This window comes from Natator depressus, chromosome 9 (genome assembly GCF_965152275.1).
Source record: "Natator depressus isolate rNatDep1 chromosome 9, rNatDep2.hap1, whole genome shotgun sequence".
Lineage (NCBI taxonomy): Eukaryota > Metazoa > Chordata > Testudines > Cheloniidae > Natator > Natator depressus.
In genome coordinates this window covers 99,460,875-99,604,333 of record NC_134242.1, presented here as the reverse complement: position 1 = coordinate 99,604,333, position 143,459 = coordinate 99,460,875, and the positions used below count along the sequence as shown (strand labels likewise).

General features: G+C 47.2%; 1 protein-coding gene across 4 annotated transcripts; it reads left to right on the top strand.

Annotated features, from left to right (window-relative positions):
• The first annotated feature begins 39,289 nt into the window (after window positions 1–39,289).
• PLS3 (plastin 3) lies at window positions 39,290–121,321 on the top strand. 4 transcript variants are annotated; one of them, XM_074962779.1, is made up of 18 exons: window positions 39,290–39,350; window positions 79,475–79,571; window positions 88,901–88,987; window positions 101,538–101,701; window positions 106,108–106,237; window positions 106,824–106,956; window positions 108,281–108,362; window positions 109,068–109,233; window positions 111,282–111,424; window positions 113,293–113,319; window positions 113,422–113,517; window positions 114,111–114,306; window positions 115,065–115,143; window positions 115,640–115,754; window positions 115,886–116,019; window positions 118,459–118,582; window positions 118,969–119,093; window positions 120,051–121,321. In XM_074962779.1, exons 3-18 carry the CDS (start codon window positions 88,921–88,923, stop codon window positions 120,181–120,183), a joined length of 1,914 nt encoding a protein of 637 aa, XP_074818880.1. In that variant the 5' UTR covers window positions 39,290–39,350; window positions 79,475–79,571; window positions 88,901–88,920; the 3' UTR covers window positions 120,184–121,321. The 4 variants fall into 4 exon arrangements, with proteins under 4 accessions (XP_074818880.1, XP_074818883.1, XP_074818881.1 ...); XM_074962780.1 differs by lacking the exon at window positions 39,290–39,350 and adding an exon at window positions 39,792–39,876; XM_074962781.1 differs by lacking the exon at window positions 39,290–39,350 and adding an exon at window positions 65,137–65,235.
• The last annotated feature ends 22,138 nt before the right edge of the window (window positions 121,322–143,459 follow it).

The following is a 143,459-nucleotide window of genomic DNA, read 5'->3' as shown; positions in this document are numbered from 1 at the left end:
ATGGAGCACTTGAAGATTTGGACTCTGAATCACCTCTGTAGGGCCATACAGTGTCTTTAGTCCACACACGAATAGTCCTTAGTTTGCTATGTCTGTACACAAAACACTTGACGTCTCCGGAAGGTTAAATGTTCAGCTCTTTATACAGGATAAAACTGCAGTCCTCAAGAAGGAAAGAGGAAACATACAATTTAAGGATGTAACTGAATTAGACCAAGAGTATAATTTGTGTTTGGATTATTTATGACCTGTGCTCTTAGAGTTGATGATATTCATTAAAATGAATATAGCCTGAAAGGTGTTTAAACTCAAAGCCAGGGCAGCTAAACAACAACATTATGCAATGGGTGCCCGTGGCTGCTGAGAGCTATGTGAAATGCCGGGGAGCGGAATGGCCTAGCCAAACGGAAGAGAAGGGGGTCGCTCTCCTTTCTGAATTGCACTGTTTCAGGATGAGCACAGGACAAACAAAACAATCACTTGTCTCCCCACCTTTGGATTCTTTTTAAGGCATCCTTGCCTAAAGGCAGAAGGGGGGGCAAGGGGGCTGGGGGCAGAATCTTAATATTTCTAATACGTCCTCAGCTGGCTCCAGACTTTACCCAGCCGCGTGTTCCCAGCTAGCAGTAGTTGCGCCAGAAATGGTCAAACACAATATGCCCACCAGTGTGGCAGCAGGCAGGCCAAAAAGCTCAAACTCCTCTCTTTGCTGGGTACAGACATTAGAGGTTACGTGCCTTGCTGAGACTGAAAGCTGCCTTGTCTAGACCCTGCAATATACTAGTTATCCTGTACCAGGAAAGTGTCCCAGAGGCATTTAACTCTAGACCATTTTTTTCTTCTGGCTGGTATAGTGATCGCCTCTTTGCAAACTATTTGTTGCCATCAATGCAGGTCAATAGATGATATTTCAGTAAATCATTGGGGCAGGTTCTGTCCTGGCCCCTAGAAGCTGCTGTGGTGGCATATGGGGCAGGAACTGTACTGCAAGGGTGCAGGAAAGAATTGCCCGGGTGCAGGCACAGCACAGGGGCAGTGTCCATCGGGCCATGGAGATTGTGGGCAGCTCTGCTGCCCACAGGCCATGCAGGGAGGCTGCTGTCACGTGGGGTACGTCTGCACTTGGAGCTGCGGGTGACACTCGCGCAGACACTCTCGCACAAGCTCTCATTGAGTTAGCAAGCTAAGAGCAGGAAAACAGCCAGGGTAACATGAGTGGCAGTGAGCAGCTTGGGCAGTCGTGCCGAATACACGCCTGCCTCCATGCTGTGGGGATGTGCTCACCATGGGTAGCCTAGTCCCCCATGGCTGCCCTTCTCTTTGTAGCCTGCTGGGTCGATGAGAGCTAGCAAGAGTACGTCTACACAAGCTGGGAATCACCGCCCTAGCTCCAAGTGTAGCTGCAGTTCTAGGTCCCCAGGGCTTGTCTACATTACACCGGGGTCTATTCATCCTCTGGAGCAGCCCGGGATCGGCAGGGTGCAAAGGTGGCTTAAGGTACTCCTCCCCAAGTCACGAGTTCGACGAGGCGCAGCACAGAATCTCACCCGACGAGTCTAGACAGCAGTGAATTGCCAACCCATTCTTGCTCCCTTCGATGCCAATCATAACCTCAGCGGATGCAGGTTCTGGCACCTGGAGTTATTGATCATAATTATTGCAGCTGTGATAACACCCACCTCATACCCTCACCAAGAGGCACCTGTCTGAGACCACGCATGGGCAACCACCCACTTATACATATGAACTGGGACAAAATCATTTCATTTCCTAAAGGCCAACGCTCCATTGGACCTCTCGCTTTTACCCATATGTGTATCTTCATTTGCTTCTTTGGCTGTTATGAGAATACTTTCCAGTTCTGTCAAACTACTTAGTCAGACATCAAAACAGCAGACGAGCAGGATCCCAAGCCAAGGAATGGGTCCAATCCTGCAAACACTTATTAACGAGTCTCATGCTCTGGGTGGATCATGAATTTTACTTTCAGCTCATTCAGTATTGGTAGCAATTGTAAACATCAGTACTTGGTGCACATAATTTCCAATAAGAAAAGGAGGACTTGTGGCACCTTAGAGACTAACAAATTTATTTGAGCATAAGCTTTCGTGAGCTACAGCTCACTTCATCGGATGCATACTGTGGAAAATACAGAAGATGTTTGTTTTCATACACACAAATCACGAAAAAATGGGTGTTTATCACTACAAAAGGTTTTCTCTCCCCCCACCCCACTCTCCTGCTGGTAATAGCTTATGTAAAGTGATCACTCTCCTTACAATGTAAGGATTATTACCATTACTATTACCAGCAGGAGAGTGGGGTGGGGGGAGAGAAAACCTTTTGTAGTGATAAACACCCATTTTTTCATGATTTGTGTGTATGAAAACAAACATCTTCTGTATTTTCCACAGTATGCATCCGATGAAGTGAGCTGTAGCTCACGAAAGCTTATGCTCAAATAAATTTGTTAGTCTCTAAGGTGCCACAAGTACTCCTTTTCTTTTTCCGAATACAGACTAACACGGCTGTTACTCTGAAACCTGTCATAATTTCCAATGCGATCATATTGCTACAATATTGCTGGGATTGTCTGTACATTTAGGGTTTGATTCAGAAATCAGTGGGAGTTGTGGGTGCTCAGGATCAGGCCCTTAAAGCGCTGTTTTAAGTAAAGGAACAGTCATGTTCTGAATGTTTCCTTTCTCAGGCAAGGATATTGCAGAGTAAATAAAAGGCAGAGAGAATAGATCCAGGCTCCTATATTTATACAAACCCTGAGCAACCGGTAGGTTACTGTTCCCGTCGCTTCATTGCCCAGAATGGCAGACCTGGGCCAAGACATTTATAAAAAGAAATGTAAAGTTAGGCTCTTGCGTCCAGCGTTCGGCGCCTGCCTGATTGTCAGGGTTGCTGACACCCAGCAGCCGCGCTGAGGCCAGAGAACATTTCTGAGGTCCGTGGGAGCAGCCGGGTGCTCAGCATTTCAGAAAGGCAGCCAAGTGGCTCAATATGGATTGAGGAGTCTCACTTCTTGCTCCTCTTTTTAAAAATCTTAGCCATGGTTGCAAAGTGACCTCCCTCCTCTTCTCCTATCAGAGAGAGTTGCCAGATTCAGAGCGGTGGTTTTCAGTTGTCCAGCTCAGGACACATCATCCACACAGCCTGGAATGCACTCGCTCTCTCGCCTTCAAAAAGAGGAACGTGCGCCAAGCCATCAATTATGATTTTAAAAAATACTAAATAAAGATTTTTATATTTGCACCCTCTTTTTAGTGTGGATGGCACAGGTTTCAAATGTCTGTATAATTCCTAGTGTTTAACACTGTTCTAATTTGGTAATGTAAATCTGTATGCTATATAAAAATAATACTGTACGTATGCCATTGCAATCATAGCTGTATCATCGACTATACACACAGTGAGAACACAATTCAGTATTTTTCTGGGACATGTGCATATTTAACATAGCACCAGCACCGAGGGAAGGGGTATTGATCCAATAAGGGGCAAAATATAAATCTTTGCTCAATGAGCTTCATAGGTGGTGGGTATAATAGGCCAGGGGAGGCTAAGAACACGAGTCAGAATTCATTGCACTGGCAAATTGCTGGGGGGCTCCTACCGCCAGCCCATCCTGGGCGACCGGGGCTCCTGCTCTCAGTCCGAGTGAACTAGAAACATGCTGGGGAGCGGGGGGCCTCTGGCTCGCTTGACCCCTGTCCCCATCAACTGGGTCCAGGAGGGGAGCAGAAAGGGTGGGGTGGGCCAGTGCCCTAGCCAGGCTCTCTCACAGGCAGCTACCGCACTGCACAGAGCTGCCAGCACGAGAAGCAGCTGGTTCCCCCCCTTCTGCTCCCTGCCCAGCCCAGCTACCAGGGACAGGGGCCGAGTGTGCCAAGGGGCAGGCGCAAGCAGAAGGAGGAGGACATAGCCCTTCTCCCCCCTAACAGGCCAATCTGGGGGTGCACTTGACCCCACATACCCCCCTACATGTTTCCTCTGACCCGAAGTTACAAGCCAGACAGTGACAGAACCCCTTAGTGGCCTGGGTGATCGTCAAAGCCTCACACTTGTCTAGGCCACTAAGTATGAAGAGCCACATCAGCACTGGTTGCAGGAGTAACAGCTCCTGGGTGAAAAGGTGCAAGAACAGGAGAGACGTGCTGAACTCTGCCCTCAGCAGGGCTGGGTGGGCATTTCCCAGCAGCATCAGAAAATACCAGTGCATCAGAAGTAAAAGCATCGCCCGGCGACGTGTTCATTTCAACAAAATTACACTGAAGGGGAAAAGAAAAGAGTCTGGATAAGGTCAATGCTTTCTGTGGCAGCGGTTTTGGAATGGAACCTGTCCACTTTTCAGTTCAAAACAATGGTTTGTTTCCAAACTTTTCACTATAAAAAATTAAAAATTGGAATAAAATGTGTTGGTTTTATTGCCCTGGAATATTTTTAAAATGTCATTTCATGGGATATTTCAATTTTGGTTTTGTTCTTTTTGCACAGTGCCATTTTTTTTTTAATTCATGCAATTTCCCATGAAATAGAAAAGCCTGGTTCCCACCCACATCTAGCCCTTGGTTACGCGTGTACAATTTCAGAGAAGGCAGTGGGTGTTGTGGACGGAAACCAAAGGCACAATTTAGGCAGCTATTTCTAGGCCAAATCCAGACCTGTCTGAATGATTGAGTGGACATGGGAGCTCATTTATGCTGCTAAAACCACAATTAATATTGACTTGTATTCTACAGCCAGATAACCCAGGCAGAAAGGGCCACTCCAGGAGGGGATGATCCAAGGGACATATGTTACAATGAGTCGATCTGGCTCCCTCAGTCCAGGGCCCACTCTGGAATGCTTCCTCCACAAAGAACATTTGGGGTGGGTGGGGTGTGAATCCTGTCCTCTGTCTTACCACCTCTCTTTAGACAGACATTCAGGAAGTGGCCTGAGTGAATTTGGCTCTCAGTTTTCTGTACGTATTCTTGAATGGATTCCTCCTCCTCCTCTCAATCCAGCCTCCAGCTACCAGCAAAGGGCACTTTCTGCAGAGGGTCAGCTGGGCAGTGACTCATTCAGTGCCTTTTTTCTAGCAATATTGTTTTCATCTCATGTCCTTCCTCGGAATGGCTCATCGCTACTGCATTAAAGTGAATATGAAAATCTATTTTAACAGCTGCATGCACCTAGCAAGAAGCACATTACCCAGATTTGAGAGTGGTAGCAACTGTCCATTTCACAAACAAACACTCATCTAAGCCAATAAACACTTGACTGTCGACAGGCTTATCAGGTTTGGCTTTTTGCCACCAGGCAGGTCACGTGCTTTGGTTTGCACCAGATACAGAAAAAATATCCTAACATAAGCCAGTGTAATTCCGTGAAAGGTTGTCAAAGGATCTAGATTAGAAAAGAGATTCTAACCTCTATAGGCATCAGCACAGCTTAGTGTAACTGGAGAGTAGGGTTGCCACCTTTCTAATGGCTGGTAACTAGACCCCTGAGGCCCCACCCCATGCCCCACCTCTTCCCCGAGGCTCCGCCCCTGCAGGCCATGTGCCGCCGCGAACCTCACGAGCAGCCTGGCCCTGGAAGCGAAGGTGGCGGCTGCTGCTGCATTTCCTCCTTCCTTCCACTTAGGGTTGCCACAGATCAAAAAATAGCGGACGTTAATCAGAGCTTGTCAAATGGCACCCTAACGCACCAGCTGAAACCTGGGCTGTCCGGGTGAAAACTAGGCATGTGGCAACCCTACTGGATACTCAGCATCACTTTGCAGTGTGGAGTGTAAGCATTTTCATCCGCCTGAACCCATGTAAATTTCATCCCATTGGTTGGTCCCTCGCCCTACCCCACATTTCCCTGTGCGCTTTAGGTTCACCTGCACCTCAGAACTCAAGCAGAGCTCGTCTAAACTCACCGCCGTGTATCAACAGTGCTCACAGTACAGGTTTTGCATGGCCTGCATCCAACCCTGCAAATCAAACCAGGCCTGCTTGAAATGGAGTCCCAGTTTCACCCAGATGGTTCTTGGCCCTTCCGATGAACAGGGCCTGAGTTTTTAATGGTTTCAAATGTCTGAACTTTTAGCATAGGTGTAATTATTATCCACACAAACTTCAACCGGTGCATCTCACCCAGGCAGCCACAGTCTTAGATGAATCCTTGTTTATGCTTGTGACACCCTGCACTCCATATTCACCATAGTGATATGATCATGATATGGTTATAATATCATTATGCTGCCTCTTGAACAAAATATGTCATGTGAGGTGTCAATGGAAAAGTTATGATTTGCTGAATATGATTATCCTATTTGTGTGCATGTATCATTTATGTATCTGGAGTTATAAATATCGACTATGCATCTGTATTTCAAATGTGCTTGCTCGTGGGTAACACACACAAAGCTTTACATCCAGTCTAGCCACCACATTGTAAACGTCCTATTCAAGTGGAAAGGCCCATCAACAAAGACAATGGGTCATGGGAAAAAGCTTATCCTCACCTGTGGATCCTTCAATCAGCATATGGCTAATGACCGCAATGTCTCATCGAAGCATGTAAGGCCATGTGACTAGATCATGTGACATCACCATGGGGCCTCACTCCCTCTACAACATAACACCTGGAAATACCGTTGGAGCAAAAACTGACCTGGGGAACTGCTGGTCCCGGGCTGGAAAAGAGGATTCCTACCTGTGTATGCAAAAACTAACCCGCTCGTACTATCTAACTGCGTGAGACTCTGCTTGATTCAAATCCAATCTAGTGTCTAAGACTTAGACTGCGATTTTATTTATTTCTTAGGTAACCATCTTTGATCTGTTTGCAACTCTTATAATCACTTAAAATCTATCTTTCTGAGGTCAATAAATCTGTTTTATATTTTTTACCTAAAACAGTGTTGTTTGCTTGAGGTGCGTGGGGAATCTGCTCAGGAACAGGGGCGGTGCATTGTCCTCTCCACATCGAGGGAGGGGAGGACTGGGTAATAAATTTATACTGGTCGGGCTTTTGACCAGGGCAAGAAGGTACAGCTGTGGGATCCTAAGGGTGAGCTGGCTGGAATCTCTCTATTGTTAGTTCATGAGTGACTGAGGAGAAACCCTCATGTAACTGCAGCTGGGTGTGTCCCTGCCTGTGAAAGTGCTCGTGTGAGTGCAGGACCGGGAGTGGTCTGCAGCTTGCCACCACAGCACAGCGTGAGAGGGAGCCCAGGCTGGTGAGACAGAGGGTTCAGCGGTACCCCAGTTCTAGGTTGCACCCGAGGGGAGACACCCATCACAATGCTATTTGAGGTAACAACATCAGTAATATCATAGAATGCTACAGGGGATCTTCTCTCTCTGCCAGCAGTGGAGTGCAAGCCCTGCCAATATGAATGGGAATTATAGCATCGTTATTCGTAGCAAATATTTATATTCTGGTAGGGCTGGAAGACCTACACATTCCCTTGTGAACTGAGTAGAGAATCTATCCCACTGCATGTCACTTTGAACACCAACATATTTCAAACAATAGCATGAAAAGGGAAGTTGGACAACATATCTCCTCAAATGCTAAGGCCAGAAGAGACCATTAACATCATCTAGTCTGACTCCTACATAACACAGGCCAAAGAATTTCACCCAGCAATTTCTACATCTACCCCCAATAACTTCTGTCTGAGCTAGAGCAGACAGCCAGTCTTTATTTAAAGACTTCAGGTGATGGAGAAACCACCACATCCTTAGGCAAGTTGTTCCAATAGTTAACTACACTCACTGTTAAAAATTTGCACCTTATTTCTGGTCTAAATTTGCCTAGCTTCAACTTCCAATCATTGGTCCCTCTTACACCTTTTTTGACTAGATTAAAGAGGCCCCTCCTATCCAAAATCTCTTCCCCTTGTAGGGTCCTTATAGACAGTGATCAAGTCACTTCTTAGCCAAGACGCAAGAGCCTAACTTGCTCCAAGAATGGGTCACAGTGGATGTGCAAATGGCATTTTCAGTTCTGAAGTGTTCTACACACTCAGCAGGGTATAATGCACTTATCACTTCTTAGCCAAGACGCAAGAGCCTAAATTTACGTTTCTTTTTACAAATGTCTTGGCCCACGTCTGCCATTCTGGGCAATGAAATGGCGGGAACAGTAACCTACAGTTTGCTCAGGGTTTGTATAAATATAGGAGCCTGGATCTATTCTTTCTGCCTTTTATTTACTGTGCAATATCCTTGCCTGAGAAAGGAAAGTCTCAAAAAGAAATGCAAATATTCCATTCACTCGCTAGACTCTTAGTCCACTCACACTGAGGAAGCACGAGTAGTGAACGAACCTGCCCAAAGCTGCATATGATTACTACAATTTTGTAACTGTATAGAGTGAGAGGCAGTGGAAAGGACGACCGAGCATACGCCCTTTAAACTGTTCTCCTTCAACTTTACCATACTGGACTGTGGAAATTTGAAATGCTGATTGAACTCTGTTGGCCTCCACTCAATCGCCTTGTGCATTAATACCCAGTACAGACTGTTATATATTAGTGCCAACTCATCGTGGGTGACCCGCAAAGGAGCTTTTTGGTTGACTATAACATTTGGTACTTCTGAAAAGGGTTACATTCGTTGTGTGCTGGGCAAGATTTAGTGAAATGACTCTGTTGAGGATATTTCACAAAGTCACTTTGAAACACTTGGCTGCATATTTTAAGGCTTTCAGTCCATTAAAGATTAATCGAAAATGAGCTTCGGATCACCTCAGTGTTTTCAGAACAACCCACTATCTGCAATCGCTTTTTCCCCTTCCTTTTCCATATTCCTTTCATTTCCAGGTTATTCTTTAATAACATTCCTTAGCAAACGGACACTACAGGGTTCTTGCCCCAAACGCGGCCGTAGCTCCATGGCAAACTGTCGGGCTTTGGACGGTTACTGGATAGTACTCTAGCGCTTTTTAAGGCAAGGGCCAGGATGACAAGGTTTCATTCCTCACCCCTCTCTGAACTGCACAATTTGAACACTGCATTTTACAATATGAATATTCAACAAGCCAAATTCAGCCCAGGCCGGCTCTGTTCTAGTGTTTAGGAAAGAGAGCTTTTCTTCCTCGGCTTTTCTTCCTCAATTTCAATTGAGTTCAGGTGGTTAGCGAACCCCATGCAGATGTGTACTGTGCCATGAATGAGTCTGAATGCAGAGTAGATACCCTTTGGCTTGTCACTGAGTAGACTCTTACAAAAGTGACCCTACCCGTTCATTGGTGTCAGGATCAGAGATGTCTGCGGAAGTGTGATGTCCAAGCAGAGGCCTGGCCTTTGTGACTAGAACCATGATAAGGAGGGTTTGCAGTCGGCTGCTGAGAATCAGGAAGGGACCAGGCACAGCTATGCTCTTGGATGCATGAAGGCAAAGGTGTGCAAAGCTCTTGTTAGCAGGACAAGCCAAAGGCACTCCTCACAGCCTGAGCACAGCCTAATTAGAAGTCCAGAGAGCCCTCCCAGCAGTCCGACACCACAGCGAGGCAAATCTTTCTTCACGTGGCATATGGAAGCAGCTGCTGGTCACTCTGACTTGGTCATGCAGCTAATGCAGCAGGAGGAGAGGAAAGTGGAGGAGGGAATTCATCTCCCCCGCTATTACGGCTTCAGCATGTTTCCAGGGAAGTGGGGAAAGGCACTTGCAGCTATCAGAGCTGTAGAGTTCTGACAATAGCAATCCGAGGTCTGGGGTGTTTTCGCTATTCTGAGTCTGGCTATTTTTACAAGCCCCCACTTTGCATTGCCAAGAGCCCTTCCCAGAGCACATTCATTTTTCCTAGCAACACAGCTTTATCTCTTCCAAACTATCCGTCGCTGGCGTGTGCTGGAAGGCCTCTCATTTGTTCCCACGTATGCAGGTGGCCCCCTAGCAAGACTGGGACGTAGCATGCCTTGTCATAACACAGCCTGCTCCTTGATGAGAAACCCTCTTTAAAGCAGACTGTGCCACCAACCAAGATTCATGGCGTCAGCAGGAGAAACAGCCGAATGATGCTAGGATAGGTAGTGAGCCAATTTCTCTGGGGTAAACAGCTGCTGATTCGTTGAGTTGAGTGATGTTGCTCCAGTTTACACCCTCAAAGAACTTGGCCCTTTGTATTTTCCTGTACTACTATAAAGAATACACAGGCCTGGCAATATGGGCAGACGGTGTACAAGAAGAATCCAGTCTCGTCTGAAAAATAAAAATCTATTCTAGCCCTGGGGGTGTAGTTTGAGAGAGTGTGAGAGGTATGCACAGTGCAGCAAGGGGACTGTTGCAAGGTTGTTGTGTGTCTTGATTCTTACCATTAGAGAACTATGACAGAAGAAAACTGCCAACATCATTAAAACCCATTGCTTGTGTCTGAGTGCGTACACTGGCATCCACCAATTTATAAACGGAGACCCAGATTTTTAAAGATATCTAAACATTGAAAGTCAATGAGATTTAGGCTCCTACAGCCCAGATCTTCAAAGGTATTTAAGCACCTAACTCCTATTGAAATCAATGGGAGTCAGTTTTGAAAATGAGATTCCCATGTTTAAATCACTTAGAGGTTGTAATGCTTAAATATCTTAAAAAATCTAAGACCAAGTGCCTAAGGATTAAATGACTTGCCTAATGTCTACGGGAAATCCATGGCAGAGCCAAGAAATGATCTCAGAGCTCATGACTCCCCATGCTGTGCTTTAACCACAAGACCGTCACACCTCCCACCCTGTCCGTGGCTGTGGAGAGGACTGAATTGCTCAGATACTAACGTTATCAAAGACTGGGTCACAGTGGATGTGCAAATGGCATTTTCAGTTCTGAAGTGTTCTACACACTCAGCAGGGTATAACGCACTTAGCTGTGGGTTTTCTTCTTTTTACTTGCCATGCTCTGTTTGTCTCATTTGCAACAAGAAATGAAATGATAATACTATAAACAGACTTTTAAAAAATGGTGTCAGCATTTTTAATACAGATTTGTCTGCCCAGGATTTAAATCTCGGGGTTGCAAATATTTAACAGTACCCTGGGGAAGATCCTATATGGTTAAAGGGCAAAGTCTCCTTTCCTCTCTTTCATTTTTTATTTCAGTAGAGCTCTGTGTGTGTATTATGGTGTGGTATCAAAGACTTAACTGCCATTTTTTGAATATTAAATGGGCCATATTTTTCCTACAGGTAGTTGGATGTTACATATGCAGCTGGGTGTTTGAGATCCCTATTTTACACTACATTACATATTTATTTTTAACAACGGCCCTCTATAAACTGTTATCATAACCCACTTGCCTAACAGCATGTAGCCAAACTGTAGTCATGGAACAAGGCATTATTGTTTTCACATGTGTGGCTGGTTGTTCTTTTGCAGTCACATTGTCTTCATATGATCCTGTTGCATATTTTTTATGCCTTCAAAGTTTGCCCAGTCCAGATGGTATCTAAGAAAAAAATATCATAATTGTGTAATAGAATTGACAGTTTCTCTTCAAATAGCTTTGAATATAAACTAAAGAGGAATTCAGTGCACATGGTACTAAGGAAACCAATGCGTTCCGTTTGTACTCAATGCAAACCATATTTCAGTAATAAAAGCCTTTTAATCCAATTTTATTTCATTAACATGATGTTTCTAACAAGAATGGTAGAAGTGTCAGGATTCTGTGATTAAAGGGCATGCTGCTGCTTTCAGTTACGCTTTGGATCTCACGCTATTAGAAGGATATTTTGGATGCTGTTAAATATAAGGGAGGCAGGGTTTCCTAGTGGTTGGAGCACTGGTCTAAGACCCAGAAGACATGGGTTCTATTCCAGGCTGCTGGGTTACCTTGGGCAAGCCACTTCCTTGGTACAGTGTTTTGAGATGTACACAAGAGCTAAGTATTATTAAAACATTTTTTTAAAAACTCCTTGGAAACGTAGGATGAAAAACGTTATTCTAAAAGCTCTTTTCTTCCTAGGACTCCCATACTGATGCTGTGGAAGTTACCTTGCCTGTTTTAATATTGTTATCTGCTACAGTCTCTCCTATTAGTTGGGGATTGGTCCTGCTTTGAGCAGGGGGTTGGACTAGGTGACCTCCTGAGGTCCCTTCCAACCCTGGTATTCTATGATTTTATGATTAGCATCTGCTACGGTCTCTCCTATTAGCATAATGTCATAGTTCCCTGAGTTTCCCAGCTAGACCTTTGGTTCAGGACAAGCAAGACCAACTTTATCCTCTACTGATCCTTGGGCTGTTCTTTGCATCCTGGTGCCATGAGAACCCCAAGGCACTCTAGAACAGATCCCCCTCTGCTTCATCTTGGTCTCCATTACTCTCGAGTGGCAAAGACAACAATAGGCCCTTCTGTGCCGATGCTTATTGCCTAATTCCACAGTCACACAAGTGATCTGATCCCTGCCCAGTGCTCGGGTTATCTAGCACATGAACTCTCAACTTAGTGGTAATGTTCACTATGAAGTATCATGGGCTTAAGGGCTTCTGGCCAGGTGGAGCTTGGCAACCCTGAACTTAGTTCCCCCTTCCCTAAGGACCCTAAAACGTTCACAAGCTATATATTTAGAACTTCTGGGGTCCAGCTTATTAAATGCTGCACAAAATCTTTCAAAAGAAAACTCAGCCTTATATCTCATCCCAGTCTCAAACTGGGCCTGGCCCCTCCCCATTGAGGTCTGTCTTTGTGCCCTCCCAACTCCTCTTGCCTGGAGTCTTCCCTACTGGTGCCTTCTCCCTGCAGTGTCTGCAGGCATCTACCTGCCACCTACAGCTGTCTCCCCTTTATAAGGCCCCGGTGCCTTCCCTTAAAGCCTATTGGGCAGCAGGTGATCAGTCCAGCTGCTTTTAAGGGGCCACTCACCCTGCGACACTGTCCAATGACGCAGTGGGTGTTCACCCACGAAAGCTCACGCTCCAGTACGGCTGTTTGTCTGTAAGGGGCCACAGGACTCTTTTCCGCTTTTACAGATCCAGACTAACACAGCCACCCCCCTGATGCTTGTCCAGTGAATAACATGCTGTGTACATTGTAGGGTGTGTTAATGCTCTCCTTATTGTACAAGGATTTCAATGCGTGTCTACCTCTCCTTCTATTGAGATAAGAAGGTAAATGCCTACAGACCTGCTTACCAGGGACTGGATCACTGACCAGCATTTGTGTTTATTGTTCAGATGCCAATTTTAATTACCCAAATGATGCAGGGAATGGAAATAAAATGATACTTGTTAGAGTGCATTGAAAGAGTCCTACAAGGAGACAGCTTTTCTCAAACGCAACTTAAAAGCTTTTCATATGAGGAGTGCGTCGATGGGATTCCTCAGCCATTTCAGAGATGACCGCACGTGTGACACGGAAAAGGAAAAATCTGTTTCTTTCACGGCAGGAACCAACCATTTATAGTGTTCGGCATAGGAGCTGGAACCGGGGGGGCTAAGGATGCTGCCGCACCCCCTGGCTTGAAGTGGTTTCCATCACATACAGGGTTTACAGTGGCTCTCAGCACTCCTGCTATACAAAGTGTTCCAGCTCCCCTGCGAGGCTCGGGAAACCTGTGTTGGACCCGATGCATTTCCGAGCCGTACGATGAGAGCAGTCTGGGTGGTTAATCAGCCCGCAGTAACTGAAAGTAGAAAACCGGATTCTGAAGCAGAACTACAAGCAGAGGTAGATAAAGGGACTGCATGTGCACTGCCAAGGGGCTTTCAGTTAAAACTCCAACGCAGTCAGAAGACAGCTTTGGATCTGGGTGACGTCTCAGGCAGAAGGGCCAGATTTGTACCTGGGAAAGATCAACGGGCCAAATCATGGTCACAAAAGTCCCATTGGATCCAGGGTCGAGCTCTGTCCCTCTTGGACTTGTGCCAAGTGCAGCTTGCCCAGTCCAAAGAACCTGGTCCTTCAGCTCTATCTGTCGCTAGGGGAAGCTCTCCTCCATCGTCCCTGTGCAGCCTTGGTGCTGTTCCCAGGCTGACCAGGGTCACCAAGAGCTGACTCCACGAACGTATACTGTCTCCTCCTTTCCAGCTCAAGGCTTATACTACTTCTTATGCACTTGCCACGCTGCCTCCTGCGTCATCGGTCAGCAGTAAACCAAAGAAGTGACCTATTAGGGTGGAGCCAGAGAAGAGGGCACGAGGGGGGCCATTGCACTGCTGACGATTACGGGGTAAGTCCTACCAAACCATCGGTAGAATGCCCTGTTGGAGGAACAGCATATTCCCTCCAGGCCTCTAGGAATATTCTGGTTCCATTAGCCTTTGAGGTGGACCACAGAAACAGAGCCCTCTCCCCAAAAGCCTAGATGCTGCCCAACCTCGAAATACAGGAGATAATTGTTAGTCCAAGACAGTGATCTAGTTTCCAGCTGCCAAACTCCAGGTCAAGACTGTGACCAGTGGGGCAAGTTGAGCCAATAATCACCTGGCCATAAAATCCACAGCTGTCTCTCTGGATTTCTTATCCAGGTGGATAAGGTCACCCACCACTCTCAGCCTCTGTGGTGAGGAACTTCATCAGCTCCCACAGGGACTTTGCACTGCAATGGGGAATTGATATCCGAACGCCAGCCAGGACTTAACCCCACAACAAGCGAGCACACTGTTCTCTTCGGCTTTGGGATTGGAGGCTTCCTGCATTTCAGACTGGATGTAAACAGCACAGCCGCACCACCTCTCTGCTTATCCCCAGTCAACTGTTGCTGTACCAGATCCCCAGCTGGAACCAAGGGTGCCGAACCCAGTCCGGCCAGCTTTCGGCAATGAATGCAAGGTCAGGGGCCTCATCCCTAACTGTTGTCTCCTTACATTTGTCACAGTATTTCTGTGAACTTTCCCAACCTTTGTACAAAACCAAATCTGAGGAAAAGGAAAACAATTCTGCAAAGCTGCCCTTCACCATGGTGCCCCTTGGAACAGGTTGACAATTGCTGTTGTAGGACACCCTGAGCAAAGAACCTCTGAGCTCCTCTGTGCACCTGAGGTATAAACATAAAGGAGGGGCACAGTTTGTCCAAACTGCACAGCACTCAAATGCTTATGAGATCTTCGGAGCCTTGTTTTCACCACAGAAAATTGTAGAGTCAGACATTTCAAATAGACTTTGGCAGAAAAATAAAGAGAAACGCAGGATGAACAAATCCAAAAACTACAGCACAGATTTCCTTTGCTCCTCCTGGGCTACAGCACTCTTTTCCATAACATCAGTCTCTGTCTCTTCTTGTGCACACGCATAGACAAACGCACACGTCCCACTTCTGCAAAGGAAAAACTCCACTCTGAGAACACTAACTGGTTTACAGCCTGTCCGCGTTACAACTCAAGCTGACAAAGTAGGAAAAACAATCCGGAAGGCTCGGAGCAATTCAGCCTACTGGGGCAACCGTGGCTCAACATCACAAAGCTTAGCTTTCCTGCCACTCACATGGTACAAACAACTGCCCATTCCATGTGCAAGACCAGTTGGCTGTAGCCAGAACTTCTTTCAATCTATCTGCCCTGAAGGAAAAGAGGAAAAACAACAGTCTAACAATGATTTTGAATGGATAGACAGGAGCCCGGCGGTCACTTTCCTCTTTCTTCACATCCTTGGAGAACAAACTGTTCAGAGCACTGGGATATAATTCTGGAACGCTAAAGGGGAATGGCTGCTCAAAAATTGGAGCAGAAAGAGCATCTGGGGAACCATTACTCTATTGCTAAGTTTAGTAAACCATAACCAAAACTCCAGCACAAATGATTCAGGGCATTATTTCATGAACAGCTTGGCCTGCACTTTCCCCAAACTGGGTACAGATTGGTCTTCTAAATATACACATTTGGTAACCCGTGTAAGCTTGCTTCATGCCATCTTTTCATGAGGCATGAAAATGAGGCTATAATTTGCTTTATGGGTTTAAAGGTTTCACAAAGCAAATCATAGAAAAGCTGAGGAATGAATTCCATCCACAAGTGCCACTTCCATATCCAGACTATGCACCACAACACAGCTCTACTGAGACAATAAATCAGAACGCAAAATGATATTGAAATGGCTGACTCAAGGGGGAATTCCATCAGCGCAGTGAGTGGGGGTTTAGCTGGGTGACTCCCATTCTGCTTGATACAAATTTCAAGGCTAAATCTCTGTTTGACTCTGAACATTTCTAGCTGCACGGTTGACTCACTTTCAATTTGTGATCCACTATAACCCCCAGATCCTTTTTCATCACCTACCTATTTATTTCCCATTTTGTAGTCATGCATTGAATATTTCCTTCCTAAATGAAATATTTTGCACCTTTTTGAATTTCATCCTGTTGAATTGAAGCCAATTCTCCAATTTGTCAAGGTTGTTTTGAGTTTGAATCCTGTCCTCCAAAGTGCTTGAAACCCCTCCCAGCTTGGAATCATCTGCAATTTTTATAAGCATATTCTCCACTCCCTTATCCAATTCATCAATGAACATTTTGGATAGTGCTGGACCCAGGACTGATGGCTGTGGACCCCACTAGATACAGTCTCCCAGGTTAACAGCAAACCATTGACAACTACTTTTTGAGCATGGTCTTGCATCAGCCTTATGGTAATTTCATGTAGGCTGCATTTCCCTAGTTTGCTTACGAGAACGATTGCACACGAGTAAGGAAAGCACAGAGCCCCACCCCCCGCCATTGCACAATGACTATCATCTTCATAGGCAGCAACACGAGCAGGGTTGTCGCCCCACTCTGAGAGACATAGCGACACCTGCCCCTTTTCAAATGTTTGTTTGTCTGCAGTGCTGGCGATCCGATGTGAACTCTGTTCTGGTGTTCGTGTCTGTTGTTGGGCCTTCCATGTCAGGCATGATTCCAGTTCCCACAAAGTCAGGATGATGGCTGCCGACCCCACCCCCAGCGTCAGGATGAAATTATTGCATGTCTGCTTTTGTTTCACTTTGCTGAGTGCCGCAGCCCGCGTGCGCCCAGGAGACACGAACCAGGAATTTTCACGTGGCATAAACGCACGACTGAACAAAAACTCTTTAAAGCACTTATATCCCTGGGGACATTCACATGCCACTTCCATAGTCACATACCAGCCGAGGGGCTGATGTTTGTTATGAGATCCGTAGCAAGACAGAAGGATTACAGTCTCATTTCCCAGCCTGCACGAAGCTGGTGTGCACAGTATTATTGCAGCATTCAAAACAATAACGTAGTGTATAAGCCTCTGTCTGAAGCGAACATGATAGAGTACGTCAAATGCTGGTGCAATGTCTCCAGTTGGGTTAAGTAGGCCATATTCATGCTTCATGCCCACTGTAACTGTGCTCTAAGCCTGCTACTCCTATTACACGCTGTGGCTCTGGGCAGAGCATGCTGATGTTCACTTTGACTCTAACCAAAAACTATATTTTTATCACAGGTTTCAGAGTAACAGCCGTGTTAGTCTGTATTCGCAAAAAAAGAAAAGGAGGACTTGTGGCACCTTAGAGACTAACCAATTTATTTGAGCATAAGCTTTCGTGAGCTACAGCTCACTTCATCGGATGCATGTTTTCCACAGTATGCATCCGATGAAGTGAGCTGTAGCTCACGAAAGCTTATGCTCAAATAAATTTTTATCACAGATACCCTGCTATAGAGATTGTCACTGTTCAGGGCACTTGCACCTGTATTCCCTCTCCACGGTCCCTCAAAGGCACCCAGCTCCAGGCTCCTGGCCTATCTTGGGCAGAGACCCACATCTCTCTCCCTCCTGACCAGGAATATTTCCAGGTGGCACAGTTCCCTGCCTGCACTGTGAAATCTCCAGCAAGCCAGACTGCCTAAAGAGGCTGGCGTCTGCGCCTTGCTTTCTCTCAAGGCCATGACCAACTGTAATTTCCAGCAGTCACAAGTCACCACACAGCTTCTATGCAAGCACATTTATTCTTAAGGTGAAAGCATTACATATTACATACAACAAAAGAGCCTACATGGATAGATTCAGACTCACAGACTCTAAGGTCAGAAGGGACCATCATGATCATGTGGTCTGACCTCCTGTACATCGCCGGCCACAGAACATTACCCATCCACTCCTGTAATAGACCCCTAACCTCTGGCAGAGTTACTGACGTCCTCAAATCATGGTTTAAAGTTACAGAGAGTCCACCACTGACACTAGTTTAAACCTGTAAGTGACCCATGCCCCATGCTGCAGAGGAAGGCGAACCCCCCACCAGGGTCTGTGCCAATCCTTTCTGCCCCCAAATATGGTAATGAGTTAGACCTTGAGCATGTGGGAAAGACCCACGAGGTGGACACCTGGAAAGAATTCTCTGTAGTAATTCAGCGCCCCCCCCATCTAGTGTCCAGTCTCCGGCCATTGGGGATTTTTGCTACTGGCTGTCGCCGATGGGCCACACACCATTGTAGGCAATCCTGTCATACCATCCCCTTCATAAATGTATCATGCTAATAAGCTTACCAGAGCTCACCCTCCAACTTCAATCTCAGGTAGGAGTCAATCCTTCAGACACCATCAAGGAGTTTCTGTGGTTACACGTTCACAACAGCCTAGCTCAGAACTCACACCCTACCCATAGATCAGTCTTTCCTTTAGACAGCTTGAGCCTTTGATCTTGAGACTCTGGGAACAGGTAGTCAGCAGACAAGGGCCTTCTTCTCATGGCATAGCTTCAAAAGGCTGGTTTTGTGCATGACTGGGGGGAGGGGGGAAACTGGCATTCACCTGCCCCTAGAGATGACCCTGGCAAACCCCTTGACACGGTTTGTCCATTCTTGCCTGGCTCACTGTTCAATACAGTCCTCTGAAGTTCATAATGCTTTCAAGGGTTCAGAGCCCATCTCCTCCCTAAAGAGGTCACACATAATCCTGGCCCACAAGAATATGGAACCTGTGCATTTAATACAATGGACCCCAAAGATGCTGACACTTAATTCAATAAGACTTTTAAAGGATATTGCAGGAAATTGCCACATCTGTCACAGAGATATGCTAAACGAGGGACTTCTTTTTTTTCTTCTTCTCTCTTTTAGTTTTAGAATATATATATCACATGATAGCCTCATATAGTTTAGCTATATTACTCATAAAATGCCCATAACAAAAGTCTAGAAAATGGTTATTTAACTCTCACAAAACATAGCAGCTGGGAGAGAGCCATTCAACATAAAATAATACCCCTGATTTATACAATGCACAGAAATTCCAGACAACTTTATAGTCTAACAAAGTTAAATGCAACACTGACTTAGTATCTGTTCAATTCAATATGGAAGCTGGGAAATTTTGCTGCATTCTAAGGAATGTGAATAGACTGCCAAGGAAAAAACAGGCCAAGGAAATCATTTGTAACTGAATTTCTTTATAGTTGCAGGGATGAACTGCATGTAACAACATCAGTTCCCAGGATCAGTGAAAGTAAGGACCAAATAAAATATTGGACCAACTCTTAATGACTCTGTTAATGACAACCTTACACATTAGAAGTGCAGAAGAATTCAAGATGCATAGTGGAATGAACAGTGAAGTACCTAAGGTCATGACATGATTATGTGGGGTGAGTGTCGCAGTTTTAAAATGGCACCCTACTGAGCTTCCCAAGGAAAGAAGGATGTGGAAAAATTGGAAAATGTCCAGTGGAGGGCAACAAAAATGATTAGGGGACTGGAACACATGACTTATGAGGAGCGGCTGAGGGAACTGGGATTGTTTAGTCTGCGGAAGAGAAGAATGAGGGGGGATTTGATAGCTGCTTTCAACTGCCTGAAAGGGGGTTCCAAAGAGGCTGGATCTAGACTGTTCTCAGTGGTAGCAGATGACAGATTGAGAAGTAATGGTCTCAAGTTGCAGTGGGGGAGGTTTAGGTTGGATATTAGGAAAAACATTTTCACTAGGAGGGTGGTGAAGCACTGGAATGGGTTCCCTAGGGAGGTGGTGGAATCTCCTTCCTTTGAAGTTTTTAAGGTCAGGCTTGACAAAGCCCTGGCTGGGATGATTTAGTTGGGGTTGGTCCTGCTTTGAGCAGGGGTGGGACTAGATGACCTCCTGAGGTCCCTTCCAACCCTGATATTCTATGATTCTATTGAAAGGACCAGATAACAGAGATGGCTGAATAATTTAGTCTAACTTTCCTTCCCTTTTTGTCTGTGGTTTGTTCACTGGCAGCTTCCATTTTTCTCACATTTATTTGCTTGTTGAAATTTCTTTCTAAATCGTCTTCACTGAAAAAATCATGCTCACTAGATTATCTGCGGGCAGTTTGCTGCTTCGACTCTTTGACATTTGATGTTCGAGGTGGGGTGCTTCGTTTTGATTGGATGCACAGGTCCCGTGGTCCGTTTGTGTCGCTCCATCTGGAAGGGTGCGGCGTCTCGAATCAGACAGCCAGTGGGAACGCTCACGTTCACAAGCTCTGGATGAGCTTTCTGGGAACCTGTGGGGCTGTTTGCATGACAGTCTTGCCAACAAACTTGTTCACTGGAATATTTGGGGAAAGTGAATCATAACAAAAGGATCTTGGACACAGCTGGGATGACTTCAGGGCCTGATCCTCACCTCACTCACTTGCTTTACTCTTGTAATGCTCCACTGACTTACTCCTGGTTTGCACCAGTGTGAGAGGAGGATCCGGCCCTCAAAGCTCTTGACTGAAGCAGGTGTGTGCTCAGTATGCGCCCGGCTGCTCTGGGCAGCAAGATGGTCGTTACTCAAAAGGGAGGCACTGGGTACAGCTTAAACAAAAATAAAGTCTGTGTTGTGACTGCAACACCTACAGGCCCTCTGAGCCAGGGCAGCAAATCACACACTCTGTTGGCCGAACGTCCCGCACGTCGACGCTATTCGTCTCACTGGTGTTTGCCGTCTGTCGCTGTCGGGGGCGCCCCGCCCGCCTCAGCAGCAAGGAGCTGGGGGTGCTGCCCAGCTGCCCAGGATAGTCCGTGGCGCTGAGTCCACAGTGCTAGCGGGCAGTGGGAGCTGCCACCTTTCCTGCTCTAAATGTGGTGGCTGGCTGAGTAGGCAAGACGGTGCTTGGAGAGCCCACAGACAGGGGCACACCCCAGCGACGGCCGGCGAAGGTCTGTCCGAGACACCTCAGACTGAGGAGGTGGAGGTGTGGGGAGAGGTATTCGGTGCTGGGAGGAGGGCAGTGTTAATATCTGGCTGCAGATCACAGCCTCAGAAGGGCTCCAAATCTCTCCTGACTATTGGGGCCCGAAAGCAGAAAGCATCTCAACGCCAGCCTGCTCCTAGGTGCTAAATGAACACGCCACACCTGCTGGCTCGCTCCCTCAGCAGCTTGTAGGAATAGCACCATGACCAAGGGCCTGCAGCAGGACCCCTGGAGGGGCGGTGTTACAGCACAGCCATTCTAGACTCAATCCATCCCCATCTGTCTTCGTTTCCCTCACCCCTTCACACTGAACAGAAGTGCAGCCAATGACAATTTCAGGGGGATTCAGAATTAGCTTCTGCGACTTGCCGGTAATCGCCAGGAGTGAAGTGTGGGAGCTACTTAGCCAGAGGCCAAGTTCCCAATCCTATGGCAAAGAGATGCATGAAGAAAGGAGGTTACAATGCTAGCCTAGGGCTTGGGAGACCAGGGCTCAAGTCCCTGCTCTGCTACAGGCTTCCTGGGTGACCATGGGCAAGTCATTTAGCTTCTCTGGGCCTGGGTTCCTCCCCCATACAGTGGAGATAAGAGCCCTGCTCTGCCTCCCAGGGGCTGGGGAGATAAATACATTCAGGGTTGGGAGGTGCTCAGACACTCCAGGCCAGGTAAGTACCTCCGATGGAAATCGGGCCGACGCTAGGTCCTGCCCTTGCAAGGTAGGATGGCTGAGCCTGGCCAAGGGAATGTGATGCGAGGCACCATTTGCTGCTGCTCTGAGGTGGTGCAGTGTGTGCCCGTGGCCAGCACAGACATGCATCCTGCAGGCTAGTCCCCAAGGGCTTGGATTTGCCTTCGAGACACACAAGCACATTCCTGGTGGGAACCCAGGTCTTTTCCTCGTGCTTCCCAGAGAGACTCTGTCTTACTGCTTGCTGGCAGAAAAGGCATCCTCCTCCCAAGCGCCTCTCTCCCCTCACACACCCAGGTGGCACAGCCCCAGGGCTTGCCCCACACTTCTCCCCACAGAGGACCTTGCGGGAATTATGTCTGTCATTGGGAGTTGGGAGCTTAAGTGCCTTTGGGACTCTCCTCCTGTGCATATTGGTGCAGAGCAAATAGGTAGACAAATCACCTGCGATGGTTTCTCTTCCCGTCCCCCTTTTCTCTAGGACCCTAATTCAGATATTAGCTCACCCCTTATGGTTGCCAAAGATTAGAGGTAAGTGCTTCATAAGGGCTGCTAGTATCTGAGGTACAGCAAGTGACTCGAAGAGCTATGATTTACCTCATCAAAGAGTCTCTGGTGCTAACAGAGACTGCGGAGATTTTGTGTATTTATTTAGAAGGGTATTAGTCTGGCTTCCTTTGTTCTGCTGTGGATTTGGTCCAAGGTACAGGTCAAACTAATATGAGTTCTGTCATATCTGCAACAAAGACAGCGCTGTTGTCTCTTGCTTACTTCCTCCGGTTTTTAATTGCATTTCCATCCGAGAGTGGAAGCAATTAGCAGGGGAAATCCCTTTGCCAAAGCTACCCAAAGAGCATTCCAGCATGCATCCTAAGCACTGATGGCTCTGGATTTTCAGGTATCCAGCCTTGCAGCGGGCATGTAGGATTTCTTGGGAAGTGGGCTGAGCCCCCTCATCTCTCACAAACTTTTTTTCCCCATACAATTTCCTTGGTTTGTTTTTAAGATAAAACAACATTGCAAATCACTGAGTCAGAAAGTGCCATTAACAGAGGATATCCTCCTTATTTGTTGAGAGAGAATCATAAAGCAAGATTCCACCAGGAAAAGTTTCTCATCAGCCCATTGGCCCTTACTGGAGCTGAGGTTCTCACAGATCCCATTTTGCTCAGAGTGAGAAGACGCTCCCGTTACGGAGTGCTTCCCCTCCCAGTCTGTCTGTGTGGTAATGGGCCTGTGGACCACCACAGACAGCGCCTTCTACTACAGTGCCCGGCTCCACAGAGCAGGGGTGAGAAGCGCTGTGCTCCTGTTCAGAGTAGGCGGGACAACACTTTGCAAGACAGGAGCGCTCCAGGGCCGCCCTTCCTGCTCAGAGCCTCCTGCCAGGTGCTGGGCAGCAGGAAGGGAGCTCAGGGCACTCATGACCCCTCAGTGTCTTGCAGGCTGCTGTACAGAAGCTGAGTAAGTGGCCATGTGCTGGAGCGTCACAGTAGCCCCGTGCCCTCTGTGTGCCCAGTCTGAGGGGCAGGGCCAGCCAGTGGCTCTGTGTAGTGGTGGGGTCATCAGCCCCAACCTGCTCCGGCTCTGTGGCTCCTGGTAACCCCCTGGGGCTGTTCTCTGCCTCACAGAGAAGAGCATTGCCTCCTAGAAAGACAGCTCCTTGCTGCTTTATGGAGACACTATTCTCTGCTACAGCTGCGGGATTGTCTCCCAGGTCCTGAGACACTGAGAATCCTGTCTGAGCTCAGCTGGGTGACCGTGTTTCTCTTTGTCTTCTGGAAAGGGAAACATATGAATAACTGTTCCCGTCAACGTTCGGAAGCTATTCAGTCAGAAAATGCAGCAGGACGGTCCTCTGTCTAAACAGCTAGCCTCGTTCCTTTCATTCCCATCCCTCGTCGTTACAACCTACTTACAAGCAAATAAAAATAAACCCTCTCCAAAGCTGTTTGCAATCAAAGGTTCCCCTAAACTGCTCGTGTTTCCCCACTGGAAGGGTGACAGTTAATTTCAGAACTCAGGGCACAGTACCATATACTGCGGTCAGCTCCGCCAGGGCAGCATGCAGAGCACCACTTCCCAGTCTGCATGCCAGGGCGGGGCGAATGGGTAACACAGTAAAGCCCCATCTGCAGAATTCCCTACTGCAAGATTCAGCTGTTTCAGCAGAGGTGCTGGTTTCTACGGCCAGCTTTCCCGAGCGCTGCTGCAGCTCTGTCAGGCTTGGTCTGCACAAGGAGCTTCCATCAGGTTAACTGTCCTGAGCGAAGCAGTCGGAGCGTCCTCGCCTCCGGTGCAGACAGCACTTTGTCGGGAGAGCTTCTCCGGGAGGTGGAATCGCTCCAGTCGGTGCAGGCGACATCTTCACGGACGTGCTCCAGCCGCACAACTGCACCGGGGCAGCGGTGGGCGTAGACGAGCCCTCAGTTAGGGTCACAGGGCGGGGGGGGGGCACGAAGAGACATTGCACGTCTGGCTGCACCCTGCCTGCACGACACTCACGCCAGCAAGTTCGAGTGCTACCAGGAACCCCGGGGAGAGTTGTCTTTGCTCTCCCTTGATTGCAGTCCACGAGCTGGTGTGGAACGGAGGGGGGAGGGGTGCTGAGGCCACAACCCCTCCCCCCACCTGCTCCTCTCTGCCCCGCTTTGGGGGCATTTAGCGTTGCTGTGACTAGCGCTGTGTGGGCAACCGATTCCTTGGTTTGCTGGCATTTCCGAAAAGTTGAAAAAAGTCAGTTGGGTGTGAACAGGGAGGGAGTGTGGCCTAGGAGATGAGGGCACTGGGCTGGGACCCAGGAGACCGAGTTCTGTTCCTGGCTTGGCCACTGGTCTGCCACTTCCCCTACAGGAGACTCAGTTTCTGTGAAATGGGGATAATGGCCCTGACCGGGTAAAGCGCTTGGCGATCTGCTGAGGGAAGGGCTATAAAGAGCTGGGTATTATTAGTACATCTGACATTGCCTGAACAACAGGGTCAGTGCCGGCCATTACAGTGACAAAGCCAATGGGAACCTTCTGGTCTGTGCCTGGTGCTGAGTCCCAGGGCTGATTCCTGGTTCCTGATTCCTTCCTGACTCCAAATATGGCGATCAGTGGGACCCTGACCATGTGGGTGAGACCCACCAGCCAGACATGTGGGAAAGATTCTCTGTAGTAAGTCCCTTCCCATCTCGTGTCCCGTCACTGGCCATTGGAGATATTTGCTGCTAGCAGTCGCAGATCACAGTAACCTTAGCTGCAGCTCTCTTTCCAACACAAATCATTACAAGACGTCTACTTTCCCCCTCACATTACAAAGACCTTCAGCCTTCCCACCATCTCAAGATAGGAAACCTTGTCCTTGATGCCACAGAGCATTGGACTGACATCCAGCCGGGTGAAGTGATGTTCAGCTCTGCAAAGGAAAGGAGTGGGCGGTGCTTAGTTGGGGATTGGTCCTGCTTTGAGCAGGGGGTTGGACTCGATGACCACCTGAGGTCCCTTCCAACCCTGATCTTCTATGATTCTATGATTCTAAGGCTGAGGTTTGCAGTCACAGGGGAACGTTGGTGGGTTCAGGGACCCGCAGACCTTCTGCACTGCTCACTACAGCCAAGCTACAGGCTTGAATGAGGTAAGGGGCCCGACATATCGACGTTGATCCATTCGGTTGGCACTAGGTTCTCTGGCCACCAGCAGAGATGCACAGCAGTGGCTGACAAACGGGGTATTGACTCCCAAGGAGAGTTGGGAAAATCATTGATTTTTTCGGTTTGGTGGCAGTCCTGAAAAATTGAAAAAGAAATTTGTGTTGGGGTTGAACCGAATCTGACTTTTCCAGAGGCTCAAAGAAGCTTGTTGGGGGTCTGTGCTCAAACGGGGATTTGAACCTGCACCTCCAAAATCTGAGGTGAGTGCCCCAACCTCTCAGCTACAGATCAAGGGGTAAGGCTGGGAGGGCAGCAGGGGCTCCACCTCCTCCTCTGGCTGTTTGGAGAATGGCTGATACAATTCATGTCAAATTCAGGTTGACTGAAAACACATATTTCAGCAAATCACCTTGCTCTGCGCTCAGGGGCACTTCCCCAAAGAGGCGGCTCCCAGCTGCCCTGGGCTCGGTGCTGCCATAATAAGGTGGCTCTAGTCACAACCGTTTATCAGTGTCGTTTCCTCCCTCTCCTTAGCAAAGATCACACAGCAGAGTCCTTTGGAGAAAGTCGTTCACTGACGCAAAGATTGCCAAGCACATTTACTGGCAGTATCTCAGCCAATTATAAGGAAAGCAGGGGTGCCCGGATACGCAACCGCGGCACGTTCAGCGATGGAATATCTCTATTTGCTCACTTACTAATTAGAAAAATCCAACAATCTGCAATTCAGTGGGAGTCTTTGGATGTTCAAGGAATGGACAACAGGCACATGGAAGCAAGAATGGCCCAGCGCACATTCCTATGCCCATGGGGTGTTACTAAGATTTATGGCATCTACTTTTCTAGGCCCATGTGAGATTAGTGCATATGGATTAGTTACATGACCAGGCTAGATACCGTGGTGGCTGGAGGCATCACCTTTGCAGTGTTGGTCTGGACTGGGGAGTCCCTAAAAGGGAGCCAGATTGGCTCCCCCCAGTGCCGGCCTCTGAGCACCCGTGGGTGCAGAGGGATGGGATGACGGCCCCCACAGCCCCACTCCTTTCAATGGGAGATGCCCGAGGAGGCTGCCCAAGCCTGCCATCTCCCTGCACACGGGGTGCAAGCACCCATAACCTGTCTAGGTTTGGGCACATGCACAAGAGGATGAAAGGGTTTTCTGGATCTTCTCCCTCCACTCACTTTGAACAAGCATAAAAGAGCCACAGTTTGCCTCTGAATGACTCTGTTGCCATGCTTGCTGTGGGCACGGTAGGCAACAAGCATTTCAAGTGTTAGTCCTTGTTCCTGGTTTATTTCAATGGGAGAAGATGTACCTGACCCCCGAAAGAGAAACCAGACTTTCATATAAAGCCAACAGGGAAATGGCCATGCACCAGCGAAGGGCGCTGTACGATCATCGTGCATTAGCACGGCTCTCTCCTTTCATTTCACGATAAGCTGCGGGATGACAGAGAGAATAAAGGATCTGATGAATAATTGTCAAAGAGCATCTCCCAGAGAAGGATGGGGAAGTGGATTCTCAGTGAACCATTCCCTCCCCTTCCCACACCTCGCTATTGAAACGGGAAGGTGCGCACCTGCGAGGGTACAGTTAGTTCCTGCTGTGGATGGTAGTCAGGAATGGCTGTCAAAACTCCTCTGAGTTAATGTGCAACATTCCACAGTACTACCTCTTTGTACATTGCTCTGGAGTTTGTTTGCTGTGACCAGCCTAACGCTGCAGGACTCGTACGCTTATGAGAATCAATCTCTGTCCTTTACCAGACCTCACTGGGAAAGCAGAATAGTCGTTCTGAATTCTTTGTTCCACTATTATTTCCTGCAATTCATGTCATACCATTTCCCGGCACCTCTTTGTATGAGGGCAAACACTTATCATATGCCCGTAATCCTCTGTAAATATCTACCAGGGCTGTAAAATGTTTGGGCTGCCTCATTCATTCGGAGCAGCGCTCGGCAGTGTGGAAGGGCTACTAACGCTGGCATCTCTGACTTGTTTAATATTCTCATCTCAGAAAGAATGTCCCTGCTCCTCGAGCATTGCTCGTTTACATTCCTCTCCCCGCCAATGTATGCTTTGGGTCCGAGCAGGTCACACGAGATACTGCTCATCCACAAAGCCATAAACCGACTCAGCTTTCTGTGGGAGCTGGCACACTCTGTGCACTGGAGATAACAGCCCGCTCACAGGGGAGATAGCACAGGCCACACAATTAAACGGAGTGAATGTTTGCATAGACTTTGAGGGTGTGAACTCTACAGAACAGCATGCTCTGGGAGGAAATGCAGGGGCAGCTCCGTGATCCAGAATGGCCCCTCCATGAACATACCCACAGGAGGTGGTTCAGTAGGGGAGGAAAGCTCAGTAAAGTTCTCCTGGCACCACCACCCATGGCAGGAGGCGACAGGGGCCCGGCGAAGTTTGGAGATCTTGCCTCCTCCTGATCACACAGATCTTGGGACCTACCCCCACCCCCACTGAGAGGAGCCCGAAGTTTTCTTGCCAGGTTAACTGCTGCTCTGCTGGCCTCCAGCCTTTGGGAGCATGTGTCTTGCTCAAGTCAGGCTACCCCTGGCTGCTCTCCGGACATGACCCCAGAGCACTCCCCTCCCATCTCAGAGAGTCCCAACTGTGTGGAGCTGCTGCTGGGGAGGAGGAGTGGTGCAGCGACATCAACAATAACAATTGACAAGAACAGACTTAAAAGTGGCCATTCTTCAACAAAAAAACTTCAAAAACAGACTCCAACGAGAAACGGCAGAACTGGAATTAATTTGCAAACTGGACACCATCAAATTAGGCCTGAAAAAAGACTGGGAGTGGTTGGGTCACTACAAAAACTAGTTTCCCCCTGCTGATACTCATACCTTCTTGTCAACTATTTGAAATGGGCCACTCTCATTACCACTACAAAAGTGATTTTTCCTCCTTTGGTATCCTACTATTAATTGAATTGTCTCATTAGGCTGGCCCCCTACTTGGTAAGGCAACTCCCATCTTTTCATGTACTATGTATTTATACCTGCTATTGTATTTTCCACTCCAGGCATCTGATGAAGTGGGTTTTAGCCCACGAAAGCTTATGCCCAAATAAACCTGTTAGTCTCTAAGGTGCCACAAGGACTCCTCGTTGTTTTTGCTGATACAGACTAACACGGCTGCCCCTCTGAAACCATTCCCCATTTCTGTGCCCCGTGGTGTCAGGTCTCGCAGCTCTCCACCTGCATGAGGGGAGGGGAGCACCAATCCTTAGACGGTGCATTGGATCTATTGGCCCTGCTCACTTTACTTCAATCAAACTCCTCCCTGCCCCTCTCTTTGTTAGATTCATCCACCTCTTGCCATTAACCTATGCCCCCAGTCTAGCACCAGCACGCAGCCCCCTACAGCCCCCCGGAGCTCCGCTCAAGTCACAGGGGCTCTGTGCAGGCACAGTGGGTCACCTGCATGGAGCTCATGGGCCCTGGACTGTGAGCTCTTTGGGGATGGACTGTCTTTTTCCTTTGTCCTTGCCCATAGCCCCACATAACAGGGGTCCTGACTGGAGCCTCAAAGAGCTATTTTAATGCCATAGAAAAATGACCAAATAAATAAATAAATAAATAAACTGGTTAGTCTCTAAGGTGCCACAAGTACTCCTTTTCTTTTTTCTTTTTTCTTTTTAGAAAAATGACTGTCAACAATGGTACCTCCGACTTGCACTGTATCTGCTGCTTTCAATACTGTGCTTGTTCTATCATGTGAAAAAAATGACGGTCTTTATTCCACCCCCCCAGTGCCAGCATCTGCCGATGTGAAAGTGACAGGGCACTTCATCAATCCTCCAGGAAATGTGGACTTCGTAAGAGAAGCAAGGAAAGAACACAACTTCTCCTGTGTTTTATAGCTTACTTTTAATAATGGCAATTAAGTTGCAAATCAAGTTGTGTATGCGTGTAAATGAATATTGACCCTGAGCCATTCCTGTTGCAACAGGTGCGCTTCATTTGGTCTTTATCCCTCTCCTGCTCTTGCTCTGTTGACACTCAAGTCGACAGCTGGGGCCCCCGTTTGGTAGCTGCGTAGGCTTGGATTACTTTCTCTGCCATATATTGTGTCAGCAGTTGTATCTAACTAATTCCTCCCTGAAACTTCTGTTAGCTCTTATGTGGCATTCTGCTGGCTCGAGAATAGTAATCTCCACACCTACCTTGGGATCAAGCAGCAGAGAGTTTGGCTGGCCTGTTTTTCAAGGTTTTTTTTTTAAACTTATGTCAAAGGTCAAGTCCTCTGAAGAAAGGCCTTTTCTTTACCCAGGTGACCAAGAATGCTGAGTGTATCACACCTGGTAGGGGAGAGGAGGCTTCTTTCTGGCATCAGGTCATCAGCCTGAGGTAAGAACTAGAGCTGCCTGGACATTTCCTTGTGAAACCTGAAATTGTGAAACCCTGAGGTCTGCCCTCAGAAAACAAACCAGCTTTGAGTTACCCTCACATTTCCCCCAGCCTGTCACCCTTCAGTGCATCCTATTATTGTTACTATCATGCGCATCGCCGTGACACCCACAGCCCCAGTCATGGACCAGGACCCTTCTGTGCAGGGCACTGTATGAACACAGGACAAAAAGACAGTCTCTGCCCCACAGCGCTGACAATCTACGTGTCAGATGAGAAGCAGCAGGTGGATTCAAACAGGCAGGGGAGCATAAGGAAACAATGAGGCAATACCAGCTGGCATGACCCTGGGCCGTGGCATCCACACTCCAGCTTTCTCATGGTTGTCAAGTGTTTCGCAGGCATGCTGGGGAAGGAGAGATTTCAGAAGGGTTTTCTGGGAGGACAAGGAAGTGGTTCCTGGGCAGCGGAGAAGAAAGCACAAAGATGCTTGTTTGAAAATGGACCAAGTGGGGGATGAAGGCAGATATCCAGGCACACTCGGCGGTGGGAGCCAGTGGTAAATGAGGGACAATTAGTCAGGAGTCAGGCTGGGAATTCAGCCTGGCCTGAAGGCGACAGGTCTGTGAGGGAAATGGTCAAGTGAAAATAAATGAGACTGAGTGTCTCTGGCTCCTTCAGGTTACAGTGGGAGGGGTTATGCGGTGTTAACGATGTGGTCGGGCTTCTCCCCGTCATCAGGAGGGCCAGCTAGGAGGCTGCGCCTGGCTGAACGCACACAGCGGGACTGACCGAGCCACAGCGGGCCACAGGAGCCCTGGACACTTGCTGCATTGCAGCCAGCGAGACCGGACGTTTTGTTACCCCGGTAATTACAGGAAGGTGTCCAAAAGCAGAACGCCCTTTTCTCCACTCCCAAATGCTATAGGTAGGTATGTCTTCCCAGCGCCACGCAGGGACCAGCCTTGCCACACCTGCCCCGTGAGCAGTGGCATCGGAATCCCCGGGAAAGAGGGAGGCCCTGCCTTTGAGGAGTCAGAGCCCGGCATCAGAGGAGGGGCGGTGATTACAGTGCTATCTCTAAGTGGAAATCAGAAGGGATTTACAGGCATCTGAGGCCAAGGATGCGGAGACCCAGGGCCCACGTGCCAGCCTTGTGCCCCAAGTCTCCACCCACCTCCTTGGCAGAGCGGCTCCGGGTGCTACCGCCTTTGCTTCACCTGCTTCAGAATCCCCTGGGGGAAAAGAACCAGGCTGAAAACTTTGGGGAAATTTCTCAAAGCAACGCCTGAGTATTTCCTTGGCATCATGCACTGCTGTGGCTGTGAGTCACACAGCCGAACGGCTGCACGGATTAGACAAGAGAGAAGCACAGAGACTGAGCTCCTTGAAAGCAGAATGGCACGAGAACTTACACTGAACGAGAAAATCCTACACTGGGGAGGGCTGGGAATACCCTGGGACTTGGCCACCTTGCCCTTCCCACGTTGCTAAATGAGATGAGGGTCCTGACTCAATCCAGGCTAGGTGGGACGGGGATCACAGAGATCCCCAGAATGAGAACATCTGAGAACCGCTAGCTAGTTGGTCTTTTTTAATCTCTAATTTCTGTGGTTTTAAGACAGGACCCTCCTCAGCATCCCTGGTTCCAAGCAGAACTCTTAGGACATCCTCAACTCACTTTCCAACTCTCTCTATGCCAAACCCACAAAAAGAAAAGCTACAGGATTTTCTTCTTCTGTTCTTTAAGCCACGTTGCACCTATTAATACCTTTCTATTGGCCGCAGACCCTGATCAGACACGAATGGAAACGGTCGGATGGAATTCTGGGAGAAGTTCCTTTTTTATGCAGCCCTGAGACATTTTTACAAGCCGTTTACTGCGCTTTGTCAGTAAGTGGTTTGTTTGTTTGTTTGTGTGGATTGCACCGGTAGGACTCTCAGGCTTCTTGTCAAACAGGAATGTGAAATGACAGCGTAGCATCGGCACCAAAGGCTGCCCCATGCCGAAGTCACAAAACTATAGCTCAGGAAGTTTCTCCCGATTATTACAAATGTCTTGCAACACCAATCGTATCCACTTTCTATGAAACATACAAATGAGTCATGAACCCAGAAAGAATCATCTGCAAAGCTACACTCTCCTCCTCACGCAATTTCTTCAGTTGCCAAACACCCAACCCACACCTGGGGCCACACACTGTCCTCAGTCAGCACCTGAAAAATTTCCACTTGAGTAACAGGCCAGCCCGCAGGTTACTCAAATTTTGCTCTGTGGCCTCCCGCATGCCTTCCTGAAGCCACGCCCTCTTTCTGGGCGTGGTCAGGTTTTGCGCGGTTCCATTTTTGTGTTGTAAACTAGCAGCCGCACCCAGCAGGATGTTAGAACTTGTGCTTAGAATTTGGAGACAGGTTTTATGGTAAATGGTTACAGGTTTTGGTGGGATTGCTTGCACTGAACTCTTTCCTTATAGGAAACATGACGCCAAGCTTACCCATTGGGTACACATTGCCAGCTTAAGAGGCGTAAGATGGGACAGTTACAATGACTTTAGGCAGAATTGGAAATAATCATCGAAATGTTACCAAAAAGTAAACCAGGAGGCAAATGTACTGGCCCAGCTGCCCTCTTTGCATTCCTTTTTAAAAAGGGAGCTGGCAAAAGAAAACATCGAGAGAATCTTACTACTGGTTAGTCTTCGTTACAAGGGAGGTATTCAGAGAGTTACAAATCCCCAGCCTCATGCAAATGAGTAACACAGTCAACAGCTGAGAATGGCAACAACCTAGGAACTGTACCTGGTCTAGTGAGCGTCTTGCCTGAGGAACCTGTGGAGCATTTTATTTTCAATACACTTAAATCGATTGGAGATAAAACATCAAGGGCTAAGCAGAACCAGAGCAGTAAGTTCCACAACACGTGGCCAGGGCACAGGCTGGAGAAAACTCCCATCCCTTGGGTCCAAACCCTCTGTGCACTGTGCAACCTGAGCAATGCTGTCACACAGGTTCATTCACACCACTGTGCAGAGGGGACGGGGCTTGGAAAGGGGAGGACGCAAGGCGTTTGGGGATAGGTGCATCTTCTAGGTCTTGCAGCAGCCTTAGCCACTATTACAGCCTTTGGGCTGCAGGACGGGCCAGCTGCTGCTGCTGCACACCTATGGAGAGGGGACGTCGCAAAGCTCGCTGATTCACCATTGCTCGGGGGGGCTCGGACAACCAGAATTTCCCTTTGAGATCTCAGGGGAAAGCAATCTTTTTCTCCCAGGATTCCCCTAGGACCAGAGTGACACCTGATTAGTAAGAGTTTGCTGCAAAAAAGGTTTCAGCAGCACGCATCCTACATCATGTTTTTACTTTGTGCATCTCGCTGTGCTGTGCGACCTACAGGTATGATTTCACGCTCCAGAACAGCATGTGTGTCCCCTATGTCCCTCTCTCCCCATATCATCGTCTCCCTCTCCCCATCCTCCCCACCATGGCAGGAGCTCGGTGTGTACCCAATTTCCCTTTTTTACCCCCATTCCAGGGTCCTCATTCTCCTCCTGCCAGGGATATTGTGTCTCTCACATCCTCCCCTCCTCTCACACCAAGGTCCCTCATTCGCCCCCACCATGCCAGGAGCTGTGTGCGGCCACCTATTCCTCCCTTCCTTCCCCCAGCCCTCTTTCTCTGTCAGAAAATAAGTCATTCAGGATGCCCACTTGTTAAATAGTATTGGGAGGATGGGCAGAGTTGAAACAGGGGGTGTTGTTATGCTGGAAAGTGGCATCGACTGGTTCTTTGATCTATCCACAATTACAGAGGTGGTTGACGTTGCTGCGTCTGCTAGCCATTTGCCAGGGGTGCCGTGTCCCCCCATCTCTCCCTTCCAGGTGTCTGGTTTTCACCCAGATCAGTAGGGCTCTACCTACTGATGCTTAGAATGTTCACTTAATTTTGGAATTAATCGAAGGTGGCATTCAAAAGTGATTGCAGTACATTCAGACAAACAAACGTTCCAGGGTAGGGCCTCCCATCATTCAGCCAATTAGTGAGCTTCCAACACAGAGTAATTATTCCAGAATAGTGTGTCCACAAAGGGAGCTATTCCAGAATAGCTATTGCTGAATAGTTTGTTCCCTGTGTAGAGAAACCCTTATTTGGCATCACAAGTATTTTGGTTACTTAAATGCCAAAATTGTGGGTGCAGAATTTCATCCCAATTATTGCTGCCCATAGAAATGGACACACACACACACACGTGAGCGTGTGTAATATTGGTTATAAGCATATATTTATAAAGATAAGGAAAGTTTATTTACAAAAAAGGGTTATCTGAAAATCACCTTATTGGCATTGAATTACATGTTTTATCTTGCTCTATGATTTTCCTGCCTTATGAAGTCACCAGTAGTTCCATGTTTATTAGCACCGGCACTCATCCAGGCTGTCTCCCCAGCTCTAGGCTTGCACGAATGCCCTCTTCCACCCTGGGGGGATCACAGAGGCTGAGAGCTGGTTGGGAGTTTGGAGTGCTACTCCACCCCTGAAGCGGAGCAACGACTGTGCCAGCATTAATAAAGCGAAAGAAGAAGTAAAGGGATGAGGAGAGGGATAGAGAAAGAAAGAAAGATGAAGGCCAAAAGAAAGTAGAGACAAGAAGGAACTACAGAGAAAGGGAAAGAGAAACTCACAGATTACTCTATGGCAAATAATCACACTTTGTCATAGATTCCAGGACAATAACCAGAACAAATTCCAGAACAATTACCACCAAATCCACTTAAAAAAACAAAGTTTACTTTTAGGGCATAAAAATTCCAAAGCAATAAGAGAACTTGTCCTGATATCTCTCCTCCACACCCCACTTCCTGCTTTCCATCACATACAGGATTAATCCTGTTCATTACCCCTAGCCAGCCCTGTTAGACCTCATTTCAGCGGGGCTGAGCTAGGGGAAGGCAGACAGGGGCTGAGAGAGGAAATGGAGGTTATCACATTTTGTGACATTGGGCTGCTCTCACCACGTCTTTGTATGAGATAGGAAACACACTCGCCCATTAGAATATTACCAGGAGATAACTGCCTTGTGTTAGCGATTTTGTTATAACCCTAGCCCACACCCACCTTTGTAGCAGTGAAGACAAAACCTATGTTTTGATCATCTCCTGTCTTGACTGCTGTGACCTCCTCTCTGACCACTCTGATTCTCACATTGCCCCCCACCTCCAGGCCACCCAAAATAGGGCCACTAACTCCTTTGTCTACTCTGACTACAACCCACCTGTGAGATGTGCACCATCCTTCTCAGGAGTAGGAGAGGGAAACCCGGCAGGAGTTAAGAGATGATGGGCAGTAAGCAGCAGCTAGTTGCAAAATAACCCCTTTAGGGCTGCAGCTGCATGCCTTTATCAAATTTAAAGGGCCAGCCCACAGAAAGGCATGCTGTGGGGGAAAGAAACCCTGTAAAAGGCAACCAGGGTTGTAGCGAGAATCAGTCAGGGAATTACAAAGGAAGGTGGTCCTAGGGCCATGGTTTTGGTGCATTTCACATTTCTTCTTTCCATTATTTTCCTGATGGAGCAGAGCAGTCTTGCGGACTCTTTAGGAAGTGGGACATGTGCATTGTTCAGAGATTCTCTGAGCAAGATATTGAATCTGGTTTCATCTGCCATGTTGCAGAGCTAGTTATGTGAAAGCATTTCATAGACACTCCTGGCTTCCTCAGGGATATAACTTCTGACTTCATGCTGCATTGAGTTTAAATTACATGTACTCTCTTTTAAAGCCCTACACAGCTCTAATTCAGTCTAGCTTAGACTCTTTTTGTGTCACATTTCCTTTGGTTCCCCAGCAATGCCAGCCTCAGACAACCCTCCCCCCCCAACTTCCTCTTCTGGCTCTGTGCTCCACCATTTGTATGGAACACGGCCCAATCCCACTTGGCCAACCCCCTGGCTTTCCTCCTTCGCATCCTTCCTTAAGACTAATTTCGGGGCTGTGTTGCCCAGCGCTGTGCATGTGATCAGCACTTTAACAATAAGAGGCTAGAGGCATAATTTCAACTCACAACAATGACCAAGTTGCTGCATGTGAAATGTTAACTTGGAAACAACCACTTCTGGTTCCATGTTTGTACAGCTCCTAGCTCGGTGGAGCACTAGTGCATGACAAGGACTCCGAGGTCTCTACACAAGCATAATGAGTAGTGACTATATTTCACCCCAGTTTGCAGCTTGGTTTATTGATCCAGAATGTGCTGGCCACTGGTTCCTGCCCCTTCACCACATGCTGCTCTCTAGAGATGAGATCTCAGAGGCTTGTGCTTTGGAGATAGCCATTTGTCAGCTCCCCACGCTGGAAGAAGTGAGTGCGGATGCAAGCCACCGAAAGCAGAGATGGCTGGGCTTAGAGGGGATCATATGGTCAGGCAAAGTGAAGACGGAGGGAAAACTCCCAAAGCTGCTTTGTCTCAGTGTAAATACCGATGTGGGACCCTGTGGCTAGGAAGGAGGAAAGTTCAGCCTGTAGATGTGAGCTACAAATAAAGGCTTCAGTCACCCACTCTCCTACATGGTGAATGCCCCAGAGGTCAGTGACTCCTCCAGAAGCTCTTCCTTTTAAAGGTTTTTAAAGTGCCACAAGGACTCCTCTTCGTTTTAAAGTCTATCAGGGTTCTGCGGCGCACACAACTCGGCCTTGCTCCCTGTCCTTTTGGAACGACACTGTGACTTCTCTGCTGCATCCAGGCTCCAATGGGGGGAAACAAGAGCATATTTTTTGAGAAATAACAGTCTGACTGCAGACTATAGACTGCGTGAAACCTGGGCAGCCCCGATGTCAATAATCAGCTTATCTTACACAAGCAGAACAAACAGAAGGCACTGGTGATTTCACAATACCATTCATTTTTATTGACAAGTCCCATGACATGACCCACCACTTACTTAGCTTTCAGTAAAGCAAGTGAACGTGCAGCAATTGAGAGCCAGCCCGCTGTAATAACCATCCAACAATCCAATGGACTGACCTTGCAAGCCTTACTTTCCTGAGTAATCCATCCTTCCACCAGTGGTCTTATTAACTTGAGTGGGTAACAGTTCTTCCTATGACTCAGGCTTGCTAGATCAGGCTCTTTTAGATCTCTCTGTAAGAAGTTGTTTGTAAGTAGGCAAGTGTCCAGAACTATTCAGGGAAATGTTTCTAACAGGAGGTGAATCCTATTTGCTGCAGCACCAAAACATTACTCAGATTTTTCTGTGCTTTCTGCAGTTGGGGAAAAAAAAGAAAAAAAAAAAAGACCACCCCACCAGTGCAGGCTCATTAATCTACGCAGCATGCCACTTTAATTGTTCTCTTTATCGGATAACCTTAATGCAGGTTTTTTTATTACATTATTATTTAGTATTACAGCTCTTGGACAAACAATCTCGAGTGCTGGAAAAGTTGTGAATAATTACAGAAAATAAAGTGGTAGTAAAAAAAAAAAAAGATGTTGTAAAGCACAGTAACGGGACCAATATTGCACCCTTTGAAGCCAGCAGCGGTTTTGCCACTGACCTCAATGCGTGCAAGGATGTAAGAAGCCCACTTCCACTTGATTTCTGGACACATCCTCTTACCATTCTTCTAATGTGTTCAGCAGTCGTCTGCCCTTTCCGCAGATTGCACAGCCTTGGGTTACGTTTTCTCCGGAGCACCCCCTCCTCACATCTGGGATCCTCTTGACCTTAAAGAAGCTCTCTTATACACAACCATATCAGACAGACCTCACAAAGATATTACACAGATGCCACTCTCAGCTGGTTATCATGGTCTCTTATGACATGTGCATTGTCCATTTCCTCATTTCATTTACTTTTAGTAAAATCCTACTTCTCTCGTACTTGTATTTTAGCCCTGCCTCCGTGCAGGGGGCTGGACTAGATGACCTACTGAGGTCTTTTCCGGGCCTACATTTCCAGGATTCTATGATGTTACTAAAAAAGAAAAGGAGGACTTGTGGCACCTTAGAGACGAACAAATCACGAAAGCTGATGCTCAAATAAATGTGTTAGTCTCTAAGGTGCCACAAGTCCTCCTTTTCTTTTTGCGGATATAGACTAACATGGCTGCTATTCTGAAACCTGTCATGATGTTACTGTTGATTTGGATTGTTTTGGTTCCTGTTTTCTTGCACAACTTAAAAGGTGACAATAATGGTCTCCAGGCCCACCTTTGCATTTGATTGCCAAAGGGCCATTTGACCTTTGCCCTAACCTAATGTTCACGCTTTTACATGTTAATGGTCTCGGCTAGTGGTGTCCGCCTGAAAACAATCTGATCTGCCATTAAAGAGACAAGGCTCATTGATTCCTTATAATGCCGACTTAACTTTATTTCACCCTGTTACTGACATCTTAAAGGTAATATGTCACATGCACCAACCAAAATGACATGATAAAAGCATGGACAATTAAATAACTTGGACAAGAGTGAAGATGACATGATTTTTATAAGGAGGCAAAGCAGATATAGATAATGTATCACCAAACTGCCAGCTAAGAGATCTATGTTTAAGCAGGTTTCAGAGTAACAGCCGTGTTAGTCTGTATTCGCAAAAAGAAAAGACGGACTTGTGGCACCTCAGAGACTAACCAATTTATTTGAGCATGAGCTTTCGTGAGCTACAGCTCACTTCATCGGATGCATCCTGCAAGCAGGTATCATTAGAATCCATAACATTTACTTCTGTGAAATACACAGTTACTATGTTAGCACTAATCTGAACATGGGAAAGCATGTTAAAAGGCCAGCCCTGCTCCCACTGAAGTCAAAATGCCAACGGAAGCTGGAGCCCTTTAATATGGCCAGTTATATACATTCTAAACAAAGTGGGTTTAAGCAAATATGTATTCCTAACATTTAAACTGTTTAACATACAAATACAGTGGATGACCCTGTTCTTGCTGAGTTTTATCCAGGAGGTCCTCTCACACCTGTTAATTCCAGGTCGCTCTGCTGAAGAAGAAAATTACCTCTCCCTTTTCAGAAGTGGGTCAGTAATTGTAGGGTTTCTATGAATTTAAGTTCCTGGTGACGGTAAAAAATTAAACTACAAGAATGGGACAGGCAGGCTGATGATAGAAGTCAAACGCATCTTGCTCCTCTGGTGCTGAGAAGCCGGTGGAAATGAGGCCGTTCCGGAGCACACCCCACAAGCCCCTGGGCCCTGCACAGAGGACGGAGCTCGGCGGCGGTCCGGACGCCCCGGGCGGCGAGCGGGGCGGACTCCCGGGGGGCCCGGGGACGGAGTTTCTATCCAGGCGGCTGTGCCCTGGGTGCGCACACATCGGGCTTCGCCCGGACAAAGGGGGTGCCCGGCTCCCCAGCCCGGCCCGCTCCAGCTCCGCCCGCCGGGGCTCAGCGGGGCGCCGGGACCCCCGCCCCGGCCTGGGCAGGGAGGCTCCCGGCCGGCTCGGTCCCGCCCCGCCCCGAGCGACTGGCTTGACGCGCCGGCGGCCGGCCCAATCCCAGCGGCGCTGCCCCCGCCGGCCGGAGCCAGCCCGCGGCGCGGGAGCCGGCTGGAGACGCGGGGCGGCCGGGCGCACGGAGCGTGAGTGGCGGGCGGGCGGCCGGGCGGGGGTGCCCCGGGGCGGGAGCGGCGCGGCCGCGCTGGCCCCTGCGCCGGGCTGGGGGAAGCTGGCGGCGGCCCCGGAGCCTGGTGCGCCCCGGCGCCAGCCCGGCCGGAGCGGGGACCCCGGGGGGCGCCCCTGGGCCGGGCACGTGGGGAGCCGGGCTGGCGGGAGCCCGCCCGAGGACCGTGTCCCGCCGGCTGGCTCCCCGCGGGGGCGGGCGGCCCCGGCCGGGCTCCGGGCGCCGCAGAGCGAGACGCGCCCTGTCCGGGGCAGGGCGGCCCTGGGGGGGGGCTCCGCGGCCGCCCCTCGGCACGGGCAGGGCTGGGAGCGCAGTCGGGAAACACAAACCCGCCTGGCTGCGAAGTCCCGCCCCCGGCCCGGCCCGGGTTAAATAACTGCGGGCTCGGGCGCCTGGGCATCGGCCTCGGCGGGGCGCGGGTAGGAGGGACGCTTCCCTTCGAGTCTGCAGCCAGGACCCCGCTCTGCCGCGCTCCAGCTCGCTCGGTCTGTGCCTCTCCCCCCCTCTGTGTGTGTTTCTGGTTTGTGACTAACGCAGCTGGCCCTCTCTCCGCTTTCCGGGGGGATTGCGCTTCTCTCCGCCCGCTGTTTTTATTGCCCGCATTCCCAGAGGTTGTAAAGAGACGCATTCTTTATTGGGAGGGAGGGGTCCTCTTGCACCCTTCGCCTGGAGGTCCGCGTGGGTTGTGTTACTCCAGGGCAGGCTTTAAAACGTTCCTCTCGAGGGTGCCAGCTAGGCTCCTTCTCCGGGGATCTGCAGGAGTTGCCTTGAATAGCAGCCGTACTGGGATGCTGATGCGAAGCCCCGCTCTGAGGTGCTGGAGCAGTTTTTTCTTGACTGGATTTATGGGGCCCGATCATTCTGCAAATGTTCTGTGCTGAAAATTCCCAATGACTTCCGGGCAAGTTAAACCTGTGGAAAAAATGCAAGATCAGCCCCTTCCTCTGGGGGAAGGAGGCTGCTGCTGTGAATTGCATGTGATATTAGGAAACCATAAATTCATTGCAATTTCCCTTCTAACTTATTTCTGCAGAGTAGTATCCCAGTCACTGGGCAAGGGAAATGGCAGGCACAGATTTAATCCAACAGACCTGTGTTGGACTAAAGGGAACTACTCAGGGGACTGTTTTGGTTTATTTTTATACATCTCTAATTTGGGATCAGAAAGGAATTGTGACTTCATTGTGTCCACTGAATAATGAGTGTGCATGTTAAGTGTTTTGGTGGGGCAGAGCTGTGAGGAGTGGACTTTTTCCAGGGGGTGCTGGATTACATTTCCTCCTCTTAAGAATTTGCAAGCATTTAGCTCTAGCTGTGAATGTCTAACCTGACATAGTGTTGGATCTTGATGCTTTAACTGAAATTTAAATCTTGCTTGGGGCGGAGGTGTGTGTGTGTGTGTGGATTATCGAAAGACCGGAGTGGGGGAGCTGTATTGAGAGTTTTCCATATGTATGCAAAAAACAAAACAAAATAAGCAAAACCCCCAACCTCATGTAGGGAAGTATGCCTGGTTGCTTTATGGTACTTTCCTTACTTTATATGAGGACATCACTGTTTTGATTTATCTAAAGAGCTATTGTTATAGCTCTGAGAAAATGCCGTTGAATTATAACCTCTGAGACTATTATTACATGTTACAAAATCCCAGTGGAATGTATGTGCACAACCAAAGCTATGCTTCCTGTTTTTGGTCTCTTTTGTAAATGGACTATAAAATATAATAGATATTTCAGATGAAACATTTTCTATGAGAATTGAGATATATTGTTCAACCAATAACACTTGTGAACTTTCAGATGAGTCTAGTTAAAGGTAATCCAAAAAAAAAACCTTCAGACTGACAGAATTACATTCATTAATTTTAAAGACGACAGCTGGAATGTGGATGTGGCTAGGAAATAGCTGCAGAGATCAACGTGTGTGTATATATACTGCGGATCTTAATGTATAGAAGCTGTCAATATTTAAGAAGAGAGGCCTTGTTCAGAGGGGACCTGTTGGTAGCCCTGCAGTCTAGGGCAATATTTCTTGGATGCTAATGGACAGAAGCATGATCATTTATTTAAGTGTAATGTTCTGCAACTGTTTATTCATCCATGAGTGTTAATGTACAGTTGTGTATATGTGGTGGATCTCTGATTCCAGATCTACTGGAATGCTTCCAAACATGCTGTAAGGGGCAGAATGACGACTTCTTTTTTTTAAACAAATATGCTAGAAAGTAACTTACTAGGAGTGTTACAGCACTGCTCTTATCGCAGTTTGCTAATCTTACCGAGCATGATTTGTTTAAACAATTTGAGGATGTTGCCTAGTGGTAACTGAACTCTTTTGAAGGAGTTCTCCTTTTATGGACGATGAATCGCTTATTCTTTGTCTAGATTAAAAGATCACAGCAGTGATTATTTAATTCACTGCTCTATATTTAGCCTTGGATGACTGTACTCAGATCCTCTCTGTTCTTTTATCAAAATTTATATGACAAGGTTTTCCTTTTTATAAAGATTGAAATAACACTGGATGACTAGAACAAAGTTTCTAGAAATGTACACATTCTTCATTAGCTTTATGTTGCTTTACTGTAGTTGGATTCAGAATGGGGTGGGGCATTGGGGCTGATGACTGCATCAAATAGCTAACTGATGGGATGCTTGGACATCACACAAAAATCCAGAGGAACTCCCTTCCCCTGACACTTTCCGTGCTAATTTCTGTGTTCCCAATTTCACTTCAGAAGTGTGAACTTGTTCTGGAATTCAGAACGTTTGTGGAGGTGACTGCCACCCTGTTAAATGTTTTTTCTTGCTGAGCTTACCTGTAGAGGACTTTCTAGTGGCTGTCTTGCTCTGTTGAGCTGAGCTCTAGTAACAACTCCTTTGCTTTGCAGGAGTTGCGATACAACCGTTTCTAATTGTTAAAGACGGCTACATTTCTGGTTTCTTCCCTCAACGCTATCCTCCCTGTCTGTCAATCCCTAAAAGATTGATTGAATGGAGTTATTGTTCGTAGCAGCTGCCAGAGATCCAGCAAATGGTAACACTGTTGCATACAGCTGTATAGATTAAACCTAATTTTAGAATGATTACTTGTGCCACAAAAGCTGCACAGGTGCTTAAGTGTTTGTTTGCAGGATCAGCACCTTCGTTACTTTTCTCCCTGATATTTGTGTGGATATTAACATAACGGGAGAGAAACCTTTAACAAAACAAAGAAACAGTTCCCCCCCTTCCCCCCCCCTCCCCCCGAAAAGAGAGAAGGAAAAAAAAGAAAACATGACTGTGAAAGTACAAAACTGTCTTCATCAAATGTCTGACCATCTTAGTTACTGGGATCTTTATATGTCAGACTGACTGTAGTTGCAGTGTTCATTCAGTAAATCTGTTAAAATGCCAATTAACACCTCAATTATGCCAATTAACACCTCAATTAAAGTCCAACCCCCTGCTCAAAGCAGGACCAGTCCCCATTTTTTGCCCCAGATCACTAAATGGCCCCCTCAAGGATTGCACTCACAACCCTGGGTTTAGCAGGCCGATGCTCAAACCATGGAGGGGAGGGATAGCTCAGTGGTTTGAGCATCGGCCTGCTAAACCCAGGGTTGTGAGTTCAATCCTTGAGGGGGCCATTTAGGGATCTGGGGCAAAAGTTGGGGATTGGTCCTGCTTTGAGCATGGGGTTGGACTAGATGATCTCCTGAGGTCCCTTCCAACCGTGATATTCTATGAAAGTCATGGACAATGATTTTACCTTTACTGTCAAATGAGATTTGTACTTAATGCTTTTGTAAACGTAGGTGATTGAGCTAAGGCAATGTAAAGGGTATATTTTCAGTAAAGGCAAAAAAAAATACACATTGTCCCCAGTTTTCATCAGTACAGTCGTGTCGCTTAAACAAAAAAGAAAATATTCATTATGGTCAAAACTCTTCCTGAATTGGGGAAATCACTGTTGACGTCAACATAGCTTTTGTGGTCCTTAAACTCCAAGCACAATATTATCGATTTTTAAAATGCTCAAAAGAGAAACGTCTGTGTCTCTTGTCCCTTTCCCAAGACAGTTTTCATGTGAACTGCCAGTGGCAAAGGAAATGCTTGTATTACAATGTTTGGCCTGCTCGTGATGGATTGGGTTTCATAGAGCCCCGACAACACTCTGTAAAATAACAGGTGCAGTTTGTGCTGCACCCCAGAGCAGAATGCTACTTCTGGGACTGAAATATGTGTCAACCAGCTACGCAGGCTGCTAAACTGATAGGTATTGGTGAACATAAAGTACTGCCAAATCCAGAGATTGAAGTGTCTCGCGCGTTATGGCCAGAGAATGTCTTGAGCAAGCAGAGAAAATGAAGACGTTCTAATTTCACATGCTAATACATCATTACCTCTGCATCCTCCAAAGTAGGACTACATTATAAAGTCTAGTTTACTTTGGCTGGAACTTAATTTTATCAAAGACTATTACAGTGAAGTAATGGAAAAGTGACAAAACAAAGTGTTTAAATTAGGGGCTTGTATCTTCCTTTAAACCCAGACTTAGCTGTAATGTTCAGTAATAAAAATCAAAGACCTTAATTGGTGAGTTAGGCTCATAATCAATGCCGGTTGTGTAACTTACAACCAGGACTACATGATAGGTTAAACTTTTGCACTTAATTTTGTAACAAAGAAGCTCTCTTCCCTCTAACAAATGTTGGAAACAGCTGCTGTGTGAGGTATGTGTTAGTACTTATATGACTGACTACACAGTAGTTAGTATCTACCAAGCTGTGTTCTATGTAACTCGATGACGGCTGTATTCATAAAAGATTCATTTGAAAAATAGTTTAATTAGCCTATAAAAGCAAAACACAACCGTTCTCCAGAAACTTCCAGCTCTGCAAATGGCAGGTTTAGTCCACACCGGAGTTAAATGCTGTAGGTGAGATAAGCTTTTAAATCTGCCAAATAGTCTTAGCAGAAATGCAGAACAAAAGCTGTTACTGAATATCCTTTGTTTCAAGTAGGCTACTGGTGCAACCTGCTTGAAACAAGAGAGTGAGGGAAGCTGTCTTATGTTAGGGCAACTCATGAGTTTCTAACTTCCCTTTACGCTGTTTGTCTTTATTTCATAAGTGACAGGTCCTCTCTCCTACATTCCCATCCCAAATATGTAGACACGCATCTGTTGTCAGTATCCTGATGCATCTGCTCTCCTGGACATGTGAGGAGCTAGGCTATTGTATAAGCAATGATGACTGTATTTGCATTTGTTGTGACTGGCTCACAAATGAGCTTTGTGTACAGATGCTTCTGTCAATATATGGGGAATGGGTGGCTCCATGCACACCTGTCAGGTTTGGTTAGCTGAGGGCAAATAGCCTGGTATCAGGCCACTCTCAACTAACTGCCCCAAAACTTTAATGCAGAGGTGGGTTGCCTGGTGGTGAGGTTTTGTGCTTTTCCATGACATAGAGTTCAGCCACACACAGAACTCTGAAAAAGAAAAAATACAAAGATAAGGTACATGCCACCCCTGCAGTATCACCTTACTTCTGCCCCCTGGAGCGGGTAGTAACCTTCGGGAATGTTTCAGTAAGGGGGGGGTGCTGTAAATAGACAAGGACATTTGTGCTCCTCTGGTTTGAATGCCAGCATTTATCTGCATGGACTCTAGCTGCATTCACTGTTGCGTAGCTATACTGAATGGTGAAGGGATTTTGGTATGAAATGAGAGGTGCACATGTATCTTGGTGGCTCAAATATGCCTCACGTCAGTGCTGAGTTCCATAGGTTGTCTGAGGTGCACAGGGTTGTCTTGTCATGGGGATTGTCAGCAGTCTGGTCACATATGTAACTCTGGTCTCCAGGGCTTAGTGAGGGGTAAGTGAAGGCAAGTAATGTCACAGAATGATCCCTCAAAGCAAGGGTGAAGGGATGTTAACATGTAGCATGTCGGAGGTTGGTGGTGGTTTGTATGATTTGTGCAGCGCTTGAGAGTAGCCGGGGGTAGGTAACACCTGTTTGCTCTGCCTGACCTGAACCTGAGTTTTGCCTTTTCAGTGGTCGTGTGTGCCGTCCCCAGAGAGTTCTGTCACATCTGGAAGGACAGAGTGACAGTATAGCTTTGACACACTGAGGCATTGCTCAAAGAGGGCAGAGTTAAGGTTATGTTACAGGGGTCCTGCGTACCTTAGCACCTTGCTTCTGGGTTTTAAGACATTTGAGTGTAGCTGAACTTGTCTTGTGCCCTTCCAGAGTATCACCACTGAGCAACCGTAACTTTTTGTTAATTAAGTTTTTGGGCAGTTAACTTTAGTTTTGGTTAAATAATTTCTCAGCACTCACGTGGCCCACAGCCCGGCTCTCCTGCTCCTTGGCAATGATTGAGTGGCACGGTAGACACTGGATGACTGTTAGCTCCTTTACTGCCCTACATCATCTCCTTATTTCCCATCTCTCTGCCTCTCCAGCATACGCAGGTCCTCTCTCCGCCCCGTGGGTTGAGGACCTGGGAACAGGGTGCAGGGACAGCTGCCAGTGGGGGCATAGTTTGAAGCGGGGACAAATGGAGGAGGGGTCATGGGTGTGGGGAGAGGTTTGGGGGGCACTGCTCAGCCCCCTGACGTCCTGCATTGAACAGCTCTGACCCCTTTCTTTCCTCCCCACATTTCCCATTGGGGAAGAGGAGTGAGGCTAGTGCTGGAGGCAGCCTGGGGCAGGTGGGGAGTCCTGGGTCCCTTCCTCTCATCAGCGATTAATAGAGGAGCTGGAGAGACCCTGAGCCCCCACCCTTGGCCTGGTGGAGCAGACGGGTGCGGGGGAATTGTTGGGTGACGAGGAGGGCACAGAGGGCTCCATTTCCCTTCCCCTCCAAGTATGTCCCTGCAAAGGAAGGTGCCCACCCCCCCTCACCCCCAAATGATGCTGCTGAGCGCCCAGAGAGCAAAGGCCCCTTTGGGGGCGATTCCCTTAATTGTTGAGGGATCAGAGAAAATCTACTTTCTTGGAAAGAGAGTTCTTCCAAGTTCTCATCGTCAAATTGGGTTTTCAAAAGCCTTGTGTTTGGATGAACCGTGATGCAAATAAGACTCCTTATCTAACAGCGTGTGGGCCCCTCAGCAGCACGGCCCTAAGGGTCAAAGGTGGCGGAGAGACTGAGCCTGCCCCCCCCCCCCGCCCCAATCCGTCATCCCCTGTAGGGCTCCAGCAGCCTTCGTGTCCTCCCTGCCTTGCCGTCCTTTGCTCACGCGCAGCCCCGTTGTTCAGGGAAAAGGTCGAGGAGCCGGACTCCTGCTTACCTCCCCCTAATACAGGGATACTCGGGCTGAGGCTTGGGAGCTGCAGGCGGCTGTTTCATGTGTCTCCGGCTGCTTTTGCAGCACATGCTATTAAAACACTGGGTGAGTTCATTATTAACCCAGCTAAGTTATTAGCTAGTCCGGATGCGTTTACTATATTGTAGTTAATAATAATACTTGGTCAGTCCTTTTGCTGTGAGAAAAATATATATATGAGAGAGAGACCGACTCTAAATATTTCCCCGTCACACTGTTTCAATGTGACGAGAGAGTAGTAAATAAAACAGTGAATTCACACGACGGTGACTCTTGTGGGGACTGTTGATCTCTAATTTGGCTCCGGAAGCCCTGAGGTCTGAGTATCGCTGCCCTGTTACTAGAGTCTCTCATGTTCCCTGTACTTCATTAATGCTAATTTCCTTGGCAGTACTTCCAAAGTAAAATCTGCGTCTGCAGGTGGGGTTTAGAGCACACTAAAACGTTTTCTCTTAAGCCAGGGCAAAGCTGCCAAAGGAAGCCCCAGCAGAAGGCAGGCAGAGGACAGCTAATGCGCCTGGCATGCATTCTTTGAAACCTGCCATGCGTAGGGCTTGAGCTCACAGTCCGCGGGTGCTGCTAAGGGTCAGTGGCCACAGCATGTCCTCTTAAGCCACCCAGTTAATGTGACAGCAGCGGCCTGCAAACCTCCTGGCCTGAAGAAAGCGCTGGCCCTGCTGCACGTGTGGCTTGTCAGTTAGGCTCAGGCTGACTGGGAAGTCTGACCTTTCCCCACCGCGGCTTTGGAAACGTTCTGTAGGCTGTGGAGCCAGAGGGGCCATGGCCCGACCTCCTGTAGACAGTGGCCCCTGTGAAACCATTACCACTGCTGCTGGAACGACCTGGAGCGTCCCTTAGGTTGCAGGGTTGCAACACTACCAACATTTGACTTGGCCGCACCTTGGCCCAGCCGGGGGACGGCTGGGCCAAAGCTCAGCGAGTGGTGGTGTGACCTAGCATGCTGGGGGGCTGTTCTGCATGGTGCAGCACAGGGGAGTCCGCTGAGAACCTGGCAGCACCAGCTGTGTGGGTTAGAGGGGGGGGACTCCCAGGCGAGGGTGGCCTGGGATCCCTGCAGAAGGAGCCAGGGGGACAAGCAGGACTGGAATGACGTCCCTGCGGGGGCGTGTGGTGTCACTGCTGGCAATGTCCCTTAGCAGATATCAAGCGTTTGCTGAGAAGTGGCTATCTTGAGCCATTCTTTCCCCCTCTTCCCTGTTTTTCCACACACACTCCTGTTGTGTGAACTAGTATATTCACACCGAGAACGACCCGGCCACCAGGCCAGCATACCGTATTCCTAAACGATTACAAAGCAGCCCAAACCCCATCACTCTGGGATTTAAGAGCAGATGTAAAATACGCGGGCTCTGGGTGAGACAACCTGTGCGGGAAGGAATATGGTGTGGTACTGTATTGCACAGGCATTTGGTGCCACATTGTTATCGTGCTACCTAATTCCACACTAGCACGTTGGATCTAAACCCTGGACTATTTAAAGGGAATTTATTAGGGATTGTAGCAACAAGATGCCTATCCCAGGCTGGAACGTTGCTATGGGGCTTCTGGAGATTTCATGGCCATTGTTTGCTCAGGAGTAATTGGCTGGTGGATTTGTGTAGCCTTCCCCTGGGCCGAAGGTCCCCTCTGTACTACTGAGTATGGTGCCATGGGGCTTGCACCTTCATGCAGTACCTCGGTGATCTGCCTTTCCCTTCTGCTCACTTTTCATAGAGATTGGAGTTGTTTAGTATTAAAGCAAGCTCATATTCCCTAAATAGAACCGACAGCCTATACAGACAGGTCACCAGACTTCAGTCTTGCAGGGTAGAATCGAATGGCATATTCTTGGCCTGGCTAGAGACTGAGCTGCACCCCATCTCAACTTGGATAAAACCAATGTTCTTTCCAGTAAGCTAGCAGCTGTGCATGATGTGTTCGCATCTTGATAGATGGCTCTAAACCGTTCGGTGCTATGGGAAGCCCTTTACCTGTGAAAGGCCTCGGAGGAACTGTTCCTCACTGAATCGGCAGAAACTGGTATGTTGCTCTAGGTCACTGAGGCTGTTAACGCTAAGATCTGGTTTACCCTACAGAGTTCGCTTACATTGACTTAACTCTGTAAGCGTCTACAGCAAAATGTAGCTTCCACTGATGTAACTCGGTCACTACACCGACTTAATAACGCCACCTCCGAGAGTCACAGTGCTTAGGCTGATGTAGTTAGATCGACCGTGTCAGTGTAGACGCTGTGTTGCTTACATCTATGGTTGCTGTCTTTCAGAAACCGTCCTGCGATGCCCCACACTAGCAGTTAAATTGGTGTAAGTGTTCCTGGCGGGGACCAGCACCACAAGAAACATAGTGTGGATGTGTAAAACCGATTCAATTACTGGGATGGTTATACATCAGCGTAACTTAGGTCAACTTAAATTTTGTCGTGTAGACTTGTCCTAAGTGTGTGTGTGATTGCAAACCAGCAAAAGCAAGGTAATTCAGTTATGACTGAATATCAGTTGATGGTCCGGTATTGATTCTTGCTGCTTTTCAGAAGAGGCTTGGAGAAATGGGAACTGTGGCACGTGCTGTAACAGGTCCTATGAGCTCTTTAAAAATGCAGGTTGGCGACTGTAGATTTCTGTAGCCCACGTATAAATTCATAATACTTGGGGTCCTATCTCTGCTCCCTAGCAGAGTAAATCAGTGACTGCAGAGGTGGGTGCTCTTGCTTGCTGACTCTTCCCTGCCTCTAGGATTCAGATTTTGTTTTTTATTTTTGGAAAAAACTTACCCAGGCTTCAGCTATGCTTAGGAAAAACCAGACTGAATGAACTACCCTGTGAATCATTAGCACTCTCCACATTCTGTTTGCCTATTCCCACAGTGTCTTACAACTCCCACATAAAATCAATAGCAGTGTCCCTGCATGGTGTCTCTGGCCCGTCTCCCTTTTAGGGTTGAATTCTGCTTGCAGTGGGTAGACTGGCTGCATCGCCCGCAGCATGTTTGGAGCTAGGCTATGAGCGTCCACACTAGGAAAGGGATGAGGGTCACTGGAACCGGTGTGGCGTCCCAACCCCATGCTGCAATCGGAGAGGAACCCCAGGAAACCCTGACTTGCTGCAAATCCTCCTTCTCTGGGCAGTGGTAGTGACGGGCTGGGTTTGAGGCCCGTTGGGCACTTTCTGATCTGTGTGGATCTTGGCTCTTGGTTTTTCCTACTTGGAGCTGTTGTCTGCAGCAGAGAGAACCAGGTTACAGCGGTTCAGGGAGTGCAGGAACTTCAGCTGCTTGTTGCGCTTCCCCCTCCCTTCGATGCAGGGGAATGGTGAGAGGGACCACAAGCATCCTCCATGTCTGGAATGCAGAAATGTGCAGTTGCAATCAGGACAGCTACACTTCGAGGGCGGGTGGGGTGGAGGAGGCTTATGGAAGCCACCGAAGCAATGGCGAATTAGCCATTGGGCCAACGGAGCCCATGCCCTGGGGGGCCCCGGAAGAAATCTGCCACTGGACGGCAGACACTCGGAGTCCCTGGCCATCGGGTGGGCAGGGCAGGAGAAGCCCTCACACCCTGACCCTGCTCCTTGGCAGAAAGGGGCAAAATGGGGGCAGGGCTGCAGGCAGAAGGGAGAGAAGGCTCCCCCACTTGCTCTGGTCCAGGGCCCCAGGAAACCTTAATCTGCTTCTGAAAAGGCTGGAGGGTAGAAAGGCTTGGCCATAAGCACTGATGTATGCCCTGCAGATGAATAACCGGGGAGTGGCTAAGAAGAGATGGCTGTGCATGAGAAAGCCAGAATGACTCTGGACTTGGTGTCTGAGCCCACAGACCGCTCTGGGCTTCATGCTTTCTTTGCTTGGAATGGCTTCCCTCCTCTCCTTTGCCAAACACCTTATCTTGCTTCCTTTGAAATCACAGGGCCCCTCTTTCTCCTGGTCTGTTCTGTGTCTGATGGTTCTTAACTTTGACTGTAAGATCTTCAGGGTGGGAAGTGTTGAGCATCACTTCTGGAAAGCACTATGTAAATATACTCTAGGTGGCTTATGACTCCCTTTTGTAGCAGTAAGGACTCAGTTGCCCAGAAGTCTTAAGGGCTGGAGCCTTTGCTGGAATCATTTTCAAATTGCTTGATACTACTTTAGTTGGGATTAAAGAGTTTTTGTGTGTTCGCTTAGAGGTGGAAAAAACTGACTCCTGCTGTAGCAAGATGATAGTCTTCAATGTAAGAAGCTGATCCTCTTCAGGAGCGTTTGAACCAGGCTGTTCTAGACCATATGCAAAAACCTTAAAATACTCTAAATAGGGAAAAGGCTAAAGCCACAGTGAGCCCTTACCCTTTGTAAGAGAACGTGTAAACGCTGAGATCCTCGTTGTATGATTGATCACAAATTCATGCCCAACTAAAGGCAAAATTCCCTGCAATGAGATAAGGTGGAAAGGGCAAAGTTGGAAAACTGAGAAAAGGCAACAGAATGTCCAATGTCTCATGCTAAACGCTGCTGTGAATTTGGACAACTTGGCATTCCACTTAGAAAGTGTGAGTAAATATACACGTCTAGAGCCGTGGCATTCACTCTTGACTCTCAAAGTATGGAATGCAGTGGGTAATCCCCCCAGCAACCTGGTTCCTATTAGCTATGGAGTTTGTGCTTTAACTTTGTTGCTTGATCAAACTGGTTCTGTTGCACTTACTCCCAATGATAGCTACGCTATCTTTCTGTGAGGAAAGAATGGAAGTCCAAAATGTTGATGTGGAGCTGGTAACAACGTCCTTTCGAACTCCTATCAGAAGTGTGGGTTTTTCTAAAAAACAAAAAACCAACCAACCAAACAAAAAAAAACAAAAAAAACAACCAACAACAACAACCCCTCCCTAAAAACCTCTTACTTTTCCGTTAGGATTGCACCAAGTATAAACGAATGAAATATATTTAGATACTAATGTGTAGCAAAGCTAGCAGGAAAATAACAGGGTATGTAATCCTGTAACTAGGCTGTGGCGTTGCATGCACAGAAGGGGACGTGCAACCTTTGACTCTGGCATTTGCACACTTTTGGGTGTCTAATGGCATACCTTGATATTCTCCCAGTTTTCTGTGTGGAATAACTGTAAGACTTGGAGAGCAAAGTCACTCTAGATCCCCACCCTTTCCCTGCAAATCAGGCACATAGCCTGACACCACAGTGACTTGGAGAGAGGACAAGGTTATGCTCTGCCTCAGTGTGGTGAAACTACCAAGTGATAAGGGGCATAACTTGCATAGTTCATTCAAATGTAACACTGACATGTTGCAACTATTCAGCTTTATCAACAATAGCACTGTGTGTAACTAACACAAATTGCAACACCTATGGCGATTGTAATGAAACACAGATTTGTGTGTGTGGATTTTATTTCACAATGGCAGCGGCTGTTAGCCTCTCCCCCTGTGATGTACGATACATAGGACAGGTCTTACTCTCCTCTTTGCAGGAGAATCAGCTGAGAGAGCCCCTTAGCATAGAACGTAAGCAGTCTTTAAAAGAAGTTAATCTATTCGCCCTGCCCATTGCTTGCCGTGACGGTAATAACATGGCTTCCATTATGTGCGGTTCTGCTGCCTAACTTTCGTGTGCCTCTGATTTGACTCTGCTGGAAAGAGGGAGGCAAAACTAATTCCTACCCACTCGTCAGGGCTGTGTGTCTGACTCGCTGGGGAGTGCTGCTGTGAGAACTGAATGCTGTCTCAAGGCAGGTAAAGTTGCTGGATCAGCAACAAAGTTAACTATGTTCATAACTGCACTGACACAATTGAGTGGAAATTTGTATTGAGATTATTCATTCCTGTAACTGGAATTCACATCCTGTGAATCCACAGTTCAGACTAGGATTGTTTGGTGAAGAAAGTTTTGGAAAGAATGTAAATACTGGGTCCCCATTTACTTTGCCTTCATAATGATCTTCCATTCTCTTCCCTGCTAATCTGTTGGTAAGGGTCTGTGCAAAACAGACTTTATCAAGTGAGTATTTGTGTTTGGGTTTTAAACAGGGTTGTGGCTTTGAGATTCCAGGACGCTGACTCTTCTGGAGACAGGCTTAAATATTCTTCTCTTTTGGAGCACTCCCTGGAATCGTGAACAGGAGTCCAGTGGGCAGGCAGAGACTCCAATCTGTCACTGTTTTTCTTGGGTGAAAGCAGTGTTTGTCTTTGCTATAAGTCATGCAGCTGTGTAGAGCGGGCCTGCAGAGTACCAACTACTGTAGAATATGTAGTAAAATGTTGCTTTGAGCCACAGTGTAAAACAATGCGCTCCTCTCCAGCTGTTTGCGGTGGCAATAGGGGTTAAGCTAGTGGCAACAGTATTATCCTTCAGTCCCCATCTTCATGGCTCATGCACAAAGCATTGCACCGTAAATACTAAATGAAAAGAACATTGCTTCATTTAGGCCCTGAAACATGTTGTTAGTTGTGCCCACGGTTATCAGCTGGGATCAGGGTCCCACTGAGCTAGGTCCTGGGATGACACACAGTAAAAAGATGACCAGTTTCAAAGGGGTAGCCGGGTATCAGCAAAAACAACGAGGAGTCCTTGTGGCACCTTAGAAACTAACACACATATTCGGGCTTTCAAAAGCTTATGCCCGAGTAAATGTTAGTCTCTAAGGTGCCACAAGGACTCCTCGTTGTTTTTACAGTAAAAAGACATTCCCTGCTCCTAAAATCTTACAGTCTGGGTTGTGACAGGACTCAACAGGTAGGTGTGGTGAACAAAGGGGGTAGGAAAAGGAGAGAATGGTAAAGTGACCATGTTATTGATATAACTTCCACCATACCGCCTCGGGGAAGGCAAATTCCTGGGCCCTGATTTCCATAAATGCTATGGAGTGGAGGGGGCGATCTGGACCCTGGATGTGTTTCTCATGTCACTAAAGCTCTTGTGACTGAATCTCTAAGGTGCCACAAGTACTCCTTGTTCTGTTTGCTGATACAGACGAACACAGCTACCGCTCTGTAATCCAGACTGCAGTTTATACTGCTTACAATCCCTCTGCGCTGTTTGGCTGGGGGATGTGCCAACCCCTTTCTTGGGGAGAATGATCAGGGGAGATCCCAGCACAATATTGCTCCCACCCTCTAATCGCCCCTCCTTGTTGATCAAATTTTGAGCTCAGAATTTTCTCCGGGATACTTGCCACTGCTTAATTAAATCAAGAACGGCAGTGCACTTGAATGTACCACTCCAGAGCTTGCAAGACTTGCGTTGCTGGTATCCAGCTGGGAAGGTTTTGGAGGTGTTGGCCCCTGTAACCTTAACCCTCCTGGAGAGATGGCGTCAAGTTACATCTGCCACTGAAAGTGAGTTGTAGAATGATGTGAAGAAGGCTTATCTCACCCCTTTCTCCAAAGATCAAAGCTAGCATGGTTGGTGATGTATGTCTGCTGGGGTTATGTAAGGCCCTGTTCTGGGGAGGATCTGAAGGAGAAAGGGAGCAGAGGGATTACCAGAGGGTTGTGGGAGGAGAGGCCTCACAGGTTAGATAAATATGAGCCCTGACCCTTGTTTGTCCATCACCAGTCACACAGGAACATCTGGAGATTTTGGTGCGATCCAAGTCTTTTCTGACTAGTCTGTACCCCTTTATCTTCCCACTTGTCAACGCTTCAGCTGCATGGTAAAGGCTCTGTCTTGCTTTAGGGGCTGGCAGGAGGGGCAATACCAGGCTATGTGTAGTAGTGTGCTGTCCCTTGGTACGTCCAGTCTTCGGGTTGGCCCTGATCCCTGTTGGATGCTTTTGGTGCACTGTCAGCACACTGATAAAGGGTAGAAAATGCACAATGAATATTTGAGTTTTATCTGTCTGCAAAATAGAGTTGTGTTCTTCCGGTCAAAATAGGTTTTGTATGCTTTAGAGTCTCTCTTTAATTTCTTTGTTAGAAAACAAGCTTAGCAAAGGTGAAACACAATCCATGAAGTATAAAACCTTGAGTAGCGAACCTGTTAAGTGAGGGGTCTGGTTTGATTGCAGCCATCTTACATTAAGTCTTTGCCTTCATTTAAAAAAGTGGTGTTCTCTCTCTCTCTCTTTTTTTTTTTTTTTTTTTTTTTAACATTGAGCTAGCAACTTATTGTGTAGACCTAGTGGAACAAGTCACAGGTAGCTAGTACCTCAGTGTAGCCAGCTGAAGTCAGCCCAAAACCTGCCACCTGGGATTTGCCACTAATAACTACACCTAGGTAACAAGTATCGGGGTAGCCGTGTTAGTCTTTATCCACAAAAACAACAAGAAAAGGAGTACTTTTGGCACCTTAGAGACTAACCAATTTATTTGAGCATAAGCTTTCGTGAGCTATAGCTCACTTCATCGGATGCATTCAGTGGAAAATACAGTGGGGAGATTTATATACACAGAGAACATGAAACAATGGGTGTTACCATACACACTGTAACCAGAGTGATCACTTAAGGTGAGCTATTACCAGCAGGAGGGGGGGGGCGGGGAACCTTTTGTTGTGATAATCAAGGTGGGCCATTTCCAGCAGTTGACAAGGACGTCTGAGGAACGGTTGGGGGGGGGGGGGGATAAACATGGGGAAATAGTTTTACTTTGTGTAATGACCCATCCACTCCCAGTCTCTATTCAAGCCTAAGTTAATTGTATCCAGTTTGCAAATTAATTCCAATTCAGCAGTCTCTCGTTGGAGTCTGTTTTTGAAGTTTTTTTTGTTGAAGAATTGCCACTTTTAGGTCTGTAATCAAGTGACCAGAGAGATTGAAGTGTTCTCCGACTGGTTTTTGAATGTTATAATTCTTGACATCTGATTTGTGTCCATTTATTCTTTTACGTAGAGACTGTCCAGTTTGACCAATGTACGTGGCAGAGGGGCATTGCTGGCACATGATGGCATATATCCCATTGGTAGATGTGCAGGTGAACGAGCCTCTGATGGTGTGGCTGATGTGATTAGGCCCTATGATGGTGTCCCCTGAATAGATTTATTTGAGCAAATAGATTTATTTGAGCATAAGCTTTTGTGGGTAGAAACCCACAGGTCACAGGAGTGCATGGGGAGGGGAATCTGGTAAGTTAATGCTTGAATGTAAAATATCCCTGAGATACATGGGCTCCTGCTGCTGAACAGTACACAGTAGGAGGCAGAGAGAAACCCGACTTCTCTATTCTATGGGGTCTGGTTACGTGGCTGCTAATGCAAACTTAGGGGTAATGTATGGACTAACTCATCAGGGGCTGTCACGTGGGGCTAGAGCTGCTTAAACTGAATGTGGAAGGCGGGAAGTCATTTCAGTTCTTCCTGGGCCTGAATGCTTTGGGCAGTTAACTAATTAACAACATCCAGAGAGCTATGGTGATGGGAGACTCGCAGTCTGACAGATAATGACCTGCATTGTGTGTGTGTGAGCCAGGAGAGTTTGAGTCACATTAAGCATTTAAAAAGCTTTCGGAGCAAGCTACCAAACAGCCTGGGGCTCACTACTCCAGCGGGCCATTGTCACGATGGATTTTCCAGCAGGGGCTTAAGAATTAGATGGAACAATTTTTAGCAGAAACCAGTAAATCTAGTCCTGAGCTCAATAGCTGGAAATGGCTCCAAGATGTCTGAGGCATGAGTGCTCCTGATTCTGGTTCCTGGCTTGACCTTGACCAGTTTGGCTTAAATGAACTGATAGGCTAGCTACTAGAGACACTTAACAGACTGATGAGGTTGACAGCTGGCCATGTAAAATCTGGGGGTTCTTACGCAGGGTGACCAGATAGCAAGTGTGGAAAATCGGGATGGGGTAATAGGCACCTATATAAGACAAAGCCCCGAATATTGGGACGGTCCCTGTAAAATCGGGACATCTGGTCACCCTGTTCTTAACACCTGGAGATACGGATGAGTTCCAAGTCTGTCCTTGTCAGAGTGAAGGTGTGGATCCCGCTTGGAGCTATGGCGGTGGGGTTACTTTAGAATTTGTATACCCTTTTACAAGTGTGCATTCTGTAAGAATGCTTCCTACAATGGGTGAGTTACCACTTCTTCTGCCTTTTCATTGGTAGGTGAAGTATTGTGTGTTGGCAGCATTTCCCATCAATAGCTACTCAGACAACTCACATCTGCTCTAGTGTAAAGATCTCTCCTGGCAAACTGGAGAGAGAGATTATGTAAGACCGGAGGTCAGGTGATGCCTAATTGTCATTCCTGCTGTACTCATGAGTCATGGGCAGAGCCACAGCCTGTTCCCTGAATAGCAATCCTGCCTTGTCCATTACAGCAATTTGCTTTCTGCTTGGTAACTTAATATAGTACTTCTGCAGTCGCTCACTGACCAAACCATTCAGTGTCGTGTTCTGTTTAAAAAAAATAAAACAAAGGTGTGTTTAATGTTAGGCAAAATCCATAAGTCTGACTTAAAATGAGGTAAACATTTTAAAGTACCTGTTAGCATTTCGGTGTCTTTATTTCAAAAGTGAATTTGTGCAATGAAAGATACAAGCACGAATGGCTGGTGAGTGTGCGGACTTAAGTTGATGCCGTTCAAATGGCAGAATATCCCTTGTGACAGGGAAAGCTGAAAGGCAAGGACCGTTTCTGACACTCTCCTCATACCCACCCCGGGATACTGAAAAGCCAGGTTAAGTACTAGTTGTATCTTACTGGTTTTAAATGTCCCACTTTTGCTGCATGTCAAAAGAAGACTTTGCTACTTACACACTTGTTTGACTTTTTAAGGAGCACTTTGGTTAACTTGCAAAAGGTGAAGCTCATTCTGTGAAGACCCAGCGTTCTATCTGGGTTCAAAGTGTGAACTGTTTAAGGACTTGTCTACACTGGAAAACTGCCTGGGACAGCTCCCTGTGTGGACGCTACTTTGGAATACAGTACGAGTGACTCCTACTCCAGAACTGAGTGTCCAAGCAAGGAGCTGTTCTGGAGTAGCTGTTCCAGTCAGTTTCCCCATGTAAACAAGCCCTCTCCATTCATTCACCTTCTGAGGTTGAGCAGAACAGCACCCTGGTAGTCCAGCAGCTGGCTTGGAGGTGATGATGCAGAGTTCCAAGCAGCAAGATGAGTGGTACTGAGAGGAGACGTTAGCTGAGCCGAAATCTGCCGATGTCTCTTGTTGGTCTTCCTGTTGCACTGAGAACTTTTTTGGGAGACAGGTACTCCCTCTTCCTGCTCCTATCTCGCTGCTTGTCTCTTTAAATCTGCTCCTTTTGCATTTGTCCTTGGAAAACTTCAGCTCCCCCTTCCCCTTCAGCGCTCCCTGGCTCTAGCAGTGAAGTGCCTTTTCTGAGCAACCAATTTACTGTAATTGCTGTGCTTTCTGATTATAGCGCAAAGTGCACCTTGCAGGGGAAGTTTGGTTTTTGGCTAAAAATATTCCGTGCTTAACTTCTTACTAGCGTCACCTCCCTCTTTATAAGACAAAGGCCCGCTCTGCTTTTCCTCAATCTCCTGGTGGTAGAGCAGAGGTGGGAGAGTCCCCCCAATTGCTGATGTAGGTCAGGCCCTGTGACACTGCTCAGATGCCAGTCTTAAACCATTCCCAGTAGGGCAGCAAACTCTGAGCTCTCTGCAGTTTGGCCTTGCGAAGGATAACGTCGCTGGCAACTGCCTCTTGCTGTGAAATCTGCAGAAATGTAAGCAAAAACTGGAGGAGAGATTTCTTCCCCTTGCCTGTAGTCTGAGTCTCAGTGTGCTCCTGGGTTCACTGGACAGCATGTTCTCTTCCCTTTTCAATCCCCCCGCTCCATGCTTCTCACCTGACATTTCTGAGATGTAAGAAAGTGGGTGATTCAGTCCCAACTATAACATATGCTTCCTGCTTGTCAGCATCAGGAAATTAGTGGACACAGGGAGCTTATTCAAGACTCTGCTTACCAAATAGCAAGAAACAAGGTGCCCTCTACATTGTGTTCAGGTTACACCTTCAGCCTCCTGGAATATCTGTGATCACCCGCCCTGAATGAATAGGGGTTTAGCTACTACACCAAACGCTGATATTCAGGGCTAGCGAAGCAGTGGAACATAGTCCTTAATATCCTTTGTGAGCTGCAGAATCCTACTCCAGTGTGTAACCTTTGTTAAAGGCAAACACACAAACTTCTAGCCCCTGTGATTGTGAACAAATCCTTGAATGCACACAGCACAACTTCTGTGGTGGTGTCTTCTGGATGCAGGCAGCCTGAAACGATTGCTCTGAGAGGTGTTAAGTCTGAAACCTCAAGAGGGCAACTGCTAAAGTTAACCTTGGTGTTCCTCCCGCTTCCTAGTTGTCAGACTCTTCCTACACCTTTTATATTGATATAAAATTCTGCAGTATGTCCACAACTGACTCTGTGGGTGGGAGCGGGAAAAGGGGAGCGACGTGAAATGGAATGTGGTATGAAAAGAACACCGGGGAGAGGGTGCTGTTCGAGTTTTGAATTAAATTCCATATGAAAACAATTTGCAAATGAGGCTGCCACCGAAGTCAGGTGCTCCCGAACCCGGGGCTGGCTTGCTGGGCACTACACAGGACTCTGGTGACCGTTTGTCCTGAATTGCTTGTGGCTCTGCATGGATCGCAGTCAAAGTCAATAATAGGTGGCTGGAGAGAGGACGAGCATTAGTTGCCAAAACCATGCCAAACTGACTTTTGGCTCGTTCTTCCTGACGAAGAAGTGGGCAGTACAGGCGGTCCTTTTCCGGAGTTCTAGCCTCTGACCTTCTCTTCCCCTGCCACTGGTTCTCTGGCTAGTAGGGCCATTTGTTTTCTCTTGAGAACCTAATTATACCAACCATCCTGTAAATGGTCCAGGATACTGAATGTGAGAAGCCTTTAATGGAGCAGGGCAGATGGCCTTGTTTTTGCTAGTTAAATGATGCTTTGAGCACTGACTTTAGGGCAAGGCCTCAAGGACAAGTTGATGGTGACTGGAGTGGCCCAACAGCCACCAAAACCCCCAAGTTTTGGGTTTGTATGACCCTGAAATCTCAGAGTCAGAGCCACAGCTCCTTCAAGCTCTATTTGCGCTGCTTCAGTGACACAAAGGGGCTTCATGCAGCCGCTAACTATCCTCATCTAGGGCCTAACCTACTGGCTGCAGGGGGCATCCTGGTATGTGTGTCAGGTGTAGGCTGGGAGCCAGGCCACTGATCCTAGTTAGCAGAGTGGTATTTTCAAGACTCTTGTCGGTCAGTGTAAGTTAGAGCAGTCCCAAGGCTGCTCTAAACTGTTCAGGTGGCCAGTTTGGCCCCAGCAGCCTCCCAAGGTTGGAAGGAGGAATGTGGAAGCCACTAGTGCCTCCTTCCCAGGAGGCCTCTGGCCCTGCTCTTTTGCTTCTGGGGATTTGTGAATATTGACATCAGGGTGGATTTGATTTAAATCACATTGATTTTAAATCACTAGTCAGGAAGACTTGATTTAATCATGGGTTTCTACATAAAAGTGCATTCTTGTTGGTTGTTATAACCATAATACATATTCTTCACCACTCAGAGATAGATGTAGGTTTCATTTTTAGAAGGTACACACTATATACATTTTTAAACAGTGATTTATTTTGAAAACTTTCCAGATGAGTTTTACAGATATATCAGAAAATGAAGGATTGTTTGGTTATTTCATTTACCAAAGGTAATTGAAACAGATATTTATGAAGTAATTGGAAGGTGAACTATCTCCAATTCAATAGGTTGATCATTAATATTTGGAGGATTTTCTTGCCATGCTGTATTAGGAGGAGAACATCACCAGACAGACATTTAAATTTGTTTTATTTAACTAAAACAACAACATTAAGTATTCTGGATTTTTTTCTTCAACAGCAAACATATAATATTTTAACAAAACAAGCATATGTCCCTCGCTTCTCACATTTATCTCCAGACTTCTTCTCCTTGTCCAGATCTATTCCGCCCCCAACAATCTTCTATTCATTGAACTGTTTGAAACTTTGCACTTTTAGAAAGAGGTAAGGGATTGATTCTGTGTACACAAATTTGCAGAGGGACAATAGAGTTGAGGTCTGTTATTTCTCACCTCTATGTATTATTTATTTGTTTAAAAACATTTTTGCTGTTAACAAGCATGTTACCTCTGGAGACGCAAATCCACAGTTTGAGAACTGCAAAACTAAGCATCTCTGATGGTATCTTGTAGACTGAACACTGAGTCCCATTGGGTAGATAGAAAGATTAACCTAAATAAGTGTTTGTAATTTAAACCTCTCAGGGATTTCTGTATGCCTTTGGGATGGTCTGGTTGGCTCTTACAGGAGCAGGTATGGTTAGTCTGTCTGTCCAATTACTGCTAGACAATATCTGTGCACCTAGTGCGGAGGTGGGCAATTACAGCCTGCGGGCCACATCCAGCTCGCGGGACCGTCCTGCCCGGCCCCTGAGCTCCCAGCCGGGAAGGCTAGCCCCCGGCCCCTCCCCTGCTGTCACTCCTCCCCCGCAGCCAGTGCACTGGGCGGCACGCTCATGCAGGGCAGCACGGCAACGTGTCTGGCTCCAGCATGGTATGGGGGCGGGGGCTCCCAGGACGGCAGTCAGGGAGCAGGGGGCAGTTGGATGGGTCAGTGGTTCTGGGGGGGCAGTCAGGGGACGGAGCAGGGGGCGGCTGGATGGGGTGGAGGTTTTGTGGGGGGTGATCAGGGGACGGGGGACAGGGGTGGTTGGATAGGGCATGGGGAGTCCCAGGGGCCCTGTCAGGGGTTGGGGGTGTGGATAGGGGTTGGGGCAGTCAGGGGACAGGGAGTGGGGGGGTTGGATAGGGGGTGGGGTCCCAGGTTACGGGCGGGGGTCTCAGGAGGGGGCGGTCAGGGGACAAGGAGCGGGGCGTTGGATGGGTCAGGGATTCTGAGGGGGGCAGATAGGGGGTGGGGGCCAGGCTGTTTGGGGAGGCACAGCCTTCCCTACCTGGCCCTCCATATAGTTTTGCACCCCGATGTGGCCCTCGGGCCAAAAAGTTTGCCCACCCTTGACCTAGTGGATTGAGTGCCTTGCAGGGAGCCAGGAATTTCTTAGGGCTTATCTACACTGGCACTTTACAGTGCTGCAACTTTCTCGCTCAGGGGTGTGAAAAAACACCCCGCTGGGCGCTGCAAGTTTCAGTGCTGTGACGTGCCTGGGAGGCGCGCCCCTCGCGGAAGTGGGAGTTTTTAGAGTTCTGCGCCATGACCGCACAAGGCACGTTAAAGAGCTGCCGTGGAAGTGCTTTAATGTTGCCAGGGAAGACGTGCCCTTACTTCTAATCCCCGGCGCTTGACTCAGTTGCTCTTTGGCCTTGAGCAAATCTCTTAACTGCTCTGCCTGAGTTTCCCTATGTCTAAGATTTACTTCATTTAGGGAGGGTGTGGCAGTGTTAATGTTAAGGATAGTTGCACTATGGGGAATAAGTAATTTGTCAGAAGTGAATGTGACAGTTCAGAGTTTAACTGGAGTTCCTGCTGTGTGTGTGTGTTTAACTGGCATGTCTTAGGGCATGGCTACACTGGAAAGGTCAAAGCGCTGCGTGCTGCGGGAGCGCTCCCGCGGCAGTGCTTTGAAATGCAAGTGTGGTCTCCCAGCGCTCCTGGTACTCCACCTCCACGAGGGGATTAGCTCCCAGCGCTCGGAGCCTGTCTAGACTAGCGTTTTAAAGCGCTCAGACTTGCTGTGCTCAGGGGGGTGATTTTTCACACCTCTGAGCCAGCAAGATAGAGCCCTATAAAATGCAAGTGTAGAGGAGCCCTTAGTATCACTAGAATCTCTGCTAACTAGCTCAGATAAGCATGATTGTGCTCTCATATTGACAAATGGATTTGCTTCCCAGTAATACTCCATATGGAGAGCGAGACTTTGACTTGTGTAAAATACACTCTCTGCATGTGCAAACACCTCCGCTTTGAGTAGCGAACTACAGAATTTGGAGAATGGTTTTAATTACGAAATTGACAACATCCTGATTTCGGAGTCACTTCAGACGTATTCTGTAAATCTCCCTGAAAGGCTTTTTTTTCCTCTTGAGATCATATATCGAGTGGCTGTAAGATTTCTCTTGTGCAAGAACTGGAGAAACCAAATCTGACCAGGCATGCCCTAGGAAGCGAAGTGGGAGTTTTCCTGAAACTGTCTACTCCACAGGCTCCCAGAGATGCTCTCGCTCCAGGGTGTGGCTGAGAGCATGACTTTGAAATGACTAGCATTGGCTTTAGTGCTGGTTGAGGTTTTTGAGCAGAATTGCATATGCATCGACAGTACTGGATTCGGAGAGATTTAGAGAGCTGACTGCTTCTCAAGGTACAGATCGACTAGTTAGCACTTAACCTCCCCCTTCATACTCACGTCTTTACAGATGTGTGAAGAAGTAAGGGGTGTATTACGTCATGCACCGATGGTACATTCAAAGCTTGCTCTCGATGGTTCTGAAGCCCCCTTAGTGCTCACAACCGCGTCCACGTTGACTAAAAGGGCTGGGAGCTGACCTCCTTTAGCTCTCCCACGATGGGAGTGGCATAGGCAGCAGCACTGCACACGGCCTTGTCTTGCTGATGCTCAGCTTTCAAAGGTGCCATCGCGTTGTTCTGAACCAGATTCAGCTGGTCTAGGTACAGGAGGGAGAATGACGTTATCGAGGATCCAGCCGAACTCAGAAGCTGTAGGGTTTTTGGTTTCGGCTGTGCCTGCTTCATCCCTGCTTCTTTCCCACACGAGAGCTGCTGCTGGTGTGCATTTCTTCTCCAGTATCCCAGCCCCGTCGGCCCCGGTGGCCAGAGGAGGAGAGGGGTAATTGGAAGAAGCTGGTACTCAAGTGCTCCGTAACCCCTTTGACCTTTCTCTGGAGAGTTGAGATGCTGGTGCTTAGAGTTCAGAGCTTGTCTTGGGAGCATGCAAAGAAGTCATGAAATCCAGAGTTTAGTTGTACAGAGAGAACATATAAAAGACACCACACGATACCAAGAGATTTTGTAATGTCTGAAAGCCCATGTGGTAAATCTGCAGTATCTAAGTCTTGCTGTCATGTGCGAATCGCTTGCAAAGAACCGAGAGAAAACCGTTCAAACTAGTGACCTTCTGTAAATGTCTTCTTTCTTGTTGCATATTTGTAAACTGAAACTTTAATTATGGTCTGGGATAGAACCACCAGATAAGGACTAGATGTCCTAGTTAATACGCTGTATTACTGATAATGTCTCACGAAGGCATAGGACAGCATGCACAGTGTATGTGGTGACATGAATGGAGATGATTCATAAAGGACACCTACACTTTAGCTGTGAGACTTGTTGGGTTGGGCAGAAGGCTGGGGGAATCAAGATTATCTTTTTAAAAAAAAAAAATAAAAAATGAATCTTATTTAGTTTCTTCAGTAGTTTTGCCTAGACTAGCTCTTTTGTTCTATGTAGCACACTTCTTACCTGCTCATAGTGCTCCCCAAAAGTTCAGTGTCAACACAGCTATCTCCTGAACCTCCTCTTTCAAGGGAAAGGGTAGCAGTACTGTGTACTTCCTCAGGCAACCAGGTACACCAGCCTATGTTATCCACTCCTGTACCTGATGTAGAATGCCTGGCTGTGATGTTCTTATACGCCCTGCTTGTTCCAGTTAGTATAAGTTAGAGCTGCCTTTAGACTGCCCTAACGTGAATAGTGGGACTGCCCTGGTGCACAGCCAGCCCAAGATCAAGGGAGTACAAAAGGTAGTTTTAAAGCCACCTTTGTATTTCTCTCGCTCTCTTCCCGACTTGTGCTGTGCTCCTCGGCTGCAGTTGAGACCAGATGACTCATTTTCCTGGCTGAAGTATTTTTGTTAATAAAATGCAATGAAAATCTGTTGGCAGAGTATTTAAATCTTCAGAATGACCGCGGATTCTTTACCACTCTCAATTCTTCAGTCACCTGAGAGTTTTATTCAGGGTGGAGTAAACTCCCCTGCTAGCACTGGGGGGGGGGGGGGGGGGGAATGGATCGATCGCCCTCTAAAAGAGAGGCTTAATAAAAGCAATTTCTTAACATGAATAGTGTATAAAACCTGCCTCACTTATCCTTGATGGGGGTTGTATTTCTGTGCATCAAGTCAGAGATCAAGTCAATGTAATAAAAAATGCTTGCTTGGTAACTTGTCTTTTGCTTGTGATGTCTGATGTGAAGCCTGTCTGTCGTGTTATAGGACAAACAGCATGGGTTTGTGCTTTAAAAGTAGCTGGACTTTTTATTAATATATTTATTACAAAGCACACAGGCCAGTGTTGAACTGCGTACACTCGTAAGGTTCTGGAGAGGCAGTGATAGAAGTGGCTGTTGTGGATGTGGGAGAAATATGCCACTTCTTTGTAAATGTTTTGCAGTGTAATGCTAGCTTCTCAGGAAGAGTATTTTAAGTTGTAGTATTTGGTCAGCATGTTCTCATTTGCTGGCAGGAAGTGTTGTAACTTGCTGTTTAGAATTGCAATTGTGAGAGGAATGCTGGATTTCCAGATTAACTTTCTGGGCGTGGGTCTGGGTGAGGTGCCATTAGTCCCGGGACTATGCAAGGGAGCAGGGTTGCTCTCCTCTCAGAACAGGAGGAGGAAAGGTAAGGATGTCTTATTCTGTGAGCCAGCATTATAACCTTAGCTTGAATTTACTAAAATTTCCTGGTAGCCCTGGATGCTGGTAGTTTGTGCATGAATTTGTGCATGCTTGAGAGAGATGCCTTTCCCTTATTTTTTGTAGTAGCTTCTGATACTGTAGCCCGATATGCAAAGCAAGTAGCTTTAGCTGAAGAAAACCAAATCCTAGCGAACATGGTTTTCATATGTGCTCCTGATCAAATATCACTGTATGTTAGCTATGTCTCGTTTGTTTGGAGTGCTGTGATGTAAATATAATTCAGTGTTCATTAGTTGTCTTTGTTAGAGAGTGAAGTGACAAGACACAGCTCTTTTTTAAAAACTAGCTGGACTGTGGTCCTCCCTTCTACCATCCCCCGCAAGCACTTACCATAGTTTAATCATTTTAAATGGCTTTCTGCAATGTTGAAATGCTAGTACCATTTAAGCTTGCATTCCACTGTAACTTGCTGAAAGGTGCTAAACATTTAGTGCTGGTAGCTCTATACATCTGCTTCTGTATATGAAGGATCTAAGCAAGAAGAACACGTTTTTAAGGGAGTATCTGGGAATAGTACTGGCTCTGGAGTCCAAATGCTCTTTTTCAGAGGATTACAGCAAACCGGAGTCAGTACCCCTCTGATCATTTGTTTAAATACACATTGCTGGCATGATATGAAACAGTGCTTTAGTGAATGGAAGGCATCTGGCATTGTAGGTTAGGAAGTGTTGATGTCTGAGGCTGAAATACACTAATTTTCCATAGAAGTTTCATAGTGAAAAATAGCCCTGTGGCTTATTTGAAAGCCATAATACACTAGTTATAAATACTTAAACAGAAGCTGTCAGTTTGACTAATGGTGCCTGTCAAGGTTCCTTCCCCACTCTGAACTCTAGGGTACAGATGTGGGGACCTGCATGAAAACCCCATAAGCTTATTTTTACCAGCTTAGGTTAAAAGTTCCCCAAGGTACAAACTATTTTACCTTTTGCCCTTGGACTTTATTGCTGACACCACCAAGCGTCTAACAAATATATAACAGGGAAAGAGCCCGCTTGGAAACGTCTTTCCCCCAAAAATCTTCCCCAAACCCTACACCCCCTTTCCTGGGGAAGGCTTGATAAAAATTGTCACCAATTTGCATAGGTGAACACAGACCCAAACCCTTGGATCTTAAGAACAATGAAAAAGCAATCAGGTTCTTAGAAGAAGAATTGAAGAAAAAAAGTAAAAGAATCACCGCTGTAAAATCAGGATGGTAAAGACCTTACAGGGTAATCAGATTCAAAACATAGAGAATCCCTCTAGGCAAAACCTTAAGTTGCAAAAAGACACAAACACAGGAATATACATTCCATTCAGCACAGCTTATTTTATCAGCCATTTAAACAAAACAGAATCTAACGCATATCTAGCTAGATTACTTACTAAGTTCTAAGACTCCATTCCTTTCTGTTCCCAGCAAAAGCATCACACAGACGGGGAAAGCCTTTGTTTCTCCCCCTCCTCCAGCTTTGAAAGTATCTTGTCTCCTCATTGGTCATTTTGGTCAGGTGCCAGTGAGGTTATCCTAGCTTCTGAACCCTTTACAGGTGAAAGGGTTTTTCCTCTGGCCAGGAGGGATTTTAAAGGTGTGTTTACCCTTTCCTTTATATTTATGACAGTGCCATTTTCAGGTGCAGCTAGCATGAGATGTTAAGAATAACAAGAAGGGTTTCTTCAGGTATGTTAGCAACAGGAAGAAAGTCAAGGAAAGTGTGCGCCCCTTACTGAATGAGGGAGGCAACCTAGTGACAGAGAATGTGGAAAAAGCTAATGTACTCAATGCTTTGTTTGCCTCTGTCTTCATGAACAAGGTCAGCTCCCAGACTGCTGCATTGGGCAGCACAGGATGGGGAGGAGGTGACCAGCCCTCTCTGGAGAAAGAAGTGGTTCCGGACTATTTAGAAAAGCTGGACATGCACAAGTCCATGGGGACAGACACGCTGCATCCGAGAGTGCTAAAGGAGTTGGGGGATGTGATTGCAGAGCCATTAGCCATTATCTTTGAAAACTCATGGTGATCCATGGAGGTCCCGGACGACTGGAAAAAGGCTAATGTAGTGCCCATCTTTAAAAAAGGGAAGGAGGAGGATCCGGGGAACTACAGGCCAGTCAGCCTCACCTCAGTCCCTGGAAAAATCATGGAGCAGGTCCTCAAGGAATCAATTCTGAAGCACTTAGAGGAGAGGGAAGTCATCAGGAACAGTCAGCATGGATTCACCAAGGGCAAGTCATGCCTGACTAACCTAATTGCCTTCTATAACAAGATAACTGGCTCTGTGGATGAGGGGAAAGCAGTGGATATGTTATTCCTTGACTTTAGCAAAGCTTTTGATACGGTATCCCACAGTATTCTTTCCAGCAAGTTAAAGTAGTATGGGCTGGATGAATGGACTATAAGGTGGATAGAAAGCTGTCTAGATCGTCGGGCTCAACGGATAGCGATCAATGGCTCCATGTCTAGTTGGCAGCCGGTATCAAGTGGAGTGCCCCAAGGGTCGGTCCTCGGGCCGGTTTTGTTCAATATCTTCATTAATGATCTGGAGGATGGTGTGGATTGCACCCTCAGCAAGTTTGCAGATGACACTAAACTGGGAGGAGAGGTAGATACGCTGGAGGGTAGGGATAGGATCCAGAGGGCCCTAGACAAATTAGAGGATTGGGCCAAAAGAAATCTGATGAGGTTCAACAAGGACAAGTGCAGAGTCCTGCACTTAGGACGGAAGAATCCAATGCACCGCTACAGACTAGGGACCGAATGGCTTGGCAGCAGTTCTGCAGAAAAGGACCTAGGGGTTACAGTGGATGAGAAGTTGGATATGAGTCAACAGTGTGCCCTTGTTGCCAAGAAGGCCAATGGCATTTTGGGATGTATAAGTAATGGCATTGCCAGCAGGTTGAGGGACGTGATCATTCCCCTCTATTCAACATTGGTGAGGCCTCATCTGGAGTACTGTGTCCAGTTTTGGACCCCACACTACAAGAAGGATGTGAAAAAACTGGAAAGCGTCCAGCAGAGGGCAACAAAAATGATTAGGAGGCTGGAACACATGACTTACGAGGAGAGGCTGAGGGTACTGGGATTGTTTAGTCTGCGGAAGAGAAGAGTGAGGGGGGATTTGATAGCTGCTTTCAACTCCCTGAAAGGGGGTTCCAAAGAGGATGGATCTAGACGGTTCTCAGTGGTAGCTGGTGACAGAACGAGGAGTAATGGTCTCAAGTTGCAGTGGGGGAGGTTTAGGTTGGATATTAGGAAAAACTTTTTCACTAGGAGGGTGGTGAAGCACTGGAATGCGTTACCTAGTGAGGTGGTGGAATCTCCTTCCTTAGAAGTTTTTAAGGTCAGGCTTGACAAAGCCCTGGCTGGGATGATTTAGTTGGGGTTGGTCCTGTTTTGAGCAGGGGGTTGGACTAGATGACCTCCTGAGGTTCCTTCCAACCCTGATATTCTATGATTATGATTACCTGTAGATGTGGTGGATGCTCTGTCAATTGAGGCTTTTAAAGTTAGAGCAACTCTCCTCGAGGCATACAGCTGGAAGTTATGGGTTTGATGCAGCAATCACTGGGTGAAATTCTCTGGCTTGTGTTATATAGGACGTTAGACTAGGTCATAATGGTTCCTTCTGGCCTTAATATCCATTAACTTCTGGTGCATATCACAAAGGTTCACAGCTGCCTCTCTTCTCTGTAGCAGCAGAGCTTGGCTGATCTTGCCTTGGGCATGACTGTGTTGCAAGTATATTCCCTTGGCTCCCTGTGCCTTTCCTCCTTTGTAATTAATTTACTCTGGGGAGGAGAGTGGAACGCCTTGCTGTCTTCAAGGAAAACTTAATTTCACTACAGCAGATACAAATTTAATTTCACAAAGGTTTGCGATCTTTTTGGGAGGGAAAGGCTGGCAGAGTTTTTCTGCTATTCGGTACTTCAGTCTAACCTTTTTTTATCTGCTTCGATTAAAGATTCTGTCTCCTCCTTAACAGCCTCTCTGCAGTAAAGGAGCATGGTTGCTCTTTCAGTATTGCCCTCCCCGCCACTAATCTTGCGAGGATTACAAAGAAGTGCTCAGTTGTGTGTGGTGGTTTTTTAGAAGAACCATCCTAGGCAAGAAGTTATTTTCCTTTTTGCTTTCTTTAGTTCTTTCTGGTACCAAGGGGAGAGAATTCTTTCTATTGGCTGAATGGTCTCTCTTCCCTCAAAATCAAGTTCTTGTTTTCCTCCCATATCTAATCTATGCCCTTTTGATCAGCGTCTCTCTCTAGTAAGGAAGCTGTCAGCTGAAATTCTTCTTAAACCCCTAAAAATACAGTAAGTTGTTGGTCATGATAATGGTCTCTTGGGTTTCACAGTGGCTTGTTTCTAGTTCAGGAATGTATTCATTGTGTGGCGTTTTTCTGTTAAAATGTATTGTTTGTAATCTGCATAATGGATACAAATCTCTGATATGGTGGCATTTTGTTCCTGGCTTTACAGCTTGAAGACTGCTTCTGTTTGACACTCAAATTGATCAGATCTTGTTTGGAAAAATGCTTGGAGAGTGTTTCTCTATTTTTGAAAAGGGTTGCACAAATGGAGACATGAAAGCAGTTGCTGAAACTTGCTGTAGTCTAACTCCTTTACGGGCCGGGAATGGAACAACACTCAGTTATGAATTTAAATAAGCTTGTTTGCGGGGATGGGGTAAGCAGTGCCTATATGTAAAACGCCTGAGGGCTTGTGTACATTGTGCCACAGTGTGCTCAACAAGGCTCAGCGTTCGAGAGAGAGCACAACACATTAGGGCCATGGCCCTGTCTAGACCCTGCTGGCACAAACTGGAAGATGTCTCGTGCACATTAACATAGTCCTGTGGGATCTCTGCGTAGGAGAGAACGTGCTCCGAAGTATGGATAAATAAAATCAAGACCTCTTGGGTTCAACCCATTGTGTTGGCATGTGAGCGTAACCCACAGGCTGGTCAGTTCCTCCTTGTGCCCTGTTCAGAAGATAGGAGTTTCAGCCCCCAGCTAGAGAGCCTGGCTCAGTCTCTGGAGACTCCTGTTTCTTGCTCTGGAGGTCCCTGGTTCCGTCACTGGTGGTGTGCTCTCTAGAATTACACCGGAGGAACAGTGCTTAGAGTCTAGCTTCTTGTGAGCCGTTACAGTGGCAAATTTCCTGTCTAGAGACCAGGCTGTGCTAGGGTATGTTTTTGTGGCAGCTCTGGGGGTGGGATGGGGAGGACAGGATTGGGGGAGGCAGTGTCCTCTCATTCCATAGCCATAAAGAATGAGTTCCCTGTACACTGAATGCTGGCCAGGTCAAGCTGGGGAATCTCCAGGGAAGAGCAGCTGCTTGGAACCCAAAGGGTCAGGAAATGCTTAGGATCTGATGCGTGGGGGCCAGAGGCTTCTGGGAGGAGGCAATGTAGTCTGACTCACCTTTTGTCAAGGAGGGAAGTGCCTGTATCACACAGCACCTGGAGGCCCTGCTGTGCTCGGTGTTCTCCGTACACTTAGTCAGAGAGGCTTCCTGCTCGAACAGTTTCCATTCCGGACAGTTGCTGGGAGGAAGGAAACACTGCCCACAGAGGGAGAATGAGACTTGCCTAAGGTGCCATAGCACCTGCTGAATACCAGCGCCTTAACGACAAGATTCAGAGTAACAGCCGTGTTAGTCTGTATTCGCAAAAAGAAAAGGAGTACTTGTGGCACCTTAGAGACTAACCAATTTAAAGTGAGCTGTAGCTCACGAAAGCTTATGCTCAAATAAATTGGTTAGTCTCTAAGGTGCCACAGGTACTCCTTTTCTTTTAATGACAAGAACATCCTTTCCCTCTCTCCACCCTTCCCACACTCCGCCTGAGAAAGGAGCTGAAACCTGGTGAGATCAGGTGTTATAAATTCCAGACAGAATCAACGGTGTGTCTCCCCACCCCACACGCCGCTATGGGAGATGTCTTGAAATGAGCACCTGCTCCTTGCAGTACATGAAGCCATGAGTTCAGTTAACAGGAAAGACTGCCACTGTATTTACACAGTTGATGTGAATAAGTCTTCTTGTAATCCAGTGTCAAGGAAAACAATTTAGCAGGTTTTGTTTTTCAGATGGCCCATGCATTAATGCGGGAGTGGCTGCTTTGCTAAAATATAGATGTTAGCTAAACTATAATGTTTCGGAAATAGTTGGCAAGCAGGTCTCTTAAGATTGAGTTAGAGCAATAGTTTAACTGGTTTCTGCTGCATGCTATACAGATTCTGAATACTTTGTTTATAACGAAGTTTTTGGAGTATGATTATCCTACCACTTAAGGTACTAGATTTATTTACAGTTGGCAAATGATAATCTAACCTATTCACTCCATCTTCTCCCCGTTATTCGTGGAAACAGCTCCCTTCCTTTCAAGGTAGCACTGTCTGTAGGTACTCCATACAGAACCCTTTCCTCTATTACTCCCCAGTGCAGGTATTCTTTTGAAGGGCTTGTCTACATGACAGGTTATGTCAGTATACTTTGTCGCTCAGGGGTGTGAATAAGCCCCCCCCCCCCCCCGGCATGATATAAGTTACACGGAGCTAAGCGCCGCTTGCAGGCGGGGAGCTGTGATGCCGACAGGAAAGAGCGCTCCTCACCTGGTGGGCTCCATTGGCTCAGCTGTGCTGCTGCGGCATGTGGCCCCTGCTTCAGCTCCGGCTTGGGCGGGCGGTGGTGGGAAGCTGTAGATGCTGTCGCCGTGTGTCTGTCTCTCCACTTCCCTGCTTCGCCCCCTCTTGTGCAGATTGATTTCTGTCCACTGGTCCTGGCTGGTCTCTGGGTTTAACTTTTCAAGGGGTTAGCATGAGTCTTAATAAACAGGGCTGTAACCAGTTCCTGCATAGACAACTTCCGCTGTCTCTCTAGCACGCTCCTGTTCCTCTGCCACCAGGGTGGGAAATTATCTGCACGCTGTCACCAGAGGGACCTGCTGATTGGAAACAAAGGGAGCTTTTACTGGGAGGCCGAATCCCTGGGGCGTGGCTGGCAATCTGGATCTGGCTGTCCCGAGGACTGAGTCTAAAAGATGCAGCCAGAGTCTCTTTGCCTTTGAGGATTCCCACTGGACAGTGCTTCATCCTCCCCTCTCTCTGGCCCTTCCTGGAGAGATGTGGTGGTGCCATCTGTCAGGCAGGAGGCGATGAGGTAAGACTGGGACACGTATCTGTAGCCCCAGTCTTCGTTTTTGAACAACTGCTGCTTACCCCTAGGTGCAGCCTCCTTGCTCTCAGTGTGCCAGGTGAATTCCCCCAGGAGAGTTTCTGCTGCTCCACGTTTGGAGTGAGCAGGGTCCTGTCCTGCATTGCGTGTCGGAGGTAGAGCACACAGCACTGAGCAACCTTCTCTCCTTAACCTCCCTCTGTTTTCCATCTCTGCCAACCAGACAAAGAGCTGCTGTGAAGCTACAGATTGCATGCAGCAGGTGTGACTGATCGCTCCTCCGACTTCCCTGCCTCTGACAAAAGCACAGTGAGGGTGCTAGGTAGGGTCTGTGGCTGCATTCCCAGGAGTAACTGTGCTTTTAACATGAGCTTTATTAACTACTTAATTGGGATTTCCTGCCAGCTGAGCTAATGCTAAATGTCTCTGTGCCTAATGGCTTGAGTTTCAGTCTCCAGCACTGGACCCAACCTTGCTGATTGTATAGCCAATGGATATAGCTGTACATTGGCAAGGCTTGCTTGTGTCATAGAAATCTTCGAGTAATAGGAACTGTCTGAGCCCTTCCTAGAATAAGTGGTGGCAAGTCTGCCTCCAGCCTGGGTTTTCTCCAAGACTGCATGGAGAAGCCAACACTCCTTCTCGACCAGCTCCCCAAAGTGAGGATTCTGGACTTACCAAATCAGCTTTTTGTTTTTTCTCTCCGGGGGATAAGTTTGAGTGTGGGGAGTTCCCAGGGACATCTGGAAAAGCCTGTTTGCAGCTCACACGCAAGAGGGCTTGGGGGATTCCACCCTTTGGTTTCCGTCCCTCCATCTCACACTGCCCCAAACAAATCCTTGTTCTTGAAGGAGCCCCAGTGCATCCATTCCAACACTGCAAAAATCTCTCCTGGAACCTATCGGTGGAAAAGCAAGCTCTGGTAGAAACATCCCAGCAGGAGAGTTATTTCCATAATCCCTGGCTGCTGCGGGAAAGAGTGTCTGCATGGTGGAACTCCTGCAGCGCTCTGTTCCATAGTGACATGTCTCCAAATCCTGCCGTGATGCCCTGGCAGGGCTTGCCGTGACCAACTCCAAACTGTATTTCAACTCCCCTGATGAATTCGGCAAATCCCCCGGATATTGGAAGCTAGCGCTATAGTTTCGGGAGCGAAATATCTTCCAGTCTACACGCAAATCAGCAGAGCAGCCACAGAGCATGTCTCTGCCTCTCTTGGTGTGCTTGTCTTCAGTGGTTTGCCAGCTGCACCCTGGCAGGGTTCATGGAAAGGTGACATTTGTCAACATACTCTAGGTGACCTTATTGGATTTGATTCTCCTCTGGATGCTCCCTGCCCGTGTGTCCCACGCCACTTTCACCTGTTTGCCTCTTGGGGCACGTCTACACTGCAGTGAAAGACCTGCAGCATGGTGTGGCGTGGCATGCCACAGCAGGCCTTTGTTGGCTGGCTTGGACTGTGGCTGTGGGGCTAGACGCTTGGGCAGGAGCACAGGATATGAAACCCCATGACCTGGGCTCCAGCCCACGCCTGAATGTCTAGGCTGCTATCTTTAGCACTGCAGCCCAAGCCCTATGAGCACGAGTCAACTGAGCTGGGCCCTGAGCCTGGTGCCGGGTGTTTTACTGCAGGGTAGGCATACCTATGGAGAGCTCTGGGAGTCCCTGCATATCTGGCCGGAGACAAAAGCTCAGTGTAAACAAATCCAAGTACTTTTATTCCCATTGTGAGAGTACTTCCTAGTTCCAGGAAGCAGGAAAATTGGGAGTGGGTGAAGGGGGAGGGAGACAGTTGGGACAAACAATGGGATTTTTTTAAGGTTTATAAATTGTCCCATAAACCAAGTTCTAACTGACATTAAATCAGAGTTAACCATCTGAGCCGCTGCAGAAACAGGGAGCAGTGGATTTAAAAAATACAGATAAGCGTGGAATTCAATTTAGAGCTGGCTCAGCATCTTTAGAAGAAACTTCAAACGGTCCCACGCTGCTCAGCGGCAGAACTTCTCCGAGGTCCCTTCTGGGCTTGAAACCTGTAATGCGTTCTCTGTTATTCCCTTCCTTAATGGGGAAAAGAGGACGGCCTGCATTGGCCGCAAGATGCTCACAACAGCTAGGTGTTGGAAGGATGGTGTTTTTAGCGGTAAGCATTGGTTTCACTGAACACACAGGCACGCGCACATACACGAAAAAACATTTCCACTGATAGCAATTTTACAGATAGGCAAAGTAAGAGCAGTGCTGCTTGGGAACTTTGAGTTGGATTTAAGAATATATACTTGCTATATTTTGACGTGTGATGTTGACAGATTGTGTTTTAATGGTTTTAAAGCTTTAACTCTTTGAATCTTAAAATCTGTCATTAAATAACTAATAGACCCCCCCCAATTTCCTGCAACTGTGAAAATTTAAATTGATAATGATGAAATAAACATTGATGTACATCAATTATTTTTAAAAAAATAGAAATTTGAACACTTTCAGCTCTAACTAGTGCTGGTAGAAAACATCAGAAATGAAGGTAACTATAATAAAATCTCATGCTTCAGAGCTTCGGCCGATTGCCTGCAGGAGTCAGGAAGGAATGTCTCTCCCAAAGTACATGCATTTGATTTTCTCACCTTTCTCTGAAGCATCAGAGATTGGCCACAGATGGACATGGGATACGAGGTGGGGTGGGTCAGCGCTCGGAGGCAATACAGAGATCCTTTTTAGATGCCCAACTGGTATCTTGCTCATATGCTCAGGGACATACCAAGTGGGGGCCTGCAGCGATCAGTTCTGGGTCCGGTTCTGTTAAATATCTTTCAGTTATTTAGATAACGGCATACGGAGTACACTTATAAAGTTTGTGGACAGTACCAAGCTGGGAGGGGTTGCAAGTGCTTTGGAGGATAGGATTAAAATTCAAAATGATCTGGAGAAATGGTCTGAAGTAATTAGGATGAAATTCAATAAGGACAAATGCAACATACTCCATTTAGGAAGGAACAATCAGTTGCTCACGTACAAAATCGGAAATGACTTCCTAGGAAGGAGGACTGCGGAAAGGGATCTGGGGGTCCTAGTGGATCACAAGCTAAATGTGAGTCAACAGTGTAACACTATTGCAAAAAGTGTATTAGCAGGAGTGTTGTAAGCAAGACACGAGAAGTAATTCTTCCACTCTAGTCCATGCTGATTAGGCCTCAGCTGGAGTATTGTGTCCAGTTCTGGGCGCCACATTTCAGGAAAGATGTGGACAAATTGGAGAAAGTCCAGAAAAGAGCAACAAACATGATTAAAGGCCTAGAAAATATGACCTATGAGGGAAGATTGAAAAAACTGGATTTGGTTTAGTTTGTAGAAGAGAAGACTGAGTGGGGACATAACAGTTTTCAAGTACATAAGAGGTTGTTACAAGGAAGAGGGAGGTGAATTGTTCTGGTTAACCTGAGGGTAGGACAAGAAGCAATGGGCTTAAATTGCAGCCAGGGCAGTCTAGGTTGGACATTAGGAAAAACTTCCTAACTGTCAGGGTGGTTAAGCACTGGAATAAATTGCTTGGGGAGGTTGTGGAATCTCCATCATTGGAGGTTTTTAAGAGCAGGTTGGACAAACACCTGCCAGGGATAGTCTAGATAATACTTAGTCCTGCCATGTGTGCAGGGGACTGGACTGGATGACCTCTCGAGTGTCCCTTCCAGTTCTATGATTCTGTGATTCTATACTGACCAACAGATTTGGGGTTGGGAACGAATTTCCCCCCATGTTGGATTGGCAGAGGCCCGGGAGATTTTTGCCTTCCTCTGCAAGATGGGGTGCGGGTTGCCTGATGGGATCATCTGGGCATTTCTTACCTACTGAGTTCTCTGCTATGGCAGGGGACTCAGGTGTTGGTGGTAGCTTTGTCTTTCTTGTTCTCTGCCTATGACACAGCAGGTCATTCTTCTGATACCTGATCTGCTTTAGTCTAACTAAACTCATTGGACTAAACTTAGGGGTAACTGGGTGAAATTTAATGGCTTGTGATATACAGGAGCTCAGATCAAATGGTTCTTTCTGGTCTTAAACTCTACAAAACTTCATTTGGGAACAGAGCTGAAATTCATAGACCTGAAACTTGATGTGCACTAGCTTCGGCATGCAGAATTTTGTTTCTCTGATAATACTCTAGGGATGTTTAAAGCACTTCCAAACAACGAGCGAAGGGCCGGAAGTACAGTGACTGCAAGCAGAGCTGTACCTGCGCAGGAACGAGTGCTTGCTTAACGCTTCGACACAAGACCCAAGCACAGAGGAAACGCTAGCCAGGTCGCCAGAAACTTTTCCCATTTACACATGGACAAATGCGAGATTTCAGCCTGCAGCTGACCTTGTCCCTGGAGAGTCCATGTCACTGAACATAAGAACGGCCAGACTGGGTCAGACCAAAGGATCCATCTAGCCCAGTATCCTGTCTTCCGACAGTGGCCAGTGCCAGGTGCCCCAGAGGGACTGCACAGAACAGAACAGACCACTGGTTTTTCTTTCCCCAAAGCTAATAGTTCAGTTTCTCTTTTTGTGCCAGCAGCCTAGGACCTTTGAGTAATCCTGCAGGAACAAACGAATGTGCCCCTCCCGAGGCAGGGAAAGGATTTGGTAAACAAGGAAACACACTGTAGACTTCAGACTTCCAAATGGTGATACCAAGAATGAGAGGACAGGTCACATCATAGGTTTTCATGTGCTGGCAATGACTCGCTGACCGCATCTGGTGTCTGGGGAAACGAGTGTCTGATCAGTCACATGTGCAGGGCAGAGCTCCACGCTCTCATGTCAGGACCGATCTTGTTGGCAATAAAACCCCAGAGAATTATCTCCGGCTGGACCTGAATCAAAGGAATCTGAGGAGCCTTTGCAAGTATGTACTGTAATTGCTGGCAGCCAGGGGGCAAACTCTCCCCGCCCTCTCAGATGTCTGCAAACATGGCATTTAACCTCTGGCCCAAAGCAACAGCCACCTCCCCAGAGATGTCATCCTATACTAGGCCTCTTCGCACAGCACCCAACCTCTGTCTGTGATTGAGTGCCTCACGCCCAGCACACCTGGCTCCCTTTTAGCTGAGAGGAATAGAAAAACCAAGCTTTCAGCTTGCATCAAATACTCCGCTCTTTTCCGTGTGTGTGTGTGTGTGGATGGCAGCATCCGTGCTGGTCTTTCTGACCTAGTATGGCCATACGAGGGGTAAGCTGAACCCCACGGCAGGAGGCATGAAAGCCTCACAGATGTGACATTTCATTGTTGGGGAAGGGAGAGAAGCCTTCTCAAACTGCTCTGTAGAAAGGCCTTTTGCCCCAGATAGTTGAAAAGACCATGTGGCCATCCAGGCATGAGCAGCCCTCTCTAGAGTTTCTGAGGAGATGGGGAAGAAGGCAGAGCAATGTCCCATCATCCTCGCCACATGGAGAGAAGCTTCTGGAAAGGGCCTGTGCTCCTCCGAGAAGATAGAGGTACGGGAGGAGGTGTAAGTCACAGCAGGAAACGCAGTGGCTAAGGCTGGGAGCTGAGGGGAAGGCTTTCTGCAAATTAATGGCAGCTTGTACTATTGGGGAACTGTTTGCCCATAGGTTCCTCCAGCTTGATGGAGGATTCCTACTTCCTAGGTTAAGTCGCAACCTTAAAACGTGCGTGTGTGTGGTTTTGTATCCCGTGTGCTCAGTGAAAGTGGTGACTAATCACTCATGAATCATGCTAATGGTCTCTAGTAATTCAGCTGTGAAAATCTGAACTGATCTCTCCACTGTGGCTTTTGGGGAATCGCCATCCTCCAGGAGGACGGGCCCCATTGCCGGGCCCCAGCCCACCTTGGCTCTCCCACACTTGCTTTGCCCGGTGCTGTCTTTTGCGTTGGAACTGTGATGGCTGTTTCCCCTCCCTCCGCCTGCAAACCACCCCTGCACACAGATATCACTCTCTCCCCACCCCCTTCAGAGAGAGCTAGGGTCCCATGCTCCCCCTCGCGCTCTCCCTGCCTCCATAAACCTGATTTTTGACCCTTCAGGGAAAGTCGGGGCTGTGGCCGGGTAGATCTGCTGTGCCCACGTGCCTTGCTGCTGCTCCTGCCCTCCCCAGGAATGTCTCTTTGCAGTAGCCACAGTCCTTTAAAAGACTCCTCCTAACCCAGAGCCTGAGGCAAAGGGCCCCTGGATCCTGGCTGTGGGGGTGCTGCATGGAGGGGTGGCCCCACAGCCTGTCCCCCCCACTCCAGGGAAGATTCTGACTGGGACGTGGCTGGAAGGAAGAGCAGGCTTAGCTTTCGGATCCCCTGCAGGTGCTAGCGAGGAGAGGGCCGGTCCGGACCGCTCTCCCTCGAACAGCTGGGAGGTGTAGCAGGCAAGCCAGCAAGCTCAGGCGGTGTGTGAGGGGAAAGGGGTGAGCTTGGGGGTGTGAGGAGGGGGCTTCTGAGCGAGCGTAGCCTGTGTAATCAAACCAGTCAGACCGACCTGGCTTCAGAGGGTCAACCTGAGTCTAGCCGAGGGCCGATTTCCCAGGGCTCCAGCTGGCTACAGTGAAGAGCAGGGCTCTGAGGGGGTGTTTGCTGGAGCAGCAAGGAGCGTTAAATAGTTCTTCAAGACCAGGCCAGGTGTTTAACAGCTGTGAATACAAATCCCAGGGTACCTTTGAGCTCGTGTGGCTAATGCCATAACTCCCTGGCTCAGAGTCTGGTGCGTTTAGAAGTGGTACACTGTTTGTTTGACACAGAGTTATGACCCAGCGCACATCTGGGGAGTGACTTGGTATGACACCGAGTGGCAAAGTCGTAATGGGGCAGCGGTAGGAGATACTGGTCTGCCAACTCCTTGCTTGTATTCCCTTGCCTCTGCCCAGACCTGCAGTAGAAAGCCATGTACTCTCCGGGCTTTCCGTCCCCAGCTGGGGAGTGTTGCTTAGGCCGGACTAGTTCCGTTTGCTTGCTCCAGTTCGGGACGACTGTGCTACTGACGTAGATGAGGCTTCACTAGCTGAATCCTGTATTTTCCATCTGCAGATCCTGAAACCGCTCTATAGCGCAATTCTCCGTCGGGCCGCAGTCTGCTCCTACGCAGCCCTGGCTGGGACGTTGACCCCAACAGAAATATAACTCGGTAGGTAAGACTGGCATGGCAACTGGGGAAAGAGAAGGCTAAAGTGGGGGGATGGAGGGAACGAAGGGGGGGAGAGTGCCGCAGCAGACAGGGCATTGTACTGGAACTCTGGAGGAGCTTGGTTTTAGCCCCACCTCTGCTGCGTTCTATCCCTACGTCTGACTGGCTTTGTGCCAGCAGGCAGGTCACCACCGTGCCTCAGTTTCCCTGCTGTTAAAGTGGGGAGGGGGCCTCACTGGTAACTTGCCTTGCACGGTACGGATGAAAAGCGCCGCACAAAAGCGAGACGTTCACTCTGATTTGCGGGGCTGTCTCACATGAAGGACTTCCCTTGCTGCCCCGTGCTCATGCTGTGTCTGCTGTGCTCAAGTTCTCCGCCAGGTCGGGTTAGATGGCCAGCTCACATGCTCTGACTCCGGCTAGCAGAGCCTTCCATCCGTGTCTTCGCTGCCTTGGATGGGGGTGGGGTTGAGGTAAAAAGCAGGGCAACTAATGTGCATTAGCTATTAATTACTTCGCTGTCCTGCTGCACAGCTTTAATGGGGCTCTTTCACCTCTTACTGGGAGAGGTCAGCACTGTACCTTTGCCCGCAGATGACCTCTCCCACCTATCTCATGGTAAAAATGCCAATTTTCTCTCTCTCTCAAATTCTTGTGCAAATGTGGTACCATCAGGCATTCGTTTACCCCACTGTCCAACCTGCCCTTTGGGCAGTGAAGACCCAGCTTAAACACTGAACGTTTGATCGTTCAAGCAGATGCATGGCCAAGCCCAAACCGTATCCTCATCCAGAGTGCTTTCCACGCTCCCTCACTTGGAGGTCGCAGGAGCTGGCATTTCAGGTGCAGTGTCAGTCCCAAGCACGCTGTAAAAGTTTGCTTTTACTGTGTCTGGCCTTTATCTGGCTAGGTCTGAAGTGTCCAGAAAAATAGCCTACCCCTTCTTTGTGCTGGGGTTTGTCTGGTGCCTGCAGGACACCTCTTCTCTGGTATCCCATGAGGCAAAATGCACCATAACTGCGGATGAGGGTGTGAGGTCCAGGGGACTCTGTCCAGCTGGTGACGGCTTGGAAGGGAGCCCACTGTATTATATAATTCCATAGGGCCAGTGGGACGAACTCTAGTGTCATGGGCAACTCGTATTCTATTTAGGTAGTGTAGCTGAGAATGCAAGGCAAGTGCTGATGACCGAGCCCCAAGAGCAGCAGACGTTCTGCTGACGTAATGCAAGGAGGGTACCGTAGTCTTCCCCATCCCTCTGCCTTCAAAGCAAATATATTGGTGACTTCTAGCTCACTAAATGTGGGCTGAATTATACCCAGATGAGAGCCTTGCAAAGCCACACCCATCCAAAGGGCCAGTTCCTGCAGAGTTTTTGGTGCTATGGTTTGGTAGAGCAGTTAAAAATAGCTTCAAATACGCTTCCAGTCAAATGACTTCTATAAACTTCCAAAACAAGCTTGGTGCAACCTGAATGGAATTTGCAGGGACATTGTCAGCTTGCAACCAAGATAGAGATTTTAACTTGACAAGGAAGCTCGGAGGTGGGTGTGGCACTTAAAGCTTAGCTTTCAAAAGCTGTCTTCTGTTGATGGACCACTAATTGCTTCAGATGTAGTTAGTTTTTTTATAGGTACCGTCCAGAGCATCAAAGCTGTACAAACAATCAAGACTTTAGCAGAGGTTTTATTCAACACTGTTTGTAAGAAGACCAAGTATCAGGGGGTAGCCATGTTAGTCTGTATCCACAAAAACAACAAGGAGTCCGGTGGCACCTTGAAGACTAACAGATTTATTTGGGCATAAGCTTTCGTGGGTAAAAACCCCACTTCTTCAGATGCATCAAGACCAAGTATTTCCAGCTTAATTCTTTGGTTCAAATTCCCCTCTCAAGTACCTAAACACTCCCTTGTCAGCACATGTATAAAGAACAACCTGTTTGTCATGTAGTTTTCTTCCTCTCCTGTCGTCATAAGAACCACAGAAATGACTGTTTCTCCTAAAGCATCCGTGACACTGCACATATCCAGTATTGAGTAGCTGTCACTTACCTGCAACCCCTAAGATCACGGAAACAATAGTAGCAAAAGATTTTCATTCAGATGTAAGTTGTCGACATTCTTTTTGAATACTAACGTGGTTACATTACAAACCTCTCAAAGGGCTTTTTAAGGAAAATCTTAGTAGAACCTTACAGTGGTAGAGCTGTACAAATAAAAGGAAAAGGGAAGGATGGTAATTCAAGGTAGGAAGTCTCCTAAATCTGCAGTAATTTACAAGAAAACTTCTGTGTATGCAGAATAAAACCTGAAGCTTTTTCAAGCAATAAATCTGCACCCTATTAGAGTTTCTGACATTCTCACTTCTGAGAGCACTCTGTGTTTGCTCCCTCAAGTTCAAGATTCACTTTCTGCTGAAGCTCCTGTTCCTTTAATGAGTACAGTGTGGCAGGTCAAACACACGGCTTTCCTGGCTGTGCTTGCCAGCTTAATGACCTCGTTGTGATGTTTATAGAATTTCAGCTATGTGTGGAATCAGTACATCCAGGAATATATTAAATTTATGCTTCAAATCAACTGGAGGCAAACATCTATTAGCCATAGCACAGGTAAACACCAGCAGCCCTTGAGTTTACTCTAAGAAACAACTCCCAATCTCTGGGAAAGCTCAAGTAGAAGTTCAATAACCAAATGAAATCTCAGTCTGACGTGTACAGACTAGACAGCCAGAGAGCCATGGATGAATGGATTTCACACAGTTTACTTGCATTGAACAGGATATTGACAAACCCTCAGTCTTTGCTGCCTATTTGGCATTGATATTAAAGCTTCCTGAAGTTTGGATGACATCTTGCCATAGCATTTGCCCCGTCACTGTGCTGTACTTTCCCCCTATTTCCTATAGTCCAATTACTGACCTCACTGAGTGCTGCCGTTGATGCAAGCGGCATCATAGAATCATAGAATATCAGGGTTGGAAGAGACCTCAGGAGGTCATCTAGTCCAACCCCCTGCTTCAAAGCAGAACCAATCCCCAACTAAATCATCCCAGCCAGGGCTTTGTTAAGCCTGACCTTAAAAACCTCCAAGGAAGGAGATTCCACCACCTCCCTAGATAACGCATTCCAGTGCTTCCCCACCCTCCTAGTGGGGAATTTTCCTAATATCCAACCTAAACCTCCCCCACTGCAACTTGAGACCATTACTCCTTGTTCTGTCATCTGCTACCACTGAGAACAGTCTAGATCCATCCTCTTTGGAACCCCCTTTCAGGGAGTTGAAAGCAGCTATCAAATCCCCCCTCATTCTTCTCTTCTGCAGACTAAACAATCCCAGTTCCCTCAGCCTCTCCTCATAAGTCAGGTGTTCCAGTCCCCTAATCATTTTTTTAAAAAAGGAGTACTTGTGGCACCTTAGAGACTAACCAATTTATTTGAGCATGAGCTTTCGTGAGCTACAGCTCACCTCATCGTAGCTCACGAAAGCTCATGCTCAAATAAATTGGTTAGTCTCTAAGGTGCCACAAGTACTCCTTTTCTTTTTGCGAATACAGACTAACACGGCTGTTACTCTGAAACTAATCATTTTTGTTGCCCTCCGCTGGACGCTTTCCAATTTTTCCACATCCTTCTTGTAGTGTGGGACCCAAAACTGGACTCAGTACTCCAGATGAGACCTCACCAATGTCGAATAGAGGGGAATGATCACGTCCCTCGATCTGCTGGCAATGCAGTCAGTTGCCCTGCTTTTTAACTCAACCTCACCCCCATCCGAGGCAGTGAAGACACGGATGGCAATGCCCCTACTTATACAGCCCAAAATTCCGTTAGCCTTCTTGGCAACAAGGGCACACTGTTGACTCATATACAGCTTCTCGTCCACTGTAACCCCTAGGTCCTTTTCTGCAGAACTGCTGCCTAGCCATTCGGTCCCTAGTCTGTAGCGGTGCATGGGATTCTTCCGTCCTAAGTGCAGGACTCTGCACTTGTCCTTGTTGAACCTCATCAGATTTCTTTTGGCCCAATCCTCCAATTTGTTTAGGTCCTTCTGTATCCTATCTCTACCCTCCAGCGTATCTACCTCTCCTCCCAGTTTAGTGTCATCTGCAAACTTGCTGAGGGTGCAATCCACACCATCCTCCAGATCATTAATGAAGATATTGAACAAAACCGGCCTGAGGACCGACCCTTGGGGCACTCCACTAGATACCGGCTGCCAACTAGACATGGAGCCATTGATCACTACCCGTTGAGCCCGACGATCTAGACAGCTTTCTACCCACCTTATAGTGCATTTATCCAGCCCATACTACTTTAACCTGCTGGCAAGAATACTGTGGGAGACCGTGTCAAAAGCTTTGCTAAAGACAAGGAATAACAGGTCCACTGCTTTCCCCTCCTCCACAGAGCCAGTTATGTCGTCATAGAAGGCAATTAGATTAGTCAGGCATGACTTGCCCTTGGTGAATCCATGCTGACTGTTCCTGATCGCTTCCCTCTCCTCTAAGTGCTTCAGAATTGATTCCTTGAGGACCTGCTCCATGATTTTTCCAGGGACTGAGGTGAGGCTGACTGACCTGTAGTTCCCAGGATCCTCCTCCTTCCTTTTTTTAAAGATGGGCACTACATTAGCCTTTTTCCAGTCCTCCGGGACCTCCCCCAATCGCCAGGAGTTTTCAAAGATAATGGCCAATGGCTCTGCAATCACATCTGCCAACTCCTTTAGCACTCTCGGATGCAGCGCGTCCGGCCCCATGGACTTGTGCTCGTCCAGCTTTTCGAAATAGTCGCAAACCACTTCTTTCTCCACAGAGGGCTGGTCACCTCCTCCCCATGCTGTGCTGCCCACTGCAGCAGTCTGGGAGCTGACCTTGTTCGTGAAGACAGAGGCAAAAAAAGCATTGAGTACATTAGCTTTTTCCACATCCTCTGTCACTAGGTTGCCTCCCTCATTCAGTAAGGGGCCCACACTTTCCTTGACTTTCTTCCTGTTGCTAACACACCTGAAGAAATCCTTCTTGTTACTCTTAACATCTCTTGCTAGCTGCGCCTCCAGGTGTGATTTGGCCTTCCTGATTTCACTCCTGCATGCCCGAGCAATATTTTTATACTCTTCCCTGGTCATTTGTCCAATCTTCCACTTCTTGTAGGCTTCTTTTTTGTGTTTAAGATCAGCAAGGATTTCACTGTGAAGTCAAGCTGGTTGCCTGCCATATTTACTATTCTTTCTACGCATCGGGATGGTTTGTTCCTGTAACCTCAATAAGGATTCCTTAAAATTCAGCCAGCTCTCCTGGACTCCTTTCCCCCTCATTTTGTTCTCTCAAGGGATCCTGCCCATCAGTTCCCAGAGGGAGTCAAAGTCTGATTTTCTGAAGTCTGGGGTCCGTATTCTGCTGCTCTCCTTTCTTCCTTGTGTCAGGATCCTGAACTCGACCATCTCATGGTCACGGCCTCCCAGGTTCCCATCCACTTTTGCTTCCTCTACTAATTCTTCCCGGTTTGTGAGCAGCAGGTCAAGAAGAGCTCCGTCCTTAGTTGGTTCCTCCAGCACTTGCACCAGGAAATTGTCCCCTACACTTTCCAAAAACTTCTTGGATTGTCTGTGCACTGCTGTATTGCTCTCCCAGCAGATATCAGGGTGATTGACGTCTCCCATAAGAACCAGGGCCTGCGATCTAGTAACTTCCGTTAGTTGCTGGAAGAAAGCCTCGTCCACCTCATCCCCCTGGTCCGGTGGTCTATAGCAGACTCCCACCACGACATCACCCTTGTTGCTCACACTTCTAAACTTAATCCAGAGACTCTCGGGTTTTTCTGCAGTTTCATACCGGAGCTCTGAGCAGTCATATTGCTCTCTTACATACAATGCAACTCCCCCACCTTTTCTGCCCTGCCTGTCCTTCCTGAACAGTTTATATCCGTCCATGAAAGTACTCCAGTCATGTGAGTTACCCCACCAAGTCTCTGTTATTCCAATCACATCATAATTCCTTGACTGTGCCAGGACTTCCAGTTCTCCCTGCTTGTTTCCCAGGCTTCTTGCATTTGTGTATAGGCACTTGAGATAACTCGCTGATCATCTCGCTGTCTCAGTATGAGGCAGGAGCCCTCCCCTCTTGCGCTCTCCTGCTCGTGCTTCCTCCCGGATCCCACATCCCCATTTACCTCAGGGCTTTGGTCTCTTTCGCCCGATGAACCTAGTTTAAAGCCCTCCTCACTAGGTTAGCCAGCCTGCTTGCGAAGATGCTCTTCCCTCTCTTCGTTAGGTGGAGCCCGTCTCTGCCTAGCACTCCTCCTTCTTTGAACACCATCCCATGGTCAAAGAATCCAAAGCCTTCTCTCCGACACCACCTGCATCGCCATTCGCTGACTTCCACGATTTGACGGTCCCTACCCCGGCTTTTTCCTTCTACGGGGAGAATGGACGAGAACACCACTTGCGCCTCAAACTCCTTTATCCTTCTTCCCAGAGCCACGTAGTCTGCAGTGATCCGCTCAAGGTCATTCTTGGCAGTATCATTGGTGCCCACGTGGAGAAGGAGGAAGGGGTAGCAATCCGAGGGCTTGATGAGTCTCGGCAGTCTCTCCGTCACATCGTGAATCCTAGCTCCTGGCAAGCAGCAGACTTCTCGGTTTTCCCGGTTGGGGCGGCAGATAGATGACTCAGTCCCCCTGAGGAGAGAGTCCCCGACCACCATCACCCGCCTCCTTCTCTTGGGAGCAGTGGTCGTGGAACCCCCAACCCTAGGACAGCGCATCTCATGCCTTCCAATCGGCGGAGTCTCCTTCTGTTCCCTTTCCTGAGATGTATCATCTAGTCCACTCTCCGCATTAGTACCTGTGGAGAGAACATGAAAACAGTTGCTTACCTGTATCTGCGCTGCTGGTACATGGACGCTCCCCTTTCTTCTTCTGGAGGTCACATGCTGCCAAATTCCTTCACCGTCCTTCTGTCCCCGCGGTGCAGCCTGCTCTGAATCTTCAGAACGTTGTGTCTGTAGAAGCATATCCTGACGTCTGTCCAGGAAATCTTCAGTTTCTCTTATGCAACGCAGGGTCGATACCTGTTGCTCCAGACCTTGAACCTTCTCTTCCAATATGGAGACCAGCTTGCACTTTGTACAGACAGTCGCTTCTGTCCTGTGGAAGAAAGACAAACATGGCACATCCAGTGCAGGTCACAACAGCTGAACCCCCCCTTCCATATTACCGTCCTTCTACGAGCTTCCTCAGGACTTGTAGTAACTACTCAGAGAAGTTGGCAAGATGAAAGCCTCAGTGGGCTCTCCCCGGGCAAACTCCCTCTGTTAGCCTCTCCGCTATTCCCCGCTCAGCTGGTTCTCAGCTGACTGGCTTTTTATAACAGTCAGGCCCACTCTCAGGATAAGGCTTCTCGTGCTGCCATAGTTAAAGGACTGTCAGCCGGTCTGTGACCGCAATATTGTCAGGGATTTTTATAAATGAGTGTAAATAAAATTCCATCTTCAAATTCCATCTGCTGAGAGCCAGTAAATTAACAAGTTGCTCCCCTGCAAAGTATGTTGCAATAAGGCAATGGTGACTAGCTCCCATCTGCTTTGCTTTCCCATTGGTCTGCCTCTGCCCACCCTTTCTTGCCTTGTTAAACTATTTATTGTCCCCAAACCAAACAGTGTAACAAGGTAAAACTTCGTTATCTACAGCCCCAGGCAAATACACATTCTGAACGTTTAACGAGCCACGCTTTGGAACTGAACTGTTATATAACTCTGGGTGACAAAGGAGGCTTACAGATCAGTGCATGTGCAGGCTTATTGGGTCAAAAGGCACTAAAGTGGAGCACGACCATCCTCTTGCCAGCCGACAAAATGCAGATTGATGAGCTCCCTTCCCCTCCCCCAACCCCCGGCTCATGGGGGCGGCTCCACTAAGTGGGGGAGAAACTGTTCTGTTTGGCTCTCTCCAGCCGATGGCATTCAAAGCGGCCTTGTCATGTCCCCAAGTCCTGGTGAACGTGGGGCCTGTCTAGTCTAGCGTGTCCAGCTGGGGCGGGATTCAGGCAGGCAGAGGTACTGACAAGTAGTGCCTACGCCACCAGCCCCTGACGCAGTGAGAACCTTGGCTCTGGTAAAATAAAATCTGCCCCAGCGCTAAACCTTGTAAATATTTAACCAGGGAAAAGGAGTCGCACAGCCTGCCAGCCGCTCTGACACATGGCCCTGCCCCAGTATCTCCAAGGTGTTGGCACCGCCCAGCAGAGAGGACCCTGGTGTGTTGGGTGCCCTCCCTGCTCTCACTCCCTCGTGACTCTGCTGTGGGTGGCTGCTGACCCGGGCCGGCCGCAGGTATTTACTTGCAGCGTAGGCATAGCCTATGCGTGCTGTGCCTCGGACTTCCATTGCCTTGCCCCCTTCTTGCGTGCTCCTCCAAAAATGCCTCTGGGGGGGGGGGGCGCGGGGGTCAGCTGCAGCCCACGGAGAGGCACCGCTCCACTTTGTGCTTCTGAAGTACACCCAGGGCAGAGGAACTGTCACTAGTCTGAACAAACTAACACTTAGTTTCCACATGCTCTTATGTTAAGCATGGTATAGAGCCCCTTGTCCCTCTGTGTGCTCGCCCCTGTCCCATGCCTTGCAGAACCGTGCTGCCAGGAGGCCTGTGTCAGTGGAAATTAGCCCCTGGCTCATCCGTTCCTCCTCAGGATGCTGACTGCTAAAGACAATTGATGCTTTTCAAACTGGTTTTACAAAGTAAAAAAGGCCTCTTTGTGGAAGCAGTTTTTGTTTGTGCCATTTTGGGTTTTTTGCCTTGTCTGGGGACTTTTTTCCATATATTTTTGAATCTTTTATTTTGCCAAAAAACAGGTTTTGGGTAAATGAAAAATTTTGATAGCAATTTAATAATCTGCTTAATTGTTTACATAAACGTGGAAGAAAATAATATTTTGAAATTGTACAGGGGACGGGGAGGAATGTAGGTGATTTGAGATTTTTCATGCAACTAGCTTTCCATTTTTCAAGCAGCTCTGACTATGGCACACACCTGTGACAGATGCTTTAATGGAACACGAAGAGCAGTTGCAGTGTGGGCTGCCACTGTTAAAACGAACACACAGATGGATAAATATTAACAAGGCTGGCAGGGCTGGGCATCCCTTTCCATCTGTGCTCAACAGCTGTTTATTTTGCCGCCTAGAGAAATTCAACTACAAGACCTACTGAGATGATAAGTTTTTGGAAGAATAGCCCTTGCCTTTAGCTGCATGCAGAGTCTTTTGTAGCATAACTGCGGAATCAAATGCACGTGAACAAAACAACTTTGTTTCATGAACTCTCTTCTTTCCCTGCAGGTACTTACTAAGTTCGGGAGATGGCCAGCAGCACGCAGATCTCCAAAGATGAGCTGGAAGAACTGAGAGAGGCCTTTGCCAAAGTTGGTAAGTAGCTCTTCCTGCTTTCAGTGTAACAAGCAGCTTATAGAGATGAGATCCTACCACCTCGCTCGCATCTGAGCCACCAACACAGACTGACGGGTTCGTTCTCTCTCTGCCAACAGCAACACCAGGAAAGTGGCAGGTGGGCTTTTGGTGCCATTTTAGTGCCCTGCAATTTTAGTGCCCCTTCATGTGAACCATTTAACAGCACCCCCCATGGTGTTGTGGACAAGCTGGTGGAATACATGCGATGCCTGTTACTTGGGCAGTCCTGTCTTAGTCAGCAGATGCCGGACTGCCCCAGATCCCTTATTGGCCAGGTTCTTCGTTATCTCTTGACAAGGGTGGAAGTGGAATTCTCCAAACAAACAACATTATTTTAGGCGCTTGGCCTGGGTGATGTCTTAGCATTTGTAGGCCTGCCATGTGCTGTAACCAACTTCAGAGAAAAACCCTCAAGCACAGCACTGAACCTTCTGGACTGGCTAAAACATGGGGGCATAACAAAACTGGCAAGAGGTCTCCCTTGTAGGCACCGGGGGTAGTTTCATCTGGGATTCTTCAACACCTGCCAGGAGGCTTTGCCATCCGAGCAGGGTCCAGCACGACCTGCCTGTTCCAGGATAAGTGACCCTGCAAAGCTGCATCTCCTGATGGGAAGCGTGAGCATGCTTCCGTTCCGGCATCTTTGCTCCTTCTCCCTTGCTCACACTCGCTTCACCCTTACTAGAAGTTGGGCACAACCCGGTGAATGTCCATGCTAACTTTCTGTCCTAAGGGGACAAGTGAGCCGTTGAGTGAGACGTGACATTTTAGAAAGCAGGTTCCCATGACCTTTGGGATTAGAGTTGGCAGGAAAGCCAGAGCACTGAGGGTCTAGTCACAGCTCTTGGAGCATGAATCGGCTGAGTGGGGACACCAAACTTGTGGCTATGGGAAGACCAATTCTTTGGTTAGAAAGGTACTGTCATATTGTGACTCTGGTGTGAGTACGCTGCTGCCCTCTGTTGGATGGATTTAGGCCTGCTAATGCACCTTTTTTAGGGGCCAGGGTAGTCTACAAAGATCTAGTGCTAAGTGACAATGAATTGCGAAGGTGAGGAGGTCTGAGTCCATCTACTTTTTAATTGAGTTCCCCTGGGAGGTAAGCAGCGTTCAGTCAACGAGGAGGTCCCTGTTTTACACGTGCTTCAGGCTTATTTCAAAGTAGGCAGGGATCAAATTCTTCTCCTTCTATGAAGACCAGCCTAGTGTTTCACTTCCAGTGGTGTTTGTTTCTCTGTTAGCTCATGTTTAAGATCAGTCGGGATGAAATCTCTCTGCTGTATGAACATGGTGAGACTTTGGTCTGAGGCATTTTATTTACTGATGGAGGATTCATTTAAAGCAAAATGACTTAAATAACTGATTTTAAACTTTTTTTTTTTGCATTTGTACTTCTTAGCTCTTTTCCTAAAAGAGAGGGTTTAATGGGTTACCACCTGAGAATCAACACATTGGTTTGCAACTACATAGAACTTTTACACTGAATTTGGAACTCTTTTGCTAACCAGAAGGATACACATCTATAAACATTTAGCTAGCTAATTATGTAAGTTAGCCACCTGAATAATACGTTAACTTACATTTTTGTGTTAGAAAATGGTGAATGATGCATTTATTTTACAAGATCAATTTTTTTGTGCATGGTCTGTTTCAGACTGCACTTGGATGGAAATTGGAATTCAATTAAAAATGCACAAAAGCAAAATTTTATTAAAACAAAACTACCTTAAATGGGCAGGATCTGTAAGAAACAAGTAAGGTTTTCAAAAGATGCATTTGAATTTAAAACTGATTTACTTAAACAATGAATTTAATTAATTGAACTGATGGATTCTGGTTGTGTCCTTTTGTGTTTTTTGGGGATTTGTTGGTCTCATCCGCTCATACCTCATTTTCCCTCTTCCAGTCTCTGAATAAAACAAGTTTTCCTGCTTTTTCAACACCCAATTGATTCCTCTGCTTTAAATGAAGTAGTCACTGAATTGAGCTAGTTCAATAAATGGAAAATGCGCTTCTCTGAACCTGCAGAAGAGACTGCAGCTGTCAAAAGCTGGCTGAGCTCTTCAGCCATCTTTGGTTCGAGGTGCTTAGTCAGTGACTTCCACTAGTTCAGGGCTTTGACTTTGGCAGCCACATGTACTGCTTAATATTTTTATTTCATGGAAATTATTTTAATAATTTTAGTTTAGTTTAGGCATTAACCTAGGTTGGCATAATTTCAAATTTCATTTTAAATGTTTTAAAAAGTAAAATGTATTTAATTGTAAATAAATATTTTTTGGGCTTTAAAAAAAATACCAGTTTTTGTTTTGTTTTTAACCCCACTCTATTCACTGATCATTTCTATAAGAACGAGCTGTGGGGGAAGGGAAATTTAAGAGAACAAACCCAAAGTTTTTCAGGTATGTGATGCAGAGATCTCTTCTGTTTTATTTCATCACATACTGTGTGTCATGAGTCAGTTTTACTTTGACCGACCAGGAGGCAGAGGCTTGAACAAACTCAAAATGTAGACATACCCTAAAGACAGAGCCAGGCAACAAGGAGCGTTACGTACATAATGGCTTTTGTCATGAGCTCGCTGCTCTTTGACACTTTCCGAAAAGTTTGAGTTCTGGTCTGCAGAAATTAAAATGGCTATGTTGGACAGTGAATTTGTGCCTTTTCCTATCAGGTTCTTTTAGCCCTACCCCCAGATCTGCCCCACTACCTGGAGCATAAGGACTAATTGTTGCTGAGCTGAATTTCCAAGGGTACATGTCCTTACCACTTTGGGCGTAAATCTCTGCCATGTGATTGCACCAGGAGGTCCATGCATTGTGTGCCAAAGGCTCATGCGTTGTGTGATCTCAGATCAGCTCCTAACAAGAGTCCCCACTAGAATGGGAGGATCACTACACTGACTCCCCACACAGTAAAGCCTTAACTCTCTTGTGTGACCAGTGTATAAGAGCTTGTCTACACTACTGCGCAGGGTCAATCTAAGATGCGCAACTTCAGCTACGTGAATCGCGTAGCTGAAGTTGAAGTACTTAAATCTACTTACCGTGGCGTCTTCACTGTGGTAAGTTGACAGCTGATGCTCTCCCGTCGACTCTGTTTGCTCTCCTCGTTCTGGTGGAGTACCGGAGTCAATGGGAGAGCGCTGAGCGGTCGATTTATCGCTTCTATTACTAGACATGATAAATTGACCCCTGCTGGATCGATCGCTGCCCACCGATCTGGTGGGTAGTGTAGACAAGCCCTAAGAGGTGATCAGAATTAGATTCCATTCCTGGTTTACAGAGGCAGCCAAAGACTGAGGGATCCAAGTCAAAAACGATTTTATTCTGGGAGATAGTCTCTCTTTAATAAAAAGTGACTTATAAACCTTTGAAACATCGTCACTATCTTCAGGCAGTTACAACAAGGGTGACTTAGGAGTCCTTGTCCCTCAGTAGATTCCTTTGATTCCTTCTTGTCTCTCTTCTAACCATCTTGTCTGCATAAAACACTGGGCAGTCTGGTTCAACAGTGGAAATGCCTGAAGCTATCTGAAATGTTTTGAATGTCATGGGGTTTTTTTGCCTCAGGATTTATGACTTGTTTTCTGGGAATCTTTCTTCAGTTTCTTTTACAAATGTGAAAGTATGTAACTCTCTTTCCAAAGAAATCCTCTTCTCACCATGGAGAGTCCAGCTACGATCCTTGGACATGAGCGCAAATGTAGCAAAACTGAGCTCTTGGGGTTTTTAGAAAGTTGTGTGTGTGTGTGTGTGTGTGTGTGTGTGTGGATGGGGAGAGGAGGAATTCCATGGAATGACTGTTAAGTAAGTCACTCTGGAGTTTTGATACTTGACTTTATGAGCATCCTGCCAATGAAGTGAAACTACAGTCTGTGTCAGAACCACTTTGATTAGAGCATCTAGCAAATCGCTGTTCCATTTCAGTGGACTTCCATTTATAGTGCTGGTGACACTAGCCGCAGATGGGCTCACCTGGGCTGAGGTGTGGTTGTGATAGCCTTATGTTCTTGAACAAAGGTAACATCTGGCACTCGTCACTTTTCCAACCTCTCTCTCTTGCTGCGTTGGTAACTCGTAGCAGCTTCTTATGAGCTAGGCTGTGAACACCGGGCATGTTTTCATGAGTAGCTAGCTTAACTTTCCAAACCAGCAGCTTTCAGTGCTCCTTTCCAAGGCAGAAGGAGCACTGGTGGTCACCCCTGTTCTCAGTCACTGTTTGTTTGTCTTAAGCCTGGTCTACCCTCGAAAATTAGGTCAGCATAATTATGTCGCTCCGGGGTGTGAAAAATCCACACCCCTAGCAGCCTAGTTAAGCTGACCTAAGTCCCTGTGTAGACAGCACTAGGTCGAGGGAAAAATTCTTCTGTCAACTCAGCTACTGCTTTTCACGGAGGTGGATCACCTACGCCAACGGGAAAATCCCTCCTGTCAGCATAGGTAGTGTCTACACTGAGGCACGACAGCAGAGCAGCTGTTCTGCTGTAGCGTTTTAAGTGTAGACAATCCCTTAGCTTCAGTTCTGCTGGTGAGTGTCAGAGATCTCTCCTTGCCATAAAGAAATCCAGGAAGGAGATCACCTGTGAAAGGTTCTCTAAGAACTGGGCAGGAGGTAGTAATCTGGTTGCTCTGGTTCACTGGCTTCATCCAGATTTAAAAGGACTCACGCCCTGGCCAGCTTCACTGTGCAGAACTGGTCCTGCCATCTCCTTTCTCTTCAGACCTGCCAGCGTCTGAGGGATGCGTGCGTGCCGTCGGCAAAGCCAGCGTGGCGGGTGTGCTCCACCTCTGACTCTGCCACGCGATGGAGGGGAAAGGCAGCAGGCAGAGGAGAGCTGGGGTTTGTTTGGAATGTGAGAACAAAATGGAGGTTTCTGCTGCGTGGACAAACAGCCCTACAAAACCAGGGACTGTCGTTGGGGGAGGGGTGGGAGGACAGAAGCGAACGGCAGCTTTGAAGGGACCAGCAGCTGAAAGTGCAACCTTTAAAATGGCCCCTTTATTGATGTGCTTGTATGCAATAGCTTATGGCAGTAACTTGATTTGGGCTGCTGAAATGTTGTGCCCTGACTGGCTGTGTCCAGATTTCGAGCGATGCATAGTGCTTGGGGCTTGCTCCAAATCTCAAATAAGGGCAGTCTCGTAATGTTGGCTTCTTTATTGGTCTGTACTTGGATGTGAGCAGCATTTCCCCCCTAGGAGACAGGTACAGAACAAAATCTGTTCAACTTCTTCTCTCCCGATTTTGTGTACTTCTACAGATGACGGCCCTCCTGCTTGGAAACACCAAGGATTTAACATTTGTAATTTACTTCAACACTTTTTGCTTGCTTCGGCAAGGCAATAAAAAAATGCTCCAGAAAGTATATTAAAGCAAATATAAAGAGGATTTGTGATCCTGAAGGAGTTTGTCACGCCAAGAGCACATATCCTTAAAAGGAAATGTGTGGTTTACTTTCCCCTCTTGCATCCTGTTATTTAAGCTATTTTAAGTTTTCTGTCTGGAGGAAGCTGAGCCAGAGCTGAAGTGGCTTTGATTTTTTCTTTGCTTGTGGTTTGGTGTGCCACCTGCATATGGGCAGAGCCTGGTGCCATATATCATCGCAGTGACCTTTGAGTGGGTCCAGCATGCGGGCGTGGAGACTCCTTCAGCAGAAATAGGAAACTTTGGATGAGCTGTAGTTTCCTTTCCATCAAAGTGTAATGCTCACAGTCTGTAGTTTGCCTGTTAGAACGATTCCATATTTGCTTCCTTGTAGTCCTGGCTCTTCTGGTGCCCAAGCGTTGGTTCTGGCACAGGCTTTCTAACTCGGGACCTTCAGCCAGTGAATAACCTGTACTCCACTAATAATGAGCTGATGTCAAGACAACCTCCCGTCTTAAGTCTGGCCGAATAGTAGAGGGCATCCAGAAATGCAGGAGATTAGCATGCAGTGAATTTGTGGAGATGGTATGCTGTAGCCTACTAGAACTTGCCAGCACACAATAAGGACCCTTGTAAACAAGTCTTGAATCCTATGTGCTGTTGTCATTTTGAAAATCTCTGTTGTGCAGTGCCGGAACGAGTGCGGAGTAAGCCTCTGGAAGAGTAAATGTCCTGTGGTTGAGGGGCTAGAGCTCTTTGTCTTTTTATGGGAGTTACTTTCATTGGGTCACCACAAGGACCTGCTGAAATTTGAAGGGAGAAGGTTATGTCTCCAGACCATACAAATTAAGGTTGTGTATGTGTTCGTTCGTTTTCTCTCTCTGTCTCTCTCGTTAAGGTTGCCAGAACGTATAGCCCATAGTAATATGCATCTCCATTCTGCTTATCAGTTTCCCTTCCCAAACTCGACAGCCTCTCTTCTGCTCATATCTCCACTCTCGCTTTTCTCCAGAACAGATGTTCTGTATTCAGTTGGAGTGCTTGAATCGCATTGTAACTAAATGTGAAACTTCACCTGCTACACAGGAGCTTACAACTCGGTCTGAGCAATGGTGACCATGCCAATGAGGTACTAGGCCCCTTCCATGAAAAGGTAAATGGTAGACTTACTGCTTTCTGTCACAAAGATGGTCTGTGGCTTTCCCCTGCCCAGTAAAGACATAGTAGCTTTCCATAACCGATCTTTAAGGGGTTTCAGAGCCAGGCTGCAGGGTCACTCTCAACTGTTCTTGTAAGTGCTTGGGTGCTTCTCGGTTATTCAGCTAGATGCTATCCGGGCATTCCTGGCTTCCACTCTGACTGCATTAAAACTATTACAATTCTGGGGCAGCGTATCCATCCGACTTTAAAAACCTAAATCCACTGCTCTGTTGCCAAGGAGTTAAGACTGAAAATGCAAAAGCCTCTGTGTATTGTAAACCCTCTGCTGTGCGGCCTGGTGTCTTGCAGCCGAGGCAGGAGAAGAACTATTTAAGTTGTAAATCCCAATAGCAAAGCAGCTGGGACACTGATATCCCTATAAAACAAGGTCCAATGGCAACACCGTAATGCAGAGTCTTAAAATATATTGTTTTTTTTCAGATTTTTTGATCAGAGTAGTAAGCAGGAGATCCTGGCATATCTCTGTAACTCATTGTAACTGCAATCAAACTCAACAGAGCTGGGATCAGATTTAAATAACACTAACTTAAGCTCAAAAGGGACCATGGGGCTTGTTTACACAGTGCGTCAGTCCACATGAGTGGGGTGCAAATTCTAGTCCTCCCCAATGCGGTGTGCACGAACTGGCCCGCGTGGACCCTGCTGGTGTGCACTACAAGCTTCCCGGAGTGCGTTAATGGGTGCTCTTTGATATGGGACTTGTTAACAGGCACGAGGGAGCAGTTAGTGCACACCAGTAGGGTCCACACACACCAGTTAGCGCACAACATGCTGATGCCAGCTAGAGCCTTCCCCCCACGGCCTCCCGCCTGCCCGAGCCTTTCACCAGCAGGTGTCACTGCGCATGGCTGTGCGGGCGCAGCATGTAGCTATGTGTATGCTACACGGCTACCCCCGGTGGTGTGTGGTAGTGTAGGTGTAGCCCGCGTGAGTCTCGACAGCAGTTAAACACCCACCACATCTGTACCGGGTGACTCACGTTCGTGGAGCTCAGGCTGTTGGGGCTGTTTAATTGTGGTGTAGACATTTGGGCCCGGGCTCCGGGGCCCTTCCGCCTCGTGGGGTCTCGGAGCTCAGATTCCAGCCCGAGCCCAAAAAGCTACACTGCAATTTTACTGCCCCACAGACTGAGCTCCCTGAGCCGGAGTCAGCTGAGACAGGCCAGCCGTGGGTATCTAATTGTAGTGTCTAAGCGTCTAGCAGTGGTCTGTCTGCTTGCAGGCTAAGGAGGAATTCTTGGTCAATTCATCATCCATTTTTTACATAAGTGTTCTGAGAACCTGGTTAAGAGAATGTGCCATTAGGTTCCTTTTGAAATGACCAGCCGTTCAGGATATGGTTGGTGATTATAAATACATTTTTATTTTTATTTTCCCCAATAAGCAAATATTTGATTATTTTGGAGTAATTTTGATCTGCAAGAAATCCCAGAGTAAATGATTATCAGAAGCATGAGGAATTCTTTTTAGTGATAAGCTTAAATGGTGGTATAGTCGGCTGAAATGTCTCTGTTACGGGACTAGCTTAAAGTAGCATTGTGTGTCTGTGATCCTTGCCTTTTCGCTAGAGTTGGTGAGCGTTAGAATAAATCGTTTGCCAAGAGATGGTGTGCCAGACCCTACAACTGAAGTTCTATATTATCTGTCCGCATCAAGTTGCCCTTTTGTTTTTCTTATAAGGCTGTCCCATCATTCCAAAATAAAAGAAGCTTCCACGTGTCTGTCTGTCTGTCTCTCTCTTTCTTTCTCTCTCTTTTTCCCTCCCCGCCCCCCCGTACCTTTCACAAGAGAATGATCGGCCATTTAGTGAAAATGTCTTCTGTAATAAGGCACTTATGATGGCAGAGCTTTCCTTTCTGGTAAAACTATTCCTGCCTGTTTTTAACGGTAAATCTAATCTATTTGAAAGCATCTGATGATAGGATGTGGAAAGCAGTTTGTATAGACTGGATGGGATTTCAAATGAGCAAACCAGGGCTTTAGAAACAAACTAGTTCAAATAATTAGTCTCTCTTGTGGCCAGTCCTTGCTTACGGTATCTCCTCTAATTGTGGAAATGGTGGTTTCTGTTCCGTTCTGCAAGAAATACGGGGGGGAAACATTGTGAACTCACAGCTGGTGACATCCTTGGAGTGGTATGTACCTTTAGGGGAGTGGAGGATTTGCTGGACCTCTGACTTAGGCCTGAGCTCCAAATAGTGCCAGCTGGCATTAAAGGCTTTCTCCTCTGTGATACAGGGTGGGGATCCAAAGCAGCTGGCCGGCACTGAAGGTTGGCTGGCCTCTTTCCTGAGCTCTAGGGTTGAGGACTTTGGAAGTAAAACTTCCTCACTACGTTCCAACTAGCTTCCCATCATGTGAACTCCCATTCGTCACCTGTCCCGGGACACCTCTAGATAAACACAGATGTGCTGTAGGCAAACCTGGGTTGCAGATACTTTTTTATATACAAGTTTGAGGTGTCAGAAATGGAAAATAAATGAGGAATAGAAATAAAAATCCCAGCTGGCCTCCTGCCTTGGCTAAGGTCTGTATTTAAAGCTTCAAGGAGGCAGCGTTTTGCGTACTTGGCCATTTCCTTTGTAGAAAATGGTTGGCAGTTGTGGCTTGGACAAATGTTAGCTTAAGATTCAGCAAAACTCTGCACAGGTGTCTCTGGGCTTATCTGACTTATTTGGCACAAGTGCAGAAGGTTCTGGTGGGTCATTGTGAACCAAGACTTAGCACTGATTTGCAGAGGGATTTGGGGTGAAATTGAAGTACCCCTTAAGGCCAGAGCTGGCCCTCTGCACGGGGGTGAATTGCCTCCTTTATGCATTGGGCATTTTCACTGGTTTCTAGGCAGCGAAAGGATCTGCCTTAAGGAGCTAGTTTGTGCAATGAGACATTTGAATGAAAGAAGCTGTGATTTATCTCCAGGGGAAATAGCTTGCTGATGACATCTGACTGCTGGGCTTAATAAAGCTTGCTTTGTAAGCTTATATTTTTGGAATAAAGTTCTAAAATTGAAGGCCAGACAGCAGTGTTTTTCACTAAAATTACTCTTTGGTTAAAGCACGTTGTATTTTGTCAGCATTATTTTAAGTGCTGCAGTTGTGAATAGGATTTTAATCTTTTAGTAATTCACTTTGGAATACTTTTGATTGTATTACATTTTAAGGAAGAATTTAGGAGTGACTGCAGGGTTGCACTATGGTACCTTGGACACATGCCATTAAACCATTTGCATTTCATTTTCTGGTGAACTTACTAAAATGCTTTAAAATACCACATGGAACTGGGAAACGGAGCCGGCTGGGGAGGGGTTTCTTTACTAGAACACTTGCTAGGCAAGATTTAATCAGGATTACAGCGCTGTTGTTAAATTAACTAACATTTAGATAATGGATCAGGCTTTTCAGTTATTTTAATGTGCTGTTGGCTTTTCTTTGTTTAAAGGTGGTTGTCCGTTAGATCAGTAAAGACTGACCTTGATTATTATTTTTTTGGCTTGGTCTTGGCTGGGGAGGGATAGTTCAGTGGCTTGAGCATTGGCCTGCTAAATCCACGGTTGTGAGTTCAATCCTTGAGGGGGCCATTTAGGGATCTGGGGCAAAAATTGGGGATTGGTCCTGCTTTGAGCAGTGGGTTGGACTAGATGACCTCCTGAGGTCCCTTCCAACCCTGATCTGAGCAATTCTGTTTGTTGCCACAATCCAGTAGAGTCTACAACAACCTGGCATCTGAATGTGCACCAGTGACAGACGTTGCTTCTGGGGCAGGCTGTTTAAATTCTGGGCGCTTGTAGGAAGGCAGCTGTGTTGTGAGTAGAACACACGTTTTGTCGAAGCTCCACTCTCTTCCTGGAGAGGGTATGTGGAGTGAAGACTAAGGGTGTGCTTGTTGATCTTAAGGCATAAGAACTTACGTGTGTGACTCTCACAGATGCATTTGGCTGAATCCAGCTGAAAATACCTGTGGCTGCTGGAGCTGCTAGGCGTGTGGTCTGTTTTCTGCAGCAGACCAGCTCTCTGGGGAGGCAGGCTTGGCAATACACAGCGAATGTGACTGGTGGCTCTAACTGCAGAGCTGTCAAGGGAAAAGAATTAAAGACGACCGCCCTAATGCCTGTACTGGGGGAGGAGAGGAGGGAAAGAGAGATGTGGGGCAGTTGCTTTGCTCTCAAACAAGAGCAGCTGTTGTATCTAGGAGACTTGCCGGTCTCTGCTGTTTTCTCTGGGACCAAGGCCCTTTGTTGTTTCAGAGAGTGCTTGTGGATGTTAAATGACTCTTTTGCTCCTGAGGAGGCTGGTGGACATCACCGGAGAGGGAAGTCCTTCCTTCCAACTCCTAATTCCACATGGGCAGCGGCTCAGCTTCTATACCCTGCCTTGCCCCTGGGCCTGGTCTAAGTGCTATCCAGGGGGTCACTGGTGAAGTGGCCCCCACCCCTAGGAACTGGATTAACCCCTCTCCCTCCGCACCTTGCATTGATGTAGGGCACAGTCTGTTAATGACGCAGGGCTGCTGTTGGCCTTAGCGGTTTAGCCTGCAAAGGCTCTGTACGCACCAAACTGTGAGGTCGTCAGCCTTCAGGGGGTTGGTTTTATTAATACCTGGTAAGAGTCCTCCCAAGAGAAGCCGTGCACAACGAGGAAGAATGGTGCGTGAGTCAGGAGGTGGCACTCTTTGGTCTGCCAGTGAACCAACACTCCTCGGGTTGGTGGTGGAGGAGTAGTCTTCCAGATGAGACCCGTAGGGGGCGCTAGACCCAGCACCTTTGGTAAATTCTGAATTGCACAATTATGTTCTGCTGATCCAAGCTACTCTTAAGATTTCTGTGGGATGCAGGATAATTGTTTCTTGTCCTTGAACTGTTGTATAGTGTGTTGGTGTTAGTTCTGACAGGCATACGAGGCGTTGCATGTATTTCGGTGGCAGGGAAAACATTTGCTACGTGGCATTGTGTGATGATAAAATATGCGGGATCCATTTGTATGAAAGGCAATAGATAAACTGAAAGTCTTGTCCCTTGTCCCAGTCTCTTCCTTACCCAAGTAGGTGTTTACTTAAGCCTATTTCTGAGTATCCAGTGGCACTGTAACTTGATAGCTGATTATCAAACCAAATGTCATTGCATAGTACTCTTTGGAAGCTCACAGTAAATGGAAATGTTATTGAAGTGATTTAATCAGTTCTGTATTTGATTTTTTTTAAACATGTTTAGATTCTGAAAGCATGGAATCTACACCAATAATTTAAATTAGAGGGAGGTGTTTAGGATGTACATTCTTACTCAGAAAATATATTAAAATGGGTTTTATACAAGACGGGGGCACTGGTACTACAAAGACTTTTATGCAATGCAAAACCTTGTGCATGGTGAGCAATCCCATTCAAATCAAGTCTGAAGTCAACTGGCTTACGTGCACCATGTAAAGTCAAGCCCGCTAGTCCGTGCAGGATCAGCGCCTCACTGCTGGTGCTTGCCTGCTAAATTTAAAGTCCATGCATTGAATGCAGGACCTCCAAGTCCCAGGTCTGACCCTTGTCATGCACGGAATGAGACGTCTCACAAAAAACCATGATGTTGTACCAGCTGGCTCCTGTCAGCGTGGGCAACCTTTCTTTAGTTCCTGCTGTTTAATTCACATTCTTGGTGAATCCAGTTTACAGTTATGAACAGCAAGTGTGTGTGACACAGGTAGATTTGGATCTAAAACGAGTAGACTACTTAGGATATTTATCTCCTGTTCAGTATTATCATCATCTCTGTGCCTTACAGAAATTACAAGACAAATGGTTAGACCCCTTTTACGTTTCAGTAAGGCATGCTGGGGGATTTGGGGTTAATTTATTTTGGTGACAACAGGGATGTACTTCCAGGAGGATTAACTTGTTTCTACAATTCTCTCCTTTTTCCTCCCCACTATGATGTAAAGATCTCAACAGCAATGGATTCATTTGTGATTATGAGCTGCATGAACTCTTCAAGGAAGCTAATCTGCCTCTCCCAGGATACAAAGTGAGAGAGATCATTCAGAATCTTATGATTGACAGTGACAAGAACAAGGATGGGAAGATTAGCTTTGAAGAATTTGTGTTTGTAAGTATATTTCTGCGTTTTCCTGCAATTGAGCTAACCATGTTTTTGCTATAGGGTTTTGTGACAAATACACAGTCTGAACTGCCTTAGATGAAGTCTAATAATAATGGGTGTAACTTCTCCTCACTCCATTCACCCTGATCAGACTGTCTACTTTGTATTAGGGCTTGATTTTTTTTTTTTTTTTTTAAAAAAGACTGTTTGCAGTAATTCTTGTGCTTCTAGAAACACTAGCTGAATAGGCCTAGCCTTTCCTACCAAAGTACTGGCCTTCCCAGGGGAAAGAGCAGGGTTACTTTTGAAGGAATGGATCAGAGAACGTCTCACAACTTTTCCAGTATGAAAACTGTCTGTCTTAGAGAGGCCGAAGGGTCGTTCCTTTCTAGGGTGACTTGGTGTTGTTTTCTGAGTAGAAGGAAAGGTTCTTTCACTTATCAAACCTCAGAAGATACTGACTTGAAATCAGCTTGATCTTTCTATACACTTTTTAGGTCCCCGACCCAAACCAGAACTGATACGATGGGATCTATGCGCTCATGCCACTTCACAGCTCGCTAAGGCCTGGTCTCCACTAGAAAACTAGCTCAGATTAACTACGTTGGTCAGGGGTGCAGAAAATCCACACCTCTGCACGTCGGAGTTAGCCTGACCTAAGTCCCCGTGTAGACCGCAGTAAGTCGTCAGAGACTAATTCTTTCATCGACCTATCCACTGTCTCTTGGGGAGGTGGATTACCTACACCAGTGGGAGAATTTTAAGTATAGATAAGCCTTAAATTCTGTCCTAGTTCCTGGATTGTGGCTAGTTAATACTTGGTTCCCCAGACTAGTGGAGCAGAAGGAAAGGAACGTTTTTTTACCTCTCAAGTTCATGTGACTACAAATCACTTGAGAATCTTCTCTGTTTGTTTGTTACAAATGAGGGTGGGAGGTGGGTTTATAAGGTACACTTTGAGGTTAGTTCTAGTTGCTGGTCTGATTGATTTAACTTTCACCATTGGCCTGCTTTTCCCTTCGGAGGAGGAGTGCAGAGTATGATGATCTGGTAGACAAATCTAGAATCTGGCCTTTGACTCTAAAAAGGGATCAGAAAAAGTGTGGTATTTCTGGCAAAGACTTTCTCTGAAAGACTGGTTAAATGCTGCCCTGTACCCTCTTTACATTCTGACAGTGATGTTGTGACAGCAATGCCACTAAATGTGTGGTGTGAGGAGGACAGCTGTTTTTATGTGCAACTTCTCTTGATTTCTTTTAACTTAGCTTTACCTTTTTGTTCCTCGGTTATTTTCAGACCCTCTGAACTCTTGAGTTCGGAGCTGAATAGTAAGTTGGAGTTCGTTTGCAGTTTGTGAGCACTTGCATGTGGGGTGCATGTTTCAAATGCCAGTTTGCACTGGGTCATAGTTCTGACTTGCACTAGAACACAGTTTAAAAGATTCTCGTCCACATAAGTGAAGTGTTTAATAATTTTGTATGTTAATAATATGAAGATCTCCTACCAGCAACTAACCTCTGCGGGGAGACCGTCAGATTTAGCAACAATTCCGCTTATAAAGTTTGTTTATAAAAGTGTAGAAAGAGGGAATGTTACAGCTTCAGTATAATTACTTGGAGAAATAATATGAAGGAGGAGGAAGACTTATCTGAGGTTGACCAAGATTTCATTGCCAAAAAGTGGCCTTAAAATGAAGGGTTGGCTAGCCGTGTTCATTTGAATGACTTAAACGGTAGGGTACTGGAGCAGCTCTTTGACTGGTCGTGGAAAATAAAATAAAAAAACACCTAGGTCTCTAAGGTGCCACAAGTACTCCTTTTCTTTTTTCTTTTTATTAAAATGAAAGTAATTCATCTAGTGAACAGCTTGTTACTTTTCAAAATGGTTTGCAGACCGGTCGTAGTAAACATGCCATCTGAAGTGCAGTGCTTTTAAAAGGGTCCGTTTGAATAGTCTAACAAATACTTCACTGTGTGAGGCTGCACGTTTCCAAATTCGTAATAAAAAGAACTGTGGCACAAACTCACTCCTAACCCCGTGGAGCCTGGATCCTCTGGTCCAGCCAAGCTGTCCCTGGTGCAGGAGCGATGCAGGGAGGGGCGATGTTGCTGAATGCCACCTTTGTGCTACCCCATCCTGGTGGCAGCAGGGGCTGATTCAGCATGGTGTCTAACGCTGTGCTGACTGGCCATGTCTCCGGGGCTGAGGGCTTTAAGGAGTAGGTAGTGGGGACACAGAGCTAGCTACAATCACTCTGCTACTGGGACTTCCCTCTGCTGCCTGGTTAAGACAGGCTTACAGCCCTGTTCTGCAACCAGAGCTGCAATTCAAGAAAAAATTGAAAAATAGATAGGGCCACTAGAGAAGTGCTTAGTCCTGCCCTGACAAGGGAGTCCACCAGGCCATGCCAAAGGATCACACTACGGGTTGTACCAGAAGAAGGGGGATTGCTGAGACCGGCAAGGGACAGAGAAGTTCTAGAGGGAGAATAGTGAGCACTGGGGGCAGGAAGGAGCTTGAGCACCAGACACTGAAATCTGAGACCGTAATTGAGAGCCCTCCCTGAGCCTTGCCACTGAGTCTCCAGGCAGAGCCCTGAGCACCATGCGAGTTTGTCTGACACCTACGCGATATTGAGAGCATTTCAGAGACGGCTGTAGGTGCCCCTTGCTGAAGACAGAAGTCAGTCCCTTCAGGGGGATTGAAGTCGATCGAGAATGGTTGGGTAGGGATATGTTCTGACATGCGCTTTCTTTTTTTTCCTCCTCTCCCCAACCTCACGAGGAGTCCCAGCCCTGAGGGCTTTTAGAAAGGTGCTCCATAATCAGCATTCTTCTGAGATTCTGACATTACCCCAGGTCTCCTGGACTTGCATTCAGTGTGCCCGCAAATGCTGCCTTTGGAATTCTGAAATGCTTAGCAAGGCTGCCGGCTGCCGAGAGCTGCACACAGGAGTAAACATTAGGTTTAAGCTAAAATACTGGATGGGTTTGAAATCCCGACAGGAGACTAGCCTGCTGCCCTCTTGGTTAATCTGTGGTGCCCATCACAAGGCACCCTTGAAGTAGTAGCTTTGAGTTAGCCAGGATATGGCAGGCTAGCTACTGTGTGTGACTAATGCTACTGCTCCAGCTTGGTGTGTGGAATTGTGCCACACTGGGACCAGATTGTTACAAGAAACGGGGGCTTATCTTCAGCTCCTCAGTGCCAAAACTGTGCCTTTTCCCCCTCTGCCCAGCAGTAATACTGCACCCTCTGCTTCTCTTGTGTAAATGTGTGTACCTGGTAACTGTAGAGAGGAAAAGGGAAATACAAGAAGACACCATGTATCTTTAATGCACCAGGGAAAGAGGCAAAGCTGTCCTGCATGGAGAGCGTTCCTCTGCGGAGCAGAAGCTAGAGCTGAAAGCTCTTGGGTGCTTTTCCAGTAGGGTGTGCCAGCTGGGAAGCTTTCAGTAAGAGCGCAGAAAAACTGGATGATTGTCAAAACCCCAAGAGGATGGCTGAGTCTCACTTAGGCAGATATTTCATGGAAGATACAAGGTGTGATTCAGAGATTGCTGTAAGCCCACACGGAGGAGCAAATAGGACTGGGGCTCAGCAGGGACTTGCAAGAGGAGAGCAAAATGGTGAGCTCTTGGAGGTTTGGACAGCTGATTAGGTTACGATAGTTCTAGGCAGAGATCACCTCTGAGGAGATGATTTCTTGATGTTTAATTAGTTTTTCTTTCCTAATCATTAGTTCAATAGACATTAATAGTACATTAGTATCTGCAAAGAAATCTCAGCATAAACTTTTCCATGCTGAAGATTCTCTCTTGACCTCAACCATAAAGAGCATGTATTGATTTGATCTGCTGAAAAGTTTGTTACCTAGCAATAGCCTAATATGCTAGGAAAGTCACTGCTGCGGTTCGTCTTAGAGATGTGTTGTTTTACACTTGCTCAGATGTGCTTTAAAAAACTCCGAGTTTTGTCTTCTGTGGGGTGTGGACAAAGTCACGTCTGTGTGAGCTAAAGACACATCCCATGAGCTGTCCTGCTTACACGAACTGGTTACAATTGTGCAGCAGCTTTCTGAATGGTTTTGCTCACATGGAGACTGCATGTACACTTGCTTTCAGACTGCAGAGTTTTGAGCTCTTCTGGTGGCCTCTTGCAACCGAACTAAAATGATGATAAATGCGTGTAAGTTACTGGCTTCTTAAGGCCATTTCAGTAGCTGTTTGTGCTACTTAACTTGATTAAATCCAATGGAGCCCCATTGTTTTCCCCCGTCGCAAATGTAGATCCAGCAGCATTCTGCTAGACCGTTCTTAGGCTTGCTGATTACACTGCAGTGTTGGCTTAAACACGTGTTTCCCAGTTTATAGAAATGAATGTTTGTCTAAACAAAAGTTCCTGCACTGTAGATTTTCCAAGAGCTGAAAAGCAGTGAGATCGCTAAAACGTTCAGAAAAGCCATCAACAGAAAAGAGGGAATTTGTGCGATTGGTGGAACATCAGAGCTCTCCAGTGAAGGAACCCAACACTCTTATTCAGGTATTGCTCCGGCATTCGAATGCTTTCTTGAGTGAGCAGAGCAAACCCGAGAACTAGCAAGTTGAATGACCTGGCAGAAAACAAGCCCCGCCCCCGCCCGGAATAGTTAAATTGAAACAAGAGCAAGGCTAGATATCAAGGGATGCCACATTAGCTCCCTTTAAGTTGAGTGGCCGAGTATGTCCACGTTCCTGAGATTTGTCGTGCTAGCATTTTCAGTTTGCTGATGTATTCCTCTTGCATTTGGCTATAGCCAGCTCAGTGAGTGACTTGCACTGTGAAAATTCCTATACTACTACAGAGGATAAAAAGCTCTGAATTTGACTTTTATGACCAATCAGTTCTTAATTTGTAATGATAGAGGTGCCGGGGCTCAAGTTGTGTTTTTACATTCATAACTGATGCAGCAAGCCAAAGGTGACGGGGCTCTGAACGGCCAAGCCTAGGGGTGCCGGGGCTCAACCCTGGCACAAATTAAGCACTGTGACCAATAAAGTGAAAATGTAGTACAATAATTACTGTGCACCGTTCAAATGTATGCTATGCTGTAAAAAGCCTGCATTTGCTTTGATTGCACTCGTTTTAGAGGAAGAAAAATATGCCTTTGTAAACTGGATAAACAAAGCCTTGGAAAATGATCCCGACTGCAGGCATGTTATTCCAATGAATCCAAATACAGATGACCTGTTCAAAGCTGTTGGAGATGGGATTGTACTATGGTAAGTCTGTTTCCTACAGAAGCCCTGTCATTGGGACTTGACTCTTCAATCTAGGCTGCTTTTCTGACCCTGTATGTTTGGATAGAATTCTGTGCCCGTATAAAAAGGGGTACGTAGTCACTTCAGACTTTCAGTGCAAGAGCATGCTTTTGCTTTTGCTGCCAGCTTTGATGATATGGGGGAAACTGGGGTTATATATTGTCTGTGGATTCTCGCTTCTCTTTGGGTCTTGTTACACACACTGACTTCAGAAAAGTCTGTCCTACAAAAACCCAGCTACATTCATGGATGCACAGAAATGTGTGACAGTGACCTGTGGGGGCATGTTCTGACATCAGTCCAGTTTCCTTACATTCCTGCATCTCGAAGCACTGTCATGTCCCATGTTGGAAGCCTCAACAGAGGCTAAGGATGAATGCGTCTAGCAACAGGATCTCTGAATACCCGATCTACTTCCCATTGGCTCTAATGATAGCTGGATTAGGCTCTAGGACGAAGGTGGGGCCCATTGGTAGTGAAACTTGCTCTGCTGTTCACTGCAAAATGTGGAGTCTACTCTCCAGGGCCATCAAATAGCCTACATTTTCACGCTGTAGAAACGGCTTTTAGATTGAAAAGCAAGGTGACATGGTATTCCAGGGGCACTGTAGCAAAAGGCGGAAGATCTACTCTAGGTTAGGCATTGCCTATTTTCACTTTGATGATGTCTTTACCTGCCTTGTTTTGACACCTGCCGATCTGTGATCTACAAGTAGGACCAAGTGGGGAATAATTTATAATGTACAGCAAAACCTCTGCTTCGACTCCTCTTGCCTGTAGATGCAGGAAGCATTGCTCTACACGCTGAGTAGTAGAAAAACCCATTCTGAGCCTTCTGTGAATTCGCTTCACACGCCATCTCTTCCGAATGTTTGCACTGTCTGGGTTTTTATTTTGGAATTCCTATTTAATATTAGCAAGGTGTCTCCCTTCTAAGTATGCTGAAACACACAACGGGGTTAAATTGGAAGAAAACAAATCTTCCCTCTAGAATTTACAGCAGAATAATGGGTCTTCACCAGTTTGCTGATGGTATTCTGAATAATTCATGTGTTTTTACTCAAGCAACTGATCTAGTTCAGTGGTGGCTGTTACTGTGTTTAAAGTTTCATCAGGCTTAACTATAAATTACAAATACATTCTTGATGTCCCAAATCTAAACCTTTTATTTTAAACAACTGAGTACAAAGTGTCTGATCAAATCTCATTGTTGTTCTGTTTATTTGCAACAACTTGTGTTAGGATTAAGCGCTTAATGGTGTTTGAATATTTTTGTCTTTGTCAGTAAAATGATCAATCTTTCTGTTCCGGATACAATTGACGAAAGAGCAATCAACAAGAAAAAACTCACACCATTTATAATTCAGGTATGGTATAATATACTTTCATGATCCCTTACAAAGATTGAAATCGTACAGGGTTTGTGAGGGGAGATTAATACAGCAACTCACGGAATTAATTCAGGACTCTGGTCCAGAGCAGAGATCAGTTTTAATTGTATTTAATAATTTAAAGGAATCTCTGTACTGTGCATTAAATGGAAATCTTAGTGCAAAGGGTAATGTTCTGTAAATATTCGTAAGGGCAAGAGGAATGACGTAATGCCAAAAGCTGCTAAGGGTCCCCTTCACAGACTTTATCAAAACTGAAATGCTGTAGCAATCTACGTACCTCAAGGTTTATGCTGCTGTTATCAGAAGGGAGGCCGATAGCTGTGCATGTGTGTTTGTATGAGAATACACACGGTGTTGTAATACACAAACCTGTGTGTGCACATGTAACATTTTAATGCACGCTTTGATGTTCCAGTCTTAATCTCGTTGATGCCACTCGATGTGACTCAGAGGCTGAAACTAAAAACCAGAGACTGAAATTAAACCCTTGGGTCTAATTCAGTTCTTATTAATTCAGTCCACTTCCATGAGACTTCTTTTAAAATACTCCCTTGGAGTGTAATGCAGCTATAGTTACTGTAAAACTGCGAGTTTTCTTCTACTAAAAGCAGGGAGGTCCCCAGGCTGTCTGCACTGAACAAAAGGCGGAGGCCTCTCATTTAGCTCTCTTGTTTACAGGAGAACTTGAACTTGGCATTGAATTCCGCCTCCGCCATTGGGTGTCATGTTGTCAATATTGGAGCAGAGGACTTGAGGGAAGGGAAACCGCATCTGGTGCTGGGGCTTCTCTGGCAGATTATTAAGATTGGCTTGTTTGCCGACATCGAACTCAGCAGAAATGAAGGTAGTAACACTGCAAATGATTGTTTATCCTTAGTCAAGCCTAACCTTAGGGTGACCAGATAGCAAGTGTGAATTGGGATGGAGGTGGGGAGTAATCGGTTGCTTATATAAGACCAAGCCCCTGGTCACCTGATCTGCCTGATCTTGACCTACTGTCCCGTGGGGAGGGGGAATATCTGAACGAGACTTGAAATTACTCATTTCAGCGGCATAGCTCAGCCTGACAGACATTGTCTTTCAGCAGCAGGTCCTTCATGCCACATTCTTCTCATCCAGCCAATCTACTCTTCATTTTTCTTCCCCTTCTCTGCAAAGGGACTTCTTTTACTGCTCACTTTGATTGTGAAGAGCCTGCTTTGGGCTCTCAGACTGAGAGGCCATTGACCCTCCCAGGACTCTATGGAGTTGGCTTGAATAGGCTGGATGGCATGTGCGGGTAGCGTGGGCACCTTTCAGCTGTAGCAGTAGCCACAAGGTTTTCTTGTCACGGGTCCACCTTGAGCTAAACCAGTGCAAGCTTCGAAAGGTGTGAATGAGCTCACGTTCTTTGAGCAATGATAAATTCTGACTGGGAATGGGGGAACTGCTAAATGTCCATAGACCATTAATTAGATGTGTTTCTATCTGCAAGTAGATGTTCTCAAATCACAGGGCACCATTGTGTGATGCTTAGAGCTGGTCAAAAAGCATGCCTTCTTTTCTCAGACTTGTTGTAACTAAAACTTTCTGGCTTTTTGACAAAAGCCTCCCAAAACTGATTCTTTGTTGCTCTTTTTTTTTAACCAAATTTAAATTTTCACAAAACATTTTTTTTAGTCATGATTAAATAAAAAATATTCAACCTGGTCTGTGAGTGTCCACTGTGCCTATCCTGAGTGTATCAATGCAAGCGTGCCCCCTGCTCTAAAACACCAGGCATCAAAGAGCAAGTGCATTCACTCTCTATTTCGATATGTCCTGGTGCACCTCCCCAGTTGTTGGAGAAGTTTGTTACAAGACAGATCTTGCTTACTGAATATGTAGCCAGCTGACTAAAATAAAAGGTGTAATCTTTAAATCATAATCTTGAAACTGGGTTGGATGTTAAATCAAGCAAAATTTCTGGCTGCCTGGTGGTTATGGTACGTGGACTTGTGACATCAGCTCTTCTAAGCGAGGCAGAATTGGACCACGCCAGAACTTGGATGGGAGCCCCTCCGTGCCAGCAGTGGTGTTAGTGATTCGGCGAGTGGCATTTTCTTGGTAGAGCTCGAAACGCTGACTCTTAGGGAGAGACTTCGGAAGATGTTTGGATCACAAATAACTGCACGTTGGCCGTTTCCCTTCTTCGATCACCTAAATTCCCCTGGCACCTTTTGGTAGGGTAGCTTAGCTTTCCTTTCCCTTGTCAAAGACCGTATAGTGACGCCGCAGGCCGCCTGCCACATGTAGCTGCTAAGTGATCCCACCCGTCATCAAGCTCTGGGATCCTTGTGGGCTAACCGTGTCACACAAAGGCTTCTGGGTGACTCTGCTTTTCTTTTTATTACGTGTTCCCCTCCCTCATCCCTACCAATGTAAGCAGCCCTTGGGTATAGCATTTCCAAATCCCCTGCCTAGTGCGCGTCGGCAATGGACTTACGGCAGTGGCGTATTGGTAGTGGTGGTGATTTTTCAGACAAACACACGTGAAATCGCATACACGCTGATTTTTTATAATGGAAGGGCCATGTACCAAATAAGCCAGTTAAATTGCCTCGACCTGGAGGGTTGTAACTGGAGGTGATCAACAAATGTAAGTATTTTCTGGAGGGGAAAAATAAAATCCCTTCTAGAAAAATGTTGCATGGAATAGTACGATTTTTTAAAAATTATTTTTATTGGCAATACCAAGGTATGTTGGCAGAATCTGAAATTATTAGAGGAAAAACTTGGATATGGTCAGTCATTTTTTGTCCAAAAATACTTGGGTGAAATTTTTTTCAGCCAGCTCTAGCTGTAACTTAGAAGAAGTCCCTGTTTTTAAAAAGCAGTACTGTCCTGTATTTATGCACATCTGTTTTCTTCCAGCTTTGGCTGCCTTACTTCGCGATGGTGAGACTTTGGAGGATCTTATGAAACTGTCCCCAGAAGAGCTGCTTCTAAGATGGGCCAACTTCCATTTGGAAAATGCAGGGTGGCAGAAAATCAATAACTTCAGCTCTGACATCAAGGTAATTGGAGCTCCGCTTCTGTGAGGCGCAGCCAGGTGCATCTGAGCCAGGTTGCTGGGGTGAAAGTAAGTGTGTGTGTGTGTGATTGATTGGGCAGTACTTGTTTCTTTCCTGAATTGTTACATAAATTGTTAACCAGTTGGGCCCTGATCCTGCAAACACACACATGCTTTTAACTTCACTGCCCTGAGTTTGATTTCAATGACACTCTCAGGTTGGTAAAGCGAAGCATCTCTTAGTGTTTGCAGGATCCAGGGCTGCTTTACTTCAACATAAGAGCTGACCCTGTCCTCGTACAGTAGAGAAATGACAACTAGCGTACTCAGGGGTTCTGCCCTTGAATCCTCTCTGCTTGGTACTGATTCTCCAGCCATAAAAACGAGTGTGGTGTGTCTTTGTTGTTTATGGATGCCTTCATCTTCAAAAGCTGCAGATACCAGTTCAAAAGCCCTTAAGGGTTTTTACTGTACGAACGGGGAAGCAGTACATAGCTAGGATTCTTTCGTGTGGCTAAAAGGCACATTCTCAAGACGGTTCTCTTTCAGAAGCTGTTTTCAAGGGTCAGTAGAAAGCACTGGACTAAAACTCATCCAAAAACATGGGGAAAATTTTCATAAAATGTTTTGACCGTTTCTGCAGGGGAGAGCTCGTTCATTGTATGGAATCGCTAACCCTTGTTAGCAAATACTGATACTTTACCTGAGATGGTACAGGCTGAGGCACTGCAGGGACCTCTAGTCTTGTAGTCTTCACCTGGGACCTGGTGAAATGGGGGGTAGGTGGGGGAAGACATGTCTCCTAGAGGGCCTCAACCCTGATGCTAGTGGCTGATCTTGTGGCTTCCTTCCAGCTAGCAGCCCTCCTGAGCGTGATGGCTTGTGAACTTTATACAGCAAGGGCTCCAAACATGCCTGGAATCCAGTGACATGCCTACGGATTTGGGGGGTTAGAAGCAAGTGATTTATATGACTTTTTAAAAATATTTAAAACTTTCTTCTGCCTAAAGGGAGCTTCCTTTGGTGCAGGGAGTAAATCGATGCCTAACGCTGGCCGGGGATGCAGAGAATGTTGCATAAACTTTCAATTTTTTTCCCCCATTTTCAAAATTAGAAAAACTCCAAGTGCTCTGCCCAGACAGCTCTGCTCAGTGCAGGCTCCCAGCTGGTAGGCTCTCATGGGACACTTCATGGTCCCAGTAAGGGAAAGTGTTTTAGTTCTTGGTTTTTCCTCTCTCTCAAAAACACAAGCTCAGACCTGTATCTCCCCCCCCCCCACCCCCCTGCTTCCCACTAGACGAAAGGTTTGTACCCCCAAATCATCTCTGGAATGGCTAAAACGTTCATGTGAATACACAAAACTCATATCTTGTCTTGGGATCTGCTTTAAGAGAAAAACCCAAACCCTGCATTGTATAAATGTGATGCAACAAGAAAAACCTGCAGGCTCCATGTATTCAAAATATCAACAACGCTATCTTCTCTTTACTGGTTTCCTTTAGGAATGTGGTAGCCCTACAGAAGGATCCCTTTCTGATTTGAGGTGGGGAGGATGTGCCAATACGCCTGAGAAATTATATAGTAATTGGCATCAGGAGCATGAAGCTACTCTAGAGGTCAATCTATATGGGCTGGATCTCTGCAGGCAGTTGTTTAAGACCAGGACCTCCAACTTTTTTTTTTTTTTTTTTTTTTTTTGCAGATTGTGGTGGTGTAAAATATTCAGTACTGACCAGTTATTTTTGACCGTTTAAGTTTAGTGCTGGTTTATGGTTCTAACACTGGCTTAATGTTTCTAACTTTGTTCTTCTTTCCGCTCATGCCTCCGGGATTTCTGCTATGGTGCTCTTTCCCTCTTTCTTATCTGTCAAGCTCACTGACTTCAGTAATTCAGTCAAGGTATTGTATTCAGTGACCTGATTCAGACAAGTCTGCGATGTAATGTTCGTGTGTGTTCAGCACCATGTGGGAGAGTTGAATATGCCACTTAATCCATTTCAGGATTCGAGAGCCTATTTCCATCTCCTCAACCAAATTGCACCAAAGGGACAGAAAGAAGGCGAGCTGCAGATTGACATTAACATGTCTGGTTTCAATGTAAGTACTCAGTACATCTGTCTGGGTTTTTTTCCTTGTCCTTATGCTGTAAAGCTGAAAGCTGGGTATGGACTTTGCAGGCTGCTTATGGCCTCTTGATCACCTGGTGATTCTCAGACTTAGAATAAATAAAATATCAGTGTGGGGAAAGCGAGACAGACACACATCTGGTATCCAGTTAAATGAGGACATGTTTAGACCTGGGCATTAACGGCCAGTGTAACAATTGGAGTAAACCAAATGTCTGAGAATTCAGTCGCCTTTATACCTGGTGATATATTTGCGAGCATGCTGAATCACGAGTTCTAATTATTATTCTAGCTGGCTACTGTAAAGCTTGAGAGGGGAGCTTTCTAACCAAGCGGGTAGATGGTGACCAGTGCATCCATAACGCTATGGCTTATTACTACAATATTTATTCATTGCTTTGCTTTTATTTGGCCTAGTTAGTCAATGCCCCATACCTCCTGAAAGCAGGTGGACTTGTGTATTCAGTCCAGCAAAGGCAGTGTTCAGGAAGAAGTTCCTGCTCTTTATAGCTGAGTGACGTCCTCCAAGGCTGCTGGCTATTCATGCTTCTGTCACCCCAACAGGAGAAGGATGACTTGAAGAGAGCAGAATACATGCTTCAGCAGGCAGACAGACTGGGCTGCAGACAGTTTGTTACCCCTGCTGATGTTGTCAGTGGGAATCCCAAACTGAACTTAGCCTTCGTTGCAAACTTGTTCAACAAGTATCCGGCGCTTACCAAGCCAGAAAATCAGGACATCGATTGGACGCTACTGGAAGGTGATAAAACTTCTCTCCTATCGTGATGTGTGAAGGAAAAATACCTAATGGAAATGGTTTGTACCACAAAAGGCTTTTAGCATTCGGATGAGCCATCAGGCTTTTAAGAGTGCAAGTAACGAAAGATTCAGCACGATGGTGTTTCGTTTTCAGCGATGCTGCTTACCAGTGTGTGCATGTGACCAGCTCTTCTTGCGTATTGGCACAGGGGTCAGATACCAGGCTGTGCACTGAAGTGTGACTGTAGAGTCACCTCTAGTGTGCTTTAAAGAGACTAATCAACCCCCACAACAGTGCTGAGAGGCTGGGAAGGTAGGAGTCCATGTGTAGATGGGTTACCGGAGACCCTGAGCTGTTGCTTTTAGGGGCATCGCTGAAAGCACTGGGCTGCCTGGTTCTCGGCCATTTATTATTAATGCTAATAATTTAATGCTGCGTAGTCTCACCTGGGGTATTGCACCGCTTACCGGTGGTGCATACATCATAGTCCATTTTATTGACCCTAAACTCCTTAACTTCCCAAAGCCTAGTTAGATCTTTCAGCATTGAGAAAAGATGTCCAGGTAGCTGCCCTACAAGTTGGTCCTTTTATGAATCATTATGGAGGCAACTGGTTTTCAACCTTCAATGTAAGCTGCCTGGTACGGCGCTTCCTGCCAGGGCAGGTGGGATGCTCAGTGTCCCGAAGGCACGATTTCTCTCCAGAGTGGTGAGAGGCACCCGAACCGGCATCATAATGTCTGTCTCCTTTAACGTAGGAGAGACACGTGAAGAAAGGACCTTCCGTAACTGGATGAACTCTCTCGGTGTGAATCCACACGTAAACCATCTGTATGGGTAGGTTTTCTGCATCTTTCTTCCACTAGAGCCGTTGGCTTTTGATCGAATGCAACTTCAATTCTTAATTGACCAAAAAAGAAACCCTACATTTAAATGAACTAAAGTAGGTATTTGAACCTGTTCAGATCTCTTTGGTTGCGTTTAAGGATACATTAGGGCACCTAGAGCCTTGGATAGGTGTCTTTCTTTTTCTTTTTAAATTAAAACTACCTAAAACAGGTGGTCCTCAGTAAAACTGCAAGACTAGTCAGTATATCAGCTGCCAGTCACTCTGGAGATGCACTGGAATCTAGATTTGCCATATGATAGCCAGGGTTTATGTCCCCACGTCAGAAGGTGGGAGAAGTTTGATATTTTACTCTGGGGTGGTTGTTTGCTTCTTTTTTGCACTGTTGTAACATAATTAGTCATAACATTAAATGTAAACCTAAGGAAAGTCAAGATATGCTTCACTCTCAGAACACCAGGGCTAACCAATGCTAATCCATTCTAGTGACCTGCAAGATGCACTGGTAATATTGCAACTATATGAAAAGATCAAAGTTCCTGTCGACTGGAATAAGGTTAACAAGCCACCGTACCCCAAGCTTGGTGCGAACATGAAGAAGGTGAGAACTTTAGGTTACTGTAAGAACAATAACAAGCCTAGGTTAGAAATGTAAGATTTGGAAGCCTCGTTATATATACATTTCAAATTTTGTTTGTTCTTGTACATATTTTTTTTTCCCTGTGTTTGTAGCTCGAAAACTGTAACTACGCAGTGGATTTGGGAAAGCGTCCAGCCAAATTCTCTCTGGTGGGCATTGGTGGACAGGACCTGAATGATGGAAACCAAACATTGACGCTAGCTTTAGTCTGGCAACTGATGAGGAGGTACAAAGCTCGTTTAAAATATCTAAACTGTGTGAATACAGCATTTGAGTGTAACATAGTGTATCCCATGCTCCCTGCTCTCCCTCCCTCTATGGGAGAGATCAGATAGAGATCTGACAACATACTTCTAGAGCTCAGAACTTCTCTCCCTCCCTCCCCCCCCCCCCAATCGAAAAGGGAAAAACTGCAACAAATTTCAGTTTTTTTGAAACTTTTTAAATTTTTTTGTTCTGAAATTGTAGGGGTAAAAAGCCTCCCGCCCCCACCCCCGGCCTTTCCTTTTTTTAAACCCCCTATGGCAGAGGTGGGCAAACTATGGCCCGCGGGACCGTCCTGCCCGGCCCTTGAGCTCCCGGCCAGGGAGGCTAGCTCCTGGCCCCTCCCCCACTGTGTCCCCTCCCCCTCAGCCTCAGTTTGCCGCGCCGCCAGCGCTCTGGGCAGCGGGGCTGCGAGCTCCTGCCGCTCTGAAAGGCATCGTAAGGGAGCAGGGCGGTTGGGTAAGGGGCAAGGAGTCCCAGGGGGCAGTCAGGGGACAGGGAACGGGGGGGGTTGGATGGGACGGAGGTTCGGGGGGGGGTCAGGGGACGGGGAACAGGGGGGGTTGGATAGATATGGGAATCCCGGGGAGGCTGTTAGGGGGTGGGGGTGTGGATAGGGGGCGGGGCAGTCGGGGATGGGTGGGGGGGTTGGATAGGGGGTGGGGTCCCGGGGGGCAGTTAGAGGCAAGGGTCCCGGGAGGGGGTGGTCAGGGGACAAGGAGCAGGGGGGGTTGGATGGGTTGGGAGTTGTGAGGGGGGCAGTCAGGGGGTGGGAAGTGGGACAGGGTGGATAGGGGGCGGGGGCCAGGCTGTTTGGGGAGGCACAGCCTTCCCTACCCAGCCCGTCATACAGTTTTGCAACCCCGATGTGGCCCTTGGGCCAGAAGGTTTGCCCACCCCTGCCCTATGGGGAAAAAGGAAACAAACAAAGTGATATTTTTTCCCACTAAAATGAAAAACTTAATGACAAATTCTTTATTAAATGGAAAAAGCTATTTTCTAGGAATTTATTACAATTAACTAGCATTTTAAAGCCAGCTCTAAATGATTCTAGTAAGATACAAAACTGAAAATGTGTACTGTACAGATCAAATGACGCCACTTAATAACATTCAATATGCTAGCCAATATTTTCATTAATGATTTGGATATTGGAGTGGAGAGGGTGCTTATAACATTTGCAGAGGACACCAAGCTGGGAGGGGTTGCAAGCACCTTCAGGGATAGGATTAGAATTCAAAAGGACCTTGACAAATTAGAGAAGTGGTCTGAATTCAACGAGATGAAATTCAATGAAGACAAATGCAAAACTACAAATTGGGGAATTACTGGCTAGAGAGTAATTCTGGAAAGGATTTCGGAGTTCTAGTGGATCACAAATTGAATGAGTCAGCAATGTGATGCAGTTGTGAAAAGGCAAATGTCATTCTGGAGTGTGTTAGGAGTGTTGTGTATAAGACACAGGAGGGAATTATCCTGCTCTGCTCGGCACTGGTGAGGCCTCCGCTGGAGTTCTGTGTCCCGTTCTGGGCGCACGCTGTAGGAAAGATTTGGAAGAATTGGAGAGTATCCAAAGGAGAGCAACCAAAATGATTAAAGGTTTAGGTAAACTGACCTATGAGGAAATGTTTTTTTTTTTTTAAAAAAAAAAGGGCATCTCTAGCCTGGAGACAATAAGATTGAGAAGGGACCTTCTAAGTCTTCACCTGTGTTAAGGGCAAAGAGCCGGGGTCCATTGTCCGACTGTCAGTGCACATGGATAACAAGAAGTAACGTAATCTGCAGCAAAGGAGATTTAGGTTAGATATTCGGGGAAAGTTTCTAACGCTAAGGGCAGTGAAGCACTAGCAGTCGGGTTCCCAGGGAGGTTGTGGAATCTCCTTCACTGGAGGTTTTTAAGAATGGGTTAAATCAGTGGTTCTCCCCCTGTTTATCATTGCGGGCTGCATATGCGTTACCTGGGTTGAGAACCACCGCGTGCCCTACCTTTGTGTGATTGGCTCTAAAGAATTTTATCTGCCTTTTTAGTAATGTAAAGCTTTGGGCGTGTTACCCCTCTGAAATAACTCCTGTCAACCCCAGTGCAGTCACTAGCTTCGTCTGAACTGATGGAGCTTAAAAAGTGACTAAATACACGGCATCAATTCAGTGTTGTTCAGGGTGTCCTAACTGGTGGGGCACATTGAGAGGATGTTGGACAGCAGAATCTTTCTCTTCCCTTGTCCACTAAAGGTAATGTAGAGCAGAGGCTGAAGTCAGGGCTCCCAAGATGGGCCTGCAATTGCAGGTTGCTCTTTTTTTGGCTCAGTAGCCTGAATCCTAGACTGCATTGAGAACATGGCTTTGTTCCTGAACCATATCTACCCTGCGCTGTAAGGACCTGTCTCCCACTCATTCTCAGATACACCCTGAATGTTCTCGAGGACCTTGGTGATGGTCAGAAAGCAAATGATGACATCATAGTAAACTGGGTGAACAGGACACTGAGAGAAGCTGGCAAGTCAACCTCCATTCAGAGCTTTAAGGTACCGGGCTCCTTTTTCCAGTGGGAGGGGGACTGGCATCTCCTTTGCAATGCATTGTGCTACAGTGTCGGCCGCAGACTTGGGCACCTCCGTTGCAAGCCGTTGAGGGACATGGGTGGAGATTTGCTGCCTGCAAACCAGTTATTGTTTGTTTAGCGTAGTTTAAGCACTTAGCCGCAACTAAACAGAATAATAATGGTAATGCGGCATTGTAACTGGCTTGGAAAGGATCCCGGGGGGGGGAATAATTATTAGTAGATGGTAGCAATTTTGTGACTGTTTAAAAAACCCTTAGTTTTGTTACCCATTCCACAATCAATTCCGCTGTTGTGGAATCAGAAACCAGACTTGTTGAATCCTCACTGTATGTCACTGTGTTCTTCTAGGACAAGACTATCAGCACTAGCTTGGCAGTGGTGGATTTAATTGATGCCATACAGCCTGGTTGTATCAACTATGATCTTGTAAAGACAGGTGACTTATCAGAAGATGACAAACAGAATAATGCTATGTAAGTGTCTGTAGTCTGTGAATGGTGCATTTTATTGCAAGAGTACTGCTGTCCTATTCATGACCTTAAGGCTGCAGATGGGCATGCTCCAAAACCCACATTCTCAATCTTTTGCCATACTGGGATAATCCAGCGACACCGTCCCATTCAGCATGTCAGAAGGGCAGGCTTCTTGTGATGCCGGCTTTTGGAAGGAACAGAGAACTGCTTGAACAGTTTCTAGCAGTGTGATCCCCTATCCATTAGCAGATAGCCCTGTGAACAGATCAGATTCTCTCCAGTTTGATTCAGATTGATTTAATAAATACTTGGCCTATATCTCAATATTTGATATTTGAACTATTGGACACATGGGTCACTATGGCAAGTCTGTTTCCTGGTGAGAACAGCACGAGTCTTCTTCAAAATAAGTTTCTAGTGGGAGTACTGAACTGGAAAGTTGAAACTTGCTTTTCATGAAGATTCTGTAATAACTGTAACAGCAAACTTTCAGGTAACTTTCAGTACTCTGCTTGCTTTAATATTGATAGAAAGCAAATGCAAGGAGCATGAACAGAAGGAGAGAGAGTTCAGAAACTTAACTATTCACCAATAAGGATTAGTATTTATCTCGAAGGGATATTGAATAACTCAAGGTATATGTATTACACTTTCTCATCAACTGTTTGTAGAATGGACTTAGGTTCAAAATATCAACATGTATATTAAAAACTGCTAATTCTTTGTAATAAGGTTATTTTAAAACCAGTTGCTCTATATTAAAAACGCATGTATAAAACCAATCTACTTGCCAGATCTAAACAATCACACCTTGAAATCGGGGTTAATACCTTGTTAAACTGTGTGTTAGTGATCATTGAAATCGCGCTGCAATGGCTGGCTCTTTGGCTAACAAGTTCAGGTAAAAAGGGGATTTGAAATGTTTACATGTACTCATTTCTCTTGACTGGTGAATAGGTATGCTGTGTCCATGGCGAGAAGAATTGGAGCCAGAGTATATGCTCTTCCAGAAGACCTTGTGGAGGTGAAACCAAAGATGGTTATGACAGTGTTTGCCTGTTTGATGGGCAGAGGAATGAAGAAAGTGTAAGAAGCTGACACACATGCAAAAATCCCAACCTGCCACCCCAGTGCATGACTAGCTGATCAGCTGTGTCCGGGATGAAATGCTGTTGGCCTAAGAACTGTTGAAGTTTCAAGGATTCTCAGTTTTGCTTTGCAAGACTAGAACATTATCAACGTTTTCAGGGAAAGGAGTTTTTAACCAACAGATTTGCTCTTTTCCCAGAATGGAAGTTTGATTTAAAGTGCTCACGGGAATGCATTCATATCAGACCAGCATCTCAGAAAATGCTGCACTGGACCTATTTCTCAGATATTCTGTGTTTTTTCTTCTGAGGGTTGCTAAGGTGGTTGGCATGAATCTTAATAGAAACAAATTTCACTTGCTATCTAAAAGACAGTTTATCTTGTGTCTTGTGGTCAAATCTCGTGTGTTCTGGGTTTGAGCTTTTATTCCTTGCCTCTGTAACCATGAAGTAACTGGGATCTGTAGCGCAATTTATAAGGTTAAATGAGAAAATTATATTTCTGAAGATCAGTCTTCCTGCAGTATTCTCTCTACATGGTGCTTTTTTTTATACACATAACAAATATTTTGATTACTTTACAAATAAAGCATTGTGGTTTTTTTCTTGCTACCTGTTATTTAAAGGTCTTTCAAGATAGAGTATATTTAAGAATACCACCTAAAACTCAGCCTCTCTGGCAGTAGTGGACATCTGATGGCATCCGATAACATGCTGATGGCATCATTACATCTGAGAATCCAAATGAATGCATTTTTGTACGCATCTTGGTTCAATTGTGTGCACCTAGAAAATAATTTTTACAAATCCTGCATGTAAACTTCTGTTACTTTTTTATTTAAAATGCTGTTGGGAATAAAACAATAAAATGCTGTAGGGTGGCTGTGAAGGGAAGAGGCAAATGTTATGAACAGCAGGGTTAAGTAATCTGAACTGCAAAGTGCCGAGACCTAAAACTATTTTTTACAAATGTGCAGGAAGTGGTGTCACCAAAGAAGGAAGGAGCTGTATCCATAGGAGTTAATGTACTCTTGCTTTGGCAAGCTGTTGGCTGTAATTTGAGATCACATTGCTATTCTGAGCTATTCAAATGCTGTAATACGGTGGCAAAGCATTAGTTGAAATAAAAACATTTAAATACAGGCATCTTTTTTTGCATATTTAATATGATTCACACTTGTCAGTCTCTCCTTACTGACCATCCAATTTTACAACTTACTTCCATGGTTTGGACTTGTGGGATTTTTGTGCTGGTCTTTTGGTTTGCTTTCTGGGAGCTGCAGAAGAACTATCTTCCTCCCCCCCCCGCCCCCTTTCCGTTTTGCTCAGTAATGTTGGGGGCAAGGAAGGTTTACAGTAAACCTCAAGCCAGTTACTTTGTGAAAATGTTGTTAGTTATAACTGTGTTTTGTTTTTTGTTTAAAGATGACCTGTGAAGGGAATGCTATCCTGTACAACATTGGTGTCCTTATTCACCTTGACCCTTCCATAAAGGATGCTCAGAACACTAACCATGAGAAATCTTATATGGCTGTCTCCTACTCCAGTGTGCCTACCCAGCATGCGCCCTTCTGGAGATGTCACAGCTACCACTGAACCCTCTTGAATTAGGGAGCTAGTTCATAAGTCACAGAGGCTGGGTAAATGCTGTTTAGGCTGAGGTACTACTAGTCCCCAAAGGGCATAATAAGGTCAAATAATGAGAAAGGGAATGGGGCCTTGGATCTGGCCTCTCCTGTTTGGTAAAACTGTAGCTGCTTGGCCAGCCCTGTGATCCAACTTCCCACAGGGGTTGGTGGAGCTGTAACACTGCCAGCACGGTGCATGCCACGCGTTCTGCAACAGCCTGGAGAAGTTAGTCGTGCAGCCAGATGTTGTGGGTCCTTAAGAGGCAGGAAATTGGCCTTTGAGCAGAGGCTGGATACTGTCGTAGATCAAGCATTGGCATGTCGATCCACATGGCCAGCATGGATGCAAATTTGTTAATTCGGTTTGCAATCCCTTTTGCTGATACTCTGCACTTCATGCCAGCTTTCATAAGCATCATTAGTGAGATGGTTGAAGTCTGTGCCTTAAGAGTGAATTCAGTGTTCACCAAAGGTGACAGATTAACCATAGCCCAACTTCCACAATGCAGTATAAAACTGTTCAGAGGGCATGTTGGACTAACTTTTTTGTTTTAATTGTCCATAGTTTTCTCAGCTGTTTGTGAGAAGATCTTTGCTCCAGGCCTGGACAGCATGCCATATGGTTTAAGTGCACACAGATACCTAGACCTCTGTCTTTTAGCTTTTGTAAGTTTTCATCCATAATTAAGGCTGCAAGTTAGTGGTTGCAGAATTCTGGCAACATGTGAGGACCTTGCTTTGCTATGGAGCGTACTGTGATCAAGTAAATATTTCCGTATGGGAAGTCCAGGCGATGATGATTTGAAGATTATGATAGGGAGCAGTATTAATGTGATGCACTTAATCTGTGATTACATATTTAACTTCCATTATCAGAGCATCTGATTCTAGTTCGCCTATGAAGTTGCCATCCTGATGGTCTCAGGGGAGGGAGATGTGCCCTGTCAGGGCTGTTCTCTGTGTGCAGTGCGGGGTTGTGGTTTGTTTGGTTTTGCAATACTTGCTTTCTATTATGAGTATTATTGTGTAAACTGCTAGATAAGTCTGTCCAAATATTTTCAATTCTTGGTGAAAGGTGACGTTTTTACTGTCTAGATCATTTCGTTTCTCTAAAGACTTGCTGCGGCAAGTAACGATAGTCTTTAGAGCCAGCATGGAGAGGTGTAAAAGTGGAGATTCATCTAGGAGGAGTTCTTTGCAGAGTCAGATTTATTGTGCTTGGACCCTAGTAATGAGTGAGCCTTTACAGCTCCTCTCTGCACTTATTTGTAATAATGCTGCTAATGTCTCCTAGCGAATGTATTGTGAAGAGGTGGCTTTTATACTTCAGCAAAAGCATTTCCTAGGTATTCGTGGGTATAAATGCTGTCTGGCTATTTGAGTAAAGCATTCTGACCTCTCCAATTTTTCACTTTGAAACCCGTATCTGTCTGGTCTTTTTTAAATTTCTTAATTACTGGTTTTCTCTTTAAATTCCTGCTTTTCTTAGCAGTATCCACACGCACGCGCACGCACGCACGCGCACACACACACACACACGATTTGAGGGCTCAGCTTCACTAAGAGTTCAAAAGTGAATTAAGTACTTGAGCTGCAGATGACTGACTTTCAGTGAATCCCTGTAATGCAGTTAACATCGGCCTGCATTCCTTGTCAGATTTATAATCTGTATAATGGAGACAGCAGAGCCGTATTTAAAGGGAAACCAGAAACCTTTTCAAACTAAGCAGCATGTCTGCTTTCAAAGGGCCAGGCGAAGCAGCAAATGTCCAGTCAGATGTGCGTAGCTTGTGAAGCAAAGTGCGTATGGTTACAGTGTGGTGCACCTATTGATAAATGTCACCATTGTGTGAGGTACATGGGCACGAAGAGTGTGATCATTTCCTCTCAGATGTCTGTCTATCCTGGCTCCTGGTTTATTTCCCCTTCCGCCTCAATTACCGCATCTACGCTGTGACTGTAGACTGACAGCAGGGGCAGTGTCATGGCATTTTTTTATATGTTGAGAAGGTGAAGTCGATAACAGGACCTGCAGCAAAGGCCGACAAGTCCCATGTCTGTTACTCAGTGAGGAATCCAGCATGATAACTGAGGAGGAGGCTAGACCAAAGCCCAGAGAACAGGGAGTTGGGGGTAGAGAGACCATAGTACTCGGCTTTGCCAAGTGCACGTGGCCTGTGAGTCCTGTCTGCCGAGGTCCAGGCCACAGAGTAGCCTGTTTCTGAGCTGTGAGAACTGTCCCTACGCCAGGCCAAGAGGAGGGCCTCAGACAGTCTGGAATGTATGTGTTAATAGGAAACTGAGCATGTAAAAGGGCCGTAGTAAGTGAGGGCTTGTCTCTCCTTATGGCCGTAAGCTGGGAGAGAGTCTGGGCATGATGGAGTGCTGCAGTGTTGTGCCAGGCACTTCCAACAGAGGAGAGCGTGTCCGGGATTTGTCATTCTCTGCAGCAAAATGGAAAATAATTCCTGGAAGCTACAAAGGTGCAGCCCAGGTTTCATCCACAGTGCTGATAAATCTTACCCTGAACCTCTAAAATCCATTTCACCACGGAAGGCCTTGGACCATCCCAGCTTAAACGGAAGTTAGGCAGCATCTCTCTCCGTTCTGTTTGAATTATTGAAAACATGTTCCTCTTTCAGATGGCCGGGAAGTGAATACAATCCATTAGCAGCTCCAGTTACACGGCTTTCTACAAATGCTGTGATTTGTGCCTCCAGAGAGAAGCCATTCTAAAATGCATTTCGATTCGATCAATCATAATTTTTACAGCAAATGTTCTTGAAGACCAGTGGCAAGCTGAGACGAGTGAGCCAAACTCCTGTCTCCTGCAGTGCCTCAGAATGTGATGTTGTGGGGGTTGGCTTCGTTGCTGTCTGAAGCATGTGAGTTATCCTCCGTAAGTGAACTCCTGGTTAGAAAAGCACATTACTGGATTAATTTGCGATCTGTTTGTTTTATGGCATTGTCTATAGACCCAGCCGGGGCCCCGTTGGGGTAGGCACTGTCCAGGCGGATGAAACAGAGACCGTCCCAGACACGACTGGTGTGTTGAATGTACGTTCAATAGTTCTAGTGCTGAAGGAATAAACCTGAAGACAAGGGGACTAGAGTCTCGTGGCTGGCCAGCGTCCTCCGGAACAGGGGTGACGAGTTAACCCACTGGCTTAATCCTTAGATTCATGGGTGTTAACGCCAGCAGGGCCCGTTGGGATCATCTGGTCAGAACGCCCTGTGACCTCACTCCCGTTCCTGTTCAATCTTTAGCTGTCCCCCGCAATTGTTTGGCATCCCGGACCTGTGGATCCTGCCCTTAGGCTGGGGGGAGGTCTCTTAGCACGGCTCCACCCGCCCACTTCCTGGATCCCCACGGGACAGCTCTTTGCCACATTTCTTTACAGTCATTCCTCAGTAAGATTGACAATATCTAGGGGGGATTCACTGCTGAGGGGCAGCCTGAGGCCTGTGCACTGTTCAGACTTGAGAATTGAACCGAAAAGGTGGCTAGCTCTTGTGATGTCTCTACTCCCTGCCGATCTCCACAGCGGCCGGGTTCACCCATGGAGAATAACAAAGCCTTAGCTGGGGGGGCAGATGGTCCGGGAGTCCTGTGAAATCTTAACTCCCATCTGAGAGTCTGAATCAGCGGGTCTTGGATGTGATGGCCCAAGTCTCTGAGTCACTGTGGCATTGTTGCTTGTCTCTTCCCCCCCCCCCCCCACCCTCACCTTTGCCCTTGCGCTGCACGTTCGCCTGTAAGCTCCACTTCCCACCGGCTGCTCTTAACACCAGCATTAGGCACTCGGGTTCCCCCGTCCCAGGTGGGGCAGTGGAAGCAGCAAAGCTGAGCCCTAAAGACTCGTTTCATTCCACTGGGCCACAGCTCTCCTTGTCTTTGCAGCATCACTTTTACTTTGCTGCCACGGCACAAAGCCGCTCTTGGGCCTCCAGCCAGCTATTCTGAGCGTTCAGTCCGTTCTACCAACACTCTCCAACCGATCCCTTGTGGAAAAGCCTCTTTAACCTTGAACTGCACATTGGAAGCTGCAGGTGTATTTTTGTCGTCAGCTGTTATGTAAAATCTGCGGAACATTCGGACAGAATCATACGTCCCCTCTCATCTCTCCTTCCCTGGTATTTGAGTTAACCAGTTTGTTACAGTTATAACATGGTCGCTGCAATAGGGGGAGGGCGGGAATATACTGGCATCTGCTTGCCCACAGGGCAAGTAATAGGAGCAAACGGCTTGTCACATCACGCTTGACGCTTGCCCAGCGGGAAGGGTCGTTACTGTTGGCATGTTGCTGCACGCTTTGCAAAGTAGGAGCTCTTACGGCAGAGGTGGGCAAACTACGGCCCGCGGGCCACATCCGGCCCATGGGACCGTCCTGCCCAGCCCCTGAGCTCCTGGCCGGGGAGGCGAGCCCCCAGCCCCTCCCCCGCTTTTCCCCCTGCCCCATAGTTGTGCCACCATGCGGGCAGCACGGCCTGCACCGGCCCACCTCCCAGGCTTTCCAATAAGCCCGTCCTGCTGCTCCGAACAGCATGGTAAGGGGGCAGGGGGAGGGGGGACTTGGATAAGGGGCAGGAGATCCCAGGGGACGGTTGGATGGGGTGGAGGCAGTCAGGAGACATGGAGCGGGGGGGGGGTTGGATAGGGGGTGGGGTCCTGGGGGGGCAGTCAGGGGACAAGGAGTGCGGGGAGGTTGGATGGGTCAGGGGTCCCGGAGGGCCTGTCAGGGGGCGGGGTGTGAATAGGGGTCGGGGGTCCCCGGAGGGGGTGGTCAGGGGACAAGGAACGGGGGGTTGGATGGGGCAGTGGTTCTGAGGGTGACAGTCAGGGGGTGGGGGCCAGGCTGTTTGGGGAGGCACAGCCTTCCCTACCCAGCCCTCCATACCGTTTCGCAACCCCGATGTGGCCCTCGGGCCAAAAAGTTTGCCCACCCCCTCCTAGGGGGTGTGAGATGCTGTGCTAGGCAACAGATGTAAGAGGAGCCCCTGAAGTGGCTGGAGATAAATGCGCTGAGGTCGTCCCTAGGGTGATGGTAAGTGTGGGGGGGAATAAAATATTCACTAATTCATCTTCTGCTTTTCTTAATTCAGCTACACATTCGAGCTCTGTCATAGAGCTGGTGAAAGGCCGTGCTGTTCCTCAAACCGTCGCGCTCAGTGGCTCAGGAAGAGATGAGTAATTTAAAAAATCAAAATCCTCCTTTTACTCAAACCCTTCGTCTCCTACCTCCAACACACTGCGCTATGGCTTGCTGCTGTCAGGTGGCCCCTGGCTTTTCCCTCGTCAGGTGTGGGGTTTTCTCATACTTGTAAGGCTCTAGTCTACTCAGGGAAGAGACTATTGGCACCCCTCCGTGCCCCAGGTCTGCCCTCTGTGTACACTAGAATCACACCTGTACGGTCCTTCTAGACATCCCTTGTGCTCCTGTTAGCAGGGCAATTCTCCCAATGCAGGATTTTATTCCAGCTCGTCCATTATGTCCTGGCCCCCGCCTCTAGTGGAACTGGACTCCGTGGGCTGGCTCCTTCTGCTCCCCCCAGCTCTGTAGCAGTGGGGGCTGTGTCGTGCAGGGAATAAAACCACTCTGGAGCCCTTTGATGCGTTCAGCTCAGGAAAGGAGTGTGATGCAATTACTTTACCTCTGAGATACCTCAGCACACGTGCTCTGGCCTTTGGAGTTAGAAGTCAGGTGCTTTCTCATTCTTAACTGGGAATTTGTTTGAATAACCTATCAAATCTCTTTGTTTTTGGTGCCACCCAGGGGCAGCCATGTGCACTCCAATAAATATAAGCCCCAAACAAATGCCTCCAGAAAAGAAACCTCTGACTTTAAATGATTGCAATATAAAAACCCTTTACTCACCCCTTTTGTGTCTACCATTTAGTTGGCTGTCATCCAGTACTGAATAAAATGAGCTGAAGGAATCGCTGTGTGTATCTGGAAGTTAAAAGAACTAGGAGCAATAAGCAACATAAGGTTGTAGAGAACCATTAATGCCAGACCTCCGGAGCATGCTTTTGCTTATAGAATTTCAAAACGTGGGGTAAGGAATGGAGGAGAGGTGAGGTCCAGAATTTAGGAAAGTCTTTGTCATTAGCTCCTGAAAAAATCATTCAAATTGGACTTTCTTGTGGATTGAAAAGCAAGGGAAATGAAGGCAAATGCTGACCAGCAATGTACTATATGGAGAGTGGGTCGAGGGGTCAGTTGCAGGAATCTGAAATGGGCTGAAGCCAACTGCATCTTCCTCCTCTTCCCACAATTCTTCTGCCGAGAAAAACCTCACCCTGCTTTTCATTACCTGTGAACGGTGATCTGGCCTGCTATGATGCAGCAGACCCATATGTAACCAATGTACATTCATCTTTAAAGTCAAATTTTTATTACAACCCAATAATAGCAAAAATGTCGTAGGAGGATGAAAAGAACCAGAGCAATGACTACATGGAGAGTTGACCTTTTAAATAACCTTGAGCGCTTTGATATTCACAGCAGAGCAGGAAAACAAAAATGTAAACAAAACCCCCTCATTTCCCATTTGCTTTTAAAAAGTGCCGTAGAGGTTTTATTGAGCGGTGAGCATTGAAAGAGAAATTAAACTGCTAGCCTCCAAATGCCATTGTGCTACTCCCAGCTCCTGTCATTCCAGTCCTGCTGCACTGTCCACACACCATCTCTTCGAGATAAAGTACACTTCGAATATAACTTAACAATGAAAAAGTACATTTCAAATGGGTTTCCAAGTGGTTTATGTGAGAGCATCCAGTTGCTTCACTTCTCCAGAGAGGAAGAGTCAAAACAAGAGCTGGTTGAAAAATATAGGGACTCATTTCTGCAATTTTTTTAACATAATGAAAAATTCTTGTCTGAATTCGTTGCAGATTTAACCTGAATTTTCCCCAGATTGATTTGAACCCATTTTTCAAAAAAAAAATTTTTTTTATTTTTATTTTTTTGCCCCTGTGAGGGGGAAGGAAAAGTACCAGGAATAAAATGCAAAAAACGGACATTAGAAAAATTATTTTTCATTTTCATTCCATCTGAATTGCAATGAAAATATTTCTTTTTTCATAAGGAGCCACGCTGGTGCCAGGATATCAGAGAGACAAGGTGGGGGAGGGAATATCTCTCATTGACCAACTTCTGTTGGTGCGAGAGACAAGCATTCGAGCCCCACAGAGCTTTTTTTCGGTCTGGAAATGGACTCAGAGTGCTGCAGCTAAATACAAGGTGGGACAGACTGTTTAGCATAAGTAGCTAACACATTTCAAGGCACCATTCAAGGCGAAGTGGCCCATTAATACCTCTCTGGTCACAGAGCGGGAAAGAAAGATGCGGAGTAGGAGGGGGTTAATGGGTTACAGATTGCTGTAGTAAGCCATAAATCCAGTGTGTCTGTTCAGAGTAATGAATTTAAGGTCCCAGGCTCATCTTTTGAAGGTGCTGTGCAGGTTTCCTTTGAGGATGAGGACTGAGGGGTTGGATACAGAGTGATCACTTTGGGAAAATGTTCACCCATGGGTGACAGGGTGTTTGTGTCTTTCATCATTTTTTTGTGAGAGTTCATTTCAGAGCGTAGTGATTGTCTGTCTGGTTTCACCCACATAGTTGTTACCGGGGCATCTGTTGCACTGGATGAGGTACATTGCAATCGGCATGAGCAGGACCCATGGATCTTGAAAGGTGTGTTGTGGGGGGTGTTGATCATTGTAGCAGCAGAGATGCGTCTGCAGGTTTTGCATCTGTTCTGACAGGGTCTGGTGCCGTTTGGAATTGGCATGTCCTTTAATCGGAACCTGAATCACAGGAGTCCCAGTCCTGTGCCCCGCGGCCCATGCTCTGGACTGAGCTGCCTCTCTGGAACACGTACAATCCCCATCTGTAGCTCCCAACGTATTCCAAATAGTGAATCTTTACTATCCAATCCTCACATTGACAGGTTGGGTTGTGCTTACAAACAAAGGGCAACATCTGGCCTTCCCAGGCATGTCTTTGGGTCTTACCGAGGGGGAGATGAATGTTAAAAACTTAAAACTACTCCCTTGAAGTCAAAATACAATTTTAAACCGAATGTGTAAATCCTGCCGCTTTGGTTGCAGTTTGGAAGACAGCCTGTTCAGTCACTGCACCCCTCTGTGTTTTCAAACCTCCTTCCACTCAGGCCAGCCTCCGTCTCCTGCCCTCCCCGATGGATCAACAGTTTAAAGAAGAGATGACTCAAGAGATGTTAATGGCCATTCTCTCTCAGTGGCATGAAGTAGAGTGTGTGAGCGAGTGAGAGAAGAGGGTAGGATGGGGTGGGGATGTGGGGGCTCCCATTGTTATACCAAAAAAGTAAAAACCAGCAGGATCTTATTAAAGGGGGAAAGGCAAAATACCACATTTATTGTGAATACAGAAAGAATCATAGTAAGCAGTTAGTTACAGCTATAACATTCCATTCAATTTCATATTTATTCACACACACACACGTACGTTCTGCAAGGTTGTTATCATAGTTACCAGCCTTAGAGTTGCTCGTGCCAAGCCACTGGCCAGGTGGCCTGGACATGAGGAGGGAGCAGGGCCTTGTCAGATGCTCATCTGACGCTCCTGGAAGTTGGTTTGCAGAATCAGACCCCAAAGTTCTCTTTCTAGAGTCCATTTTTATAGGAATTTCTTCCTATGCCAGTCTATGGGAATTGCTTCATCATGCTGTTGCTGAATCAATCAGCAGATGGCACATTCCTGACGGCTCCGTGCTGCCAGATGTTATCTTGTTCTTTGGTTCTCCCATTCTTGAGGCTGTTGGGTGGATTCCAGTCTGCCCTCCGGGGGTCCTCTGGTTATTTCCACTTGACGCCTTTTTCAGGCGATGGACACTGGATTCTTAGGCTGGCACCTCGCTGATCATTCAGTTATTATCCACACCAAGCATCCATCCACATACATCCTCTAGCTCTATTTTAATCACAATTGTTAATACAACAAAAGGGCAGGGAGTCTCTGGGTGCTGTTTCTATTGTTATAGAGTATTGCTTTGAGTCTCTCTCTGTGTGAGTAGTAGTTGTTACAAAGAATTGCTTTGAGAACAGACTCTGTCTTAGAATGTACTAACGCAATTAGCAGCTTGCAAGTTTCACACATAGAGGGAGAGAAACAGTACCAAAAACCAAGAGACCTCTTAATTAGTAATACCCTGGAATTTAAACTATGGGGAATCAAACTCATTTGTGATTTTAATACTACTTTAATATGATCCAACATCATCATGCTCTGCTGCTGTTCGTGGAACATCAGACCACTTGTTCATCAGCTGCTGTTTCTCCTAAATAGGCAGGACCATGTGCAGGAGAATGATTGGTGCCACACGATAACTATTGGTGACTGCAGACCTCAAACTCTGGATCTCTCGGACAACGGGTGATCTTCTGATGTTCATAAAGCATTCGCTCGTAGCCGATTACATTGTGTATCATATTGAGTCTTCACGCCCCAAATGAGATGTCAATTGGAAAAAGTAATTCTCTGTGTGTGCTTTTCTGTACAGACTTGTGGCGGTGAAGGAGTTCCAGCTTTGCGATGAGTCTAACCAGATCCTTGACCTATAGAAGTCGGATGCAAGGTCCAAAAAGAAAAGCAACCGAGAGCGGCCCTATATTATAGCTGGGTTTAACAAACCTCAGGTTATTGAAAGCAAGGCCGATGCTGCCAACACATGGATCAATAGTACTGAAATCAGCTGAGTTTGCTACAGTCAGGGAAACAATTTAAAATAGAACATTTCAGTGTCATTATTCATTCTCTTCCTTTCCCCACGTGCTGCTCAAGGCAGCAGCCTTGTGACTTCTGTTCTCCAGGCCAGTATAAACTGGGTGCACTGTAACAGAGGGGTACAGCTGATTGCTACTTGAAGGGCCAGTGGTATCTGAGAGCTGCTGGTGTGAGCCATGCTAGTCTCATGCGAATGGTCTTGTTATTGCAGAGGAGGAACTCGGAAGGTGATGGCATACCAGGGCGTGGCAGTAGGCAGCAAAGGGCAAAGTGTTCTGAAACCATGTTTCATCTTGATCTTCCTACAGAGATTGGTGTTTATCTGCAGTAGCATCTAGGAGCCCTAATCATGACCTAAGTCTCTGTTCCTGTAGGTGATGCATGAACACAGAACTAACGGATTGTCCCTGGCCTCAGGTACAGTGTGTGCTTGAGGGCCCACATGTCGCTGGATGAGGCTGTGCAATGGGTATGTTACATGCTAACACCTTGAGCAAGGTATATAGTGTAGGCTGCCCCTTGCTGGATGGGAAATACACCATGTTCTTGCTTTCTCTTGGTGTGCATTCTCTTTGCACCAGGGAAGGGCTTCTGCAGAGCCCTGATATGTTGCTTGGTACCTCAGTGAATAGCAGAGATGAACTGGAGCGGGTAAGTGTAGGGGCTGGAGCGGCAAAATTTGGATCTAGATTCTGATCTCTGCGGGGTGGGGGATTTTAGGTCTGGGCTCTGGTTGCCAGTTGTTGCTAGTGAACATTACTGTTACATGTCTGTAACACCTTGGGACCCCAATCACAGACCAGGACCCCAGTGTGCAAGGTGCTGTAAAAACACAACAAAAAAGCCTCTGTTCCAGGGAGTTTATAATCGATGGGCACGTCTACGCTGCACGCATCTTTCTGCGGCCCATAGGGTATGTCTGCCGGGTGTACAAACAGTCGTGTAGACGGCGAAGCAGGCTTAGGCAAGTATAGCAAAAACGCCTGCGTGGGGTGGGTACGTACCTGAGAACGCCCTCTCCAGGGCTCTATTCGCGCAAGCTGCGCCTCTCTGTTTATGTGGCTATTTTAGCTGTGTACTGTCCCGCTGCCTCGCCCGGCCTGCGCCTTTCCTTGCAGGAGGAAAGGAGCCTGTCACTGACTCGTCTAGCCACCCGCCGCGGTGTGGACGCAGCTCGCTTTTCTCTGTGGCGGGTGGCTACACACCATCCCCAGAGGCGTCCAGCGGGAGTATCCCCGATGCGCTGTTTGTTTTCGGGAAGCAGAGCTGTCGTCACGCTGCAGAGCCCAGCAGGGATCTCGTGTCCCCTAGCCTGTCTCCGTTCCTGCAGCACAGGTGTGGCGCTCCATCGGGAGCGGAGAGGATGCCATGGCCTGATAGGCACATGCAGTTCTCCCTCCCTTGCTCTCCCAGCCTGTCTGACCCCCCGAACCATCAGGCTGAGCTACGCTGCCCTTTCAGGAGACCCGGAGAGCCTGTCTGCACTAAACTTGATAGAAGTCAATGCCCCAAAGGGCCCGGGTCCTTTATCTGCAGAAATCTTCCCTGCTAAGATGAGCCAATAACAAGGATAACAATAATCATAACTGGCATGACCCACATGTTACAGCTCCATTAGGACACCAGGGGGAGCTGGGCCTTAATTTTTCTGGGGCAGGCTCAGTGTGTCCCTGTAGCTGTGGTCTGATCTTGCGACTGGCTTTGTGCAGCGGTGACCTGAGGCTGTTGTTAAACAGTAGCATCTTGTTTATCCAAGCTGCGGGGACAACCCTACGGACCAGCCTGCATGGTAAAGCCCGTCGGCAGCTTGCTGGGTGAGGCCTCGCACGCTGGGGAGGACGGTTTCTACCAGCTCTGCTCTAGCTCGAGCAGAAGTTGTGGGCTCGATGCAGAAATTCTTGGGTGAAGTCCTGTGGCCTGGCTTATGCAGGAGGGCAGATGAGCTCATCATAACAGTCCCTTCTGGCCTTAAACCCCGTGGGAAGCTGCAGCAGGCGTCTAAGGCCCTGCACCAACCCTGCTCTCTCCAGCGGCAGTTGACTCCAATGCGGTCACTGGGCTTGCAGGGGCAGGGAGCAGTAAGTGAGAAATGATCAGCCATGCAGGCCATGGAACAGCCATGGTTTTAGAAGGACAAAGGAAATTCTGTTAGATCTGGGGAGTGTTGGAGTGGGACAATATTTCACCAAAAATGACCCTTTTTTTAAAAAACGAGACCGTGTTTCACAAAAAAGCTTAGGAAATAAAAGGGGTTGAAATAAAAATCAAAATGCTTTCCACAGAAACTCAGGTTTCAGAGTAACAGCCGTGTTAGTCTGTATTCACAAAAAGAAAAGGAGTACTTGTGGCACCTTAGAGACTAACCAATTTATTTGAGCTGGATTTGTGCTGGAAATGGCCCACCTTGATTTTCATGCACGTTGTAAGGAGAGTGGTCACTTTGGATAGGCTATTACCAGCAGGAGAGTGAGTTTGTGTGTGTGGTTTTTGGAGGGGGGTGAGGGGGTGAGAGAACCTGGATTTGTGCAGGAAATGGCCCACCTTGATTATCATACACATTGTGAAGAGAGTGGTCTCTTTGGATGGGCTATTACCATCAGGAGAGTGAGTCTGTCTGTGGGGGAGGGCGGAGGGTGAGAAAACCTGGATTTGTGCTGGAAATGGCCCAACTTGATGATCACTTTAGATAAGCTATTACCAGCAGAAGAGTGGGGTGGGAGGAGGTATTGTTTCATGGTCTCTGTGTGTATATAATGTCTTCTGCAGTTTCCACAGTATGCATCCGATGAAGTGAGCTGTAGCTCACGAAAGCTCATGCTCAAATAAATTGGTTAGTCTCTAAGGTGCCACAAGTACTCCTTTTCTTTCCACAGAAACTGTAAGTGTAAAGTTTAGACAGCGTGTTTTTCTTTTTAAAATTTTTGGGTTTTTTTTGTTTTGTATTGCCCACCAAAGCAGGGCTTTTGGGTTTGTTTCCAGGTGTGGTTTTGCATTGCCCATTTCCATATCAGGACGCGGAAAATGTTTTGGTTTAAAAAATATTCTCTGGAAAAGATTCAGAAATGAAAGTTGGTTCGTTCTGAAACCAGAACAAAAGGCTTTCAACATTTCCATGCCATTGGGCTGGTTTGTCGGACCCAGTGTTAGCGTCTCACTCCCATAATGCACTGCAAAAGAGGGTACCTGGCTGCAACATGAAGGAAAGCCAAGAACTCAGAGTTAATAAGCTCCTTTAGACTGTGTAAGGGCAAATGCCAGGTCTGAAGTCTCTGCACTTGTATCCCCTTCGCACTCGCAGCAAACTTTTCTCTCCTGCTCCACTTTACAAGCTAAGTTAGCAGCTTCTCTCTCATCACTGCGTCAGGAGAAAATGGGGGGCGGGGGGTACGAGATGGGGAAGGCAGCTGTGCTGAGCTGGGCAAGGCCAGCCGGCAGGAATCTGTCAGCCTGTTCCCAGAGCTGCTTTCCGGAGCCTCTGGGTCTTGTCTCTCTGCTCTAATTGTTGCTTAAATAAGAGTTGTTCCCTGCATGGCCTTCTCTCAGGCAGGGGGGAACACGAAAGCCTTGTTAACGTGTGTTTAGCAAGTGTGTCTGGAACATGCAGCGTCTGGGGCCTGGCTGCTGGGCGTCCGGGGAGCAGTGGTACCAACACTTACATAAACAGCAGAGAGATGGGGAGGGAGGCTCTGCGTTTTGTTGTTGTTTTCAGCCCCCCCCCCCCCCCGTTTCCTGTCAGGTGATGCCATATTGTCTGACTTATATTCAAGGAAGTCCTCTCAGTCTGCTGGGGCTGAGTGGGCTTCCCAGGCCTGTTGTGGTGGGGAACAGTGGGTGGGAAGAGCTCTGGTTTATGAGCAGAATAATTAGATCTGAAACGGTCAGTGTCAAAAACCTGAAAATAGTGAGGGAAGCCCCTGAGTCTGCAGCACAACGGGGCAGACAAAGCAGTGCCGCCAGGGGACAGCTGCTAAGCGCTTTGGCCCAGACCCCCAAATGCTTTTCAGCACCTAACTGGAAATCTGCTTTGGTGCCTGGGCCATAGAGTGTCATGTGAAGGGACAGACTATCCTGGGGTGAGATTGGACCTTAACCAGAGCACAGAGCAAGCCAAAATCTTCAGCTAGAAACTCCAGGGCTAAGGATTGTACCAGCGCAATGCCACAGGGAAAGGAGAGAACTTGGTTTCTGTTGGTTGCAGCTGGGGTAGTCAATTCTTTTTCATCAAGGTCCAAATTTCTTGGTCAAGGTCCAAGCTGCAGAGAAAATAATTTAAAAAGTTAACAATAATGGTAAGTAAACAAAAAGGTTTTGGGGTCCATTCAAAAGCATCTGGTGGTCCGGCTTTGGCCCACGGTCCCCCTATTGACTGCCCCTGGTTGCAGCTTTGGGGATTGACCCTTGTGTTCACTTCAGGTTCCACTCATGGTCAGTGCTGTGGTAGACACATGCAGGGCCCTTCAGAGAGAAGCCCCCTCTGCTGATAGGGGGACTGACCGATTTCTTCCGACTGGGAGGGTAAGTCCCCTAGCTAGGAATCTTGGGTGTGTCATGCTGCCAGACAGACTGGATTCAGCGACAGGCCAGCATCAAGGAGCTTTTGCCGAGCTCTAAGCAGAGGAGAGCCAGCACTAGATCCATTGTCCCCCAAAATGCGGGGCTGTTTGGCTTGCCCCATTAGGGAACATGGGCTAGTTCTCAAAAGTTTAGAGCCGAACTCCTGGGGTTCTCGAGTGGCTTGAATTGAAGACTTTAATTGTCACTTAACTAGGCTTGAAAGGCAAGAGCTGTTGGCAGTGAAGGGAGGTGACTCTGGAAGTATGTCTGCACTGAGAAATTGTCGACAAAACTTTTGTCTTTCACGGGTACTTAAAAAAGCCCCTCCACAAAAGACAAAAGTTTTGCCAGTGCAAGTAGCAGTGTGAACACGGCTTTGTCGGCAGGAGCGCTCTCCTGCCGGCAAAGCTAACGCCGCTCACGGGGCTGGAAGTATTTTTTCGGCGAACATGCCAACAAAGAGCGTTTATGCAGGCTGACTTTTAGCAACAAGGCTGTGTCGACACAGCCTTGTCGCTAAAAGCTGCGTGGTGTAGACAAGCCCTCGAAGAAAGACGAGAGATGTTGAGGGGAGGAGAAGCCTGGGGGACTGGGAGGAACCAGAGACTTGGGAAAAGGTGCAAGATGGAGGGAGGAGAGTCATAAGATATGAGAGATAGGATTGCTCTCTATATATATATCCGAGGGATAAATACCACAGAGGGAGAAGAATTATTTAAGCTCAGTACCAATGCGGACACAAGAACAAATGGATATAAACTGGCCATCAGGAAGTTTAGACTTGAAAATAGACAACGGTTTCTAACCATCAGAGGAGTGAAGTTCTGGAACAGCCCTCCAAGGGAAGCAGTGGGGGCAAAAGACATATCTGGCTTCAAGACAAATCTTTAAGTTTATGGAGGGGATGGTATGATGGGACAGCCTAATTTTGGCAATTGATTGATCTTCAACTATTAGCAGTAGATATGCCCAATGACCTGTGATGGGATGTTAGATGGGGTGGGATCTGAGTTACTATAGAGAATTCTTTCCTGGGTGTCTGGCTGGTGAGTCTTGCCCACATGCTCAGGGTTTAACTGATCGCCATATTTGGGGTTGGGAAGGAATTTTCCCCCAGGGCAGATTGTCAGAGGCCCTGGGGGTTTTTCACCTTCCTCTGCAGCGTGGGGCACGGGACACTTGCTGGAGGATTCTCTGCACCTTGAAGTCTTTAAACCATGATTTGAGGACTTCAGTACTCAGACATAGGTTAGGGGTTTGTTACACGAGTGGGTGGGTGAGATTCCGTGGCCTGCATTGTGCAGGAGGGCAGACTAGACCGTCACAATGGTCCCTTCTGACCTTAAAGTCTGTGATTCTATGATTGGTCCCCTCTGGCCTTTTGGAACTTTTCTGATCATCCTGTCCAGGGCCAGCTCAGGAAGCGGGTGCCTGGGCCAGCCAATAGAAAGGGGCGCACTCCGTCCGTCGTTGGGGCGGCACGTCTGGGTCTTCGGCGGCAATTCAGCGGTGGGCCCTTCAGTCCCTCTCTTCCTCTTCGGCGGCAGCTCAACCAGGCTTGGCTTTTTTTGTTTTGTTTCCCCTTCGCCGCTTGGGGCGGCAAAAAAGCTGGAGCCAGCCCTGATCCTGTCTGCCGGCCTGCATGGAAAATTCAAATTCCCAGCCCCCACTGCCGACGTGGAGGAGACCAGCCGGAGACTGATGGGCGGGAGAGGGGCCTGGAGGGGGCTAAAGCCAGTGCTGTTGGTCTGGGGCAGGAGGGGACTCCTGAGAGCTGCACAGCTATCCCAGTGCTGTGGGGAGCATTTTGTCTTCTGGCCTGTGCCTCCAGCCATGAGCCAAACCCGGGTGGGGAAAGGGCCCCCCCTCCCTTACCGTTAGTGGGCACTGGCTTCCCCCCATTCAAACCTCTCCTGCCCTGGCGATACCAGACTCTGCACTTGGGGGGAGGCCCAGGGAACAGATTGACGTGTCAGGAGGAGAGCTGAGGCAGCTCAGAGGCAGGGGTGCTGTTATGGGTGAGGAGGCCCCAGAATTTCTGCTGGGCGATGGGACAGCGTGGGCTGCCTCCAGTCTGACCACACGTGGACAGAACCCCTTAGCTGTCCGAGGTTGCCCCAAGGAGCTTGCTGTCTAGACGGAGAATGTGACCCACTCAGGGTCGCACGGCAGGTCCGTGTCAGAGCTGGGAGTTCCACCCAGGTCTCCTGGCTCCCAGTCCAGTGCTCCAGCCACTTGCCAGCATTGCCTCCCAATTAACTCACTGAGCAGGTTTAAGGCTGGGCTGGCAGGGAACACAATCCAGCTGTGAAATCGTGGGACTTAATGTATGAATTAGCAGCAAATTAAGGATTTTTAGAGTCGTCTTTTTCCAGCCCCGCCCTGCTACCCATGAGCAATAATCAGGGTATCGAACAGCAGAGTTGGCAAGTAGCCGTGGAAGTGCAAAGTTGTTGTGCTCCCACTTTGACTTCCCGGTTGAGATGTTTCCCTCTTTGCAATCCAGCTGGAAAAGCAGAGCTGGAAACCTTCTGTTCTTCCAGTGCTCTGTCTCTTGTGTCGCTGCGTCTGCGTCCTGCCGTCTGCAGTGAGGGGCAGGGGGTGCTGACAACTACTCACAAGAACCTCAATCGAGAAACTGCCAACAGCCAAGATTCCTGACTGACTGAGGAAACGGTTGTTTAGCTTGAGTTCAAATCAAACACATTTGATCTTTCTCTTTTTTTTTTTTCTTGCTTAGGAATGGTCAGGTGGGATCAGCGGGTAGAGACTGTTAGGGTCCAACTTTGTTATTAGACAGACAATTAGGTGAAACTAGAGCGTGGCCTACGAGCATCCCACCTTGGGTGTGATGGGCTTGGCTGGGGCTCTCCCTGAGACGACCTAGGTGCGCTGGGGGCAAGCAGTAGGTACTTCCCTGTCACTGGTCCTGAATTAAGGTCCCAGTGTGATGGGAGGGATTCTGTGATGCCTAAAGTGCTGCTCCTCCTGATTTGGAGCAGGAGCTTGAACCTGGGTCTCCCACAGCCCAGGGGACTGTCTTTACCACCAGGCTCTTGTCTATTCGGGGGTCTTTGCCTGAACAATTTGGAAAGGTCTCAGTTTTGTCCCAATGTGGAACAGGAAATTTTTTTGAAATCTTGAATGTTTTCGTTGGATGTGAGCCATTTCCTACCCAGCTCCAGCATAACCCCTCGATCCGGGGCACAGTGGCTGTGAGAACCTCCTCTGACACCCTCTGTAAGGTAAGGGAGGTCCCGGCTGCATTCAAACTGTGTAATTGTGATTCTAGTCTGCTGAACTAAAGCATTTCCTGGAGTTTCGGCTAAATGTGCTATTTTCACTGTGTGTTGGTCTTCTGGGCTCTTGAAAGGCTGTTGCCATCTATCCTAGAGATGGATGCATTTCACTGGCAGAAACTTTGTTTTCATGTGTGTACACCTGTATGGGTTAAACTGATGTATAATTCTGCAAAACCCTGGCCTCCCAAATTCACACCTCCAAACAAAGTCCCTGGGAGTCCTACATGTGCTGTGGAGGGCAGATTTTGACCTCCGGTTTGTAACCTGTGTGTAGAGTTTGAGTGCTTGGAGATGTTCGCACCGCAAGTGCGGTACAACTGTCATTCACTTCTGATGTTAATGAGCAGAACCTCCTGGAGGCAGAAGTCACTGCACGACTTCCAGCCAAGTCCCCCACACTGCACATCCTCCGTCTACAGGAACCCCGGGGAAGCTGAAGCAGCGTGAAGGAGGAGCAGGTCGAGCTGCTATTGGAAGTTTTCCTGATTTCTGGTCACTTCTCAGATAAGAAGTAGCCCCCTATGGTGGGATTGTGACAGGCTTGGGATATTGCCCTCCCAGTGGCTTTTCTTCTGAGAAAATGCAAGAAAACCAAGAAAGCTGTTTGAACTGAAACACAAAACACACATCGTGCGCTTCACTTTGTAAGCATGTTTAATCCTTACACACGACAACGGGAAAGCCTCACACACATGTCCAATAGGAAATGCTGACAAGAACTAAGTCCCCAGGTTATTAACTCATTACTCCTTCCACTCCAGCTACCTGCCCTTAGCTGTGAACACACTTACCAGCATGTTTGCTTTTTAGCATGAACCCTAGTCTGTAATTTCCAATACTAAAGGCATTTGACTGATGCCCAGAGGCCTGCAAAGGAGCACAGGGCTTTTAAAAATTGACAACGTGCTGAATTTGACTGTTCTGTCTTGGTAGAAAACTGGAAGTAAAATCTCACATTTTTGTGCAACTCATTCTTTGAAAATATAGATCTGAAGTAGAAATCTGGATCTTCGGTGTTGAAATGCTAGAGGAAGAGGATTATGTTCCATCACCCACAGCCTCTGTTTCCTGTTCTGGTTTCTGTCTCAGGTCAGTCATTTTGGCTAAGTAGTTGGAATTATTCCATAGTTTTTCTAAATCTTACTTTGCTTCTATCCTCGGGCGGTTCCAGTTCTTCGTAACTTAGATCAAACCAGCCTGAGACGGTGACAGTAGCATCATCAGTCTGTAACCTATGAAGGCCCTCTGAAATCTCCTTCCATTCATTTTATATGCCGAGTGACTCTCTAGAGTCGTGTGTTGTATACAAAGCGTGCTATGTTGTGATCAAAGTCCTGCTCAAGGCTCATCGCAAATTTCAACAACCTTGTGGCTAAAACTGTGGAACAAACTTCCTGAGAGTGCTGCACATGAATGGGAGAGTGCCGTAATCGCTTATTTAAATTGCCCCTCTCTCCAATCAGGTTGCAGCCAGGTCTTGTGCTGCGGCTCCTGGCACTGGCAGATTCTCACTGGAGTGTTGGTGCAAAGGGAGGAGCGCTCCAGAGGGAGGGCTGGGGCTGGTGCTGCAGCTGGGGTAGTAATGTGGCCAGGTGGAGTGTGCCTGGGGGTACATCTGCACTGTACACCAAGCCTCGGTTCTGATTCAGGTTTGAGGCCAAGCCCCCTTTCCATCCACACACAAATCGGTCTGACTCGGGTCAGCCAGTGCTCAGGACCTAGGGCCCTTTTGGGCGGAGTGGGACAGAACCCGAATCCCGCTGTGACTTTTGCAGTGCGGACGCAGCTCGCGCCACAGACCCGAGTCAGAAAGGCTGCGTAGTGCAGTGTGGACGTGTTAGTGCGCCGGTGGGACCCAGGCCCAGCGATTGTAAGTGCAGGTTTACGATGCAGTGCGGGTGCTCAAGCCTGGGCTTGGAAACGTCGAATCTACAAGCCTGAGTCCCACAGACCCAGGTTGACAGTGGTGTGTGGATGTACCCTTAGTGACCCCTTGCTTCTGCATGCGTGCCTCTGGGCCACTGGTGGCCCTGCCTCTGGGGCCGTGGGTGGCTGGCGGCCCTGCCTCTGGGGCTGCTCTGCTGTACGCTAGGGACCCAGCCTGGCACACAGCCAGCCCAGCACCAGTGTGTCTTGTGTGCCCCTAAGCCCAGTCTGCAGAGGATGTGAATGTGTTACGTGTGAGTCTGTCTCTTTGGGCACATCTGCACTTCAATACAAACCCGCGGCACTGAGTCTCAGCGCCCGAGGCCACTGACTCAGGCTCCCAGGGCTGGGGCCGTGGGGCTAAACTAACAGTGTAGACTGTCAGGCTCGGGCTGGTTCCCAGGCTCTGAGACCCTTCCCCCCATGGGGTCTCAGAACCCACGCTCCAGCCCAAACCCAAACATCTGCACTGCAGTCAGATAGCCCTGCATCCCGAGTCCCGTGAGCCTGATTCAGCTGACTTGAGCCAGCTGCAGATCCTTTATTGTAGTGTAGACCTACGCTTGGCATCTCCACAGCCTGGCCCATGATTTTAGCTCTGAAGGACATTGATTCAGTCCTAACTATTGGACAAAGATGGTGGTCATCACAGAAAGGCCACTTCTGCCTTCCCTTATGGAGCTGCACTGTGCCGTGTGTCGGTGAGAAGCTGGGGCTACAGGGATCCCCTAGGGCAGTTAGCCTTCTGTCTGTGGAGAGCCCTGGCGAGGTATGTCTGGTTAGTACCGTGTAGAAAGTGAATGAGTTCACAAAAGGGCACACTGGATGCTTTCAGATACGGTCTCCCAGCTGCAGCCAGGCTCTGCAGTCCAGCCGGAATCCATTTCTGACTGATCCTGTTTATAGAATTCCTGTGCCGGGCCCGTTGCTTCACTTGAGCCTCCACAGAGAGCAGCCTCCTGTCCGATGGTGGCCGGTTGCCAGTTTTCAAGAGATATTAATGGAATGTTTGAAGCAGGTTTGCAGGGGGCGTTTGGGAGTAGAAAGGCAGTAAATCAAACCAGGCCAGCCGGCACAGAGCTGAGAGAAGAACAGGCACAGATAAAGATTGAAAACAAACCCACCAATATCTAATAACTAAATAGGCAATTACTTCTAGGTTGGTTTGGTTTTTACAGTTTAAAAGGTTTATTTCAAGTCCGTGCAAGTCTGCTAGTATTAAGTATGGGACTTTGAGAACATCAGAGCTCTCCAATAGTGGGTCCCCTGGCCAGCAATGGGCTTCGGGCTTTGTTGTTTTAAACACCCACACACACTGAAAATTCTTCTCGGGAAGATAAATGAGGCTAATTTCTTGGACGGGGAGGAAAGAATGCACCGCTCACATAGTGGGGGAGGGGTCTTGCGGCACCATCAGGGACTTGTGGAAACTCCCTGAGCTGGACATGCTGTTTGGGAATATGGGAGACGAAATTACACTGTCCTGGGTATTTACTGATAAAAAGTAACCAGGCCAACCTGGTTTAGACTGCGTGCGCCCCGGTCACGTCCTCAAGCACTCGAACAGAGGCTTGGTGCTTCATGAGGCTTAAGATACTGTACAGAGTGACTGAGCGCTAAAATACCATTTTAGGCCCCAGGCCTGTGGCAGGCACGCAGGCGCTCTTGCTCCGTTACACTGACTCTCTTTTAAATCCTTATTGCAGAAATGTTTCACGCCGTATCGCGTTCCCGGGTACTAGCTGAGGGAAAACACTGCACATTTAAGTAGACCCTGAATGACTGAAGTGGTTTTATAGACATTTGAGATGTGCTGGGACATTTATTTGCATCTTTTTCGCGTGCCCAATATGGGAAGCGCTGTCCAGACGCACAGGACGACGTTCTGTATCCCGAGGAAAGCCTGTGTTAACCCGATTAATGCTAAACTACAGAGACTAAAGCTTGAGATATATATAGGAATGCTCCTACTCGGGGCATCTCAAAGCATTGTACAAAGTGACATCACAGGCTGATGGTGAAGACACTACATTTAACAGCAACTCACACAGGCAAGGACATGAGAACCGTTTTGTAAGTAGGAAATACCGACCCAAAAGTG

Bases quoted from the DNA above. Each gene is read 5' to 3' on its own strand.
- PLS3 (XM_074962779.1), top strand. From the start codon at position 88,921: ATGGCCAGCAGCACGCAGATCTCCAAAGATGAGCTGGAAGAACTGAGA. The intron at 106,957-108,280 runs GTAAGTCTGTTT...TGTCTTTGTCAG, and splicing joins GGAGATGGGATTGTACTATG to TAAAATGATCAATCTTTCTG. The intron at 114,307-115,064 runs GTGATAAAACTT...CCTTTAACGTAG, and splicing joins CGATTGGACGCTACTGGAAG to GAGAGACACGTGAAGAAAGG.